The following is a 134,761-nucleotide window of genomic DNA, read 5'->3' as shown; positions in this document are numbered from 1 at the left end:
ATCCATTCAACAAATCAGTCTGAAACCAATCTTTTTAGAAGGGAAGAAAAGTAAAATATTGAGATAAAAAATTAAGATGCAACATGCAACCATTTATACAGACAGCACCAGGAATCCTCTGGAACATAAATGAGATGGTAAAATTAGTGGAAACAGGGTATATTCCACAATAATGTTATAAAATCTTGACAAAAAGCCAAAAGCAGCAATTGTTTACTCCCAATATTGTCAAATTGCCCAACAGTGTTATATATATGAGATTTATATTAGATAGAAGTTATTGAATGGATTTGTGTGAAAAAGCTTGAATATGTAACAAGTATGGCTAATCACTAATAATCATGGTTTTTAAAATCGGATTGGACGGTTGGACCGGAAAAACTAGGAATCAATCAGGTGATTGGTTTTGTTTTTCACCTAAACTGGATTTTTGTCAAAAAATATTAATTTGGTCAATAAACCGTTAACTCGAGCGGTTGAACCGTTTAATAGTTTTGACCATTTTTTAATTTTTTTATTTTTTTTGTCAAAATAAGTCAACCGTTTAACCCAAGAACCAGACCCTTAATCGGTTCGTTATCCAAATCGATTTTAAAAACCTTGCTAACAAGAGAAGCTATACTATTTTTCAACAAGGTTGTAGAGAAATTTCTCTGCCAACTACTTTTCTATGTAAAATTATATTTGGGTCATCAGCATTGGCTCAATTGGATGAAGATGTTCATGACCCGGTAGCTAAGATGGTCGCTTGAGGCACGAGATCAAACCTGCATACGTGTCAAGATCTGATAGGACCAGTGGGCTTCATTTGTACCCTGCAGTTCCACCCCTTAAGCCAGCCCATAATCTATTAATATGTAGATGCCCTCCGTGGTAGGATCAGTGGGCCTCATGTGCACCCTGCTGTTCCACTTCCGCCTCTTAATCTTCCTATAATCTGTAATATGTGATACCTAAAAAAGATAGGATGAAAGACAAACTGGATGAGAACAATACATTGAGTCAACAACGGGACAAGCTGGAGCGGTTGGTTAGGGGCATGTTCTCGGGTAATGGGTTCATTCGTTATCTTGGTTTGGTAATTAAATGAAAACATTTCTCTTTTACCTTTTTTTTATTAGTGATAGTGTGATATGGGCACATCTCATTATTGATAAATGGGGCATCCCATTTTTGAGTGAAGAAGCCAAAACTAAAAGTGGTTTTTTTTATTCTTGAAAGACAATAAGATCCCTGTGTACAAACTTTTCATATGGGTATTTTTTGTCATTTAACATAGGATGTGCCCCTTACAAGAAATGGATGTGGCCTAATCAGTAATCACTCCTTTCTTTCTTTGTTTTTTCACTTCATTACTATTTGGTTGTGAAAATGTAAAATTGTGGATGGCAGCAAACAACCCACTAAATTTTGGAAAAGAACAAAATTAAAAAGGACATTGTATCAATAGGGCTGTGGCAATATGGTAATTCCCTGGCAGACAAAAGTCATTCTCAAGCATCTGGTTCAACCCAGAAATTGGATCTGGATGTATGAGAGGAGAGAGTATAGAGGAGGGAGAGAGAAGGGATGGAGAGAGAAAGGGAAGGGTAGGTTGGGAGCTTTGGGGAGCGTGTCGGTAGTGGCTGAGGTGGTCTGGTCTGGTCTGGGGACTCGTGATGGGGGATCAGAGAGGAGAGGGGTGGGAGTGAGTGGCTGCAGCACACGTGAGATGAGTACACACGTGTAGGGAGAGTAGCAAGCATGAGAAAGGGTCTCGCCAGTGAAAGAAGCTGTTGTTTTGCCCCCACATAACAAATCCCATCGATTGACACATCACTGACTGTCTTATGATTTGAAGACCTTCGATTTGACGTTTGACTACTCATTCCTCCCCCTCCCCTCTCCTCTCCCTCCACCCTCTCATCTCATCTTTTTCCCTGTTATACGCTCTCTCTCTCTCTCTGACTGTCTCTCTACGTACTGTATTTCCTACTGTTATACGTTACTTTATTACTTCAGTCTCTACAAGAAACAACTAACAACAGAGATCAGACTTCACCACTTCAGAGAGAGAGAGAGAGAGAGAGAGAGAGAGAGAGGCGAGGCGGGAGTACTGTATTGAGTTTAGTTTAGTTGGTGACTAGATAGGTTTAGAGAATATTCTACTTCCGACGTCACCCAGGAAATTTTATTTGTTAAGAGCTTCTTGGGCTTTGGCCTACATGACTAAAGTGGTCGTTTGGGATCCCAGAATGAAATTTGTTTAAATACTCAGAAGATAAAGGACTCATCATCCAATGAGATCTGCTTAAAAGAGTCCCTATCTAAGACATTCATTAATCACCATGTATCACAGAAACTAGCTTTGAATGTTTTTGAGATCATTCATTCTCGGAAAACCAAATTGTCCGGATTCTTAGCTTGTTTCTGTACGTATTTATATATGTAGACACTTTGTTGCTTCCTCCTGATTTTCCTCTGTTTATGAAATCCACAGATGTAAAAGTAGTGCATAGATAAGTGGGATCTGCCTTAATACCTGCAGTTTACCCAATAGAAGAAAGGAAAATGAAGGAGAAAAGAAAACCCAGATGGATTTCTTCTAAAACTTGATTTATGCAGTGTTTGAAACTTTCTTAAAACCCCTGTTTATTTCCTTATTAGGACTGGTTGAGTGGTACGATCACAGCAATCTATTGGGAATTGGGGATCAAGACCATCATCTGGGTCTGGTAGTCCTGGACCTATTCTTCTGTCTTGTTCTTGTCTAATTTTAGTTGCATTTTTTTTTCCATTTTATTTTATCAAAGGAAAGGGATAGTTAGGGATATCAATGGACAATGGGTCTTCTTTGCTCAGCCCAAACTCGTCCCGGCCCAACTAATTAAGGAGGGGAGTATCCAACCCAACCCGACCCATCCTATGTATAGTATACCTGATAATCTGATATATATCCATGTTAAGTACAGTACGAATTCACCTCAACCCAAAACCAGATAGGGTCGGATCACTGTGGGTTTTACAGTCAACCCGACCCACTGACATCCTTGACATCAACAGCCAAATTGATTAAATTCCAAAATCTGGGTTAGGCTTGATTTGACTTCAACACTTTATTTTTCCCCTTTTAAGTCCGATGGAATTTGATTACTCTTTCCTCCAAGACTCCAACCAATTGCCACCCCTACAGGCTATGAAAGCTACGCCTATGCCCCCAGCAGAAGCTCACAAGGCATATAAGCTCAATCTTGACTTGCATTAGGATCCAACTTATGGTTTCTTGGGTTACGACAACAACATTGCGTCACTTAGTTTTAACCATTAATGAGTTTTTTCTTTATTATTTTTTATCATCTAGTGAATGACATTGCCTTCAATCACTTTCTTGCAAGTTGGTGTGAATGATGGGTCACTTTCAAAACAAAAATAAATAAATAAATTACACCGAATTTCAACTTGATACAACCCCTGAACCCTCCCTCCTTCATCCAAACTTTGGGATACAGCAAAAAGCTCTCAACAATATATTACACATAATAATGATGAAAAAAGAATGGAGAAGAAGCCTTTTATCCGGAACCCTAAAATTCTCCTACCCCAAAAAGAAAGGGAAGTCTGCTTTGCTTGAGAGCACAAAAGTTTACAGAAACAAGGTAGAGCTGGTTGAAGTATAACTAAATTCTTTGAGTCAATCCATCTAATATTCTAGGGCTTGGGTTTGAACATTGAATCCCTTTTCTTTTTTTTTTTTTTGGTAAACAGGGTTTGAAGCTTTTGACATCAAGGTTCAAGGGGTTTCTTTTCTTTTTCTTTTCTTGTTACGGGTAATTCTTTCAACATCTAATGATAAATATATCTGTCATATTAGTTCTGGGTGATGGACAATGTCAAGGAAGTGATGGATTGAATTCAAGGTCCACGGTAGGTTGATATGGACCATATAAAAGACATCTTAGAATTGAACTAGCTACTTAAATATTTCTTTTTTCTTTTTTATTTTTTTCTGGGATGTGGGTGGCTCTAAGATTAAGAGCTATTTTGCAGGAACCCAATTTCAGCACTTAGTTTCATCTTCCATCTCCTCATGGCAATTAGCAAATTAATGTGCTTATTAATAAAAAATGAGACGAGCCCAAGTCATCAGATTAAATCAAAAGATGTTATCTGCTAAAAAACAAATTATGGTCCAGAGAAATGATTAAAATGTTTTTCAGAAGTTAGGCCAAATTAGGTTTTACTTAGAAGATTAGAATACGCAAACCGGATGTCTATGGGTCAGAATTGTATATTCGATATAATGACAACTCTGATGAACAATCCATTAGTCCCGGTCGATTCTTAAAGTTTGTTTCTAAGTTATAAGTTCTAACGTTGATTTTGTATTCTATATCTTTAAATTATTTTTGCCTTGTAATTTTTATTTTTTCTGTTATAAAAATGTCTTAATTTTCTGTTGCTTGGTTGGACTACTGTATGATAATGTGAGAAGAAACTAATAGCAAATCATTAATAAGCATTTTTTTTTGCTTCAAAAAAGTCATTTTTAAGCAATTTTTAAAGTGGCTGTTAGATAGGGTCAAAGAAGTGAATGCGGCATCATAAAAAGAAGTGATATCACCTGCTCTTTTTGTCCGGTGAGGAGTCGTTTCACCTTTTTCTTTTCTTTTTCTCTCCACCTTTTAACTTTTTCTGATGCTCACATCTTGATAGATCACAATCTAACGGCCAAAATGCATTCACAATCAACTTTATTCTTGTGGGTACATCATATTCTAGCATTTCTTTTTCTAAATTTTATGCATGGTTCATTGTAAAGTCTCAAGTACTTCCCTCTTCATTAATTGAGGATCACCATTGATGGGTAGGATTCGTGTCAAAAGGGATTCAATGATTAATGCCAGTATTATGACCAATTTAGCTTTGAAGAGAGAGAAAAAAAAATCTTAGATGTGGGTAAGGAAACCTTCATTTAATTTGATTTTAATTAACCTAATTGAATATATATTATATTTTTAACATTTTGGGTGGAGGAAGGAAGAGATGAAGAGGAAATTTAAATAGGGAAAGGAATCTAGGGTTTGCTTAACCTAAAGAAGATTACAAAAAAAATCCATGTGAAGTAAAATAAATGGTTCTCACCAAAGTTTGGAGTTTGGAGAGGCATTTAATTGTTGATTGACATCCATTAATGTACTTTGTTGGAATTTTATTGTTCATTTGGTTTCTATTTAGAATATTGGGCATGATATATGCTGCTGATTGTGTACATCTGATTTCCATAAGAAAATGTGGTTACGAGGCAATTCTGTTTATTCCATTTTTTTCAATCTTTCAATCTTTCAATGACGTGACATTGTTAAGACGTTTCATACAGTCTTACAACCTGTATGTATACCTAAAATTTATTTGTTGGGATTTTGGAAGAATGTGGAATAATTTATTGTACCATACTTGTGTATTGATTATTGTCAAAGGTAATTGTGATCTTCAGGAGAGGATCAATGATAGAAACCATGTGGGTCTTTGATATGATGATTCTTAGTCAATAGTCATACGCATGATTTGATTTCTCTTGATGATTCCAAGAGTTAGTTTGGCATACCCACCAGAAAAGAAAAAAAAGAAAGAATTAGTCTGACATTTGAAAAGATACACCAGTCTTCAAAAATAGCAAGTAAAATGATGTCCGAGTCTCAGATACACAACTCTCTCTGCATGCTGATTACAAGAAATGAGGAAGAGACTATAATATATATGCCAAACTGAGGACCCAACTCCAACTATTAGATTAGATTAGGTGAAGAAAGATCAGAAATCCAGTTGTTAGGCTAATCGTCTTTACTCACCCTCTCATTGTCCAATTGCATGATACTGAAATTCTTTACTTTACGTGATGTAATTAACGGACAAGAAAAAAAGAGCAGTTTAGGAAGTAGACAATATGCTCTAATATATAAGCCATTAGATGAAAAAGTGTTTTTAATACACCGGCTAGATAGGAATAATAGACTGGAAATTTAATGAAAATAAGAACCATAGATAAATCAAATTAAAATGGATGAGGGTGATTGAATTTCAACAATTATTGTAGATTTCAACAGTTAGACAAAAGGAACTTCAACAATTTTAACTAATAATACTGCGATTAAACAAAAAAGAGTAATTGGAAACATGCTTTAATTTCAGTAGTGATACCATGAAACGAACCTTATTAAGTTGTGAATGTTGCACTGGTTTCAAAAAAAAAATGTGTGTGTGTGAGAGAGAATAAAATTGAAATAAAATGATATACCTTTTTGAGCAACTTGAGTTGTGTTTCCTCTTCAAAAAGTTGACATCAATTTACACCTTTGAGAAGATACACGTTGAGCTCCAATATTTTTCCGAGCTCTGATATTGTACTTATAAATTACCCCTAGGTTTGTGTAGTTCATCTTTTGCTATATAAAAAAAAAAATAAAGATATTGAATTTTTAATACTAGCTTTCTTGCTTATTAAATATTTTGGAAACAGGGTGGAGTTAAGAATTTTTTATAAGGGGGTCGAGGGGGAATAAATATGGATGGGCCCATAGGGGGGTCAACGATTTGGGTAGGGAGTGGGAGGAATGGGAAAATTTACATGAAATACCATATACAGTTGGGATTTCTGGACGATAGGAGGGGCTAGGAGGGGCTAAGGGTGTCAATGGACTGGTTTGGGATTGGACCCGTCCAGTCCAAAATCAATTTGGACGGATTGGACAGACCAACAAGATAAATTGGGTTGGATCAATCCAGTCCAAAATATTTATTAGATTGGATTGGATCTGATCTGTCTATAACAAATTTATATTGGATTGGATTGGATTAAGCCAATATCTGGTCCATTGATATAAGATAAGATATATGTGTCAATGAAACAGATTTGGGTTAAAACCAATCTAAATCAAAATGAAATTGAATAGATTGGATAGTCCAAACATTGAATTGGACTGGTCCAAATTGGTCCAACACATTCATTGGATTGGATCAAATCCAGTCCAATTGACACCCCTACTGGGGCCATGTCTCCCCGCTCCGCCTCTGTTTGGAAGTATTCATTAGTAAGACTGATCAAAATCAAATCAATGAATAATTAATATAGGAGACATTTTGAAGAATCACAAAGAAAATAGAATTTGTAAATGAGAAAGAAAATTCAAATAACTTGGAAAATGGCGAGGACCATTGAACTGTTTCTTCACTATAACCCCAAGGATAGCATCAATGACAACCTTGGAACAAATTTTACACAATAACCCCTAAAAGTAGGAGTTCTTTACCATATTATAAGATATTTAGAAAAATACTTGCTTTAATCAGTAATCTTAAATTTGATGTCACGAAGAAAGAAATCTAAGAAAACATTACCTTCTTATTTTCTATCTTTTAGCAACCACTACTGGTTCCAAGATTTAAAATATTAAAGAGATAATATCAATATTTAATTAGAATTTTTCTTAAAGGATAAATTCTTAGAATAACTTTCTTGAATTTTTCTATTGATGGTGTGCGATCTAGATACTCCTAACTGGAATATGAGTTGGACCAAGCTACAAGATAGAGGATCAGAGAACCCAGGGTGGCTAACCTGGCGAAGTCGCTCCGATGCTTAAGTCAGTATAGTATTATGGTTGCAAGCTGAATATTTGAGTGCTAGAATGCTAGTGAGTAAATAATCGTGTGTGCCTTCTCGTGTCATTGAGGTTGGTGCCTTTATATAGGATTTGTTTGGCATGGGCTTCACGCACCGCATCCGAGATTTTCGGAAGGTCGCCTAACCTATCTGAGATCCCCGGAGGTAACCGCTACGCACGTTGGCCATCCTTCGGAACACTCGGTATGTGGGACAACTCCTGAGAAACTTGGGAGTGTTGAGATATGCATACCGAATTTGTTGGCGAGCACAACTCATAGGTCGCCTCCTGGACCTCAATCATGTCAGCAAGCCCTCGAGGGAGGTCATTCCTCGTGTCGAGGTCACATTGGCTAGTGACGAGGTGCTATAGGTTAGCCCTAGATGAGGTGCTCCTAGCCGGCCTATGTTGTGGTTGAAGTCGTTAGGTTGGCGGTAAAGACAGGTCGCTAGGTCAGGGCGAAGACGAACTATGATCTAGGATTCCAAATCATCGCTTATGTGGCGTCTAAGTGTTGTTCAGCTGTTTCAGTATGCCATGTCTCATAATGTCATTGGAGGGCCAAATCTACCTTCATCAATAATAAACTATAAGTTGTCATCTATATAATTCCCAGAGAGAATAATTTACAAGTTCCTTCATATTTTTGAACTTTAAGCTGTAAGAAGATTTTATTTATAAACTTAGATATAATTTTAAAATTTTATTGTTCCTTGTTTCTTAAACATTTGAGAAAATAAGGTGGGAATAAGATCACTAGTCAAACAAATAGATCTTTATTAGAAGCTTTGGATCCATCATGGATCCCATACCTTTTTGGCAAGAATCCAAAAGAGAAAGATGGTTGATATATAGCAGTTAAACCTCGGAACTAAATAGATGCTTACATTTCAAATATAGAACTAACAAAAACCTTATCCATGAGAAGTTTTTGAAAGCGAAAAAGGAAATTATTTTTTGTTACCAATTTACCCACTCTGGAATAGGCCTTTGTCCCTGCAATATTCTGCAGAAATTTTGTATATATATATATATTAGCTTCCCTAACCCATATCTATTTCTTCCTCATTATGAAATTTCAGCCTGAGGAGATGATACCATTAGTCGGTAGAACATTTTACAGAAAAAAAAAATCATAATTCAACTCACTATTAGAGCTTAAAATTCTTTAACTTCTAAATTCGAATCAATAGCTTGATTGGTAACAACATGGTCGATCAATGCGTGCTAATACTTAATTAATGTGCTTCATGCATGAAAGCCTAAAGGTCTATTTGGTTCGTAGTTGAAATCGGAATCGGAATGGTCTATTCACATAATTTGTTTGGTTCAAATAGAAATGAGAATGAGAATTGGAATAAGCAGGAATAAGATTTCATTCCCAAGGGAGGGGTAGAGAATGACTATTCTCTCAAACGGGGTTGCCATTCCAGTATAAATGGGAATATGATTCTGATTCAGCCCAACCAAACAGTTGGAATTAGAATAGCCCATTCCGATTCTGATTCCAGACCCCTATTCCGTGAACTAAATGGGGCTTATTCTTCAAATAACATTTTTATTTCCCTATTCTTTTTTAATAGTGTTACAAATATGGTAAAGTTGAATATATTTCTTGGAGATATATTCAATCAATCCATTTTGCAAATTCTACAATATTGAAACACTTTTCCTAGTACTAATGCTACTAAAGGTACATAGTGTACAATGGACTTTAGTGCTTAACCTAATTTTTGCAACATTTTCCACTTTTGAGTGTACAATGGTCTCAATGTGCAACATATATAACCTATCTTTATAAGATTTATAGCTCTGCAGTGCTTTCAAAGTACTGGTACCATAGAACATGTTTTTGTACTATACAATTGCTTAGGCTGTGTTTGGAAACGATGCAAATAGAGTGTAAATCCTGGTTTAGGGTAAATTTGCACTCTGATTCACTTTTGCCTATATTTGGCAACACTACATTTATGTATTGACAAATGACAGGCCAATGCATATTTACATTGATAATAAGATGTAAAAGTACATCAATAAAGGAGAAGTAAATTTGCATTCAAGTGGGCCTTTTGATAAAAAAAATGATATACTTTATTGGAATTCACGTTTGCATCCATTACAACTAAAAGTCTGTTTGACAAGAAGATAAATTTGTCGGTGCAAAACTAACCCAATTTTGCATTTTATATGAACCGTTTTACACTTTACATATTTACATCCACACCTATTTGCATCATTTCCAAATGCAGCCTTATGATTTCTACCTTGAAGAAAATCATGCAATTTGTATGGAGTTTATGTTAAAGGATTTTCAAATCTACTTGAATGACAATTTCTCATAAATTTGATATAAATGTCACATTTTTATTGCATATTTGGTAATTTAATATGAAAATCATATTTTTAGCAAAATAATTGTATTTTGGAAATGGCAATATATTTGAAGTATAAAAATAATTAGGTCTAGCTAGAAGTGTTTTGCAAAAAGAACTCATAGGAAATAGAAAGATCGTGCCTTTTTTTCACTACTTTGTTAGCTTGTCTACTTAAGCTATCATCATAAAAGAAGTATCAATAGTAAGCCTATTATCTGTTCTGAAAAAACAACAAGTGTTGCCACACCACTACTGCAAGTTATTCAATATTTTGTGATCTTCTACACTAGATTGGGCATGTCTATGCTCGTATATAACTGATATAAATGGTATGTCTACATAAATCCAAACCCATATGAACTTTTTTATAGTGTCACTTAGGGAAGTTATGTATGTGTGTGTTTTCAAGAATGGTTAGATTTTATTTGGGAAGAAAATCTATGTTAATTGTCCAACTTATGGTTCTCAGAACTGTAAATTAAAAATAAGATGTTTTATATTGTTTTCCATCTTGTCTACTAACTTCTGCATACACCTTTACCAATTCTGTATTAAGGTTGAAAAGAACCAAATAGAAATAATAGGGGCATTTTCACTCCATTAATGAGACAAATCATAGATTTTATGTTGATGATGCCAAAGGAAATATCAAATACATGAAATTGGATAATTTGTTAGATTGTGTTAAGATGTACAGCCTTTAGAATCTCATGAGAATGCTTCTTTTTGTGACAAAATTGATTTGAGGAAGGATTTTACACTATAGGGCCAACTATATCCAAATTATTGATAAGAGTTCTATGATTTTATCAAAATGATCATCAACCCGTAAGCTTTTATCTTTCCAAGTGACTTCTGAGTCCTAGGGGAGTCTGGATCTGCTCCTCACAAAGTGGCCACACATTCGAAACATCCTCCCATATTTGAATTTATTATTCATGAGAGATATTTCTAATACACAGTGGGAAGTGATTATGAAATCAGTTTGAGGAGCATTTTGTGAGGAACAGATCCCAATTCATTTAGAGGGGGGGGGGGCACTAGAATCACTGAATCTTCTTTTCCCTCTTACTTTCCTGCTCGAACCTACAACTCCAAAATTCAACCTTACTCTTTTCTATTTTTTCCATTTCTTTTTGTTGTTTGCAGTCATTTTCATTTCCCATACCATATGATTTTTCTTAATATTTTCAGGCATGCTGTTCTAGTTAGAGGTGTACTTTTTGAAAATCAGCCCCCTTCTTTTATTTATGCCTCAAGCTAGATTGGCTACTAGCATTTTCATATCTAGCCTACTATTGATGCATTTGATAATCCATGCTAGTCATTTTTTTTTAACCCTAAACTCTATTGCAGGTTGTGGGGGTAGTCTTCTTAAATTTTTATTAATAAAAAGGACTAATGTTTACTAGAAGAAAATGAGAAAACTATATTAATTGAGTTAATAAGTAAACCAATAGTATAAAAGAATCTTTGGTGGGATAAATGAAAAGTTTCGTATTGACTACCAAAAAAGGAATAATTTTATGTTGACTTTTAGTTTACATGGAATATCATTAGTGTACAACTGTAGATAATCTACGAATTGAAAAGTTTGACTATATCCTATATATAGACTCCCTCATACAAAGTCATTGGTTCGAATGAGTTTGATTATTGACCAAGCTAGCCTTCCTACCACAGGGGAGACTTTATGATCTAGTAATACTTATTTATTTTGGTATATAATATTTCATTGGCTAAACTAAGAATATTAAAGGAATGCTTTTTTTTTTCTAAGGCAAATATTCACATATGCATACTCTAAAATTAAAACAGAAGGACAGTTTTTTTTTTTTAATATAGAAATAAAATAAACACATTGAGTTTCTAAAATATTCTTCACTTCTTTGGTCATTTCTTTTTGTTCAAAAGGATCATGCCAGGGTATAATCTCGACATCAGAAGTTACCTCTTACCTCTAATTTTTTTTAATAATTTAAGTTTGTGAATATTTAAGGGTCCGTTTGGTATGAGGGATGAAAAGAAAAATAAAATGAATATTCTCAAATATTCTTCCCTTCTCATGTTTGATTTGTGGGATTTCATAAGATGCAATGAGAAAAAGGTGAGGCCAATATTTCTCAATTTTTGAGATATAGAGTCCAACGATTTTGGTATGAAACAAATGGTAAAGAAAGGAGAAACTTGTCTAACAAACTCTCTCCTAACAAGATGATAATTGTGATGCTGATTTTTGGCACAAGTTGTCTCCTTGGATGACCCATTCATTGAATGGTAGGTTCAACTCCTTTGGCCTTTGCCCATGAGATGGGTGGGTCAAGTAAGGAGGCAAGCATGAATATCAACAGTTCAAAAATGGATATCGTAGTACTCATTCTTTAATTAATTTTCTCAAGCTGCCCTCAATTTTCTTTCAACGGAAGTACATCTTAAGGCTCTATTATTAGCCCCCTTGTTAATTTACTTTATATCATGAGAGAGAGAGAGAGAGAGAGAGAGAGAGGTGAACACCCAATGTTTAGTAATGGAAGAATGCTGATCCGAAAAGACAAAAATGTCCTCCCATAATTTTTATCTTAGGCACTGATTTGGACACATTGTTATAGCAATGACAAGTAAATGACTCGATAAAGGATACTAATTATTTATGATGATAAAATCAATGTATAAGGGTACTTGTGTCTTTTAAGGTGGTATTCGATAGCGTGTTTATATTGTGGATGAGACTGTTTTGGTTCTGTCCACGATTATAAGTAGTATTCAATCTATTGGTTGTGGACGGTCCTCATCCCCAATAACTCGTGGACAGGGATCATTCCGCATCAATTTCTTGTCATTGGGGACTCATGAACAAAAAAGATCATGATACATTACACTACACCAAGAGGTTATGTTACTTTTCCTCCCTTTGTCGCTAACAAAGCAAAGATCGATTGTTGACCAATGGAACCTATAATTTGATAATATATCTTTTTATTTCTTAGCATAAGTTCTATATTTTAAATAATTCAATAATTGTTTATTAAAACATTTAAAATTTTAATAACAAATATTTTGTTATTTTTTAATTGATAATATTTTTGTTCAAATAAAATTTCAAATAAAATTTTATTGATAAATATGAATTTATTGATAATATTTTTCAAATTAATTGGGATTATTGGGTATGATACTTATTTATAATTGATTGTGTAGCTATTTTACAAATTGTATTTAAGATGTATAGAATAATAAAGTAGGGTGAAGACCACATTTATAAAACTTAATTGTGGGTGTAGATTGATTCAGTCTAAACAATCTATCTACAGTTTAAAACAGTTATGAATTATGATATGGTGTATATTAATCCCTACCAGAGTAATTGATTTGTGGTCTGGACTAATCCACATTCATCAATTTCTTATACATATTACTATTAACACTCCCCAAACTCAACCTTTAATCTAATAATTGGGGTATATCAAAAATTGGATGTGGCAGAGTAAGATATAAAGAGTCATGGCTTTTCGTCTCCCTACCTTACGGCCGTGCCCACTTATAAATAATTATAAAAGCGTCTGCCTAAAATAACTATTTTTCATTTATTTCTTTAAACTTCTTATTTATTTCTGCCTTATACGAATATTGTACTCTTTCGTTTGTCTCTATTCACCTTACATTTTGGAGGCAGTAGATCGGTTCGGGTCAGCTCAGAGACAGAGAAGTTCAACTTCAGCTCCTCCATTTATTAATGGGGTTCCCTTCAAAATACCAACACCAATCCAGAGGAAGAAAAGGGTGGGCTCTGCCAGGTTATTCGGGTCTACTACTCTGAAATCCATTTTATCAATTTAGGATTTGTAGAATGGATCAAATTAAAACCCAGATGGGTTCCATGTAAGTTGGGTCTGTATCAATCAATGCTGTTGATAAGGAAGACCGGGACGGATGCAATCCGGAAGGCTCACTGGGCCATGATCTACTTCCGGATGGTTCAACCTGTAAAACCCACCAAAAACTGTGAATTGAAAGGTTGTGACAGAATAATTAACCGGTTCATCAGTTGGGCCATCCGATCTGGTCCTTGTCTGACAACACTGATCAATAAAGGTCAAATTCAATACGAGTCCAATTTTTCTCGGGGTATGGAACTAAAACCAAGATGGTTTCCTCTGGCTCCGGGTACAAAAGACCAAGATGGGTTTTGGTTTTAAGAGCTGGATGGTAATAGCTACTTTTTATACAAGAGGATGACGCATTTGGACAAGATGTGGATCGGAGCATTGGATCTGAACCTATCCTTGTTACATGACATGACATACAGAAGAAGGCCAGGTCATTTCAGTCCCAACTCCCAATCAATGGATCATGTATAAATCAGTCCGGACCATTTGATGGGGTGGGGCCCGGGTGTTTAATTAACCGAAATGGAACATGAATGCAGTAAGTTAAAGGCATGGCAGTTCGGTTCGGAATATGGTCGGACCGGTAGAACTCTATTCCTGACTGACAGTCGACAGAGAGGGAAGAGAAGGTTCAGGGGGGGGTCAGGCACACGGCAAACTGCACAGGCAGTCGTCTGTCCAACAGGTAATGTAACGGAAGGAGAGTTGTTCCAAGCCAAATGAGTCGGATAAAAATGTGATGGGCCACCTTAGACCAACACAGAGCCTAAAATCTTACTGCCAAGGGAGAATAAGAAGAGTTGGTCCACAAATTTGGGTTGATAAAATCTGATTGTACGTTTCTGCCCTTGAAAGGGTTTGCTCATTAATGAATATGCATGGGTGGTGGGCCATGTATGTTGGAGGAAAGAACCATCAAACCCCAAACCCCAATTGATTTTGGAACTTTGGGCCCTCTGTCCCCCTCCCCCCCCCCCTCTCTCTCTATATAATCTATCTAACAAAGTATGAGCCTTGAAGGAGAGCATATTCTATGATCTATGTGATGCCAATGTGCTACAGGACCACGAAATCTGTTGGAACCCATAACTTGTCATTTCTCATTTTCTCTCTATATTTATATAGATGGGGACCCACCCTTTAATGGGTCCCTTGAAAATATCGACAATGTTCAAACTTCAAAGTAGCAAGATTAGATCCAAGTATCCAATTAACAAATCTTGCTTTGCTCTCTCTAGGGTCCTAATTAAAGGGAGGGTTTATGGGTGAATAAGCAAGTAAAACATTGATTGGTGAGCACATAATTGAGTTGCAGAGGAAGCTCACTTCCATTTATCACCAAACAAAAAGGAACCTTCTAATAATTCCTCTCATTTATGGTCGAAAATACAATAGTTGCAGAGCTCTCAGTCTCTCACTCGTGCATCAGATGGAGCTACGGGGGTTTTCTCCTTTAAATTTCTTAATTCGTCCAGGCTGTGCCTTCGGGGTCATAATAAGGATTGCCACTGAATTAGGGGATTCACACTAGAAGAATATTAATCAAAATTGTAGATATGAGCACCCAACTTGTGTGTACACCTAATTCTGCTAGTTGCGCTAGCTGTAGTGACTAATTTTCTTTTTGGCTGATACTCTTGGAATAGCTAGACCTTGATTGTCTTGGACAATCAAAGATCTCATGGAAGACAAAGAAATTAGTACTTCTGTTCACCCTTCTCAGTCATCACCAAATGGTCCCTTAGAACTTGATTCATAGTATACATAATTCTCCAGCCTCATTCATCAATTGATTTACCTTTCCAACCTTTTGATTTTCTAAAAGATACATCAATGCTCCTTAGATAAGATTAGGGAAGAGGAAGAGAGAAAGAGGTGGGAGTGATGGAAAAGAATCAATGAGGAAAACAAGAACTTCTATTTGGGTTCTTCAATATATCTTATTTTGGAAATATAGTTAAATGTCAGGAGTTAAAAACCCCTCTGAAAAGATGGAAAGTGAGAAGAAAGAACTTTAATCAACTTCTTAATCTAAAATAAAATGGTTATTAATCTGTATCGTCTAATTTAATAGGGTAAATAAAGAACTTATGAACTGGATAATCTATATGAGCGATATATTTTAACCTACATATGCGTTTTTGTTAAGAAGAATTTCTAATTTCGATCACATCCAAAGTTAAATGAGGAGGTTTTGAAATCATTTGAGAGCTAAGGAATTTCTACCTCCTAGCTATTCCAGTCTAAGAATGAAGACATTTCCTCTTTTGGTTCCTTCTTTGGGAAACCCAAAAGTTATCAAATTACAACTGAAATGTAATAGGTTAGGACTTAGGAGGACATAGGGTTTAGGTAGGACAAGGCTTGGTCATTCATAATACTATAATTCTCTTTCCATTGAAAGACATATAGACCAGTGGCTGAACTATAGCAAATTAAATTAAAAAGAAAAAAAAGGAAAACTAGAAGAAAGTTCCCTTATTTTAGTTTTGGCTAATAAGGGAAATCAAAGTGAAAATGAAAAGTCAGACACAAAAGAAAGGTAAGGTTTTTCTTTGACCCCTTTTATTTTCTCTTCCAAAAGGGTAGAGAAAACAAAAGAAAAACAGTAAAGAATGAGAGGAAGCAAAACTGGTCCCACTCTCTCCTCCAAGAAAATATTTCTTTTCTTTTGTTATATTTTCTTCTTTTTTCTTTTCTTTTTTCCTTTACAAGCATATACGGTACAAAGAAACTAAAAGGCAAACAATAACAAATTGGAACTACTACAATTAAGAATGGAAAATTAATGGAGGATAAAGAAAACCACAGTAAAGTACACTGAGAATATTACAAATTTGCAGTGAAGAATTAACTCCAATTAATCTTGATCAATGTTTTGAAAGATAGGGAAGTTTAAATCTTGTTTAACCAATTCAACTGTGATGTAGCAAGACATCATAAAAAGTTAATCTTTATATATACTTACAATAAAAGGTATGAACGATCTTGTGGAGTTCTTTTTTTTTTTTTTTTTTCTTTTCGACTAAAATACACCTCCTGTTGAACTTTATCCCTATCTAACTGTAAGGGTGGAAAATGTAATTTGAACTACTACTTTTCACTTCATTCAACTATTTTTAGTTAAGTATCACATTTAAGATATTAATTCCCATTCTCTCCCATTGAATCCTATATTGAATATATTGTTTCTCACTAATAAATTCTATTAATGAGATGCATAGCCAATACTTTTAATATGCAATAAACCATGCTTAAAAAAATTGACCCAAAACAAATTTTTTCTATGCAAATGGCTAGTAAGCAATTCAACCATTTGGGTCGTCCATAATGCCATAATTAAATAATAAAAATTTTAAAAATAAAATGAAAAATTATGAAAAAATTATATAATTTTGTAACATAATTGGACACATCTATAATATTATACATTCATCATAATAAACAAAAATAAGTGATGGATAAGAATTATTTTTCTGTGCATAAAAACATGAAAAATTGTAGAAAATTTTTGACATATATCATCATCATCATCATCATTAATATCATCATCATCATCATCATCATCATCATCTAAAACTGACATATGAAAAGCACATGGACATTTGCTAGTACAACATATAGGATGGAGTTATGAAAATGCCATGGTTCAACCAAGTTTGGTATAAAGTAATGATTTTTTTTACTGTATTTATGAAGGTTCATATTTGAGAACTAGAAATGTATATCCAGCTCATGTAAACCCAGCTCAACCGGACAATTTGGTCAATCCGATTTGAAGCATTAATCTTGACAAGTTAAAAAAAATGAAATCATACATTTCAAACAAAGAAGTTGTAGATTCAAGAACTAAAGTAATATGCAAACAACCAAAATGCATGTAAAAGATTAAAAGCAGCAAGCCATCGTGCACAAAACATCAGAATGATTATACACAACATGTTAAATCATGGTTTTCGAACCGCTATTGACTCGGATGGTCGGACCGTTTGGCCTGGAAACCATACAGGTAACTGGTTCTATTTTACCACAAATCCAATCTTTGGTCAAAAACCGTTGAATCGATCAACAACCTATTGGGCAGTTGAACCATTCTATCCGTCCAATGATTTTTGGCTATTTTTAAATTTTATTTATTTTGTCAAAACAGGCCATCCATTTGGATCAGATGGTCAAACCGTTGACTCAAAACTGATGGCCAGAATGGTTCAAGTTCCAGATCGTTTCTTAAAATATTGTGTTGAATCAACATGATAAACTTTCAAATTTCTTATCCCTAAGAAGGGAGGGGCTTCTGAAACAAGGGAGTTTAAACCAATGATTCTAACTATAAGTCATTATAAGGTGGTGGTTAAAGTTTTAGCGGAAAGGTTAAGAGTAGCGATAGGGTTAGTCACAACCTTGAATAGTGTGCCTTTATTAGGGAAAGCAGAGTGGTGATAATATGGAAAAGGCATACAATAGAGTAAATTGGAAATATTTGGGGTAGTCTGCTGAGACTAAAAGGTTTTGGTGATAGTTGGGTCAAGTTCATGATGGGTTGTGCCAAGAATTCTTGGTTGTGAATGGCATCGTATTTCCTTAGAAAGACAACGAGTATGCATCTTTTGAAAGGATTTGAGGTAGGAAGAGACCGAGTAGTGGTTACTCACTTGTAGTATGTAGATGGCATCGTATTTTTTCTTGTAGTTGACCTTGAAGGATTGAGGCTCTGGATCAAATCATTCAAAAATCATCTTGATTGGTATAAACATAACAAATGAAGACCTCTTAAGAGCCTTAGAGCGATGTTAGACTAATGTAGTGATTGAAAAGTTGAGAAGAGACTAGCATCTTTGAAGAAAATGCATTTGTTAAAAGGAGGTAGGATTACATTAACAAAGTTAGTTTTGTCAAACCTCCCAACATACTTTGTATCAGTGTTTACAGCTCTAGAAAAAAGTTTGTTAATAATCAAAAGGAGGGGGCATGAGACCTTACCCTTGTTTATTATAGAGGATCTATGAATATTTTCTTATTAAGGTGTCTCTTGGATCTTCTTGGATTTGGAGTTCTTTTTGTTCCTCTTGCTTTCCACTATGACCCATTCTAGATTTAAGCCATTTGTCTCCTTGGGTATAGCAGTTTTAATTGGGTTCTCACTTCTTTGCAAAAGGGGTCGTATGAATAGAGAGATTATCATGCATCTTTGGGAATACTCTAAGCTTCATAACAATGGGATCTACTAAAAAGGAAGTACACATTTTCATGGATTCCAATCTCCTGTTCTTCACGACTCCATTAATTTACCTTTAGACAACGTAAAATGGTTTTTCTCCATTCTTCCTGATTAGAGGTGTAAATTGGGTCATGTCGGATATGGCATGCGGGCCATACCAGGCCTGATACGATGGTTTGTGCTGTGCTGTGTCTATAGTTTTAGGTCCGCGGGCCGGGCCAGCACAACACGACCTGCAACACGGCCCATATATACTATTTATATATATATAATATTATATAAATTATAATTATATAAATAATAATATATAGTATATAATATATTAATAAAATAAATAATTATTTTTAATTTTATTATACTAATTTATTTAATTATTATATATAAGCAATTGTATACATCAAAATTCATATAAAATTAAAATTTTAAGTTTTTTTCAAAATTTTAAATAAATAAACAAAAATAGCCTTGGCTCGGCACGGGCCCGCATGGGCTTAGGCCATGGGCTATGCCAGACCAACCCCCAAACTTTTCACTAGGGAGGGCGGCACAGCCCATGATGGTTAGTGGGCCGTGCCGTGCCGTACCGGCCCGACATGACCCACTTTACACCTCTATTCCCGATCATGGCCATATTTACAATAGAAACCACAATATTTAGGAAAATCATCATACACAATGTTCTATCAAAGTTCTTCCTTGCTAACACCTTATAGGGTTTCCTTCAACAAATCAACTTCCATGCTAACCCTAACAATTGTTGTGCAGGTAAGTTGAATGGTTGCAAGATCAATCTTCAGAACTCTCCCTATGTCCTAGGAAATGGAATGGATCAACTAACCATTATAGAGATTGATTGACAACCTTGGAAAATTGACCCAAATGGTAATTACAAAAGGCTCCTACCCCATCTCCAAGTTTGGCATCCGTTGAAGAAACCAAAACAAAAATTCTTTCATCAATACCACTTCACGCAATCATTTACAAAGAAATCACCTTCATCCTGAAATTGAAACAACACATGCTTCGAATCAAGGGACGTAACAACTACTACTTCTTTGAGAGCAAATGCCCTTACAAGAATAAACTACTATATCCATGTTTGTCATGGATATACAACCATACACACATTTTTCGACGATCATAACCATACTCACATTTGTTTTCGTCTGAAAACAACATTGTAATCTCTCCCCAGTTGAGAATAAGAGTACAAATAGGAATATCAATCAGCTTTGGATCTAAAATTATGAAAAAAGGGTTGAATAAGATAAAAGTATCTATGTAAAGGACAGTTTGCCAAGGGGATCACCCGATGGTGGCTCTCCCATAGAGAAACCCTAGCATGTACATATGAAAATTGTTAGAATTCTTTTTCTAGGCTCACTTCTCGCCCAATAGTGTCTCACACACAGAGTATGTTTCTTTGATTGGGAAGCTTACCTAGGCAAGATAAATACATGATGTAGCCTCTAGAAAATGAGAAAAGGATGTGTTACATTGGTAGTGGCACTTACAGATCATTGTTACATGGTAACTTATGTAGAAGACCCTGGCAGTACTTTCTTTCTCTTTTTGGTCTATCTTGGGTCACCCGTGAACATTGCCATAACACATTTTGGCAGGGCGGGCAAATGGGGAAAAGTCTTTTGGAATCTCATCCGACATGTGATTTTGGGAATTTTGGAAGGGATGATGAATCTTAGACTGTTCGGAAATAAATCCAGATCCTTGTAAGAGATTGGAGTGAGAATTCATAGGCTCTAGTTTGTAAGGAGTTTGCAGTTTTCTGCTCTAATGATATGAGTAGAAACTTAGGTCCCGTTTGGTTTATGGGAATAGGGATTTAGAATCGGAACAGGAATTGTCCATTCCCAATTACAACTTTTTGGTTGGGCTGAATGGTAGAATAGGCATTCTTCCATTTGAGAGAATGGCCATTCCCAATCCCTTTCTTGGGAATGAAATTCCATTCCAGTTGATTCTAATTCCCATTCTGATTCTTATCTAAACCAAATATATTATGGGAATAGAGTATGCATTCTGATTCCGATTCTGAATGATTTTAATTCCAATTCTGATTGTAATTCTGACTGTAAACCAAATGGACCCTTAATTCAGAGCTACAAACTTCTCTCTAATTATGCAGGTTTAACTCAAGTGGGATTGTCATTAAATTTGATGATGGTTTTCTTTTCAAAAGCCTGGTCCTTCCAAAATTGGAGGAACTTTGATGACAAGTGGGGGAGATACCATCTGAATTTACAACTAACCAATCAGAGAAGCAAATTCCATGAAGTAGTCCTCACAGGCCTCAACATTGCAAAGCAACTTGGCTTACATTGGAATATAGTTGCAGACTTATAGGGAATGGGGTAAGAAAGTAAAACAAAAGCATTTTTGTCATAAGAAAACAATGTTGGAAAAGAAAAATCATAAAGCATTTCATATCATATTAAGAGTACAATGGACCTTTGAGTTGTTAAAATACATTTTAAAACCTCAATGGTTTCTTAGACTTGAGGCTTTGAAATTTAATAAAGCTAAGTACAAAAACATGTATTATGGTACAAGTACTGCAAAATATTGTATGTTGATCGACTAAAAGCAAAAAACCCTTAGAGCACAAAATCCAGCCACACATTAAAAATATATTCTATAACTGTATCTTAAATATTCTTGGGAGATATTTCGAATGTGTGATTGGATGTTCATTGAAAAAATATAAATATGATAAAAATGGTTAGGTATTCGAAAGTCTGATATATTGAGGTGATCCGTCTTCTTTATATATTACAAAGGGATCGAATCATCTAGAATTATGCCATGTCATCTAGGAATTTAAGTTTTCAGAAGTTTAGTGAAAATCTTAGATATTCCTAAATGATATTATATTTGAACTTAATAATTACATCTAGGGAGATAACTTCCAAATAGTGGGTTAGTGCTTAACTGTCTTTTCAAGGTCGGTTGGCCAATGGATATCACACCATTAGATACTTAGCAGAGATCCAATACCGACTACTATTAAAAAAAAAGCAGATAGTTTTGATGTGTCATTTGAAAAGATATTCGTTCTATATTGAAGGAAAGTATTTAGTAATGCTATACAACTAAAACAAATAGGGTAAAAGGGGTTCCAAGCCTGAGAATCAGGTTAACTTAACAGCCAAGTTTTGAATAATTAATATAATTTCATTTTATGAACAAAAGTTGATGTTTTGGATTTCCTTTTTTTTTAAGAAAAATTTATTTGGGCCTTACCCTCAGAAAAAACCTAGGGAACTTAGCTATTTATTTAGGAAATGGGCGGCTACTAGGATCCAAAATTGTAGATTCTATAATGATATATATAACCTCAAATTCGATTTCATAATGGAGATAGATTCCAAATCTAGTCGGTTTTAGGCCTTGGTTGTTGGTTCCGCGTCTTTGTGGATTTTGAATTCTTAAGTACCCGGTCATTTGAATTCCATAGAATTGAGCCAAGTATGTAATGGAATTCCATTTTTACTTTGGCGGTGTTTGGTATAACTTCTGTAAGTTGCTCTTGATTTATGTACGCATCAACTATTGAAAGAAGTTTCATTATAATGATTTCTCCAACGGTTAATCGTTTATTAACTGTTCTGTTAATGTGGTGTTTAATGGCACCTAATGGTGTCTAATTGTCAACAAATCTTAGAAAAAACATTTACCAACTACTTTTTCTCGGTTTAAAAGACAAATCAATTACAAACATTTATTTAATAAACAAAAGCCATGTCAAACATATACTTTGTTACCCAACACAGCCTTAGCTTCAGTCAACTTCATTGTCCCCCATGAAATTAATTTAAATATAAAGTTGCTAAATAGAATTAAAAGCTGCTAACATGATGCATCAACTTGTTTTCCATACCTAAAACCTAGATAAAAGAAGTTTCCATGTCCATCACTTAATTTTCCAGCCATTACTTGTAGTCTTGTAGTGGAAGGATGGCGAATAATTCTTAATTTCTAAACTTCTAATCATTTCTTAAAGAATCATTGAGATCAGTCCTCATGTCATGACTCATTAAAGCTAAAGTACTCTTCCATTTTTCTGAATATATGTCCGAAGGATTACTTGGATTGATTTATTCATCTTTTATGGTTGAAACCTGTTGCTAATGGATTGGAACATAGAAAGTGAAAAACAAGGAGATTTAATGACCCCAAACAAACATGGTGATCGAATCTTTACATTGATGTGATGGGGCAAAATATCAAGTACATGATGGGTGTTAGGTTAGTTCGCACATACATCGATACATACATTTGTATGTATTGGGTGGTTTAGGATAAATCGATGGATGTTCCTTATTGAAGCAAGGTTACGAGCTAAAGGCTCGAAAAGGACCCACGGTTTTACTCCTCCACCCAGTACATTTCAGTCTAACAGTCTGTTATGTGCTTAGATTGGTAAAACTAAAATTTTTGACAACTTTTTACACAAAAGAAATATAAGAAAAAAGAAACACAACTTTGGGAAACTAATTCAAATGAAAGAGTTCAATGATTCAACCGGATGGGTCAGTACTGGGTATTGATTGAGTCGATGGTACTTTGCAGGTGAATGGTTCAGGGGGTAAGGGATCTGATGAGAATATGGTTGGGTGATGGATCAGCCAGTTTGGTCAGTTGGTTCAACCGCGGGTTGAAAGCATATATAATCCATGAGATTCTCTCCATTGGCCATGTGTATTTGGTAAAAATTGTTCCATGAATAAAGAATGGCGCGCAAAAAGAATATATGAGGCTCTTTTGGTGCGGAAGCGTGAAATATTCCCGGGTCTTTTCAAGAAGGCTGTGTTTGGTATGATGGAAAATAAGAATGAATCGTAGCCTACACGACCCAATTAGAAAAAACCTCTTCCTTTAAGCTTTTCTATGCGAACATATACATACCTGTATATATATAGGAATTAAAATGTAAATAGAGAGTGCTAGTATATACCAAAAATAGAAGAGAAAAAAAAACAGATTAACAGTTGCTAGTTATTTCCTTTGTGAAATTTTGATCTGATCGTATATTGAAAGTCGACAGAAAGGAACCGAAGATACAACATGTAGAATGATAGATTCTAGTTTATTTATTTATTTTTTTGTTGATGATTGATACTAATTTAGATTCAAAAAATACTAGTTCCGCAGAAGATAGGAAGGGTCAAAGGTCAACATGATAGGCACTGACCCACTTTATCCGCGGAAGTGTCAATTTAAACCTTGTCAATCACCCAAAAGATATTCTGTAGATTGGACGGTTGAAATGATCGGATCAAGTTGACTTGGTTTTGAGAATCTCTCCATTTGAAGTGATCAGTGGATCCCTCCTCTTCTCTTCTCCTTGAAGTGATGTGTTGTTTCATGGCAGATGTTATACTGAAGTGATGTTAGTGTTTTGGTGAATATATACTATATTATATATGAAGGATGGGATTTCCATAAACAGGAAGTGGGCAAATGTGGAAACCAAGTTTTTGTGGAGAGGAGAGAGTCAAAGGAGCCACAATTAGTTTCCATCTGGTGGTGGTGGTGGTGGTGGAGGAAGGGAGGGTCAGCTTGGAGGCCTTCCCATTCATCAGGGAATCACCATAGCTGTAACACTACTCCACCAATGGAGTCTTTGATCATTTCTTTCATCTTTTAGGGTTGTGGAGGGGACAGAATTCATTCGTTTTGAACTTAATTGATAATCTTGTTTTTCCATCTCTCATCTTCTGAATTCAAGGGAGGCCCATTTTGACCAGGTGATGATATATGTAGAGGAGGAGGCCACAAATTGACAAGACTGGCTAGGGTTTGACAAGGTTGCTGGGTAGTCCACATGTACAAAGCAAAGGCACCTTATGTTTCCTAGGTTTCTTTTTCTTTTTTTCTTTTTTCTGAAATCATTAGGAGTTTGACTTCTATGGATGAGCCTCTGATCCTAACAAGACATTGATGGGATACAGACCCAATGGTAAGTGACTAGGAAAAGAGAAAACTATATTCACTTTCTAACAATTCTAGAAGTTGATGGAATGTTTTATATATCCTCTTAATCACATACAAATGCATGCCTAAATCCTACATTTCAAACTCATTAGATGACTGGTATCATTGGGCACATTTTTTCAACAGTGAAAGAAATTTAAATTTGATCTTCACTGTATAATTTATTGGACACCTTATTTAGGGAGACCCATCCTCATATTAAGCAGATTTTCAAGACCATAAGATTGGATAAGTGGAAGGAACCACTGAAATACTTATTCCAATCCAATGACAATAAAAATCCATTATCATTGATTAATTTTCTTCTAGTTTTATGATGACTGCTGTGAATAAGTAGGTCATTTGGTTGATGCTTTTTTTTTGTGTGTGATTTATTCTGCATTGCAATCATGTGTTCAAGTCCAAATCACCACAAAAACAAAATGAATAAATAAATCAGTTGGTTTATTTTCTGTCCTGCAATCACTAGAGTGTGATAATTTAATATTTTTGTAGCATATGTATATATATATATATATATATATATATATATATATATATATATTTCTTTTAATTACATAAGTTTATTAATTTTTAGATATGCTTTCCAGATGATGTACTTTTACTTACAAATAAAATATGGGGAATGGTCATGCATTACATAGCATGAGTAAAGATAAAGCATTGCTTGATTTTTTAGACCATGAGTAGTATGAACATGCAATACTTGGTTCTTTTGTGCAACAGAGAGAGAGAGAGAGAGAGAGAGAGAGAGAGAGAGAGAGAGAGAGAGAGAGAGAGAGAGAGAGAGAGAGAGAGTGACAATTAACTTCTTGAGGCATCACTAAAGAATATTTGTGCATATAAATATTTAGACAATAATAAGAACACATGCACACTGTTATTCGAGACTGGTTGTGGGGGAAAGATTGTTTTCGATTGGTAGCAAACATCATGGAACCTATGAAAGAACCATGTGGATGATGAAGAAGGGCTATCAAATTTCAGTAATAATAACAAAACATTAGGGCGATTGGATTTAACAGTGACAAATTGTAGGTTAGTATGCCACTCAGATTCAGTGCAAGCAGTGTGATCCTTCTCCCATGTGTTTGGCAGTGGTCACATGTCAGCATTGCATGTATATAAAGACAAGAATGCTGTTTGTATGGTTTCAATTTATCCCAACTAACTTCTGTTTTAGTAAGAAGGGATTAATAAAATGACAGTTTTGATTCTTGTATCCAATAGTATTATCTTTCTCAATAACCAAGGAAAAATGATAAACATTACCCAAAGATTCCTAAACAATTCAACAACTCATAAATGAAATGGGCTTTCCCATGACTTAAAAGAACACAACAATATTATATATTAAGGTGGTTGATTGTGATGTCTAAAGTATGCTGGTTAAGTAGACTCTATGAGCTATGTTGTGATGAGCTACCTGACTCAATTGTCTATTGATCAGAAATCCCCATTTTGAGAGGAAAGATGTCTATACTCTATAGGTAAGAAATGTAAGATTATGTCTTGTTATGTGTAATAATTCTGTACAAGAGTAGGCCATAATGGCACACTGAAATATGAAAGTCTATAAAGGATCATTTTATCTAAATTTAGCTGGTTGCTTAACAAGCTCGACTACATGCCCCTGCTAATTCCCATCATTATAACCATTTGGTATGGTGGATGGATTTGATTCATGACTTGTGGCATATCATTTGAATTAGTAACAAAAAGGCAGGAGTTTGATGACATGAGTAAATTAAATTTCAAGGTGTGATATATATATATATATATATGTAAAAGCTTTAACCATCAAAACACATCCATCAATTGATGGATTGGGTCAATCACCATATATATATATATATCCATGCATGTCTCAGCAATATGATGTTCATCTGGGCATTTTGTCTATATATATGATCAAGGGCATTGAGTAGGGCCATTGTGTTATAAGAGGAAGTTGAAGACTTAATGGAGAACTTTGCATGCTTTTCTGGGGACCATAACCCAGAAAATAAAAGCAAAGGGGGGGGGGGGGATCTAGCAAAGCCCACTTTCGCAACCCATTTGAACCTCCCAGCTCCCACCAGTTAGGGTAGGGTAACCCTACCATCATGAGATGGGCACCCATTTTGTGTAGTGGGATAGTGACCTCCTCTATTACTTGCCATAATAACCACCTCTATTATGGGCCTTTGTCTTTCTTACCACAAGGATGGTGTTTGGTACCTAGCTTGATGTTTGTCTGTAATTGCATTTGATCTGCATAATCAGCAACTCAACACAAGGCACGCTTGATTCTTCCATGTGTTTTTGTTGGCATATTTGGTATGATATTATGTTGATTAGACATTTAAAATGTTATATTTTCTATTAAAAAATTATTACAATCAGAATGGCAGTTTATTAAAATATTTTATTGCAATCAGCATAGGACAACTCAGAAAAGTGGTTGGCTTTTTTCCTTCACACGGCCTCCCCAATTCTACAATCAGCCATTGACACGAAATTCTAGAATATGTACATTGTCATGTTTTCATAAATGGGCAAAAATGATTTTTGCCAATTTATACACTGGCATTATTAAATAAATATTTTAGTGCAATGGCAGACAAACACCACCATACCAAACACCCTCTAAGTAATTCGGGTTGGTGGGCTTTGTCACCCATTTTACAGTATCTATTTGTAGCCAACATTAGCTTTGTACCCAAAATGCACATGTCAAGGGAGAAAATAAGTTTGAACTATAGACACTTTGTGACTAATTAAATTTAATTTGATGGAATTGAAATACTCAACATCTAATGAGTGCTTTGAAATTAGTGTTAATGTACCAATAAATGGGAGTTTCATCTAGTAGAAAACATTGTCACAAAAGTTTGGATTGTCTGAATACCTGAACAATTGACCCAAAGATTTATCCAGACTTAATTTCTTTGTATAATACTATACAAACACTACTTGGGAAATTAAAAAGTAAAAAATGGTTGACTTTTGTCTGATGAGAATTGATTCTAACACAATGCATGGAAAATATGCCATTGTTTTGAATTAGGGGATGGTTCTGCTGCAGCTGATCTGATGGTTTAGAAAACTTTGCAAAATATACTGCAGGAATCTTCCACATGTGGAAGCACCTTTAGGAGCCCAAATGGGTCCCATGTGTCTCTTTTCTCTACCCTCTCTATTCATTCTCCAAACTCCTATTATATGACTAATGTAAACTCTTTTACAAGGGTTGCGTTTTTAATTAAAAAAAAAAAAAAAAAAAAACGGGGATTCTAGATAGCTAGTAAAAATAGGAATTTAACCATCTCTTGTATTCTCTTCCCTGTACATGGTGAGACCATAAAATGACATACTACTGGACAAAACTACATATGAAATGACACACTGTTGGAGTTTACTAACATTGCTCTTTAAGAAATTGAAGCTTTTAAATAGTTTGTACTAGTTAGAGGAAAACTCCAATATGAGGTGGGGTATAGAGTTCACATGAACTAGACCAAATGCATAATTGCCGGTCCACATTTAGCTTACTGGTTGTTGGCACCCACTCCCAATGCATACACCAGATCTCAGGTTTGAGACAATGGAACTCTAGGTTTTGTGCTGGGATAGTGGGATGTGGTCTCTTCTCAAATCAGTACAACACCTTGGTGCTTGGTCTGGCCGGGTCTAATTGGCACGACTGAGTTTCGCTTGTATGGTGTCCTCTGGCCCTAATTGACTCAACTAAGATATCCCCATTTCCTGGAGGTGCTAGTTTTGCTTGCTAGCTAGTTAAGATCTCTGGCTGGTTGTGGTAAAGACTTGGGATCAAATATTGCATTTGCCAGGGTTTGGAGGATTTTAGGATTTGGAAGAGGGTTGCCTTGCCCTTATCTAGTCCATTTGCCTACCAAAACAATTTGTTTTTCCCTTTTCTAAAACCCACCCCTTTTTCCTTATTGGTAGGGTCTCTTTGAGTTGAAATTAAAATTTTGGTATATATATCTTGAAATTTTCTTTTTCTTTTTTTTAATAATGCAAAATAATTAACTAGTTTATGGTACCTGTAAAAAGGATCAACTCATGAATTCAAGAAATAGTGAAGGTTGGTTTTTGGAGCCATGTTATTGTATTGTTCTCATTTTTTATTACATGTAGTTGTGGCCTCGTAAGCGACTTGATTTTGACAAATAAAAACGTGTTTGGTTGGTCAGGTTTAACTTGAAACAGCCACCACACAATTTGCATTGCGTTTAGGGGTGGTAATGAGCCAAGCTTTTCACGAGCTGTTCGAGCTCGGCTCAGCTCGGTTTCAACTAAGCTTGAGCTCGAGCCCAATTCACTGGCTCGATTATTAAACGAGCTGAGCTTGAGCCTACTAGAGCTCGGCTCATGAGGCTTGTGAACCGGCTCATATATATATATTTATTTGATATTTGATATTTAATATATATAATAAAATTATAGAAAATAACATATTATACAAATGTTATAATTCTTAATTTTTTAAATATTAAATAAAAAATATTTTATATTTTTATAAAATATTTTTTTTCTCAAAATCGAACTCAAGCCTTATAGAATAGTTTCGAGCCGAGCTCGAGCCTGGTAGTATTCGGCTCGGCTTGGCTCGAATCTGCCCCTAATTGGGTTATTGTGCATAGGGGTATTGGGAAATATTACAAGGATACTTGTATTTGGGGAGCATTCCCCCACTCCAATTGTTTTATGTAGCACTTAAATGACACCTATGTTTGCAAAAATCTCTTTCTGATTTATTAAAGAGAGGCAAAACTAAATTGCTGGAGAAAGTTGTTATCACCATGGTTTTAAAAATCAACCTAAAAATGGAACGTTTTGGCCACCGGTTTCTGCATTGACGGTTAGACCGTTCGGTTCAAATGGATGGTCTATTCTGAGAAAAAATAATTAAAAATAAAAGAACAGCCAAAAACCGTTAAATAGTTCGATGGTTTGACCACCTGGGTCAATAAATCGTTAAATAATTCAACAGTTTTTAGATAGGGACCGGGTTTAAAGTAAAACGGAACCGATTGTTTGGATGGATCCTGGGCCAATGGGCCAAATGGTCCAACCATTCAAGTCAATGGTGATTCAAAAACCATGATTATCAGCATGAGGCTCTTTTGACATGTATGAAACAAAAAGGTGCATGACAATGAAAACCCTGATCCTATGGAGATAGTGAAAATGGTTAGCAACTTCACTCTACCTAAACAATCCATGGTCAATCAATAGCATTAATTCCCGTATTTGTTACATATCTTTCTAAAACCATTGCTCATTAAATTTTGTTCTATATGTAGATGGCTATTATTCTTCTCCGGTTGAAAGAGGTATAGATCACAGGCACATAGTCCATCTAAAGATCAATGGCATGCATTTAGTTAGGATTTAAAGACAGCCATCAACAAAACATCAAATACCTAGTTTTTTTTTTTTTTTTCTTTGTGATGCCTTGTATATACTTTTCCGAACCATCTCTTACGATCATGTTCTTGGCAGAAAATTTTTTTATAAGGATGAAGTTTTAGATCTAATACAATATTTTTGATATATGCAACATCTATCATGTAAATAGACATAAAAATGCAATAGCACATCAACTAGCATACAAAATATGAAAATAGGGTATTAGTTACTATATCAACTCCCTCCTCAGGGTCTTCATGTACAGACGTTTTTTTGAATTTTTGAATTTTAATATAATATAAAGGTTCTATCTTGTCGACAAAAAAAAAAAAAAACTACCATGTGGTGTGTTTTATGAGAAAAAAAAATCACTTAATTCCCCAATGTAGACACCCTATTTTGACCTTCCTTTCGATATCTATAGACACTACTCCTAAGGGTATTATGGTCATTTTCCTAGTGAAACCTAAGCGAACTTGATGATATCATCGATCTCTTTCCACTTTTTTTTAGCAAGTTCAAGTAATTTTGAGCTTAGAAAAGAAGTAAGTACGCCCCACCCCTTTAATTTTACGATTTTTCAAAGTTTGCCAATTTGGGGCAAACGACTTGACTCAATAATATAAAATATGCCAGACGTTACCGTCTTAAATTCTTGGATTTCTTAGCAAATTTTGATTGGAAAACTTTGTGAAGAACCTAATTCAAAATTTGGAGCTAATTTTTGAGAATTCAAGAGAGATGCCTCTAACTAGGGCTCTTAAATCTTGATATATCCATGCTTAGGTTCGAATTCAAGCTTGTTTTGGAAGTTTTAGTCCTCCCTACCCAATAAATAGGAGGTCTTGGGGAGCCTTGAGGCATTAACTAGCACAAGGAAGTAGTGAACAAGTGAATTGAAGCTCTCTCTCCATGGTAGAGAGCAAGCCACTTGAGTGAGAGTTTTTGGAGAGAAAAGAAAAAAAAAAAAAAAAACAAATTCTTGAGTGGTCTCTCCTAATAAGAGCAATCCTCTTAATTCTTTAAATTAATCTTTTAATGGCTTGTTGCAAGTTCTACCGCTTGTGTATTATTAAAGCTTCTTTATATTATGCTCATGCATCATATAGAAATAATGATTACAATTGTTTGAATATCATTTAGCTCTTCCACTTAGGCATGTTGACTAGGAAAACTGTTTTTGGGGATCAATGAAGACAATACTGTTTCCCTTTAAAAGAGACGGGTTGAGTAGAGAAAGCTGAGGTACCCCTACTTTCATGATTTTATAGGTCAAAATAATGAAATATAAATCCCAAGAAATAGAGGAATGGAGTAGAGACCTCAATATTGAATTTGAGCCCTTGCGCTTGTTGTGTATAACACTTTCCACACTCGAACCTAATCCTTTACCTAGCCTCATCAGAGGCCGGGATTTGGAATCACTTAAATGCAATCGGGATTTGCTCCTCACATAGCATACCTCACACTGACCTTACAACGTTTTCTCACCATGTATTGTGAAGTATGAACATCTCCTGTGAATTATAATACAAATCACGAGAGATGTTCCCGAGGTGCGACTGGGAGGCATTGTGATGTTGGTGTGAGAAGTGCCTTGTAAGGAGCAGATCTGGCTTAAATGGTTTTGTACTTAGGGCTCGTTTTGTTCATGGGAATAGGGGTTTGAAATTGGAATCGGAATAGGTCATTCTGATTCTAACTATATGGTTAGGTGGAATTGGAATCCCATTCACATTCTTGGTGGAATGGCATTCCCCCATTTAAGGGAATGGTCATTCCCTTCCCCTCATGAATGAAATTACATTGCAGTTGATTTCAATTTCTATTCTGATTCCTAACAGAATCAAACAAACTATGGGAATAGACTATTTCAATTCTAATTCTGATGGATTTTGATTCCTATCTATGCCATTTTACTTCTTTTTACTAATTTTTTGATGTAAAAATTAGGTGCTGACTACCGTTTCCCCATACCCATGTATTGATTTAATGTTGTGACTTAGAACACTACACTCATGAACAAAATAAAGTTGCTAATGTAGGTGGTGTTGATAGCATGTTTATATCCATGATAATAAGTGGTGTTCTATTGGTTGTAGATGGTCATCGTCCCCAATAACTTGTGGAGAAGGACCATCCCACATCAATTTCTATCAATAGTTATTTTTTGTGGGTGATCCCCATCCACGATTGGATGGGACCACATTGCACCGAGAGGCAATGATTCTACTCCTCTCTTTGTGGCTAACAAAGCAAAGACCCATTGTTGATCAATGGAATCTAATGGAGGGTGATTTGGCCCAACCTCGTAGATCAGGTACACGTAGGCGTGACCTAGCTCAAACAGTGACTCAGCATGACAGCACAACGGATAAGAGCACAACTCAGTGGGGAACTCCCACCGAGTTCAGCACGGCAACTCGGCAGGTAAACTACTCATCGAAAGCCGCCTCGCCCGCACCTCCCCCCGGGGTCAAGGGACTTCGGGGGGTCCCAAGTTCGGAGCACCCTGATCCCTTTTGAGACCCGAGCTCCTCCTAATGGACATCGGGCCACTCCCAAGCAAGAACACACCGATTCATCTTTGGACGCCCCAAGGCACAAAGACCTCGGGTCGGCTAGTTCGGCATAACCGGCTGCAAGCAACCCATCACTTAAGGGACAGCCCAACTCAGGGCAATTCGCAGGAGAGCAGCTCGGTATACCATAGGATGGCTTCCTGCCCGACCGTCGTACCTGACAAACCTGCGAATTGCAGGCATGTCCCCTTGCCGCGCCTGCCACCTTTAGGAAGGCGTTCCACACCTGACAGACACATACCCTGCACGACGGCCCCGCACGTGCCACCTCAGCCCTGCCTGTAGTGGCTGCGGCAGACTGATAGTGGTGGTTATACCTGCCTTGTCAGAAGTCAGAGGGCTGGGAGCAACGGAATTTAGCTATAAGGAACTTACCCTCAAGGAACAAGGTATCTGAAAAAATCACTAGCGCAACCTACACTCTTAGCCTTCGTTCTCTCTTTGCTTCCTGTACACAATACTAACTTAAGCATCGAAGCCCACCGGGAAACCCCTGGGAGTTCTTCCTCCTTCCTCTCGTTTCAGGTACATCTCAGGAGCCACGCGAGCGCCAGCTAGGAGTGACCGGATTGTGCTACGCCATTTGGCACTGTTTGTGGGAATCACTTCAAAAGGCCTTTTTCTCTAAACTTTTTCAGTTCCTTCTTCTTCCTTGAAACAATCCAACGCTCATGGCTTCCTCTAGCAATGTCGGACGAAGCACGAAGATAGATAACTTCAGGGAACAGCCCCATATTCCTACTGTCTGTATTGCACAGTTCACCGTCCCCCTCTCAGTGGACGGAATCCCCAGCTTAAGCGTGCCTCTCACAATGGCACCTGTCATCATCCCACTTTCTGCTACAGTCGGAACAACATTCACCGAACCTTCAATCGTGCCCCCGGTGGCCAGCCCGAACCAACTGGAGGACCTACTGTAGTGCATGAGGGCCATGCATGCCCAAATGCAATAGTTCCAACAGCTTCAACTTCACTAACAGCACGTACTACACCAGGTCTCACAGTATCAGTATCAGCAGTAGTTCCCCTAGCTGCCCCAACCTCAGCTTCAGCAGCCTCAGCTCCAGCCTCAGCACCAGGTCTCGTAGCAAGCCAAGTCTCTCCGCCAGAGCGAACACTCTGGCCAAGGGGAGGCCCCCCAAAGTCTCCCAAAAAACCAAGCCTCCCCCCACGGCAAGTGGGAGAGACCAACTACCCTGATCTCGCCATGGGTAGACAGGTAGGGAGGACCCCGGCCTGGCCGGTCAATGTCACCCCGACAGTCAAAGTTTGGAACCCCGATCCTTGAGAATCGGTTCAAAATCCTAGCAGCAGACTCCAGGCATGCCCTTTCTGTCCGTAGCCATCACCAATGGACCGGGCTACGCCCGACGCAAACTATTTTGGATAGCGCGGATGTGAGCAGCACAAACGCTGAGCCCGTCGGGAAGTAGAGGTGCCGATGCCGAGCTCGCCGATTTGTCACCTGCGATTTTCCCGAGCTCATAGGCAAAGAAGAGGTAGGCTCGGCTGAAGCCAAAGCTCCCCTTCTCTCAATTCTGTCCCCCCCGTCTTCCGAACACCTGGCAGTCTCGATGCCCAAGGATTTCAAGCTCCCCCCTCTTGATAAGTATGACGGGTCATTCGACTCGAATGATCATGTAGACGCCTTTCAGTCACAGATGCAACTGGCGCGAGCCAGCGAGTCGTGCATGTGCGTGGCCTTCTCCACTACTTTTAGGGGAGCAGCCGACACATGGTACCGAAACTTGGCACCCGGGTCAAGAAGAAGTTGGGCGCAGTTCGCACAAGCTTTCACGTCCCACTTCGTCACCAGCAAACAGTGCCCGCGAACTGAAGAAAGCATCTTCAACGTAGCACAAAGAGAGGGAGAGTCCATCCGGAGCCATATCAAGTAGTTCAACGACACTTGTATGCAGATACCGCGCCTGGACACCGCCGTACGGCTTGTTGCAGCCAAGAAGGGCATGGTGAACAAAGAGTTCAAGTGGCACATGGTCGTCAACCAACCCGCGACCATAACCGAGTTTCTAAAGCTTGCAGATAAGTTCATAGCCACTGAAGAGGAGATCAACAAGAAGGGCGAGGGCGCACCCGAAAAAAGAAAGAGAGAAGGAGAGTCTTCCAGTCAAGGGGACACCCGAAGAAAAAAGGAAACAATTCGGGGTGCAAAGCCGGGACAATTGTTCCGAGCTCCCGCACCGGACCGAGCTGATTACACCCCACTGAACACAAAGCGGGCCGAAATCCTAATGGCGATCAAGGACGCCCCTTACGCGAAGTGGCCATTCCGTCTAAGGGGGAATCCCAATGAAAGAAATAAGAGTTTGTATTGCAGTTTTCACAAAGACCATAGTCATAGTACCGAGAGTTGTAAAAACCTCCGCAACGAGATAGAAGAGCTCATCCGTCGCGGATATTTGAGAAACTTTGTACAAAATAATAATAATAACAATAGCAATACAAACTGGTTGGCAAGGAGAGCACGGTAAAGATGCTCCCGAGTCCAGTAGTAGGCCGGCCGAATAACCGCAGAGGCAGCCTCCGAAGGAGAGGCCAGTTTGGGGGACCATTCACATGATAGTGGGAGGTTCGGTTATTGCGGGTTGCACCTCAGTAGCAGCTCGGACGTTAGTTCGTGAGGCCACCCAAGAAGAGCTAAACCCCCCAAATTGGCCGAAGACGGGAGATCCAATTTTCTTCACAGAAGACAACGCGCGAGGGGTCCATTACCCCCATGATGACGCACTCGTAATAAAGTTAAGAATCAACGACTTCGAGGTCAGGCGCATACTCGTGAACTCGGGCAGCTCAGCTGACATCCTCTTCAAAGCTACGTTTGACCAGCTTCAGTTGTAGAGAAGCGATCTGAGGCCTACGGACACCCCTCTAGTGGGTTTCAGTGGAGAGGAAGTCCACCCCCTTGGGAAAATAACAGTACCTATAGAGATCGGCACATGGCCTTGTGTGGTCAGATTCGAACACAACTTCCTGGTGGTAGCGACACCCTCTCCCTACAATGCCATAACAGGTCAACCGATCACCCATGTCCTATGGGCGGTGGTCTCTACTTACCACTTGGCTATGAAGTTCCCAAAAGATTTCAGTGTGGGAGTAGCGCGGGGCGACCGGCTCGAGTCCCGCAAGTGCTACGTTGCCGCCCTAAAGGGGAAAACCAAGGTGGCCGATGACCTCGAACTGGAATGACCCACGGAGCAAGGCGAAGAGCGAGCCTCACCCACAGAAGAAACAGTCGCGGTCCTGAACTCAACAACAAACCCAGCTCGGATGCTTCAGATCAGCGCTTCCGTCCAGGAGCCCCTATGATCCGAACTGGTTATTTTTTACTTCAAAATTTAGATATTTTTGCATGGTTCATGGCAGAAATGTCCGGTATAGACCCCGAAATCATAACTCACAAACTGAACACCAATCCTGTAGTTAGGCCCGTTAGACAGAAGAAACGCAACCTAGCCCCGAAATGGTGGAAAGCGATCAACGAGGGAGTCAAGAAGCTCCTCGCAGTGGACTTCATAAGAGAAGTCCACTACCCGAGCTGGGTAGCCAACCCCGTCCTGGTAAAGAAGGCCAACGGTAAGTGGCGCATGTGCGTCGACTACACCGACCTGAACCGGCCTTGCCCAAAAGATTGCTTCCCGCTCCCCAGAATCGATCGTTTGGTGGATGCGACCTCAGGGCATGAGTTGCTAACTTTCTTGGACACCTATTTGGGATATAACCAGATCAAGATGGACCCGACGGACGAAGAAAAGATTGCCTTCATCACGGAGTTCGGCCTGTACTGTTACAAGGTTATGCCCTTCGGGTTGAAAAACGCAGGCGCAACCTTTCAAAGGCTTGTAAATAAATTGTTTGTGTCGTTAATCGGTAGAAAAGTAGAATGCTATGTAGATGACATGGTCATCAAAACTCAATTCTCACATGAATTAATACAAGACTTGCATTGTGTTTTTGAAATTTTGTGTAAGTATAACATGAGATTAAATCCGAACAAGTGTGTGTTCGGTGTGACCTCAGGTAAGTTCCTGGGATACATCGTTAACTGGCGCAACATTGAAGCCAACCCGGATAAGGTTAAGGCCATCTTAGACATGAGATCACTCCGTAAGTTGAAGGAGGTTCAGAGGTTGAATGGCCGCACAGCCACCCTGAGCCGCTTCATGTCCAAATCGGTGGACCGTTGTTTGCCGTTCTTTAAGGTAATCAAGAGCAAAGGGTTCGAGTGGACTCGAGACTATCAGTTCGCGTTTAACGAGCTCAAGAATTACCTCGCTAGTGTGCCGATCTTAACCTGGCCCGAGGAGGGCGATGTTTTGGAACTGTACCTCTCAATGAGCTGGGATGAGGAGCCTTGGATCCTTCATGTATATGGCTCCTCGAACCAACAGGGCAGCAGTGCCGGAATAGTTCTGCACGACCCAAGCGGCATAAAACTGGAGTACGCACTACGCTTCGAGTTCGAGGCATCCAACAATGAAGCAGAATACGAGGCGTTGATAGATGGACTAGCTCTAGTCAGAGAAGTAAAATCCAAGCACAACGTTATCTGCGGTGACTCCCAGCTTGTGATCAACCAGGTCATCGGTGAGTACGAAACTCGTGAGCCAACCATGATCGCCTACTTAGCCAAAGCCAGAAAGCCCCTACTCAACTTCCAGTCACACTTTATCAGACAAATCCCTAGGTCAGAGAACACTGAGGCCAACACCCTGTCCGAGTTAGCCAGCACTAGCGACATCACCATGAGAACCGTATACATAGAGGACCTGTCTCGGCCTAACATTCTCAGGGGGCAGAGGAGGTCACTCCTGTCGTTCAAGTAGAGTTGAGCTGGATTGATTTGCTCGCGAGCTTCTTACTACACGGGACCCTCCCTGTAGACCACAATGCAGCTAGAAGGGTCCAGCACCAGGCAGCCAAATATGTCATGATAGACGAACAACTATATCGGAAATCTTACACGCTTCCCTACTTGCGCTGCTTGCGACCTATCGAAGTCAAGCTTGTACTCCGCGACATCCATGAGGGTCTGTGCGGTGGGCACTTGGGGGGCAGGGCCCTCGCCCAAAAGGCACTTCGACAAGGGTACTATTGGTCAACAATGAAGGCAGACACTATTGAGCTCGTCAGAAAATGTGACAAATGCCAAAGACATGCCAATATTCACCACCAACCCGCTGCCGACATCAAGTATCTCACTAGCCCGTGGCCCTTTGCGCAGTGGGGCATCGATCTACTCGGGCCATTCCTGCCAGCAACGGGTGGAAGAAAGTTCTTAGTAGTGGCGGTGGGCTATTTTACCAAGTGGGTAGAAGCCGAACCCCTCGTGACGATCACAACCTGAAATGTCCAAAACTTCTTTTGGAAGAACATCGTATGCCGCTTTGAACTACCTCGGGTATTGATTTTCGACAATGGCAAACAGTTCGGGGACATCAAATTTCAAGATTGGTGCCGAGACATGGGGATCCAAGAAAACTTTACTTCAGTCGTGCACCCTCAAGCAAACGGTCTGGCAGAAATTACGAACAGAGCAATCCTCCGCGGATTAAAGGCCCAGCTGGACCGAGCTAAAGGATTGTGGGCAGATGAACTACCCAGTGTCCTATGGGCCTATCAAACCATGGAGAAGACCGCCACGGGAGAAACACCATTCAATCTCACCTACAACACCAAAGCAGTGATCAGACAAATGAAGATGAGCTACGTACCAACCTCGATCTACTTGACGAAGTAAGGGACCTCGCGTACATTAGGACCGTAGCCTACCAGTAGAGAGTAGCTCGGTACTATAATGCCAGGGTCAAGAAGCGGAACCTCCGCATTGGCGACCTAGTCCTTCGTAAAGTTATGGTACCTGAGCCCGGCGCTGGCAAGCTCGGGTCCAACTGGGAAGGTCCTTACCGAGTGAAACGAGTGCTCGGGGAAGGAACATACGAACTCAAGACCCTCGAAGGGAAACAAATACCTCGAGCATGGAATATTGTCAACCTAAGACAATATTATTTGTAAGAATCGAGTAGAACACGAGCCACTCCCCAAGCCTAAGGGCCAGAATACCTAGTTAACATGACCTCGACACATAAGACCCAGTCACTCCTTCGGCCTGGGTGAAATCTAGGAGCGGACTATTGGTCCCTCATTAAGCCTAAGGGCCACAAGAAGACCCTAGTCGCCACTTTGGCCTGGGTGAAACCTAAGAACAGACTACAGGTCCCTTCTTAAGCCTAAGGGCCACAAGAAAACCCCAACTGCCACTTCGGCATAGCAAACTGACAAAAACCTGGTTATCTTTAACCCTTAAGGGAAAGACAGCTCAGGTATGAACCCTACGGTGTCTATACCCTTGCTGCTCTTACTCAGCTCGGTAACCCGATAGCCCGGGGTAACTCACGCAACCCGAAGTAACACAACTTCACTCAGTCACCCTTATCGCCAAATCAGTGGCTTGACAGCTCGGGTAACCCATACATTAAATTGACCAGCTTGGAGTTCGCTCACACTTCGAAATATTTTTGCACTCAGAGATACTCGAAAGAAACTATATTTCATTAAAAGATAGTTCAGGTACAAGAGTTTTTACCCGAGCTCGAAGGCTCAAGATGGTACATTCACAGTTCGGAAAGGTAAAAGATTAAGTTACAAATATAAGGAGAAAACTACTTCGGGGACTCGCTGCCTCTATCAGGGACCCCCTCAGGGACAGTATTTGGACCGGCATCCTCTGGTCCATCTTTGGGACCTTCATCCTCGGAATCGGGGTCGTCTTTTGACTGACGCACGATGTCGTCAGTGATTCGTGAAAGGTGATGGCACTCGTATCTAGCTCGGGGTAGAGGTGCCTAATCAACCACCGACTAAGCTTGAAGCCCTTACGGTAGGCCTTCGTCATCACATCGTTGAATCTCGAAGACTTGACGTAGTCAATGACGGCTTGGGTCTTGGCCTCCTGAAGAGCACCTTCGAAGATTGCAGTCTTTTCCCTTATGTCTCCTGGAGGTACCCCACTTCATGCTCCAGCTTCCCCTTCGCCTCCTTGAGGCCTTGCACCTCGAGCTTCAAGGCATTCCCCTCAGCCTTGAGGCTGCTCACCTCAAGCCCTAAAGCCTCCTGACCGACCTTAAGGCCGTTCACCTCGGCCCTCAACATGTCCTTGTCTCGGGCCAGCTCCCCCTTCTCTGCCATTAACATCTCGATGAAGCTCTTTTGAGCCAAGGCGTCACTCTCCAGGCGGTGAACCTGACAGCGAGCTGCCCTCTACTCAATATGGTCTGCGCGAGATGACTTCTCAGCCTCCAAAGCCCACCCCAGGTGTCGATTTGATTGGAGGGTCAAGGCGCGAATGGCGGTGTTCACTTGCGAAAGGAAACCAGTCAAAAAAAAAAGGAAAAAGAGAAAAAGAAGAGAAACTCACCACCATAGTATGAGTGGAAGCTCAGGCGTCGAGCTGACCAGAAGTGAGTTCGGCTCACTTGCTGACCTCCCCCGGGTATGCAGCAAACGTACTCTTCTTCAGGCTGCACTTGGGGTTCAGGACGGATTGGCTCTCCTGACCCTCTGAGCTGGAAGCCATCATCTCCACATCGTGAGTGGAGCTCTCGGAGGTCTCGGCGACATCTTCAGCAGGATGAGCCCCGGTAGTAGTGGCGTTAGCCTCGGTGACGCTTTCCCTGGCAAGTCGGGTAGGCTTAGTAACGGGCCCCGCTGTCACCTCGGGCCCCTTGGGCATAACCCCCTCTTCCAAGTCTATGATGGGCATGGCTGCCACCTCGGGCCCTGAGGCAGAGGTCTGCGGAAGTCGAGGCATGGCTAGAGCTGGCGGGGACCCAACGCGCGCCTTCTTTACCACACGTTTCTTCCTCTTCATCTGGTGGAAGAGTCTCTAGTTGTTTATCTTTTCCGCCTCCATAGGACATGCGGTGAAATACAACATCAGTAACTCGAAGCAAATATATGAGCGTAAAAGCCAAAGTGGGAAAAACCTACTCGGACTCAAGCCTGCTCGGACGAGCTTCTCATCAGAGGTGAAGTCTTTATAATGCAACCTGAGCTTAGCCAGTGACTGAAGCTCCTTCTTGGTCTTCCCGTCCAGGATGACACTAGGGTCTTGAACGGCTATCCTCCAATCGGTGGGGAAGGGCATGAATTTAAAACCCGGGCGGGGGGATAGGTAGTAAGACCGCCTATGCCTGGGGAGAGCGCCTGAAGGACTCTTCTTTATAGCCAAGATTGCGCTAAGAACATCTAAATCTATGGAAAGGGAACGGTCAAAACGAAGAGAAATGGACCCCACCACATTCCGTATGAAGTTCGGGTGGAGTTGGTCCAGAGTAATGTTAAAGTGTACCGACACCTCAACGATTAAAGGGTGAAGTGGAAGTCTGAGCCCGGCTATCAGTTGCTCCCTGAAGATCATGATCTCATTGGGACCATGTTCCCGTGGGAAGTTGTCGGTGGGAAGACTATATGGGTACTCGCTAGGGAGGCGGAACCTCTGTATGAGGTCTTGAAGCCTCTTCGAGGTCATTATGGAAGGCCTGAACTTATCTGGTTCCCGACCTCAGTGGGAGGTAGACGCCAGATGACCCGAAGCCACCCGTACTTCGGATGGCTGGGTAGCAGAGGGGACATCCCGAGCTGAGGTAGCTACCTCGGGCTCGTCGATGAGATCGTCTACACTAGACGACATACCAGACTAACAGAAAGAAGCGAACTAGAAGGGAAAAGGAAGCTCGGGAGGACTCACCAAAGAAACGCAACTGGACTAGAAGAACAAAACGAATTGGAGGACCCGAGCTAAGAAACCCCTGGTGTGAGCTCAAACGCTAACGATGAAGGCTTTGTGGTGAAGAAAATGGCCAAGGGACCCCCTATTTATAGGCGCAACCACGGGTTCTTCGAGGCGAAAATGATTTAGCGCGTTTTTGATGTCCACGAAGTCCAAGTCGCGTGAAGTCCGTGCGTAACCCGGATGCGACCCGAATCTCTTTTCGGTCGAGCCAGGCGCTAGACCGGTATAGCTGGACGGAACGCACGACGACGCAACACAAACACCGACGCCAAATCCACCCGGCGCGTCATGACCTCCCGCACTGGGTCACCACCGCCAGCGTAGGGAGTGGGGGGCAAGTGATGGAGGGTGATTTGGCCTGGCCTCGTAGCTCAGGTACACGTAGGCGTGACCTAGCTCAAACAGTGACTCAGCATGACTGCACAACGGACAAAAGCACAGCTCGGTGGGGAAGTCCCACCGAGTTCAGCACAACAACTCGATAGGTAAACTACTCGTCGAAAGCCGCCTCGCCCGTACCTCCTCCTCGGGTTCAAGGGACTTCGGGGTGTCCCAGTTCGGGGCACCCTGACCCCTTTTGAGACCCGAGCTCCTCCCAATGGACCTCAAGCCACTCCCAACCAAGAACGCATCAATTCTTCTTTGGATGCCCCGAGGCACAAAGACCTCGGGTCGGCTAGCTCGGCATAACCGGCTACAGGTAGCCCATCACTTAAGGGACGGTCCAGCTCAGGGCAATTCACAGGAGAGCAGCTCGGTATACCATAGGATGGCTTCCTGCCCGATCGCCGTACCTAACGAACCTGCGAATTGTAGGCATGTCCCCTCACCATGCCTGCCACCTTTAGGAAGGCATTCCACACCTGACAGACACGTACCTTGCATGACGGCCCTGCGCGTGCCACCTCAGCCCTGCCTATAGTGGCTGTGGCTGACTGATAGTGGCGGTTATACCTGCCCTGTTAGAAGTCAGAGGGCTGGGAGCAACGAAATTCAGCTATAAGGAACTTACCCTCAAGGAACAAGGTATCTGAAAAAATCACTAGTGCAACCTACACTCTTAGCCTTCGTTCTCTCTTTGCTTCCTGTACACAATACTAACTTAAGCATCGGAGCGTTCCCGTCGGGAAACCCCTCGGTAGTTCTTCCTCATTCCTCTCATTTCAGGTACATCTCAGGAGCCACGCGAGTGCCAGGTAGGAGTGACCGGATTGTGCTACATCAGAACCTATATTTTGATGATATATCTTTTAATTTTTTAGCATAAGTTCTATTATTTTTATTGAAGTTTTAAATAATTTAATATTCTTATTGAATTATTTACATTTTTAATAAAAAATATTTTTGTTATTTTTTAATTATTTTCTCACATATTTTTGTTAAAATAAAATTTTATTGATTAATATGAATTTATTAATAATATTTTTAAAATTAATTTGAACTATTGGGTATAATTACTTATTTATAATCAATTGTATAGTTAATTCAAAAACTACCTATAAGATGTATAGAATCAAAAAGTGTGGTATGTACCACACATAAAACAAAGTTGTGGGTGCGGACTAATTCATTCCACACAATCTATCCATAGTTCAAAATATTGTGGTATGAATTAGTTCGTACTAACAGTAGTGTGGTGTGGATTATAATAATATAGTATGGATTAATCCATATCCATCAATTTTTTATAATGTTTAACAGGTGATAAATACACACAATACTTGAAAGGCAAAATAACTTTTAGATGGGGTAACCTTCTTGCATTATTGTCAAGTAGATCCTTGTCTACTTGTACCATAAGAAAAAGGGTGTGCCCAAATCAATGCCCCAAATTAAGGTCAGCAGGATGTGGGCCCCAACGGATCAATTTAGAAAACCATTCTATGGGAATATTTCATTGATACATCTGACATCGAGCTGAGATCAGAAAATTCCTATTGAGTGGCAATGGGTAAGTGGGACTCGGCCCACAAAAAATATACCCATCCAGTGGCTGGGGTGTAAGGATATGAGGTCTATTCCGTCAAAGTCGTGGACAGGGACCAATGGACCATGTTGGGTCCGTCACTGTCTAATCAAAATACCGGTGTTGATAGAAACATCAACACAAAACCCAAAACATTCGTTTACGCCTTTGTAAAGCCTTAATCAGAGCAGAGATGCAGATGCAGATGAGATGAGATGAGATGGGAAAGATGTATAGCAATAGGATAGGGGAGTGGGGTATTTGATACGTGCTGTTGGATCCGTATGGATAGGTGACGTGGACATTGATGGTTTTGATACCGTTGATGTGACAGAAGAAAAGGATAGCATGTGACAAGTCACGTGTGATTTGATGCCGTGAACTTTGACCACCATTCACCTCATTATCACCCAATCCAGAGATCCCTTAAAATCAGGCTTTAACCGTACACACACGTGGTAACGGTCCTCTCAAGTAACGCCCATAATCTTAACACGTGTCCATCCGTCATTCCCCTCTCCCACTCCAAGCTTTAAAAGCCCTCTTCTGACATCTACTGAAAATCTGCAGTTGGCACTGACTCTCACGTGCCAGTCATTACTCTGACACACGCTCTCAACCCCACATTTGAATAAATGGTCTGGTCTGCATGGCCCGGTCCCTCTTTCTCTCTCCTCTCCACCTCTTTCTCCTTCCTCCGATTAGTCATTCCTTTTGTTCTCTCCTCCCTCTTATATATAATTTAATTTAACACAGAATTGTAATTATAATTATTTAAATAATAATCAAGAATGAGAAATTAGGGTGGGCACACCCCACCTTTAATGCATGCACTTCATGAAAGGTACTTTTCTTTTAAAAATAGAATAAAAAAATAAAAAAATGTGTTTTTTTAAATATATTTGTATAAAGATTTACTAGTCTTTTCAAATAGGGTATGGCTAGAGATGATATCTTAATAAACCTAATTTTATATTAATCCTGATGCTGATTAGCACTAAATTATTGTCAAATGCTTGTTAACCTGATGCTGATTGTCATTTTCATGCATTGAAGTCATGGCTATCAATCTAGTCCATAAGGTTGCCGAGTATAGACTGAAAATTTAAATGCATTGATGGGGAGATGAAGACGTGGAAAGTGGAAATGGACTAGATGAAAGGCTCACTCATATGTGTTAACCATGTAATCAATATAATATTGACCAGTAAATAAGAAGCAAAATTAACCATGTAATTTATTTTATTCATAAAATATTATATGGTGAAGGTAGTCCAAGCAAAATGAAACTTGATTTTCATTTGGGAGAACACTGATGTCCAGAGTTGCATTTGCAATTTTTTATTGACATTATTTTATCTGAAAAGAAATCCCATAGAAAGTAGGAGAATTCCTGCAAATGAAAATTAATTGAATCCTTTCAAAGTAAATCCGGGGAGTTATTTGGGCACATCCTGTTTTTGATAAATGATCTACCATATTATAATTTTTCTTCCATAAATAGAGTATCTTTCATCTTTTTTTTTTTTTTTTTTTTTTTTGAGTATACACATATTAGCAAGCTGAGGATGGTCACTTGGAGAAATCCTTTGTGTTTTATTAATTATGGGCACCTTCTTAATTGTTGGTTAAACACTACTTTTTTATAAATTTTTGTAGTTTTTTTTAATCATTTTATGTAGAAATGCTTATTATAGGTAGAAATGTTTATTGTAGATCCAAACTTCGACACAGTCATTAATTGCTCTCAATGTAGCCTGTCAGGTTACCAAAAGTCTACAAAACTGAGTGTGTTTTGATGGCCGAGTGAAGGATGTGGAAAGTAGAAATGGTCCAAAAATTTACAGAATGTTCAATGAAATATAAACCATTCAGTCAAGACAACATTTGTTACAAAATAGGAAGGAAAAGGTTTATCTAAAGACCAATTGTGATTAATGTTTTTCCTATTAGAATGGCTAAGGTGGTCCAAACATTAAGGAACTTGGACTTCGATTTGATACATCATTGTTTTGGAGAAAGAAAAAGCAAATGATCTAGATAAATGCATTGATGCATTTCTATATTCATGAATGCTCTTTAACTAAATGCATGTCCAAAAGAAAGTGACAATTTTTTGACTTTGAATCCTATTGTTGTGAACTTAGGGTGATCATTTGGCCACATTCCATATTTTTGAAAAATGGAGCAACCCCTAATTATGTCCTTTTTTCTTACAAAAATAATCCTATTTTTTCTGAGTAATTAAGTCCTTACTTAAAAGAACAAAATAACCCCATATTCTAGCTTTTATTGATACATGTTGAAGTAGCTTTTTGTGTTTCACTTATCAAAAATTGGATATGCCCATATCAGCAAACAAAGGATGGCCATAACCATGCTTTTCTATCAATGGAGCAACCTCCAAAATCACAGTAAAGTTATTTATGAGTAAAGATAAAAATAAAATAAAAATTTATAATATATATTTTTTTATCATTTTAGAAAGAGATTTTAGGAATCCTTTCAGGAAGGATGTCTGGAATCAGCATCCACACCTAATCTTGTACACTCTTGGATGCTTTCTATAGTTTATCATAAAACTACAGTCAGATGCTTGTGGATCACCTCTTCAAATGCATTCAAGTAGTCATAGCTATCTATCTAGTAGTCTATTAGGTTATGTCTAAAGATTAATGACCTGATTATCTTGATAGGAAAATGAATAATTGATGTAGAAAGAAGAAATGGTCCACACATTAATCAGACACTCAATGATATATATTAACCATTTAGTCAAAGCATATTGTACATAAAATGGGAAAGGGGAGATCCATCTAAAGAGAAATTATGATGAGAGTAATAGAAAGTATTCCTAGCTTCAGGATGGTTAGGGTGGTCCAAACAATGAGAAGTTTGGTTTTCATTTCGTACAACATTGATTTTAAGAGCTTCATTCAATAATTTGTTTTCTTATCAAAATTCTTTAATTAAATGCAACTCCCACAGAAAACAACAACTTTGCTGTAAAGGAGAATCAGTTATAGGAAAAGGATAATTTTGAACAAGACAGCAAAATAATAATATTAGAACTTCCTTTCCACATAGTTTATTTGTGTTGGTCAAGCTTGTCATAAGAAAACCATGTAGAATTTGTAAACTATTATTATAGTTTAGTGGAATGAGATCATCTAATCAGTACTATATTGTATTAAACATTCAATCATTGATATAAATTGTTCCATGCAAACAACTGTGGTGTATTTTGATTGCATCACTAGGGATCTCCAACTATTTCATGGAAACATACTAATCTAATAAGATTGGGTTTGTCTATATGATAGCTCAACAAGCTAGAGGTCCAAAGTTCTCCTATCTAGCTAATTAGGCAAAATTTCCCCAGTTTAGTACTATTTTGTCCCTTAAAAAGAATAGTATATATATATATATATATATATATATATATATATATTAAGTACTAGCTTATTCATCACCCTAATAATTGATGATCCTAGCTCATAGGTTTTTTATGTTACAATTTTGCCCTCAAGGTGTCATATTTAACTTTATTTTAAGAGCTTTTGAGGTTAAGAAAGCTATATCTTTCTAAACCAAGCCTTTTCTAATATTTCTTTTCTTCATATTTTCAATTTCACCCTTTTGTGCTATACCTTATAAAGTGAATAGCCATGATTTAGAGTATATATATATTAATTAAGTTTATGAGGATCTCCTCATGATGCCTTGTATTTGGATGGCTTAACTAGTTATTAATAAAATGAATTTAATAGGAATAACTAAAATGCATCTTACCCTTAAACTATGATTTGGAAGCTTGAAGCAACAAGGAGTGAAGACATGGAATATTATTATGACCATTGAATCACCATATGTTTAGCATCCTTGTCCTGTCCATGTTAGCTTGATACATCTCCATCTACAGCAATTTTCCTTGTAAATAATATTTTTTCTCTTTCTTTCTTTTGAATTTTGATATGCTATTTTATTTTATGTGGGTGGTCTTCTCTCTTCTAGCTAGATGGATGACATGGAAAATTCATAAAAGCAATCTCATTCATATAACTCTCTCTGTATTTTGAAGATAAGCGACTCTTTGAATCATTTTCTCTTTTCATTTCTAATTTTATGTTTTCCTCTTTTTGAATAAAAAGTTCAAAATAGTAGATCTTTGTGTCACATGCAAATGGGTAATTGGGTACGTATTAGGTTGGAATCTGTCCCATAGATTAAGGTGAAATGGCAAAATGCATGCGTCCACCTTCCACTTCCATGTCAGCTACCAACAAATTAAATGAATGGAAGCTAAAAAACAGAATTTCAATTAAGTGTATTTTGTTTAAACAATAATAAACCTAGCTAGACTCTCTTAGAAACCCTATTTTTATCTTATTTAACAATATTTAAGTAGTAAAACATGCATGCAAGGAAGGGATCAGATACGAAGTGTACGTTAACATTACAGTTGTAGTTATTTATTTATATTTGTTGTGTGGGACACATGGATTGGACAACACAAGAGATGCTGCAGAACTTTAACCTAAACATTAAATAATGTAATTCTTTTAGACTATTGCAGAGTACTATATTCAGATTTAAATAACTATGCATGTACTTGTTTGGATCTTCAATAATTACAACAAGGACTTCATTCAAAAACTTGTTGGGTCACATTATTCATTGTTCAGTTTCAACTTTCAAGCAAAGAGAGAGAGAGAGATTTTGAGTATTAGTAGAAACATTTGTGTTTCTTGTTGAACAACTGGGTATCAGAAGAAACACTCGTGTTCCTTACGATTTGACAAGTCATGTAAATTCCTCTTTTGAGTTTCATCCACTGAAGCAGCCAAAAGATTCAAAGGAAGAAAGTACAAATACAAGAAAACTTCTAACAGGACTTACTTGCATGCCTTTGAATGGTTCCTTCGACTTTCTCTGGAGCAAAAGCGATTTTCTTTTAGGGTTCAAAGCAGAAGTTAAATCATCTGCCTGATTAAAAATAGATTGAATTATCAAAAACTTTGGCAAGAGCCAAGAGGAGGTGGGAACATTGTTAGGATTGTTAAAGCTTTGATTTTGAATGTACCTACCTACATATAGCATAAAAGTGGGGTAAATTCTGGGCAAACCCCAAACCAGTGGACCCTACATGTAGGGAACATCTTTTTTTTTTTTTTTTTTTTTTCATTTTCTTTGTTTTATTGCAAACAGGGACACAACAGATGAGAAGTGCCCAACTGGTCTCTGTGGACATTGTAAATTTCAGCTTTTTTGCTATTATCTCTCTAATACTTTATGATGTTTCTTAAATTCAGGGATGCTGAATTGCTGATGATGATGGAACAAATTTTTAAGGGAAGGATAGTCCCAAGCCAAGGGCCAAGATCAAAATTAGTGAAATACAAGTGGGGAGACAAATTACAATTTAATTTTTGGTCTAGAGAATCTTTTAGACCCACTCAAGTTTGTGAGACGTTTGGATTGATTTGGAATATGTGCCCTACTTCTACTTGTAAAGGCATCAAAAGGGTTCAAAAATGCTGATCTGAAGTGGACCCATTTGCAATCGGATTGGCACATTACATTTACAGCCCCAAGTATTTTTCCTTTTTTCTTTTTGGTGTATAACGTGGCTTTAGTCCCCACAGGAGCGGGGGGGCTATATATATAGAGAGAGAATATATGCTAGACCCAGTTAGTAGGGTTAGTGATAGAGGGGATGCACGAGCGTGTGGGCCTATTGGAATTCATGTGAAGAGTGGGTTATTAATCAAGGCCTCCTAACCAATTGAACTACTGGATCACGGGCTACCCAAATCATTAATACATTGAGTTTAAGCTACTTAAATGTCATAAGACGAATGGACAAAGGATTGGTCAGGTCGAATGAGGCCAAGCCGGCCAGTAGTACCCTTAGAAACAAACATCAGTTGTAGATCAGTCTGAACGCGTAACTTGAAGTAATACACTTACCATTCTGTAATTGATTTATTGTAGTCTGCTTTTTCTTTTTGGTTTGTTGTTAGTTTTCAAATCATATAAGAAGAAAATAAATGAATTTAAGAGGAGGAGAGAGAGAAAGAGAGAGAGAGAGTACACACAGTGAGGACGTGAGACTGAAGTCTGAGAGAAGATTAACCTTAAAAGCCAGTGACAGAGAGATGGGAAGAGGCTTTTTGTGGGCTGAGGGGTTGGGGGGGTCAACTACTGGCTACTGCCCAACCCCTCTGGGCCTCTGCTAACAAAATTATGACGGTGGGAAGGGGTGGGCCCTTACCCCCGACAAGCGTGGGGTTGTCTTGTCAAATCACGCTCTTTTAAGTGGCCTCCCCCTAATCACACACCGTCTGGGTTTTCCCTTCAATCTGCTCCCACAAATTTACTTAAATATCCTCCCTCTTGCATGGCTTCTCTCTCCCTCTCTCTCTCTAGTTGTTTATATTTTATTATTTGGGATTTGATTAATGATCTTTGATTAATAGATTATTAGACAAATAATGACTTTAGGATTCTGTTTGTGTTTGCTAATCTTATTTTATTATCTCATATTCTTATATGTGATTTAGTTGGCCTTCTTTGCTAATTAGACAAATAATCACTTTGTTAGAACAAAACACTTGGACCTGAGAGAAATGATTTAGTTTTTGACTATGATACCATGAACAATATGGGGAGTCTACATCACTCAACCTTCATCATTAATCTTTGATTATTGTGGAAATTGTGACATCCCCACTTGAGATGTAAACCTTCTCCAAACCTTTTTTTGGAAGATAATGGTACAAGTTGGATCCAGCTTCCATCATCACCCTTCATTTGTGATCAAATGGTGATAGCTTTTTGGATGAACATCATGTGGGTTGAGATATTAATAGTAGAAGACAGTGATCAAATGGCTGTCATGGATACTGTTCTTCAATTGGGTGATGAATTATGCGAAAGTGAGAGGTCTCAGGGACCTCTCTAATAACAGATGTTGGTGGGTCATTGGTTCAAATTTTTGGATCTTTGTTCATACTACATGAGATCTTCTGCATGTGAATGATTAAAAAAGGAATATAGCTTCAGTCTATTAATTTGACCATATCTATGTAATTGAAGTTTCTAATACAATCCAGGATTTGTATTCAAACTGAGAGAAAAAAAAAAAATAATATATGTTAATGCCATAGCCTTGACAGTCAGTACATGAATCATGCATATAAAAGAGAAATCTATAGATGAATTACTCAATTACCTTCCATGGAATTTCTTCTCTCAAACACATCACCTAAATTGAAAGTTAGTAGAATAAATATATGTGCAACGTGTACGTGGGAGCGATTTCAAATCATCATCAATAATTGCTGTGTACAACAGATTCTTTTTCTTTTTTTTTTTAATGAAAAAACAGATTATTTTTTCTTTCTTCTGGCAAGTAAATATTCCTTCTCAAATGCATAAAAATTAGTTCTAAAATTCTACTAACCCAACAAACTTTTGAGGAAAAATGCATTTTTTGTGTAGGGCCCATATGTTGACGACCCGATTTAAAAAATCTCCAAAACAAAATTGAAAATGTAGTTAAATAAATAAAAGGAAAGTTTGAGAAAATATTGAACATTTTGAGAGGTCATTATTATACTAATTTGTTTTTTCCACTCTCTCATTCTTTTTGTTAAGTCATTAATTTTGGGCACACGCCCTGCCTTGATAAACAAATTATAGCCCTCGTTAAGTAGACAAAGGAAAAGTGCTAAGCCAGTCCTGAATAAGCCATTCAAACAAGAATCCAGTTGCTTCTATCTCATACTCAATCTCGATAACGTTTTGGTTGTCTTGGATTCTAAGGACAACCCTAAAGCGATGGTCCTCGGGATTGGGCATGGCATCACACTTGTATCCATTGGTGTGGTTGGGGGTTGCCCAAATTATTCTCCTTTTTTTCCTAATTAATAAATAAATGGTTTAAATGTCAAGAGAATGTGAACTCCTTCATTTAAGAAACTTCACAAGATCTTGATACCAACAAAGAGGGTCCATACAGAAATACAAGGATGTTATTATCTGATCAAACTCTTAGTCTTCTCAGTCATAGGACCACCATGTGGTGGATCACTATCCTTTCATACTTTGTTCAGTGTAAATAGCACATGGGTCTCAAGAACCAAGAACTTCCACATTGATGTTCATTCATCAGAGGGATTAAAATTAAAGTGTAATAAGCATTACATGGCCTAAATGAAGCCAAATGAACCTAAATTTGTCCAATGGGCAAAGTCCATTCTTCCAGAAGTATGTGGTCACAGGATTTTTGTATTTGGCTGGAAGTTCAATTTTGATGTTAGGACATGGGATCTCTACTGTGATGACTGATGAATCCCCATCACAGCACGGAGGCATCAAGGGGGAGAGAAGGGGGCCCATGCCTTGATGGGGCTCTTCTTGTAGGCCTTGCTAGTCTTGGGCAACAAGGGATTGTTCTTCCACCATCAATGGCTCCCTTGTCATTCGATTTGTTAATGGCTCATGAATAAAGCACCATTATTGGTACGGCCAGGGTAAGTGTTTCCAATGAACTCAACAAGTATTAGCTGCCTATGGGCAACCCCAGGATAAATTATACGTGCAACCACATTTAGAATCCAAACAAGCTGCATTTATTCCTGCAGCTTTTGGTACATTAGCTGTAAATATCCTTATATTCCTCTTGATCTTTGGAAGTTTGTTAAAGTGGGTTGCTAGTCATCAATGTTGTTCTATCAGATGATCTGTCCTTGACAGCTCTTGGTTACCTACTTCTCACTCACACCTCTCATCACACAGACACGCGCAAGAGGCAGCGCATGCATGCACAAGGAATTAAAAGGCAGGCCGCAGGCGGTCCATCCATCAAAGACAAGACCCATTTCATTTACAACCATAAAACTTGTCCAACAAAGTCTATCCAGGACCTGGCCTGTCGACTTTCTTATAGGCCCAAGTGCCCAACCCTGGAAGCAATCCATCCAACACCAAGTTGTAATGCTTTGTGGAAATGTTTACTTGAAGTGCAGGATTGCAACTCTAATTAACCATTCACCAGATCTCCAATTATCATCTCTAGGGAACAAAAGATTTCTACAGATTTCATTCCTTTGAACATGTTGTAACAAACTAGTTCTAAGGTTGTTAACAAACTGGGCTGCCCATATATGTGGATAGCAAGGTTACACAGAATAAGAGACAGAGTATTGTCTAGAAGCCTTAATTGCAGTTTTTAGGGGCAAAACCACCAACAAGACCCTACCCAGAAAAGGCCCATATGGAATCCTTCTCAGAATGGTTGGTCGAAGACATGTTACCTGACCAATAAAGTATAAACTGGTGGTTCCTTTTGATCTGATTGTATGTGTCGAGTCTGGATGCACACCATATAATAGACAAAAAGCAGTACTCTGCCAAGTTTGGCTGGAATCTAATGGGTGCATCTAGCATCGTATTCGTGGCCAGTATTGTCTCTTTGATTGACAAGGCCTTCTGCCATGGTTTCTTGATATAACTACAACCTTAGTAATGTTGCATACTTGCAAGTGCCAGAGTATTGTACCTGAGCTGAGATAGGGCATTTCTTCTTAAGACCAGGCACCATCTACTCAGATTCAGGTCTACTTACGCCCATTTAAGTAAATATCCAGAACATGGTGAGAGTGTCCAGACATTAGGGGCCTCCCACTTGCTACCTTTCGACTGTTTAAGACCAGAGTACTAGAGGGTGTTTGACATCTTGGTGTTTTCTGCTGTTGGATTGAAATAAGTAGCCGCATCAGCATTTTTACATAAACAAGCAGATATTGTATTTGTTCATGGCTTCATGCTACTGTATAAATGGACGTCAATGCAACGGCATACTCTAATACTTGACGTATCTACAATCAGGCAAGCGATGCTTCAATGCCTCTATGATGTGACTACTAGAAAATGGAAAAGCAAATTACTTTTCTAAGTTGTCACATTCTGAGTCTCTGACTGCAACCATATTTTCAATAAAAGAAAAATTAACACCTTGATGTCTTGAACACCTAATCAGCATATATTAGAGTATTGCTGATCAATGGAAAAACATTGAATTATTAAATTATCAGGAGTGTAGAGCATTGCTGATCATAAAAAGGTCATTACCAAATGTGGGTCCTAGTTATCTAGGGTCCTTGAGAGAGATGAACTAACTTGATGGTTATTCTGCCCAATTGATTGCTCGAATGTGTTAGTGTGTTCTACAATCAGACAGGAAGTATGGATCCATCTATATGATGCTTTCCTGCAGTTTTGTCAGACTCAATCTGGAAATAAACCAATTTTGGTCATTAGGAATCAAACAGTTCGAATGTCGAGCTCATCTGCTTAACTCAAATAGGAGGTGTAAAATATAAAATAATAATAATAAATAGTTCCAGATTATCTTCTGAAGTTTGATATCAAAATAAGCTTATAACAACATATATTTTAGGATATAGCACCTACTTATACATGTATTTGGGGCAACCTTGACTAAGAACTAGGCATCCCAGAACTGTTTTGGCTACTGACCCCTCGCCTCAGCACTACATCATCTGGCCGAATCCAGAGATTTGAAAATAGTGCTTCCCCCGCAATTGACACTTGTCATTGTTGTTATTTCTATTAAAGAACTTAAACATCTTTGGAAACGACCATGATTTCGCCAACCTGGGTTACCTCATTGATTAGCAGACGAGGTACTACTAGTTTATTGTTGTTCAATGCTGGGAAAGTAAAATGAACTCCCCTTGTTATCAAATGCCTCGTTAATCAATTCCAATCATTCCTTGTGTTATCACCTAATGGATTCACCAATAACATTGTTTAGGTAATAGCAGCACGATCTCTTCCCCAGTTCTTGACAATTATAAAAATAAACAATTGCACACAAGTATGTGTGTGCTCAACATAATTAATAATAGTTTTCAATTCAAGAATAAAGCCTATGTCGATAAAGTTGATAAAATAACTTACCAAGTATGTGCAACAGATCATGCTTTGAGCTCAGATTAAGAATATCTTTGACATATAGAACCATAATTTATAGACATGGACTGGGTTTGTGCAGAACCAATCAGGACCTCGTTAGGTCCAACTTGACCTGGGCTACTCCATAGTGGGCCAAGGTCAGCAAATTTAGCATAATTTTGTTACACAAAGGATGAGCGGTGACATTCCACAATGGCTCTAAGCAACTGCCACAGAGCCTCCAAATGACAACTTCAAACTCTGCATGATCCTCTAAGTTATAACCATATTGCATCCTGTGATGGTTGTATTATCAATCACTTCATGCTTGTCTTCAGTGTAAAAGTAAAACACGATGCAGCCCTTGAATGCATTTCTAAATATGCCTCTTTTATTAATACAAAAATATCAGTAGCAAGTATTTAGGTAGAATATAAAAGAAAGGTACATCTCTTACTACCACCCAGTGTCAGTACACACTAGCTGGTACCCCAGACAACTCATACCCAAATACATAGGTTCTCTTCACCCTCCTTAGCCAAATGTTTGCAATAAAATTGGAAGGCCTAAGCATCCAACTGAGAAATCTGTTTATTTCAATCCCAAAGGTCATGCTTCCCTCAAACAGTGTCTCAGCTAAGACAATTCATCCAAGGAAGAATTCATCCGATCAATTACCACCTGATACTCACATTTGACATTGATCTTCTCCAAGACCCAAGCAATGACCAATTCTAAGGTCTCTCTCTCTCTCTCTCTCTCTCTCTCTCTCTCAGACTTGCATTCTAGCAGATGGAGATTCCATTTTTTCTAGAAATCTCAGAAACCTTAATCTACAGTGATGGCATCTTAGAGGTCAGCAAATTTGGATCTCGCATGTCAATCCTCTATATATTTGTTATCTGTAGAGAACACTGATGTAGGCCCCACTGCAGTGGTCCCCACTGTGTTCGTAGGACAGCATGTGTAGTTATTTGTTCCAGTTATAGTAGTGTCAGTTTGAGTCAGTTTGTTAATTCAGTTGTTATTTATTTCAGCTTTTATTTACTTTATTTATTATATAAGTACTAAGGGCAGATGTGTCCTTTCCATTATGTACTAAACATAACCTATAAATAATAAGAAAGTGGCGGCGGCAGATCAGTAAGAATCTGTCCCTCCTTTCAACCACTTGTGTTCTCTTGTTTCTCTTCTATTCTCTCTCATTTTCTCTCACTTTTCTTCTGTTTTGTAAACCTAAAACCTATTAGGATTCAAGACTGATTACAGTCTTAATCTTCTACTTGGTATCAGAGCCTATCTAGGGCTTCTCATGTGTGTCTAGTTCAGCCGACCACATGAGGACTAGCTAGGGCTGGAAGCTTTGAAGAAGTATTCGGTGGCTGAATCTTGGAAATTACCAAGAGAGGTTCGCAGCAGTTGAAGACTTGTCGCGGCTTGCAGAGAGTTGGTAATCAGGAAGAAGCAGCGAAGGTTAGGGTTCAGGTAACCCTAGAAGACAGTAAACCGAGGTACATAAGTAAGTTTTTTTTTATTGAGTTTTAGAGACTGCAATCAATCGAGATAGGTTGGACCTATCTAGAAGTAGGGGCCGAACTGTGTTCAAGTTTGTTTCTAGGGTTTGACTTGCCGAACTGTGTTTAAGTCTTTTTCTAGGGTTTGACTGTTGGGCCGAACCCCTTCCCTCTCAGAGGTGATTAGTTTTTAGGGTTTCATATTGCCCTACGACAAGTCCCACTTGTGTGGACTGCTTGGAGAGTGCAGCTGAGCACTTATTTCAGACCCACAGGTGAAACCCTAATTTTGCTCTCGCAGCAGTGGCCCCCACAATAGTGATTTCAGAAAATAGCATCTCAGATTGACAGGTTGCCTAGTACTGTGCATGCCGATTGATTTCAGATCATATTTGAGTTGATTCCTTGCCTATACTGTGATAGGTGATTGATTTCATATCAGATTTGGGTTGGTTTCAGATCAGATTTCGGATCAGATCAGATTTCAGATCAGATCAGATTTGTGTTGGTTTCGGATCAGTTTTCAGACCTGCTTGTTTGACTCTGTTTTCTGGTATAGTGACTAACAGTTTGTAGCCACTGAATCTTGATCAAAGATGGAGTTTACGGGTCAGGGAGAGTAGTTTAAGGGTTAGAGAGAGTAGTTTTGGAAACCACAATTATGGTAGTGTATCTGAAACCGGGTTTCAGATTACAACTATGAGATTTGATGGGTCAAATTATTTGGAGTGGGCTCAATCAGCCATGATGGCTATTGGAGGAAGGGGAAAACTAGGTTACCTCTTGGGAGATGTGAAAGAACCTTCCAAGGAGGACCCAACATACACCAAGTGGGTTCAAGAGAACTATTTGGTTATGGTGTGGCTGTGTAATTCTATGCAGCCACATATCAGCCGAAATTACTTGTGGGCAAAGACAGCCAAAGAGATATGGGATGTTGTGAAAGAAACATATTCCCAACCCCTTAATGTTGCCAGAGCCTATGAACTGAAGTGTGAGGTGAACAACCTTAAATAAGGAGAGAAGCCAGTTTCTGTCTACTTCTCTACCTTGAAATCCTTGTGGCATGAGATTGACCATCTAGAGACCCTTGAGTGGGAGAATCCCAAAGATGCACAGACTCACAGAAAGCAAGTTGAGACGAATAGGGTATTTGAGTTTTTGGCTGGTTTGAATTCAGAATATAACATTGTGCGACAACAGATATTGACAAGAGATAGTGTGACCCTTTCTTAAGCATACTCCTTGGTGCATAGTGAAGAGACTAGGAGGAAAGTCATGATGCAGCCTTAGTCCTCTTTTCCAGCCTTGACAGCTATTAAACCTAAGCCAGGGGGTGACTTAGAAAGGGACCGGAAGAAGGAAGATAAATGGGATCTGGTATGTGAACATTGCAAGAAACCCAAGCACACAAAAGATACTTGCTGGAAGCTACATCCTCACTTGGTCCTAGCAAAACTAAGGAATAAGAAGGGTAATGCTCATGTGGCCGTGAACACTGATTCAGCATCCTCATCAGGCACATCCCTAGAGACTTTAGCTGCTGTTCAGGCTGCCCTCATACAGTTGGAAAAGGAAGTTGGGAGTTCAGCTCAGCCATCTCAGTCACCATCAACTCCCGCCACATCTGCATTTGCACATTCAGGTATCCGAGCCTCAGCTTACCATGCTTCAGCTCCAAGTAATACTGACCACTGCTGCGTAATAGATTTAGGTGCATCTGACCATATGACTAGCTTGCCATCTTTGTTCACTTCTTATCACTTGTCCTCTGACCGAGATAGAGTATCCATTGCTGATGGCTCTCTTGTTCCCATTTCGGGCAAGGGGGACATCAAGCTAACGGATACTATCTCTTTATCTTCTGTCTTGCATGCTCCTAAGCTTGATACTAACCTGCTTTCAGTTAGTAGTATTACCAAACACATGAACTGTTCAGTAACCTTTTTCCCTGATCGATGTGTTTTTTAGGACTTGGAGACGAGGAAGGTGATTGGGATTGGCCGTGAGACGAATGGGATCTATCTGCTTGGAGAGGATTCTCGTCGGGAGGAGTCAGTGGATAAGAAGCCTTTTGTTTCCCAGTCTGTGAGTTCGGTTATGCTTTGGCATAACCGATTAGGTCATTTGTCTTTTAAGTCTTTGAAGAGTTTGTTTGCTGCTTTATTTGAGCCTGTCGAGTTATCAAAGTTGAGGTGTGAGAGTTGTGAGTTTGCCAAACATTGTAGAACCTCTTATTCTTTAAGTAATAAAATGAGTAATTCCTCTTTTGATATTGTGCATACTGATGTTTGGGGGCCATATCATATCTCTTCTATGGGTGGGTACAGATATTTTCTACCGTTCGTTGATGACCACACCCGTTTTTCTTGGGTCTATCTTATGCGTTCTCGGGATGAGGTTCCTGCTCTGACCCAAAACTTCCATCAGATGGTTTTCACTCAGTTTGGGACCAAAATCAAAGTCCTTAGATCTGATATGAGAACCCCCTTTTCCCTTCTATACCCAGATGAAGAGTTGTTCATTGTTCCCCTTAAAACCTTTGGTTGTACCTGTTTCGTTCAGCTTCTCGGGCCTCATCAAAAGGGTTATTGCTCCTATGACCCGATTTCAGGGAAACGGTTTGTCTCCATGGATGTCACCTTCTTTGAGGAGACACCCTATTATCCTAGGGTTTCTCCTCAGGGGGAGAGCAATGAGAGTGGGGCTGTTTTGAGTTTCTTTCCTCAGGGGGAGAGTAGTGAGAGTGGAAGTGGGGCTGGTAGAAGTGGGGTTGTTTTGAGTGGGGCTGTTCCTTTACCTATTCCACTGGATAATGAAGGTTGTAGTGGTGAGGGTGGTCAAAGGGAGCCGGATTTGAGAGTCTATCACAGGCGATGTAGGCAGGTTGATCCTAGTCATCGACAGTCCTGGCCAGCTCCAGTTCCTTCCGCGGCTCTAGATCCAGAGCCTACTGAGATACCTCTCACTGCTGCCACTTCCCCTCTTGTGGATGACCTTGATCTCCTTATTGCCATTCGCAAAGGGAAACGACATTGCACCACTTCTATAGCTCACAGCATCTCACAGTTCTTATCCTATGATCACTTGTCTCCATCTTACCGGTCCTATCTCACTTCCATTGCCGATGTCCCTATTCCAAGAACAGTGCAAGAAGCCTTATCAGTTCTAGAATGGAAAGATGCAATGCAAGTCGAAATGGATGCCCTGTTGAAGAATAATACTTGGGCATTGGTTGACCCACCAAAAGGAAAGAAACCGATGGGATGTAGATGGGTGTTCACTGTGAAGCATAATGCTAATGGCTCTATTGAAAGGTACAAAGCCCGGCTGGTTGCAAAGGGGTTCACTCAGACTTATGGTATAGACTACTTGGAGACCTTTGCCCCAGTAGCCAAGATGACCACCATCCGAGTTCTGTTTGAAAGAATGGAAGGATCCATCTAATGGACGCCATAAAGGTTGCGGAATGGGTGGGCGAATTTCAAAAATTTTCCTACCTTCTCCCAACTGGGAATCATATTCCCTAAATTTAGAATACAATATTCAAGGATCCTACTTGAACCATAATCAAACCAGATCTGTACCAAAAGACAAATGGGAGGAATATACCTGATCCGGAGAAGCACTATCACCCAAAGTTGGTGTTCACGCCCAAAGAATGCTCCAAGATCCGTTCCTGCTGAAGATGACACAGCTGTGGATGGAACAGAACCAGCAGGGTGCGTCCTACACACTGGATCCTTCGCAAGTATCCTCTGGAAGCACTAAACACTGAATCTATTTCAGTCTTTCTTGCAAGACTGATGTCAAGAACAGATTTCTTGACTTTCTTTTCTGCAAAGATCTAATCTTGCAAAGGAGATGGCGGCGGTAGGAGGAGAACTCTAAAGGCGAAAAGGCTGAACTGCCTTTTTTTTTCTTTTTCTGGAGTATGAGATCTGATCTCAATTCGTAGGAACCTTTCTTGCGATTTTTCTTGATTCGAAATCTGTTGTATTTCTCTCTTTCTTTTTGTTAGGGTTTCTCCTCCTTTCTTCTTGATTAAGAAACCTCCTAATTAGGAGTTATCCCAATCCAAATCAGTATTTGGATAGGGGATAATCTTAATCCTATCTACAGATAAAGTTAGCTTACTCCTGATCTTATCAGGAGGTTACCAGATTCAAATCTAATTTGAATTTGGTCTCCAAGAGTGGATAAGGCTAAAGGCCCAATCCTTTTACTAACATTAATCTCAGGTTCGCCCCAAGGATGGGTGATCATATCAGCCCACCTCGAAATGGGCTTCTGGCCCATTAAGTGTTCAGTGTCTAATTACTTTCCAATCTGCTGCCCAGTTGGGCTTCTTTGTATGGCGTGGGACCCAAGCATTGATCTACACACCAGCCACATGGGTTCGGCCCAGCCTTTAATACAAGGCCCAGCCGAATTCACTGAAAAACTCGATGAACCCCTTGAGTCCATCATATGGACCCTATGGGCCCAACACTTACATTAAGTGGTCCCTGGGCCAAGCCATCTTATAAAAACCCAGGGACTGTGGGCAGGTGCAAGATTAGCCCATCAGGTATTATCCTCAATGGTCTTACACTTAACCTCTCAGCCCTTAATGATCAAGCACTGCCTGACAAGAGAGGACCTCTCCCTCGGCTGCAAGGAACAGTGCCGCACTCTCCTCTCACATGGATCCCGGGAATTAAAACCATTTGCAAACAATTTGAAACCGTACATATATATATAAATATATTAATTTTGCAAAACAAAATTCCAACGATTGAAATCAACTGCTGGCAGTTTGGTTTCCATCAGAGAGTGCATTCCCGATCATTACCCTTTGTCCGACAAAGTGGCTGATTCTGCCACTATGATCACCCACTCAGATGAATTCTCAAACTGCCCCAACATACCCAGGTTTTGATCCCCGCTAAGGATCTCACTGATTGGCATATCAAAGGCAGCCTGATCCAACACCTAGTGAAGTGTCATAATCGAGTCTAGGGGTCAGGTGTAACTTTCCAGTTTTGCCCATCTATCTCCAAGGTCCAGGGCAATACTGAAAATCTGGTCCGGTTCAAGGATTCAAGTAATCCCATACTGCATGTGCCTCGGGTCTTACCCTGGTGGCTGGGACAGGCCATCCCAACACTTGGTGGCACACCAGTATCAGCCTTGGCAGGATAAATCTCCCCAGACTTATCCAACGGCTGTGAACATTTAAAACTAACACGAGTCTCTATAAATGTCTAGTTTTAGGGTTTTACACAGAATTAAACCAAACAACATGAATCAGACATGCACTTTATTTATTTCCACTAAATAACAAAAGTACATCAAATCAGATTGAAGCTAAGGGCATACAAAAACTGTCTAACACTGTTATCCCTTGCAGCAAATCATTCTTGGCCCCTGTTTCAGATGGATGTTAAAAATGCCTTTCTGAATGGAGACTTACAGGAAGAGGTTTACATGTAGTTGCCTCCTGGATTCTATGATACAGAGACAGGTAAGAAGGTTTGCCAACTGAACAAGGCATTGTAGGTTTGAACCAGTCACCTAGAGCCTGGTTTGATAGTTCAGATTAGCCCTTGGAAAGTTTGGTTATCTACAGGCCCAGTCAGATCATACACTATTCATCAAGAGGGTGGAGTCCTCTCTGACACTACTTGCAGTATATGTTGATGATATTGTGGTGACAGGAAATGACAGTCATGAGATTGAGTGCCTCAAACAGCTCCTTCATCAAGAGTTTGCGGTGAAAGATCTTGGTGCACTACGGTACTTTTTGGGTATTGAGGTTGCTGGATCCAAGCAGGGGATTTTTATCTATCAGAGAAAATATGTTCTAGATCTGTTGGCAGAAACTGGAAAGTTGGGTGTTAAGCCGGCTGGTACGCTCATAGAACAAAATCACAAGATTAGTGCAGAGGGCGGGGAGCCTCTTGAAGACAAAGTTATGTTCCAACGGTTGGTTGGAAAGCTCCTATATCCCTGCCTCACTCGGCCGGATATTAGCTATGCAGTTAGTGTTGTTAGCCAGTACATGCACTCCCCTAGAATTTCTCATCTTCTTGCGGCAGAGAAAATATTAGCATACTTGAAGAGATGCCCGGGTAGAGGTATACTGTTCAAGAACAATAATCACATGAGGGTGGAAGTCTATACAGATGCCGATTGGGCTGGGAGTGTTGATGACAGAAGGTCTACCTTTGGATATTGTGCCCTTGTGGGAGGTAACCTTGTCTCTTGGAGGAGTAAGAAGCGGAGTGTTGTTTCCCGCTCCAATGCTGAAGCGGAATACAGGTCAATGGCTAATGGAGTGGCTGAAATCTTGTGGCTGAGGTCACTACTTGAAGAGTTGGGTATTGACTATGAAAAGCCCTTAATGCTGTATTGTGATAATCAGGCAGCTATTAATATAGCCCACAGCCCAGTGCAGCATGATAGAACTAAACATATCAAAGTTGATCGACATTTTGTGCGAGAAAGGGTCACATCACAAGAAATGTGTCTTCCGTACATCACATCTAATATGCAGCTCGCGGATATCCTCACCAAGGTTGTACCAAGGAAGAAGTTAGAGACAGACCTATCCAAGTTGGGAATGATAGATATCTACTCCCAACTTGAGGGGGAGTGTAGAGAACACTGATGTGGGCCCCACTGCAGTGGTCCCCACTATGTTCGTAGGACAGCATGTGTAGTTATTTGTTTCAGTTATAGTAGTGTCAGTTTGTTAATTCAGTTGTTATTTATTTAAGCTTTTATTTACTTTATTTATTATGTAAGTACTAAGGGCAGATGTGTCATTTCCATTATGTACTAAACATAACCTATAAATAATAAGAAAGTGGCGGCGGCAGATCAGTAAGAATCTGTCCCTCTTTTCAACCACTTGTGTTCTCCTGCATCTCTTCTATTCTCTCTCCTTTTCTCTCACTTTTCTTTTGTTTTGTAAACCTAAAACCTATTAGGATTCAAGACTGATACAGTCTTGATCTTCTACTTTATCCATTCTGAAGCCTCAGGTTGCCCAGGCAAGAACTTTGGAAGCAGGCCAATGGACATAGATGAGTTTTACAAGAACAAGTATGATCATAATTTGGTAGCTAAGATGATTCTCTAGCCTCAAGAAATGGCAGTAGCACTGATGTCACTGATGTTCGAGCCAATGGTGTTGGGATATCCTCTATGCTGCCAAAGAGTGTCAGCAGAAACAAATCAGTCAATGAAGTGTTGGAGGAGATCTCTCCTAGTGGTAGTTATCTGAAAATCAGAGCTGTCAAAGGACAGTGTTTTAAGGACTCTGGAATTAAGCACATGACTTTGGAGGATTATCTTGCAAAGGTAGAAGCTGTTACAGGGGTGGGACCTTCCGCAAAAGATCAGCAGCAGGCAGAGGGATCAATTCCATTTTCAGGAATGGAGTGAAGGGAGGAGCAGCAGTAGGAATGGGAGGTGGAAGTAGAAAGTGGTGGAAGAATTGAGAGAAAACAAGAGGAAGTGGAAAGTAGTGGAAGAGAACTGACAGAAAACAAGAGGAAATGGAAATTAGTGGAAGAGAATGGACAGAAAAAGAAAGGAAGATAATTAAGTTAAGAACAGAATGGATTGGCCGAGAGATTGGAAACAGGTTTACACAATTGAGCTAGAATATTTAGTAAAACAACTAGAGGAAGATAAGACACGATTTGTGAAAGAGCTGGCAGAACAAAGAATGGGTTTCACAACTCAGAAATCTTATCTTAGAACTGGAGAAGTGCAGTTTTCCTCATATTCTTTGGAGAGTTTGCTCTTTGCATTTGTATGGTTATTTAGTGACCTAAGAAGAATAAGGCAGAAAGAAAATTTTCTTTTGAATGATGCTAAAGATATAGAAGGTTTAGTGCCAGTTTGACTAGGCATTATCTTTCTTAGGAAGTTCATCTCAAAATCATGTGTTTCTTCAACTGGTACTGTTTTGAGGCAGTATCCATTCATGTATAAAGAGTAACAAAAAGTTTGTGACTAGAATTTCAAGAGAAATTCTAGGAGTCTGAATGTGGAAGGTACATCTTCATCTATACAAACAAAATAAACAAAAAAAAAAAAAAAATCATCTACCCCCTAGAAGGTGGAAACCATTCCTGCTGTTTGAAAAAAGCACCCATGCTGATGCAATGATTCTCTTCTCCCCAAGATTTAACCTTCTATAAGAAGGTTTTGGCATTAAACACACCCTTCCTCTTTACCTTGGTAGCTGATGTGTTCAGTCGAATTATCACTAGGGCTGATAGGGAAGATGTGATAAGGGGTTGGAGAGTAGGCACAAACCGAATTCCAGTCACTCACCTTCAGTTTGCAGATGACTTGATGACCTTCTGTGAGGGAGGCTTCGGTGAGAAGGTGGAAAATTTGAAAGAATTGATTACAGTTTTTGAAGGAGTCCCTAATTTGAAAATCAATCTAGGAAAAAGCTGCATAGCCGAAGTAAATTTAGTTTTTGAGGAGGTTGAGGTGATTGTAGGCTGTCTTGAGTGCTCCATTTCCTCCTGGCCTTTGTCTTACTTAGGGCTTCCGTTGGGAGCAAACCCTAGGGAGAGTATGTTCTGGACCTAGTCTTGAAGAAGTTAGAAAAGAGATTAGCTGTGTGGAAGAAAAATTATCTCTTTGGGTGGGAGGATCACTTTGATAAAAACTACCCTCATGAATCTACCTACCTATTATTTCTCTGTCTTTAGGATACCGTCTAGGAAAGCGAAGAAGTTGGAAAAATTGATGAGAGATTTTCTGTGGGAACTGGGAGAAGGTAAAAAAGACCATTTAATTAATTGGGGGTTGTGGGTAGAAAAAAAGAGGAAGGAGGATTAGGGCTCAGGAATGTGCTTAAAAAGAGCTCATCTCTTTTAGGGAAGTGGCTGTGGAGATGGCCTTTGGAGCGGGATAGACTCTGGCACGAAGTAGTGAAGGGTAATCATGGATGTTAGAGTGGTTGGGATGCTGGTGCATCAAGGAGGGCTAACCTAGCCACACCTTGGAAAGCAATTCACAAAATTCTTCCGCATTTCCTCAGATGTGTCAGGTATGATGCTTGTTCAGGTAATTCTATTTGGTTTTGGGAGGACATTTGGGTTGGAGATCTCCCTCTAAAAGACCTTTTCCGTTCGTTGCACTTTGTTTCCTTGTATAGAAAAGAGGTGATCTCAAAATTCCTTCCGTCAAATTTATTTTTACCAGCTTTGTCTTGGGACTTTGGTTTCTATAGAGGGTTAAGGGATGAGGAAATTGAGTGTTTGTCTACTCTTCTGTGTCTCTTTGATAAGGTTTGGATGGATCCCTCGAAACCTGATAAAAGGATTTGGGCCATTCACCCCAATGGGTCTTTTTCTTGTGGCTTCTTTTTCAAGTTCCTTTGCCAATCTCCCTCTCAACAAAGTTTTCCTTCCAAAGAAGTCTAGTGTAGGCCGGTCACCCCCAAGGTTATGGCTTTGTGCTGGGAAGTGTGGCATGGTAAAGTAAACATGATGGATAACCTACAAAAGAGAAGACACTTCCTTTGTATTTCACCAAACTGGTGCATTCTTTGCAGATCTCATGGTGAGGATTGTAATCATCTATTTTTATCTTATAGTGTAACTGCAAAGCTCTGGGCTTGGCTTCTATCTTTGTTTGGGTATAGTTGGGATATGCCAGCAGAAGTAAACACAATCTTTAACCCTTCGTTTTTCTCTTGGTCCCATAAAAGAGGAAGGAAAATGTGGAGATGCTCGCGAGCAGCATTGTTATGGACAGTATGGGAAGAAAGGAATGCCAAAACCTTCCAAGAAAAAGGAAGAAGCAGTCAAGCCTTAAAGGACTGCATTATGTCCAGGTCATTACATTGGTTAAAGACTCTAGAATTATTTAACCATTTCACTTTTACTGATTGTTGGAAGGATTGGAAGTTGGTAGCAAGCTGTTCCTCCTAGAAGGGAAGGGTAGTGACTAGCTGGGTCCCCCCTCCTCTTGGTTCTTTGAAGCTGAATTTTGATGGGAGTAGTCAGGGTAACCTGGGTCCCTCTGGGATGGGAGGTGTACTGAGGAATGAGGCTGGAGAGGTTGTCTTAATCTACTCTGGCCCTTTAGGAGTTGGGAACTCTATCCGGGCAGAAATGTTAGCTGCAATACAAGGAATACTTCTTGCAAAAGAAGTGGGCGTAGAGCAGCTTCTGATTGAAGGAGACTCTAAGATAGTGGTGGACTGGTTAAATAATCCGGAGGATGTCACTTGGGGCTACAAAAATGAGTTAAAGAAATTCAAATAGCTGACAAGAAATATGTTTATAACAGTACAATGGGTTGGGAGATCAGCTAATGCTTTTGCTGATGTCTTGGCAAAACAAGGGATAAATAGGGAAACATTGTTCTGGGCACAATTGTAACTATTGTTTTAATTTCAACATTCATGTTTTCTCTGTTGTAGTTTGTGTATTTGTTGTTTGGAGAAGCTGCTCCTTGTGCCTCTAAGGGGATTTTCTGGTATCTATTCATTATTTTAATGGAATTGATGTTATTTATAAAAAAGAAAAGAAAAGAAAAGAATGGAATGGCAAAACAGGATTTATGTAGCCAACCCCATATAGTTGGGATAAGGCTTGGATGATGATGATGATGATTTCTCTTGATCATTTGTTTCTTCAGAGGACTGCAGTGAATAACATGTTCCTTACTTCAGATTTAGTGGCAAAAAAAAAAAAAAAAAAAAAAAGATTTGCTGATCTTATACCCATTAGAAGAGGGAAGAAGTACATTCCTGGCAGTTTTGGTAGGAATCAGGGGTTCTATTAGTTGCTCTATTTTCCCATTTTGCAATACTATCTGGAAAAAAACTAAAGAATCTTCAACAGTCTGCAAAAGGCCTCCAGTTCGTCCTTGTACAGATTTTAATAGTTTTTTGATGGATTAAACTCTTGATTCTCTATGAGTTCCAAGGGGAATCAAGAGGCTAAACTGTACTGATTTTGTCTGTAATTGTTCCAATCATGGTTTAAAGTATCGACACAATACGCCCCGTATAAGGCGTATCGTATTGTATCTAGTAGAAATCCCTATTTGTTGATTCAGTCAAGCTTCTTGTGAGAGAAAGAGGGGGAAGGTGAAGATTTCAGCAGTAGAGAAGGAAGGAGAAGAAGAAAAGAGTAGGAGGTCAACTAGAGTTATGAGAAAGTTAACCCTAGCCGCCAACCCCTCATTATATTTATATTTAACTTAAAGATGAGATATTACAAGGATGCCCTTAGTAGGGCACTACTAAAACTGAATAGTCACAACTTTAAAAAATAAAAAACTAATGGGCCGAAGGCCCAACAACTTCCTAATTAAATAAAAACAAACTAAAAACAAATCGGGCCACTAAACAAAACAAACCGGCCCACTCAACACTCCCCCTCAAGTTGGGAGTAAATGTCACACATTCCCAACTTGTGTAGATCATGCTCCAGCTTGTTCTTTGCAACACCCCTTGTGAGAACATCAGCGAGCTGCAGATCAGAAGCAATGTATGGAAGACAGACTTCTCTAGAAGTTACCCTTTCTTTGATAAAATGTCTATCCACTTCAATGTGCTTAGTTCGGTCATGCTGGACTGGGTTATGGGCAATGTTAATTGCTGCCTGGTTATCATAGTATAGCATCATGGGTTCTTCTGCCTGTACACCAATTTCTTCTAACAGAGAACAAATCCAGAGAAGTTCTAAAACTCCATGTGCCATGGCCCTGTATTCGGCTTCAACACTTGATCTTGCCACCACTGTTTGTTTCTTACTCTTCCATGAGACTAGGTTACCCCCAACTAGGGTGCACACTCCTGAAGTTGATCTCCTGTCATCAAGGCATCTTGCCCAATCGGCATCTGTATAAGCCTCTAGTTTCAACTGTCCATGATCAGTAAACAATATGCCTCTGCCTAGATGTCCCTTCAGATAAGCAAGGATCCTGTCAACTGCCTCCCAATACTAGATTCGTGGGGCATGCATGTATTGACTTACTACACTCACCACATAGGAGATGTTTGGTCTTGTCATACACAAGTATAGCAACCGACCCACAAGTCTCTGATATCTCCCAATGTCCTTTACTGGTTCACCTTCTGTTGCACTGATTTTATGGTTCTGATCAATAGGGGTGCTAATTGCCTTTATTCCAAGCTTCCCTATCTCTTGAAGAAAGTCCAAGACATACTTCCTTTGAGAGATAAAAATTCCATGTTTCGATCTTGCAACTTCGATGCCTAAGAAGTATCTCAGTTCTCCAAGATCCTTAATTTCAAAATCCTTATGTAGGTTCCTCTTCAGACTATCAATCTTACTCAGATCATTCCCAGTGACAACAATATCATCCACATATACAATTAGGACTGACACTAAAGATCCCCTGCGCTTCACAAACAAAGTGTGATTAGATTGAGTTTGAGTGTAGCCAAAAACAATCAAGGCCTTTTTGAATCTTCAAACCATGCTCTGGGAGATTGTTTCAAGCCATATAGTGACTTCTTAAGCCTGCATACCTTTTCCTTTTCAGTATCATTGTAGAAACTAGCAGGAAGATCCATATACACTTCTTCTTGCAGATCCCCATTTAGGAAAGCATTCTTCACATCCAGTTGAAACAAGGACCAAGTGTATGAGGCAGCAAGGGAAAGGAGTATCCAAACGGAGGTCATCTTTGCAACTGGCGCAAAGGTCTCTAAATAATCAATGCCATAGGTCTGTGTGTATCCTTTTGCGACAAGTCTTGCCTTGTACCTCTCTATACTTCCATCTGCCTTATATTTTACATGTAAACCCATCTGCATCCAACTGTCTCCTTGCCTTCTGGTAGGTCCACAATGTCCCATGTCTGATGCTTAATCAAAGCTTCCATCTCTTCCTGCATAGCTGTCTTCCACTCAAGTTTGGAGAGAGCCTCACTAACACCCTTGGGTATAGACACTGAATCAAGAGAAGAGAGAAAATCACGGTAGGAAGGAGAAAGTCCACTGTAGGATAAGTACTGTGAAATACAATGAGCAATACACTTTCTCTTCCCTTTTCTAAGAGCAATAGGGAGATCAAGGTTATTGGTAACAGAGTTAGTAGGATCAATGGGAACTGAAATAGTAGTGGGATCAAGAGGAATACCTGAATCCATATCAGCCAAATCTGGAGTCTCCAAGGGATCGACAAGAAGTGGTGTGAGTTCTGCTGTAGTGGAATCAACCGCCTTGTGAAGTCTCAGTCGTGAGTAATGCTGAGAAACAGAGCGCAAAGGAGGTAGCAAGGTAGGTAGCACCGGGTGGTAGTCAAGCACAGGAGGTGACACAGGGACTGGAATTGGGAGAGGGATAGACTGCTGACTTACTTCCCCAAAACACTCCCCTTGAGAAGGATTCTGTGAGAAGAAGTACGTGGATTAAAAAAAGGTGAAATCCATGGTAACATATCAGTTCCCAGAGACTGGATCATAGCAGTGGTACCCTTTTTGATTCTCTGCATATCCAAGGAAGGCACACTTCTTTGCTTTGGGATCAAGCTTCGAGCAATGAGGACCAAGGATGTGTGCAAAGCAGACACACCCAAACACCCTGAGAGGAACATGAAACATCTCCCCCTGAGGAAAAAGAAGGTTGAATGGAGTGCTGAATCCAAGTATGCGAGAAGGCACCCTGTTAATCAGATATACTGCTGTGAGAACTGCATCACCCCAAAACCGAACCAGAACTGTAGATGTGATCATCATGCTTCTTGCGGTCTCAACAATGTGTTTGTTCTTCCTTTCTGCAACACCATTCTGTTGTGGATTGTAGGAGCAGCTGCTCTGATGGACAACACCATATTCTAACAAGTACGAGGCAAGATGTCTTTCAAAATATTCCCTGGCATTGTCAGATCTGAACACCTTTATTCTTGTTCCAAACTGTGTTAGTACCATTTGATGAAATTGCCGCACCAAGGATGGTACTTCATCGTGGGATTTCATCAGGTAAATCCAAGAGTATCGAGAGAAATCATCCACAAATAGGAGAAAATAGAGATAGCCCCCATAGAAGGAACATGGTAAGGACCCCACACATCCGAATGAATAACATCAAAAGAATAAGATCTTTTATTACTAGGTTTAAAAGAATGTCTACAATGCTTTCCAAGTCGACAACCTTCACACTCCAGACTTAATAGACTAACAGACTCAAAAAGTTTTGGAAACAAAAAACTCAAAGAAGAAAAAGACAAATGGCTCAAACGATTATGCCAAAGCATAATCTGACTCATAGATCCTGACTCACTGTCCCTGCTAACATGATGACTCTGGTGAGGGGGAACATCCAGGAGGTAAATTCCATTCACTTCACGACCACTCCCAATCGTCCTCTTTGAATCCAGATCCTACAATATACAACGTCCAGGAGAAAAAATTATTGAGCAGTTCAAATTCTTAGTCAAACTACTAACAGCTAACGAATTTGTGCTTGATCTAGGAACATGAAGGACAGAGGGTAAACAAATAGAATCATTAATCTTGACGGATCCCTTCCCAGCAATAGGAAAATGGGATCCATCAGCAGTGGAGACCCTATCTCTGCCAGAACAGAGCTGGTAAGAAGAAAAAATAGTGGAGCTATGGGTCATGTGCTCTGAGGCTCCAAAATCTATAATCCAAGGAGGTCCCTCCTTACCTGAAGTGGAAACATAATTTGCAGTGACGTGTGAACTACCTATGTGAGCAAAGGAGGTAGAGTGAGCTCCACCAGTGCCACCTGTACCTTGTTGTCTGCTTGCGGCTGAACTGGAACTAGCTATATCTTGTTGGTTCAGAAGTAGCCCATACCTCTCAAGTTCGGCCCTTACTGCAGTAGCTGCAACAGACTCCAAAGCAGCTGTAGTAGGAGGGGTCGGAGTGTCACCGATAACTGCCATGTGCACAATTTCCCTTCTTATTTCTCAATCTAGTCGGCACAAGATGTGGGTGAAGCTTCCAGCAAGTATCTCTTGTATGTTTAGGCTTCTTACAGTAGTCACAAACCAAGTCTCTTTTGTCTTCCTTCTTGATTTCACCGCCACTTTGTTTAGGTTTCACAGCACTTACCATGGCAGACTAATCAGAAATTTGGGTTTTCATCATCACATCCCTCCTGCACTCCTCCCCTAACACAAAAGCATATGCTTGGGAGAGAGTGACACTATCCCTGGAAAGAAGATGTTGTCGTGCAATATCATACTCAGGGTTAAGGCCAGCAAGGAATTCAAACACCCTATACTTCTCTAAATGTCTCTGATAGGTAGCTGCATCATTGGTGGTTTCCCAAGCAAAGGTCTCCAAATGGTCAATCTCCTGCCACAGGGTCTTAAGGGCTGAAAAATAGGCTGCAACAGATCTATCTCCCTGCCTTGTAGCAATAATCTGATTTCTCAGTTGATAAGCCCTAGCAACATTCTCCCTTTGTGAATAGGTTTCTGCAACCCCATCCCATATTTCCTTAGCAGTGTTTGCCCATAAGAAATTTTTACTTATATGTGGCAACATGGAATTAAACAACCAAGTCATCACCATATAATTTTCCTGCACCCACCGGGAGTTGTTAGTTTCGGGTTTCACCTCTTCACTAGTGATATACCCTTCCCACGAGCCCCAATGGCCATCTTTGTTGATTGTGACCATTCCAAGTAGTTTGCACCACCCAACCTAACTGTAGTAATGGTCCCAGCCCCGAAGGGGTCTCCAACACCCCCTCCCACTGGTCTCATTTCACTCCCGGGCTTATTTTCAACTCTATGGCCCTCCATGCTTCTCAAAAAAGGTAAAGAAAATAACTAAAAGTTGCAACAAGATCAAACAAGACACCTTTTGGAACCAACAACACTTTCTTGGTGTCCTGGGCTTTCTTCCCACAAAAGATTCCTTTTCTGTGGAATGGGAGAAGAGAGAGAAAAGACAACCGGCCTCTCTAGAAGCATCCAAACTACGTGGGACTTGAATCGCCCCTTACAAAAAACTCCAAGGAACCCTAAAAAACTACGTCACTTCCTAGGTCAAAATTGAAGAGTCCAGCAAAAACATGACTTTTCCCCTTTCTCCAGTTTTTCCTGATTCTGATGAGAAACCCTAGACCAGCTACAGGGCACACAAATCCATCAAGAAAATCAAAATACTGGGCTTACCTGAGAGCTTCGATCAACCTCTTAAATCACCATGCAGTCGGCCAATCTAGGGCTGCATGAGAGAACAACTTCAAGAACCTTCAACCTGCTCTAATACCAAGTAGAAATCACTATTTGTTGATTCAGTCAAGCTTCTTGTGAGAGAAAGAGGGGGTACGTGAAGATTTCAGCAGTAGAGAAGGAAGGAGAAGAAGAAAAGAGTAGGAGGTCAACTAGAGTTATGAGAAAGTTAACCCTAGCCGCCAGCCCCTCATTATATTTATATTTAACTTAAAGATGAGAAATTACAAGGGTGCCCTTAGTAGGCGGGTACTAAAACTGAATAGTCACAACTTTAAAAAATAAAAAACTAATGAGCCGAAGGCCCAACAACTTCCTAATTAAATAAAAACAAACTAAAGACAAACCGGGCCACTCAACAAAACAAATCAGCCCACTCAACATATCTTTTGAAAACGATATGATCCGAAACACCTGTTTCCAGGGTTTCGGAACCCCAACTTTTTTTAATTAAAAAAAAAAACATGTTTTTAGCTTCCCAAAAAACCAAAATTTGAAAAAAAACTAAAAAAAGGAGTTTTTGGTGTTTCTAAGTACCGATATGATACTGCTGAAACGCGTATCGTATCGGTACTTTGAACCTTGGTTCCAATGTTTTTGAATGTGGAGGGTAATATGATGCAAAATACCTTTTTGGCTTCAGATCATTCTTTACAAAATTCTTGATTAAAGGGCCATTACTAAATGATGGTTCTAGCAGTCTGGGATCTTGGCAGGGATAGACTATATACAGACTTAATCTGTTACGATCCCTTTGTCCCACGTTGGTAGTATGGGATGCTAATGTGAGATACCCCACATCGGTAGTATGGGATACTGTTGTGTGGTATATATGTGCTTGTCCCTCCCTCTAACAGCTAGCTTTTAGGGGTGAGTTCCCCCAAGGCACATAACATAATACTTGGCATTTTTCACTAAATTGCTACACTCATACTTGAAGATACATTCCCACAGTTGCTAATAAAATAGGAAATTTATAATTTTAGAACATCTACAGATAAAAGAAGGATCAGACAACAGGTGAAAGTCAAAAGAATGGGGGCCGGATCTAGGAAATAACATATCAAAATTTCAGCAGGGACATAATACTAGTAACCTAGTTGTGAGTGCACACAACAATACCTTGGCATAAAATGCAGGTTATAGCTCAAACAATTGCCCAGAACATCTTTCTGCAAATTAGAAGAGGTTGCTTTTTTTGTTGCTCATCTTCTAACTCATGTAATTGGACATTCCAAAGAAATTTTGGGGCAATGTCTTTGATTCTTGAGACAATGGATTCCTCGTCTCTGATAATAATAAATCCCTGCACATTTAGGATTGATAAGAAATCATTCAAACTTCAGATTGTGAGCTTGAAAATTATTGGACATGATATCAAATGCCCAAAAATCATGAAAGTAAACATCACTTCAGACAACATTTACACAAGTCCCAGCAAATCTTCTAGTATGATACAAATACAAATATCAAATTATATAATGTTAAAGTGTAACAGAATATAAAGCCCTTGACAGAAACAGATTTCTATAGGTGGAAACAACATCTACTTTTTGAAATTGACCTTGGGTTTTTGTTCTTTGTTCCTTTCTCTTATCATTTTTATTTCCTCTTTTTGGAGGAACTAAAGACCTAAGACAGCAAAAATGGCGGAAACAATATCTCTAACATATTCAAAAACATTACCAAAATCACACAGTCCACATCATCAATTCAACTCCCATACATAAAACCTAAATTTGACTCTTAACTAACTAAAATCAATATTTTGGGTGCATGGATGCTATTTTGTATCAGATACTCAATTGATAGTGTAGATTTCAGTTCTGACACCTTGTCAAGCCATTTTTTGCCATATTTGGGCATCATAATTTTGGTTTCCAAATCAACATAGCTTCAATGAAGCACTTGATTTTTAATAGCAAAAAGAAGGAAAAAAAGTAAGCATTTTCTAACCTCCTAGAATTTATTCAAAAAGGTGGGAGACATATACCTGGAGGTGTGCCTCCAGGCGAGGCGCCCCCAAAATATCCATTTGGGATTTTCTTCTCCCTATTTAGAAGAAGTGGGTAGCAGCATTTAACTTCAAATGAGATTTTTGCAACTTGGCCAAAAACTCAAGAGAGCAAGAAAGCTAAAATCTTTTGAAGCAGCATGCCATTTGTGGTAATTTGGTGCATATGGAAGGAAAGAAACAATAGACTTTTCAAGAATGTTCAGAAGAACCATTAGAGATTATGCCCCATGGTAATATGGTTCTGGATTGAATTCTTTTGCATCCAGAGTTTGCTGATGTACAAAGAGGCACCTTTGGGGCCCATTTTAGACAATTTTAGGACTGTGTCCTGGAAATGAACAATGATGGTTATGCTGACTTGTGTCTTTTCCAGGGTTGGGGTGTCATCACCGAACCCAATTCAAGTACAATTTCTATGATTAATAAAGTTTTCATTTTTACTTTACTATTGAAATAAACCATAGATAATCTTTCCTTCTGTCCTTTTGAGGAGTTCTTTTTTGGTTGGAATCTTAAAGCAATATACTAAAAAGGTAGAGTGTACATAGGATGTAAACAGAGAAGAGGGAAAGGAAACAAGACAAAAAGTGCGCAAAAGAACATATAGAAAAGCTAAGGAGAACGCTGACCTGCAAAAGACCCACCAAACCCCAAATTTGACAAGCAACCTATAGACCACCTCCCTTAACCCAAAGAAAACACCTATACCCACATTCAGCATCACACTGCACAACTGAAACCAACACCCACCACTCCACCACAGCTTTTCTTTCTTCCCTTTTTCTTATTTTAGGAATTTCGAGAGATCTCATTTTAGTCATACATTCCACCACACCTTTTGAAGAAATACAATTATACTCTACCTTTTCAGCTAGAGGGAAAAACAAGATATCCTAATACTCCATCCATCCCACAAGCACTGTCCTCTTTTTGCTGTCTGATAATGTCTGTCTGTTTGTATAAATAAATACAGAGTTTTCTCTCTTTTCCACATTATCTATTGTCAAATATGGAATCTTTTCTCCCTTACATTGTAGTGCCAAACATTAGAGGACACTTTTGAAAAAATATGAAAAAATGAGGAGAATGCATTAACAGCCATGATCTAGGATGGCCAAGGGATATGGAAATATAGATATGTAATAAGGGAGATTAAACAGCTAGCCAATGAAAGGGTGATTGGATTTCATTGGCTCCATAGATCAGCTAATGGGCTGGTTGATGGTCTAGCCAAATAAATGATTAATAGGGAAGAACTGCATTGGACTCAATTGTAACCTGTGGTTAATTTATAAAAAAAAAGGGGGAGGGGGGGGGGGGAGGGGGAATAAAGTGCATGAGGGTAGAGTGGTGAGTGCATCTTACAAGGCCGTTGAATACATTATACATATTCTTTCTTTTCTCCTATATCAATAGATTTTTACAGTTAGCCATAAAAAAATATAGGATGGATAAGGAATTCTAGCAAAAAGGTTCTTTAATATCAAATTGATGTATAACAGGCACAATAAGAGGCTAGTAAACTGAGAAACTACTGTTCATAGGGGCTTGGCAATGGATTCGTTTTAAGTTTAGGGATGGCACTGGGCTAATAGAAGGATTGGGGTCTGTTCAGGTTCTTGGGTTCAACCACAATGAACTGTAGGTTTAACCCAAGGTTACGAAAAGTAAGGATTTGATGAAAACTAATGTTTTAAATTTCTTTGTGAAATTTTCTGCAAAGGCATAGGAGTGTGTGGCTGTAAGGAGTGGCCAAATTTGATAGGGCTCCAAGCATGTTTTGCATGAAAAGTCTGCTTTGTCAGTTACTCAGAAAGCCTGAGAAGTTCCAAAACTGAGTTTTTTTTTTCTATCTTCTTTTTTTTTTCTGGGGGGGGGGGATTTCTAGAGATTGGTATGACCAAAAGATCATAATTGTATCAGATAATTCACCTAGTGCCCCATAATAAATTCACCCTGTTCGCCCCCTGATTTGCCAAAGAATCTGCTAACCCATTTACAGATCTATGAACGCAACTCAAATGGATTGCCTATTGTGCTTTAACTCTTTTAGCTCCTTAATAACCATGGATCCCTATCCCCATTTTGCAGGCATCCTACCACCACTTTGGGATCTCCTTCAATTATCAAATGTTGAAATCTAGTTCATTTGCCAACTTCAGCCCTTGCAAGGCTGCCAAAGGTTCTGCCCTTATGGAATTTCTGTAACCTGCCGACCCAGAGAATAAGGTTAAGATGTCTTCTAAAGCTCCCCCCCACCATAACTGGGATAAGGTGTGTAAACAAAAAAAGAACGGAGGGCAGGGAATTAGAAGAATTCGGGAAATGAATTTAGCCTTACTTGGCAAGTGGTTTTGGAGGTTTGGTAACCAAGGGAACTGCTTGTGGAGGACAGTAATTGAAGTAAAATATGGTACAATTCGTGAAGTTTGGGTCCCTAGTGATGCAAATCAGTCGTATGATTGTTCAGTTTGGAAGGGAATTGAAAAAAAGTTATAATACTTTCAGCAAGGAAATCAAATTTGTAATGGGAAGAAGTACTAGAGTTAATTTCTCGTTGGATCGTTGGAGTGGAAACAATACGCTAATGGATGATTTCCCAGAATTATTTGCAATTGCAACAAACAAGGAGGCAAAAGTAGCTGAATATGTCCAGTCTCAAAATGGGATGCTTATCTGGAGTCCTCTTTTCAGAAGGGCTTTGAATGATTGGGAGATCGAACCATTTAGTAGGCTTCTTCAAAGGTTGTACAACACTCAAATCGACACTAACGCAGTAGAAAAAAAGGTTTTGGGTTGCAGATAGCATAGGCCAGCTCTTGGTGAAATCTTTCTATGGTAAACTGGTCCAAGAGGAAGATCTGGAATTTCGTGCGCATATAATATGGTGCAAACACATTCCATCAAAGGTCTCTTTTTTTATTTGGGCTGCTTTTCTGAATAAGATTCCTACTAGAGACAACCTGGTTAGGAGGGGTGTGGTGATTGATTCTAAAAGATGTGTCTTGTGCAACAGTGATGATGAGGCTGTTGACCACCTGTTACTGCATTGCAGCTTCACTCACAAAATATGAGTGAGGATTCTCAGAATTTTTTCTATCTGAGGTTGTTGCCCAGAACCAATGGCTGATTTTGTCAACAATTAGAGAGAGGGTACAAGGTCTAAGCAAGAAAGGGAAAGTTCTATGGTATCTGATTCCAGGTGCTGTGTTATGGTCAATATGGCAAGAAAGAAATTCAAGGTTATTACAAAACAAAAGCTGTCAAGAAGAGAAAGTGTGGCAGAAGACTGAGGGGAAGCTGTTTTCCTGGTCTTCGATTCAGCTAAAAGTTGACAGTTCTTTTTACAGTTCTCTTTTTGACTTTAAAAGCCTGTTTGTATCTCCCATCGGTTTTGTAGTTTGAGTGCTATCTTTGTACCTCAATTGTACAGCCTCTGGTTGTACTTTTCCTTTTAATGAATTGATACTTCTCAAAAAAAAAAAAAAAAAAAAAATCTGGGCGATTCTTGGTGACAGTGGGTCACCTAAGTCACATAGACAATAAGAATTTTGAAAAACAAAGAACTAGACATTGGCTAGTTCCCTAGTTATATATACCATTCAGCATGCATACTAATTGAAATAAGAAAAATTATCTCAGTGCATGGAAAATCATCACATCTAAAAGATAAAAGAATTTCAAATTTATTAATTTCAATATATATATATATATATATATATATATTCTTTCAAAAGCCAAAGTAATTTGTATTAATATAAAAAATGTGTACAAGCTGCCCATGTACAAAGAGAATTTGTACAATATGCCACATTACAAACTATTAGATCCAAAAAAATCTGTAAACAAAAAAAGAAAGGCTTAATTCTCTGCAAAAAAAAAAAAAACACTCTTTGAATGGAGAGTAAGCTCTTAGAACATCAAAAGAAAAATTGATCACAGTTTCCACTGGGCTTTATCTTTGCCTCAAAAATCCAAGCATTCTCTCTAACCAAATAGCCCGCAAGATAGCTAAAGCCAAAAATTGATCACAGCAATCTGCCTATTTTTACTCATGCCCTGTACCTGAAATTCCATGAATTCAACTAACTCGAGGCAGCATCACATAAGCGGTATTGCCTTGGTGGCCTGAGGATACCAGCTGATGCTCACATAAAGGGCAAAGAGAGTTATCCAAAGCCATGCCACACCTTACAAGATTGTCCTTTGTCAAACATTTGTCCAATAATACCACCCACACGAAAATTTGACCCTTGGTGGAGCCAAGTTGCGCCAGACAGCCTTAACAGGGAAAGAAGCTCTATTTCTTCCTACTAAACCTGTGTAGAAGGAATTTACCAAAAAAAAACAAAATGCTGCCATTACCACACTCAAGAGTCCCGTTCCTGAGTAATACAATATTCTAAAATATAATACTAATATAATAAGTATTTAATAGAGTCCATTGTTTGATAGGAAGAGTCATCCTTGAAAGCATCAAAATTAAAGTAGTGCATTGGCTGAAGAACATCTTTGCTCATTTTCAGTCAATGATATATTAAGAGGTTGGGGTGGTGTCCAGGTAATCTACTAAAAGATTGGTATGCCAAAGGAGTTGGGAACTACCTAGGGGTCAACATTTACTAACCACTATAATCAAATCTATGTTACTATTTAACTGAATGGTTTCATCCAATAAAATGTCACTCCTTAGCTAGCTCAGACCCTTGTCCCCTGAGATTAGCTCAAATGACAATATAAACACTACTTGATCTTCAAGCTATGCTGGTCTTGATTATTTTGACTCCAATTATATCATCCCAATATGACTTAGGAGCACAAAATCATTAGCAAGCCAATGATATAAAGACAAGTTATCTTCAAACTATAGATCAATTTGATGTTTTTGCTTTCCCACTTGATGTCATCTTCTTCATTCTTCAACATTTTTCATTTTCTTCTTTAAAAGAAGCCAAAAACTATCAAGATCTAGATTCGTCTCCCCTTACTCCATGTCCCTTATAGCCATTGGAACCTCTGCATCCTTAAACTTCCTACTAACTGATCTCCTACCAGGGATCTAATTAAATTGGATTCCTCAAGATGAGAATATGACTTTCATCCACTGAAAGCAGGATTTGGCAGTAATCTATTATAATCTTTTTAGTCTCCTATTCCTATTCTACCAGTCTTCTGCCTATGAGGAGGGATAATACTACATATTTGAGGTGCACAATATATCTGATTCACACTGAAGGAAATGGCCTAAGCATCAACAAGTCAAAGGAAAAAGAAAAAAGAAAAACATTTAACTCAAGAATTCTTCTTACTTGAGGACGAATAATACGATCCATCTCTAGCATGATGTCTTCTAATGAGCAACCTTCTCCTTGGCCTTTGTAGTGAGAAAAGAGATGGTAGGCATGCAATAAATCATATGTTCGTGGGTATGTTGAGAAGGGCTCACACCTGATTTCAGAACAAATATTAGGGCAACCAAATAGTACTATAGTAATTTCTTGAATAAGTTATTACATCATGGCAATACACAACAGATGATGAAAACTTACCAGTCATGAAAAGAACCTATCAAGCCCCGGTTGTAAATAGCAGACAGGGTATTATTCATACTAACAGGAACTATGTTCATCACCCAAACAGGGAGGGTACTCAAGGCTACAGCAAATCCACCACAATTAGCATTCATGTCCATGATGTTTCGAATCTCTGACTTGTCAATGTTCATCAGCTTCCAATACTGGCGAACTTGTTCTTTCCAATAGTTAGTATCCAAAGCAAATTTATCCCAACTGATGCCTGTTGAAAAGAACGAATAAATTGTTATGTAAATAATACATTTCTAAACACTCCAGCAATCACAGGTGTTACACAATTGGCATGAAAGGTTAACTTTGGACCCATCCAGACAAATTTGTGTTCATTGGTCTGTTAAAAATACAAATCAGATGCCATATCAGTCATACATTTCTGAATTCTTGTAAGTAGCAACCATAGGAATTGCAGAACTGGCAATGACAACTTGAGGTTGTCTTGTGAAGCATGGTTGTCACGGCATCTAGGTAATTGAAAAAAAATAGAAATTCTTTCTCACAAACATGGAAAATCATCATATCTAAAGGACAATACTATTTTAAATATATTAATTTCAATGTTTTCATAAATAATACTAATATCATCAAGTATTTAATAGAGCAAAATATCAAATTAGCAGCCAAAGAAGGATATAATTTTAAAATGATTAAAACTTAAGATAAAGAGCAAGTAAAAGAGAAAAAGAACAAGGGCAGAGATACTGTTCTATTTAATGTGTGTGTGTGAGAGAGAGAGAGAATAGAAAAACAAAAGAATAAGAAAAGTCCTCATTCTTCTCTTTTTTTTTCTCTTTGTCTCTTCTCAAAAACCTTGGATCATTTAAATTTCAATAGTAAAGCATTAAAACAAAGTAAAGAATGATATAATATAAAGTTTATAATAGAATGCATTAACACACATATTAGTAAAGATGTAGCCATAGTAATGAGATTATAGTAAGGTGCCTTGTGATTTTTCTTGCCTAGGCACCTAGACAGATGCCTTGATGCTATAAGTCAAGGCATCCAAGTGATGCCTAGGCAACACCTTGACGACTATTTTGTGAAGACCCATTGGCATGGTTGACAATTAGACCTACCTATTCTAACACTACTTTAAGCATAATTCTTTTCTTGTAGTTATTAATAATTGTCTCCAAGTTGAAGCAATGATGTTCTTGACCTCCAATACTCCTCTTGTAGTTATTAAGAGTTAGCCATGATGCGCTTGATAACTACATAATTTTAGAAAGGTAATTAAAAAATGGTCATGTAGTCAAAACAGGTTTCATGTAGCGACCGCGAACCCCATATAGTTGGGATAAGGCTTGAATGATGATATGGTGATGAATTAAAAAAGGTCATTACTCAATATTGGTCCCAGCTATCTAGGATCTTGAAAGGGGTGGATTGGATAAGGTCCTAAACTTTGGCATTTTTTGCACAAAGTAACCACTCCCAAACTAGAACGCACATTCTCATGCTTGACAAAGGTTTTCTTTTTTTTTTTTTAATAGGAAACAATAACTTTCATTGATGAAGTTAAGTACAGAGTACAATTGTCACCACCCAAAGGATGGTTGGAGGAACCAAAAACAATATCAGCCTAACAAATAAGCCCAAAACAAAGCATCCCCATTGACTCCTTGCTTAGCTCAAGTGTCAGCCATTACATTTTCTGACCTTCTTGCCCATCTAAATTGCACCCCAAGCTCCCTTGCTAAACTCAAAATTTCTCTTAGCGGATGTCTGAGGGACCACATTCGTAAGTTTCTTGCTTGCATCCACCCTTTTTTTTATCAATAATAATAGCTTTATTAAGAAACAAAGCCAAGAAGGAACAGGGAGAGATAAACTCTCTTAGCTCTCCCAGAAAGGTACAAACAAACCAGAAAACAAGAAAATTAGCAATTACAATTGAGCCCAAAACATTACATCCCTATTCACCCCTTGCTTTGTTAGCCCATCAGCTATGGTATTGGCATTTCTTTTGACCCAAACTGCTTTAACTTCAATATCTTGTGTTAACCACTTGAACCTTTTTCCTTTCATTGTAGTAATTCCAGAAACTGCTCCTCTCATCATTCAACCATCCCACCACTATCTTGGAGCCACCTTCTATGATTAGTTTGTGAATGTCCATCTCCTTTGCCCTCTTAACCCCTTCCAAAACTGTCATTACTTTGGCCCTTAGAGAGTCAGCTTCTCTAATTGGAACTAAAAAGAGGGCAATGAACTTCCCCCATCCCTAAAAACATCTCCAATTCCTAGCGGCCTTGGAGTTGAAAATTACACCTACAGTAATTCAGATAATGTAAGTGAAGAAGAAAAGAGAAAAAAAGAACGAAGAAGAAAGAAGTTTTAGCAATAGGTTGTGAAAGAAGAAAAGAAGGGAAGAGAGAAAAGAAGAATTCGAACCTCTCTCTCTAGCCCCCCTTTCATCACTCTTATTAATAATTCTAAGTCTGAGTACAATTACTTGGATGCCCTTTATGGGGCGGCCAACACTAAAGAAATAATTAAAGAAAATAAAAGAAGGCCCATAACGCCCATAACTAAGAAACATAACTTTTAAATACTACTTAAAAGAAATAAAGAACACTAAGGCCCATTCTCACAACACTCTCCCTCAAGCTGAGCATAGATGTCAATCATGCCCAGCTAGATTACATAACATTGAAGCTTTGCCTTTGAGACTCCCTTAGTTAAAAAATCTGCTAGCTGCTCTTCAGATGCAATGAAAGGTAGGCACACCTCTCCTGAAGCCTTTCTCTCCCGTATAAAGTGTTGGTCTACCTCAATGTGCTTAGTTCTATCATGTTGAACTGGGTTGTGAGCAATGTTAATAATAGCTTGGTTATCACAATACAACATTAGTGGCTCGTCACATGAAACACCCATCTCACTAAGGAGAGATTCAAGCCATAACAACTCAAAAACACCATGGACCATAGCTTTATACTCTACCTCAGTTGAAGATCTAGCAACCACTGATAGCTTTCTGCTTCTCCAAAAAACAATATTTCCAGCTACCATAGAACAATATCCAAATGTGGATCTCCTACCATCCACATTTCCTGCCCAATCAGCATCTATATATGCTTCTACCTTCATGTGTCCATGTTTAGAAAATAATATACCCTTCCCGGAGGTTCCCTTAAGGTAGCATAACACCCTTTCTGCAGCAGCAAAATATGTGTCTCCGGGAGCATGCATGAACTAGCTGATGACACTCACAGCATATGAAATGTCTGAATGAGTTATACATAGATAACGAAGTTTCCCCAGTAATCTCTGAAACACTCCCCTATCAGCTAAAAGTTCTCCATCATTAACTAAGAGTTTATGATACACATCAATAGGGGTAGAGGTAGGTTTAGCTCCAAGTTTTCTAGTCTCAGTAAGGTCTAGCACATACTTCCGATGACAAATAAAGATACCTTCCTTGGACCTAGCAACCTCAATGCCCAGAAAATACCGTAGCTCCCCTAAATCTTTAATTTCAAATTCAGAACTGAGAAACTTCTTGAGAGCACTAACTTCTATATCACTACCAGTAACCACAATATCATCTACATAAACTATAAGAAATGTCACCAAAGTGCCTTTTCTCTTAACAAAGAGGGTATGATCTGATTGAGTCTAAGTGTAGCCAAACTGAACAAGAACAGATCTAAACCTATCAAACCAAGCACATGGAGATTGTTTCAGGCCATAAAGTGATATCTTCAATCTACACACCTTATCTTACATTTCCTTGCCATATATACCAAGAGGAAGGGACATATATACCCCTTCAGTGAGATCACCATTCAGGAATACATTCTTAACATCAAATTGATACAGAGGCCAATCATAGCTCACTGCTAAGGATAAAAGAACTCTCACCGAAGTCATCTTAGCAACTAGAGAAAGGGTCTCAGTGTAATCTATCCCATATACCTGGGTATACCCTTGGCAACAAGTCGAGCCTTATACTTCTCAATTGACCCATCTACATAACACTTGATAGTGAAAACCCACTTGCACCTAGCAGGTTCCTTCCCAGTTGGAAAGTCAACAATATCCCAAGTATTGTTTTTATGGATGATTTCTATTTCAGTACTCATAGCATCCCTCCAATCTAGTGTGGCTAAGGCTTCTGAAATAGACTTTGGGATGGATTGAGAGGAAATGAAGGCTAGAAAGGCATAATAGGATGGGGACAACAAGATGTAGGAAAGGTGTTTAGAAAGGCGTAGTAGGATGGGGACTCAAGAGATCTCTCCCCCTCATAAGGATGGCTATAAAAACAAACCAACTCTGCAAAGGTGACACCCATGGAAACAAACTAGGTGCCACTAATGGGATCAAAACAACAGTACCCTTTTTGTGTGAAGGCATAACCAATGAAGATACACTTTTGACCCTTTGGGTCAAACTTGTGTCTTTTGGAACTGGGAATGTGGACATAATAAGTGCAACCAAAGACCCTCAGAGAAATAGAGAAAACCTCAACATCAGGAAAGAGGACTCCGAAAGGAGATTAACCCCAAGACTTGAAAAGGCATGTGGTTAATAAGGTAGGTAGCTGTTATAACTGCATCACCCCAAAACTTTACAAAAATATGGGTAGCAAAATGAATGCTCCTTGCAAATTCCACAATGTGTTTGTTTATCCTCTCTGCTACTCCATTTTGTTGTGGAGTGCGGGCAGAAGAACTCTGATGAATAACCCTAAACTTCTCAAGATTGGAGGTAAGGTGCTTCTCAAAATATTCCTTAGCATTGTTTGACCAGAATATTTTGATGCAGGTATTAAACTGAGTATGTGTTCATGGAACTGTTGCACAAGTTAGGCACTCCAGCCTGAGAGCGCATAAGGTAAATCCAAGTATATAATGAAAAATCATCAATAAATAGGATGAAATATTTATACCCACCCATACATGGTAAATGGTAAGGCCCCCACACATCAGAGTGAACAATATTAAAAGGAATAGTTGATCTTTTATTACTTGAAGCACAAGTGCTCTTACAATGCTTTGAGAACTCACAAGACTCACAATGAAGAAAAGGAAAAATGACCCAAACGACTATGACATAACATAATATGACTTGTGGACTGAAACAAATGCAGTTATCTTAGGTTGTACTTGGCTCTGCTCAGGCATGTCTAATAGATAGATCCCATTTGCCTCATGGCCACTCCCAATCACCTTTTGAGATTCCATGTCGTGAAAAACACAATATGAAGGAAAAAATGCCACATTGCAATTTGGGGATTTAGTCAAATTACTAACTGAAAGCAAATTGGTATGAAGTTTAGGTACATGAAGAACATATGATAAGGTTAGGGCATTAGAGGTCTTAATGTCTCCCTTTCCCGTGATAGGGGTTGGGGAGCCATCAGTAAGGGATATCTTACCCCGTCTAGAAAGAAGTTGGTAAGAGGTGAATAACCATGAAACATTGATCACATGGTCAGAAGCACTAGAGTCAATTAACCAAGGGGTTTTATGAGTACCTGAGACAGAAGCATGATGTGTAGTGGCACGAATACTTGAGCGAGCATATGTAGAGGAAGGAATAGTCTCTGAAGGAACTGTAGCAGTGGACTCCAAGTGGCTGATGATTCGGCCATACTTCTCATATTGAGCCCTAGCGGTGGCAAGCTGTTCTCCAACTGACTTTTCTCCACCCTATCCTTGTCCACCTTGTAAAGAGGTGGCTACAAATGCATTTCTACCTTTTCCAGTTTCAACCCTTTTCCACCATTTTATTTCATGAATCTAGCAGGAACGAGCTCTGGATACAACTTCCAAGATGTGTCTTTAGTGTGTTTAGGCTTTTTTGCAGTATTCACAGATAGCATCTTTCTTTCTAGTGCTAACCTTTGGCTTCATCCCAACATTAGCATAGTGATCAACCAGCAGCTCAACAGACCAAACATGTCTTCTACTCTCCTCATTGCTCACCATAGCATATGCCTTAGACAAGGTAACCTCATCCTTTGCTAAAACATTCTGCCTCACAATATCATACTCGGAGTTGAGTCCAGTGAGGAACTCAAAGACCCGATTTCTCTCCACCAACCTCCTATATGTTTTTACATCATTTGTGCAACCCCAAACAATAGTCTCCATCAGATCAATCTCTTGCCAACGAGATTTCAGCATAGAGAAGTAGACTACTAAGGGCTTCTCCCCCTGTTAAGATTATTCACATCATGCTTCAATTTGTAGGCTCAAGCAACATTAAGCTTTTAGGAAATAGGTCTTTGTGACACTATCCCACACTTCTTTTGCAGTTTCCATCCATAGGTAATGCTAACTAATGTGTGGTTGCATAGAATTCACTAACCAACCTACTAATGTGTGGTTTTCCTACATCCATCTTTCATGGAGGATCATCCTCCTCTAGTTTCGTTTTGCTCCTGGTAACATAACCCCATTTTCCTCTACTACTCACATGTATCTTAATAGATTGAGATCAAGCTAAATAATTGGTCCCATCTAGCTTCGCAGTAGTCATAACCCCAAAAAGATTCTCCACTGACCCCCCATGTCCAAACACAAAATCTGCGGAATATTTGGTCTCTCCTCCAGTTGTCACCATTGAATAAACGGATGCAAACAAAATTCAAATTAGGGCTTTACTAGGCTAGATTTACTGTTCTAAGCAAAGAACAACATTTCAACCCCCAAAATTAGGGTTTCATAGGGTCCTGCGGAATTGGAAGAAAGAGAGAAACTTCAACCGCCCCTTCCAGAGGTTCCAAAATTCAATCCAACCAAAATGGCCCCTAATAAAGATTTTGAACCTCTCTCTAGCCCCCTTTCATCACTTTTATTAATAATTCTAAGTCTGAGCACAATTACTTGGATGCCCTTAATGGGGTGGCCAGCACTAAAAAAATAATTAAAGAATAAAAGAAGGTCCATAAGACCCATAACTAAGAAGCATAACTTTTAAATACTACTTAAAAGAAATAAAGAACACTAAGGCCCATTTGGCCCATTCTCACTACAATTTCCAATACAATTCCCACCAATATTTAACTTGATATACACCAATTGTTTGAAGGGGGGGGGGGTCCAAGAAGGAATTAAAACATTCTTAACCGAGGCTGAAGAAGCAATTTCCTTTCGATTCCTTAAGAAATCTTCCAATTCCTTAACTTGATATACACCCAATGTACTACTCTGTTGAAGACTGTTACAGAACAAATCTGTACTGGTTTCAGCCCTAGATTAGCAAACAATAAAGGCAAAAGAAAGAGATAGAAGAGAGAAAGAAGAAAAGGAGGAAAAAATTGGTTCAATCTAGAGAAGCAAAGATCTTTTCTCTAGTCAGCCAGATTGTATTTATATGTTTCTGATTAAGTACATAAAGACTCTTATGCCCCTAATTAAGTATGGGACATATAACTTAAACTTGACATAATAGACATTACACCACACTAATAATGTACTGAAAAGACAAAACTACCCCTATATAGTCGACTCTAACACTCCCCCTCAAGCTGGTGAGTATATATCATATAGTCCCAGCTTGTCACAAATGTAATTCACTCTTCCCCAACTCAACCCCTTAGTGAACAAGTCTGCCCATTGGTTTCCTATGTTTACATATGCAGTACTTATTACTCCACTGAGCACCTTCTCTCTCACAAAGTGGCAATCAACTTCTATGTGTTTTGTTCTCTCATGGAAAACCAGATTAGATGAAATGTGGATTGCAGCTTGGTTGTCACAATAAAGCTTCATGGGGCGATCAATTGTATATCCCATCTCTTGTATAAGGTTCTTCAACCATACTAGTTCACATGCAGTGTGTGCCATGGTTCTATATACAGCTTCTACACTACTCCTTGCTACCACAATCTGCTTCTTACTCTTCCATGTCACCAAATTGCCTCCAAGAAAGGTACAGTACCCCATAGTGGACCTCCTGTCAGATATTAAACCAGCCCAATCAGCATCTATATATCCCTCTATCTCAAGATTTCCTCCATCCTTATATAACAACTATGACCTAGAGCTCCCTCCAAATACTGGACAATCCTTAAAACAGCATCCCAATGTGGAACTCGAGGATTCTGCATGAACTAACTTACTACACTGACTGCAAAAGATATATCTAGTCGAGTAATGGTTAGATAATTCAACTTCCCTACTAGCCTTCAGTACCTTCCTAGGTCCTCAAACTCTACACCTACATCACTACTTAACTTGATATTCGGTTCTATGTGTGTTTCAACTGGTTTAGCACCTAATAAACTTGTCCCATCCAACAAATCAAGAACATACTTCCGCCGGCACAGATTAATACCATGCTTAGACCTCGTTACCTCTATCCCCAAGAAGTATTTTAACTTCCCAAGGTCCTTTGTTTGGAAGTGATCTTGCAAGAATGTCTTCAACTTGTCAATTCATAATTTGTCATTACATGTGATGACAATGTCATCTACATATACCACCAACAAAATCTTCCCAACAGACGAATCATAGTTGAATACTGAATGATCAACCTGACACTATCTCATGCCAAAGTCTTTCACCAATTCATTGAATCTACCAAACCATGCATATGGAGACTATTTAAGTCCATAAATAGCCTTCTTGAGTATGCACACCTTACCATTCTCCCCCTAAGCAAAAAACCCTAGTGGTTGCTCCATGTAAACCTCCTCAAGAAGGTCACCATGTAAAAAGGCATTCTTGATGTCAAGTTGAAATCGAGGCCAATCATACATAGCAGCTAATGAAATCAAAACACGGATTGAACTAATCTTAGCCATAGGAGAGGTCTGTGTAGTCAATGCCATATAGCTGTGAATACCCTTTTACCACCAACTGATCCTTCAACTGCTCGACAGTACCATCTGGGAGATACTTGACAGTGTACACCCACTTACAACCCACAACATGTTTTCCAGGAGGAAGAGTGGTGAGATCCCATGTATGATTATGAGCCAAAGTAGAGACTTCTTCTTCCATTGCTTGGCGCCATCCTGGGGAGGTAAGGGCTTCTCAGACATTCTTAGGAACAGAAATAGAAGATAACAAGGAAACAAATTGCTGATGGGAGGTAGAAAGGTGAGATACCGAAACATAATTGGAAATGGGATGAAGAGTGCAACTACGTTTACCTTTCCGCAAAGCAATAGGAAGGTCAAGGTCGAAGAGAGGGGGCGAAACTAGTGCTAATACAACTATCGGATTTGTTGATGGTGAAGAGATTGGAGAAGGAGCCAGTGCCTGTCGATGTGTATACACTTGTCTGATAGGTGGTCGTTCAGCATAGAACTGCACTAGAGACAACAACTGAGGTGCAATTGGAATGGGAACTAGAACAAGAGGGATGTGATCCACAACCAAAACTAGAAGTGGAGGCAGAGAAAAAGATGAGACATTTTTCGATCCCCGAAAAAAAAAAAAAAAAGAAACAGACTCAAAGAACGTAAAATCAACTCAAGCAAAAGAACGTTGAGAATTAGGATTATAATACTTATACCCTTCTTGGGTTCTAGAATAGCCAAAAAAGACACACTTAGTAGATCGTGCATCTAACTTGCCCATTCTAGGCCCAAGATTATGAACAAAGCAGACACACCTAAAAAGCCTAGGAGTGACAGGGAAAGGAGACAAAGAGGGAAATAAGACGGTGAAGGAGAACGACTTTCAAGGATAGACATGGGCATCTGGTTAATGAGAAAGCAAGATGTAAGTACAGCATCACTCCAAAAACGTTCGTGGACATTCATATGGTGTAAAAGGGACTGAACAGTTTCCAAGAGGTGGCAGTTCTTTCTTTCAATAACCCCGTTTTGTTGAGGGGTGTAAGTGCATGAGGTTTGATAAATAATACCATGTTGTTCCAAATATTGTTGAAAAGATGTATAAAAATATTCTCGACCATTGTCAGAATGAAGGATTTTAATAGGCACACCAAATTGAGTACGGATTTCAGCATGAAACTTTTGGAAATAGAAAACACTTCACTCCTTTCTTTCATAAGATAAATCCATGTCATCCTCGAATAATCGTCAACAAAAATTACAAAATATATGTAACCATTGTATAACACTATTTTAATAGGGCAAAAGATGAACCAAGAAATTCTGGGTTAACCTAAACTGTTTATATTGGCTTTGATACCATGTTACAAAACAAATCTGTACTGGTTTCAGCCCTAGATTAGCAGAGAATAAAGGCAAAAGAAAGAGAGAGATAAGAGAAAGAAGAAGAAAACTGGTTCGATCTAGAGAAGCAAAGATCTTTTCTCTAGTCGGCCAGATTGTATTTATATGTTTCTGATTAAGTACATAAAGACTATTCCCCTAATTAAGTATGGGACATAAAGACATTAAACCACATTAATAATATACTAAAAAGACAAAACTACTCCTATATAGTTGACTCTAACAAAGACCACTTCTATGATAGCTTCTTTAGTTCTTGCCTTTTCTGAGAATAATCGTGTATTCTTTTCTTCCCAAATAAACCAACAAATAGCAGCCCATACACACCTCCACAAAATCCTTCCTCTCTTCTTCATCCAGCTAAAAGTTGTAGAGGCAAACAAGCTTTGCACATTCGGTAGGGAGGACCACCTACACCCAAACAAAGAAACCAATCCCAAATATCTATAACAAATAAATAGGAGATTAATAAGCGAAAGCAAGTGTCACCATCAGCTTTATATAGTATAACCCAATGAAGGGAAAAACAACTGTTAGGTCTCTTCTTTTGAAGCAAATTGGGCCCAATTATAGGGCCAACATTCTTCCTTCTTCATCTCCGAAGACACCCCCAATTCCCAAAGGACTTGGGTTTCCTAGGGAGATTCCATCAAAATTCAATTTCATCCTAAACTATAGCAGTGGGAACCAACTCTCCTGAACTATAGGAAAAGAGGAAAAGGAAACAGCTAGAGCATTCCAACCTCTAATTAAATCAAGCAAGGAAAAGTCCTTGAAAAGTTGCAAAGATTTTAGCCAATATATAATCTTGATGGTAATGCCCTCACCAAGTGCTTCCTTGGATTTTTCTTGCCCTTGGAAAATCCTATTTATTTCTCCCCTCACAAATCGACCATAGGATGACTGTCATTATTCTCCATATCACCCTACCCCTTTTCTTTGGTTGCTAGAAGAAACTAGAGTAAAAAAGGTTCACACAAGGGGGATTCCACCTGCAACCAAAGAGAGAGGAGAACCAATCCCATAAGAAACAAAAAGGACAGGAGATTAATAGATGAGTCACCGTCTCGCCACTCCTCAAGCAAAGGCTACAGACATGGGGATAGTCACCAATCTAGCCTTTTCTTTGAAGCACATCTATAGTATTGATCTTTTGGAGAACCACTTCCCATCAAAATGCCCTAAGCCCCTAACCTTTGGTGGAATAGGAGTACACCACACTTCTTACTAGGAAAGGAGACAAGCACAACAGTAGGCCGAATTAAGGCATTGAGAAATGAAGAGCAAGAGAAGAACCCTAAGGAGGACTCTGTCCAAATTCTATTGTCCGGCAAGGTTCAAAATTTCAATACGATACACCCCATCGGGCATATTGTATCGTATTGGTGGCTTAACGATACGCCCCTACAGGGGTCGTATCGGGGTCTGACCTGGTTCAGGGGGTAGACCAGCCTTAAACCTACCCCTCTGAATCAGTTTCAAAGAAAAAAGGGGGGAGCAAGCTTCAATACAGGCCGATACGCTCCTACCATCATATCGGCCTGTATCGACATTTTAAACCTTGTTGTCCGGGCAAAAAAGATCGAGGAAAACTTAACTCAACAAAGTGAACAGTTCATCTACACAAGCCATTTCTGAAAGGTAATTATATCACTTACATTGGTTCAAAATGAAAAAAAAAAAGCACATGAGAATGCATGCATACAAATAAACAAAATATGGGAAGCCAACCCTTCCTATATATTTGCAATGTTGTTTCTCATATGGGGACTTTTATGTATTTTTGAGTAAAGGAGGGAAATGGCTGTAATTTTGAAATAAGTAGTATTAGGATTATTTAAGACATTAGATTAGTGTGGAATAACCAACTATGATGTGATCTCTTGTTTTCTCATAGTGAGCTTTCATAGATCAATAACAGAACTTTATTGAAATATGTATAATAAGTAATACATATAGCAGTGTACCAAGCACCTCTAAATATATAGATAGCCTTGGCAACCCACCTATATTAAAACATTTCATCTGTTTACAAAGTTCCCACCCTAGGGGACTAAGCTCCAATATATTTGACTTACTTTATCCTATGTTTTGCCAAACCATCAGCTATTTGGCTGATCTTGGTATTTATCTAAAAGTTGTTCTCACTCTGAAGCCAACATTTTGATTTCCCTTAAGATCCATTTGATGGATTCTCCATGCTGCATCCATCAAACTTCATTTTTATCAGATTTGATGTTGGAGGACACCTAGTTATTGACTAAAATTGTTGACCCAGGAGGATAATGCCACTTGCTTCCAATTCCTAATAGTATCATCAATTAAGGGTCAACCGTACAAAAAATCCATTATTATGATCCAATGTGCAACCTTAACCATAATATTTTCGATTCTGGCTTCTCTACTTTGATATAATATCATTGGTAGTAAAGGGTGCAAAAGCATCTGTTGCCCTGGTGCATCTCGACATTATCTTTCCTCTCTTTTCTGGTGGTGAGTGTAGAGAGATAGGGCCAAAAGGGCATAGCCCATCCTTATTTATGTTTTTTAAGTAGATTGATGAGCTGGCCACCCACTTAAGGGCAGACTAGTAATTTGATCAATTTTAGTAAGATTAATAAAAGTTAAGAGGTGTAAGAGGAGACCATTGAAATCTTCTTTTCTCCCTTCTTCTTCTTCTTTCTTGCTGTCTTCCCCTTCCTTTTCTTTCTTTGTTTAAATCTGAAATTATTTTGCAGAATTTTATTGGACTAAATCACATCTTGGTATCAGAGCAAGTCTTCCTTCCTTCTTTTTGTTTTTTCTTTCTTTTCCCATACACCTTTCGATTAGAAGAGTGTATGGAGAGATAAGTTGTTGATTGTTTAGAGAACTTTCATTCTTAGTTGGTAGAGGATTTGGAGAGTTAGAATCTGGTTGTAGATTGCCAAGAAAGTGAGGTTGCTGATTTTTTGCCCCCAAACCCTAGCTGACTAGAGAATTTCTCGTTAAGTTAAAGAGACAGTTTGGGTGTGTCTCTCAAGGCCTTTGGGGTTCCTTTTGATCTCCAGAAGAGGGCAGTTGCAGTTGGAAGAAGTTCAGGAAGCTCTAGTAGGAGCGGTTGCTTATTCTCTCTTTCTCCCCAAAAGTCGAGTGTAGTGAAACCCTAAATTTGGGACCTTCGGGTACTAGACTGACCTCAATTAGGTCCATAAAGACTAAAAACCTTGTTTTTTGGATATTCGTTTGGTCAATGGAGCAATCTGGAAGTGAGATGAAGCAGATTCCGGTGTTCAAGGTTGGTCTTGTAGGTTCCGTTTTGATTGGAGTGACTACAATCAAACTAGGTGGAACGAATTATCTGGCTTGGGCACAATATATAAGGATTTATGTTTGTAGTAGAGGTAAACTGAGGTATCGTACAAGCAGTAAGGAGAAACCGGCAAAGATTGATCCTACATATGAAAAATGAATGCAGGAAAACTACACAGTGATTATTCATCAAAAAAAAAAACTACATAGTGATTAGGTGGTTAGTCAACTCTATGCAGCCTCTCATAAGTCAGCATTACATTTGGATGGCTTCGGCCTAGTCTCTCTACAGTGAGAAAATGGTGTACTAAAAAGGTTGGCCATGTCCGTCAAAGGACCCCACCTACATCCAAATAAGGAGAAGAAAAATTTTGAAATATAAGATATAAAATGAAGAAAAACGTAAATGCTAACCTAATACTAGTGTTTCATGGAGACAGACACAAGAATCAAAATCCAAAACATGACCAAGAATCTTGACTCAATGAAATGAAAAAACAAGGACTTATGGACTCATTCATAAACATGTATAAACTATTAAAATACTCCATCCTTTGTTGAATTTTACCATTATAAACCTATAGAAAATGTATAAGGATTATCTTTGTTATTTTAATAATATTTTGTAAGCAACATAAATGATTGGGATTTGGACAAACTGTCCTCCCTGCTGCTGTTTCTGGAAAGGTTTAAGCACCATCCTTCAGAGGAAGATAAGCTTTGTTGGTCTCACAACAAATCTGGTAATGTTCACTGTTAACTCTTTGCTTGATATCTTGGTTGAAGACCAAGCTATCTCTCCCCATTGGGTTTGGACCTGGAAATCAAAAGCTCCCTCCAATACCACTTTCTTTGCTTGGGTTGCTCTAAAAGGAAATCTTCCTATTATTAATGTGCTAAGGAAGAAAGGTATGGCCTTTGTTAATCGTTGCTGCCTCTGTGGTTCAGATGAGGAATATATTCAGCACCTCCTAGTCTCTTGTAGCTTCTCCCGTAGTCTGTGGTCCCATGCTCTGCAGTTGTTTGGAATGAATTGGGTTGACCATCCTGATGTGGGCTCCTTGTTTTCCTCTTGGCAAGTTTGAGCCTTTAGTAGAAGGGGTATTGTAAAAATTCTCTGTTGAAATGTCTATGTTTTATCTGCTGTATCTCTGTATTAATTCTCTTAATTGAATAAAATTCTCATTTTCACTGATCCGAAAAAAAGGTGCTTTGTAATTTTCCACCCTTGGCTTTATGCTTGTGCTTGCGGAAGGAGAGGAATGGCCGGGTGTTTGAAGACCAATCCTCCTCTCCTCTATTTAGAAGCTTTGTGCCAAGCTGGAAAGAACCTTGTTCAAATGGGCATCTGTTAACGGGATTTTTCAGGGCCTGAAATTTTCGATGTTTTCTAGACCATTGGGATGGTACTTTAGGGGATGATGATATTCCAATGTAATTTTTCTTATTTTCCTTCGTCCTTGTAGCTCTTGGCTGTTGAGGAAACCTCTCCCTCACAGTCTACTTCCATTTTGAAATTAATGGAATATTTACCACTTCTCAAAAAAAAATATTTTGTAAGCAAAATGATATTAAATGCGTATATTAATTATTCATTTAGCAGTGAGATAAAAGAACAATGTCACACAAGTATCCCTCAGGAATCCATGGAGTGTTGGAGTTAGGGGTGTCAATGGACCAGTTTTGGGTTAGACCCCATCCAAATCAAAATCAATTTGAATGGATTGGGCAGACCAATAAGACATTGAATTGGACCAGTCCAGTCCAAAGTATTTATTGGGTTGGACTGGACCTGGTTTATCCATGATGGATTTATATTGGATTGGGTCAGATTGAACTGGTCCATTGATAGAAGATAAAAATGCTGGTGTCAATGGTGTTCAGGTTGGAACCAATCTAAATTAAAACCAATTTGAACAGATTGAACGGTCCAGACATTGAATTGGACTGGTCCAAAATGGTCCAGAGTATTCATTGGATTGGATTGGACATGGTCCATCTGTAATGGACTCATATTGTACTGGATCGGATTGGACCATATCCGGTCCACTTGACACCCCTAGTTGGAGTCCAACAACATGTCAATCCATTTAGGAGAGTCCATGCAACACTGCCTAATAAACTAAATGGAATCTGCTTCATGAAGTGATCTAATCTTTGTAAAGAACTATACAACCAAGATGGGTCCATTACCCAGTGCTGGTCCCACTAGGGATCTTGGGACAGGTGGATTGGATATGGACCTAACCTCCATCAATTTTAGCTCAAAGTGACCACTCTCATACTCAAATCTACATTCTTGCACTTGTCAGCCAAAGATTTTACCACAGAGCAAGTAATGGTCTCTACAACCAAGACGTATGGTGCATTTAGAAATTTATTAGACATGCATTTTCAATGTTATTCTGATGACTAAGTATGGTGATAACTACATAAAATAATGCTTTGAAAAGCTAAAAGAACACCCACACTTCAAAAAAAAAATAGCAGGAATTCCTATATGACAATACATGAAAAATCACAAACAGAAACAGGAAGAAGGGATTAGGTCTATGGAGGATGTAAAACAGTGAATAGACAAACCTATATTACTCAGAGTTTCAGTATATACTGAAAGCCGCTGTGGTTGAGGGAGATTCTGTTTATCTTGTTGCTCATCACTTAGTTTTATACAGTTAAGGAGTGGTGTTTTCCATGATGGTCTAGAATCATCCTTAGCATTGCATATACTCACTAGCTTCTGTTCAGCATTTTGTAGTTGGCATGATCTATTTTCCTCTTTAATCCAGATTGCTGTCTGAACCTGCCGAGCAATGAGCTTCCAGCACATTGCTGAAGTCAGATTGACCAGTTTATCCCAAATCACAGGAAAATCTTTATCCTTTCTGTATGCAGGTGGTGCCGAATAGACAAAATACCCTTTAGGCCGCAAAAGACGATGCACTTCTTTCAGCAGCACACCATCTGTAGAAAATTATTAAAAAAAATCATTAAGATTATTGGGTAAACTGTGGTTCTACTAATACAAAAAATAAATTGAGTCTAAGAGCCTTAAAAAATAGAAAAAGCCTCTAAAACTGGAGCATTAATTGGCCATATAAGAAGTTTTAAGATTAATAAAATCCATATACATTTGAAGCAATGTGAAATGGGCCTATTTAGCTGAATCTTTACAGGCCGCATCCCTGATTATATACCAAATGAACATGAAAGGATGAGCTTCCATAGGCATCTGTTGACAGATGTTATTGTATGTACTGTACACAGATTTAGTGCCTGCAGGGGTATTTTTGTAATTTCTATACCACTTGTGTTGTACGGCCAGTATAGTATAAATACAAATGCTTCATTCGCATGAAGCAAGTTCTTTTGAGGCATTAAGTCCAGCAGCCTCTTCTCTCTTCTTCCTTCTTCCTTCTTCTCTTCCTCTTCTTTCTCTTGCTCAACATGGTATCGGAGCGTAACCGTCCAGGCCTGGAAAACAACCAGCTGAGGTCACTATATTCCTGATGTTCGAAGGCAAGGAAGAGAAATCATTCTCCAATGCTGCGGTTAGTCTCCAATGCCGAGTAGAATCAGCTTGAATGTTCAACTTCCTAGCGCAGAAAAGGGTTCTGCTACGAAGTTTTTTTTTGCATCCTCCAGCCCAGGTGCTGGTATCTGTAGTTGCTCAGCTGAGAAGACTGTAGAAAACTATCACCTGATGTACGAAGAAGGGTTCTGGCTTGCAGAGAAGATGGTGTCCAAGAGTGTACTGCCTATCCACTGTTCGGGTGACCTGGTACTCAACTGAAGTTTTTTTCTTATTGTTCTCTTCTTGCTCTCTTCGATGGACTGTTAATGCCCTAAAATCTGAGTTGGGTCACTGTTCGACTACATTTTTTTTTCTCTTCTCTTGTGTGTTACTGCTATTCAGCTACTCTAAGTAACTGTTGATGCCCTAAACACTCAGTGACTGTTCGGCTGCCCTGAAATTGGTATCAGCCGATTAGGTGTGTGGTGAACTACCACTTTGTATTTCTGTTCCTACTGAGAAGTTGCATGAAAGTTGTAAAACTATAGGTCATTCAGACCTGGTTACACTACAAGTGCAGTGCTCATATGTTGTTCTCTGGACTCCTACAAACTGTAGGTCATACAAACTAGTACTGCAGCTGCAGTGTTTGTGCTTGGTTCTTTGTGAAACCAGAAATCAGCAAGTGCCTAGTTGTGGACTGTAGCAGCTCTGTAAGGCAGTGTGCCTTGGGTTTTGTGTACTCCTAAACCTAGAATCATGAATAGTGAAGATTCAACCACATCCGGAATCTCCACAATGCTGAATGGAATGAGTGGGGGCAGTGACCTATCCTTCCCTATGGCTGTTGTTCCTCTTGATAGGTTAAATTACCTAGAGTGGTCAAGAGGGATCAAGTTATACATAACTGCAAGGGGCAAAATAGGCTATATAAATGAAAGAATCAAAGAACCACCTTCTGGAAATGCTGAACATGATAGATGGGATCAGGAGAATAATATGGTTATCTCGTGGCTCTTGATCTCCATGCAACCACAAATAAGGAAGAACTTCATGTGGGCTGAAACTGCAAACGAGATCTGGGAACAGGCAAAATCCACATATTCTGAATTACGACAATGCCAAGATCTATCAACTGCAAGCAGCATCATCTACTTGTCAATAGGGGGAGAGAAGTTTATCAGTTTATTACTCTGACTTGACCTTTGTTTGGAAGGAGTTGGACCATTACCAGAATGTTGATTGGAAGTGTGATGAAGATGCCAAATTGTATAAGAAACTCGTCTCACAGCAAAGAGTGTTTGCCTTTTTGCATGGTCTCAATCCTATCTATGAATCCATCAGAGTACAAATTCTCGGTTCTAAGGATCTTCCATCAATTCAGGAGGTCTATGCTCTTGTCCAGTCTGAAGAGGAGAAACTTGATGAACAGCACCGGAGGGGATGCAATTGTGTTGGCGGAAAAAGGGGGTGCCTCTACTAGTGGTGGATCTTCTTCCAGGAGAGGGGATCTCCAAAAGAAAACAGAAGATAAAGAGAAATTGTGGTGCACTAACTGTCAGAAGCCCCGGCACACCAAAGATACTTGTTGGGATCTTCATGGGAAACCAAAATGGGCTCAAGATCTGCCTAAGAAGCAAGGCTCAGATGTAATTAAAAGGCCCGGGCAACAAGGTACCAAGAAACACCACATGGCCAATATGGTTACTCGGGAGAATCAGCCCTCCACTTCTAGTGTGACTCAAACACCACATGGCCAACACAGCTACTCTAGATCTGACCCAAGGGAGGATATTGTAAACTCCTTCCGTGACCATCTGGAGCTTTATGGTAGAACAATTCGCCAGATGGATGCTCCTCCCACAACCTCATTTGCATCCATGTCAGGTAATCCTGCCACAGCTTTCCATGTTGCTTCTCACAACCTTGACTCTCCATGGATCATTGATTCTAGAGCGTCAAAACACATGACTAGTATGTCCTCTTACTTTCAAACTTATCACCCTCTTTCCGGAAGAGATAAAGTGAGACTAGCCGATGGATCATACACTTCCATAGCTGGTCAGGGAACTCTCTCTCTTCCTCTCGACCTTACACTTTCTGATATTCTTCATGTTCCAAAATTTCCTATGAATTTGTTCTCAGTCAGTAGTGTTACAAATTCCTTAAACTGTTCTGTGACATTTTTGCCTTCCTATTGTGTGATTCAGGATCTGGCCTTGGGGAGGACGATTGGTAGGGAACGTATGGTTGATGGACTCTATATGATGGAGAATACGGTTGGCCTTCATGTTACAGAGTCTATGAGTCAGTTCAGAAAGAGTAAAATGTACTTGTGGCATTGTCGCCTGGGTCATTTGTCCTTTGAGTCCTTGAAAGTTGTTTTTCCAGAACTGTGTAAGTCAGTGTCTGTTTCTGATTTCTCTTGTCAAACGTGTCAGTTAAGCAAGCATTGGAGAACTCATTTCCTTCAAAAAAATAGTAAATCTGAGTTTCCTTTTCACATTGTGCGTTCTGATGTGTGGGGCCCTGTTATTTTACCTTCTGAGAGTGGCTACAAGTATTTCATTACTTTCATTGACGATTGTTCCATATACACTTGGGTATACCCAATGTGAACCCGTGAGGAAGTACCAAAAATTATCCAAGATTTTCAGTGGATGATCTTCACCCAATTTCAGACCGAGATACAAATATTTCGGTCAGACAATGCAAAAAAGTTTTTTCATAGTGACCTCACGGAGTTCTTTGCTTCACATGGTTCACTTCATCGGAGCTCTTGTGCCCGCACGCCACAACAAAATGGTGTGGCTGAACGGAAGAACCGACACCTCCTTGAAGTGGCACGGGGTTTACTACTTCATATGAATGTTCCCAAATGATTTTGGCTTGAGGCTGTTCTTTGTTCTACAAACCTCATTAACTGAATGCCCTCTTGTTGGTTAGAGTACAAAGCCTCACATCAGTTTCTCTTCCCTAAGGCCCCTCTTCTTTCTATCCCTCCTCGTGTTTTTGGTTGTCGGTGTTTTGTCCAAAACCTATCTCCCACACGGGGAAAATTGGACTCTTGTGCTATCACGTGCATATTTCTTGGCTACTCATTCTCTCAGAAAGGGTATCGTTGCTTTGATCCTGTTTCTCGGAGATTCTATGTCTCCATGGATGTTACCTTCTTTGAAGATGAGCCCTTCTTTCTTGTTTCTCCTCAAGGGGAGTGTAGGCATGAGGAGAAACTGGTTCAGCTTCCTCCTCTTCCTAATCCTTCTCTTCCTGATCCTCCACATTTCCGTGTTTTTTCTCGTCGTCGTAAAGGCCAACCAAATTCAAGAGCTGTGAAGAATCCAAAAGTTGTACCTCAAGTGCCATCAAACTCCTCAGGGGAAGATCATACTCACTCAGGTAACTTGACTCCCAATGATGGTCCTGGCCTCCCTGTTGCTAATGATCTTGACCTTCCTATTGCCCACAGGAAAGGTGTTAGGTTGTGCACCACTAAACACCCCATTTCCAACTTTGTTTCCTATGAGAACATCTCACCTTCATTTCGTGCCTTCCTTACCTCTTCATAAGAATGGCATGTGGGAACTTGTTGATCTCCCTAAGGGAAATGATCCAGTTGGATGTAAATGGGTGTTCACTGTTAAGCATGGGGCTGATGGAACCGTGGAGAGGTATAAAGCTCGTTTAGTGGCAAAGGGGTTTACTTAAGTATATAGAGTTGATTATGCAGAAACCTTGGACCCTATTGCCAAAATGAACTCTATTAGAGTATTTTTCTCTCTTGCTGCTAATCTGAATTGGGATCTACATCAGCTTGACATCAAGAATGCCTTCTTGAATGGTGACCTTGAAGAGGAAGTTTATATGGTTCAACCCCCCGATTTTCTGGCTCAAGGAAATGAACAGAAAGTGTGCAAGTTAAAGAAGTCTTTATATGGGCTGAAGCAATCATCAAGAGCTTGGTTCAGCAGATTTCATACTGCAGTTCAGCAGAGGGGATACAAGCAATGTCAGTCAGATCACACACTGTTTGTGAAAAGGGGAGAAGGTAAAATGGCTGCCCTAATAGTATATGTGGATGACATAATTGTTACTGGTGACTAGAATGATGAAATTCAAAGTTTGAAAGGTTTCCTTGCCACTCAGTTTGAAGTGAAAGATCTAGGACCTGCCAAATGCTTCCTTGGAATTGAGGTTGCCCGATCAAGAAAGGGTATCTTTATATCCCAAAGGAAATATGTCCTAGACTTGTCAAAGACACTGGAAAGATTGGGGTTAAGCCAGCTGACTCTCCCATTGACCCCAACCATAAGTTAAGTGACAGCCAAGGTGAACCTCTTAAAGATGTGAAGCAATTTCAGAGGCTTGTAGGGAGATTGTTGTACCTCTCTATGACCCGTCCAGACATAGCATATGTTGTTGGTGTCCTCAGCCAGTTCATGCATGCACCTAAGACCACTCATATTGAAGCAACAGAGAGGATATTGCGGTATCTTAAGAAGTTCCCTGGTGCTGGCTTATTATTCCTGAAGCATGGACATTTGAGAGTTGAAATTTATACAGATGCGGATTGGGCTGGATCTCAAAATGACAGAAGGTCTACTAGTGGTTACTGCACCTTTGTAGGAGGGAACCTTGTTACTTGGAGGAGTAAGAAACAAACTGTGATGCCTAGATCCAGTGCTGAAGCTGAGTACCATGCAATGGCACACAGAGTAGCCAAAGGTATGTGGATAAGGAATCGGTTGGGTGAGTTGGGTTTTCCAGTGGACAAACCCATGACTCTACTCTGTGATAACAAGGCAGCTATAAGTATTGTTGCTAACCCGGTACTACATGATAGAACAAAGCACATTGAAGTTGACAAGCACTTTATCAGAGAGAAAGTCATCACAGGTGAAGTATGCACTCCATATATCAGCTCTGAAGACCAACTAGCAGACATCTTTACAAAAGGGCTAAACCATTCCAGACATCAAGATCTCTGTGACAAGTTGGGCATGATTGATATCTATGCTCCAACTTGAGGGGGAGTGTTGACAGATGTTATTGTATGTACTGTACACAGATTTGGTGCCCGTAGGGGTATTTTTGTAATTTCTATACCACGTGTGTTGTACGGCCAATATAGTATAAATACAAATGCTTCACTCACATGAAGCAAGTTCTTTTAAGGCATTAAGTCCGCCAGCCTCTTCTCTCTTCTTCCTTCTCTTCCTCTTCTTTCTCTTGCTCAACAGCATCTTCTCAAATCCAAGGAAACAGGAAAGTTTTCTATTCAAGAAACAGACTAATACAAACTCACCAGCATTTTCCTTGCCTCCAATACCTGACCATCCTGGGTTTCCTATGACACACCCATCAAAGTTTAGCTTGAATTATTCAACATTGATAGGAACTAGGGGAATTGATCCTACCCACAACCAACCAATCTCCCATAATGGAACCTAAAGGAGACAACACCAAAGTAATCTATAGTGAAGAAGTGAAGAACTCTCGCCAAAGTTTTGTGAACAACATCCTGCATATGAAGAGTGGTGGCTTATAGGTACAGTGTCATAAGTTTGAATGAGATTCTAGAGAGGTGCCATCATCTTATGGTGTTTGTGTGTGGAAGGGAATCATTAAGTTTCATGAGTTCTCCTAGACTACCAGTTTCTTGGTAGGTGAAGGAATAATAGTTAGATTCTGGGAATGTGTAGTGTGGAGAGGAGAAACTTAGCAATTTATGTCCAAGACTTTATAGGTTAAGCTCTACAGACATCATGGTCAATCAATGTTTTGAGAAGGGTGCAGGTTGTGTGGTGCCTAAAATTTAGGCAACCATTGCTGGATAGAGAAATTGGCAAATGCATTGCGATGATATTGAAACTAGAGATAAGGATTGAAGCCAACTCCCCAGAAATAAGATTGGCACTTAAATCAGTTTAATAGTTCATTGTGTCTAGAGTATAATCTAATTACTCCTAGAGTTGAAGCCTTTCCCTGGCTTCTTGCTTTGAACAGCATTTTAACAGTTGATCTTGATCACTTGAAACCAAGATGATTTCAGATGCCAAATAGGTGTATTTGGTGAATGGGACAGGAAGAGAGTGTGAGCCACTTATTTATTCATTGTTATTGGTAAGATTTCATCAAACTTTTTCTTCACTATTGTTAATATCAGAAAATTCAATCCAACTTCGTTTTTGATAAATGATGATAGTTTTAAATCATGAACCGATTCAATCCAACTTTAATGTTGAAAGTATGTCTGAAACATTTTACTTGCTAAAAGATGACAATATAAAAATAGAAATAGATTGCTCAGGTTTCTAATTAAACTAAATAACTGAAAATAAAAGTTTACCATTCTCATGCCAATCAACACGGCACCGGGAACAGTGAACCATTTCAAATGAGTTTGATGGAAAAGGTAGTTGTTTTGTGGCTAAAACAGAAATCATTGCACCAATTCCTCTCTCTAGGGCAAATTGAATCTGATTTTCATGGCCATCTTTTGGAGCAAAAGACATTGTTTGTATATCCAATGGAAGAAGGTAAGCTGAGAAACTGGCAACCCCACAACCAACATCAAGAACTTGAACCACCCCAGCTGAACGCAGATCACCTGTCTCATTGGTTGTCATATTTCCTAACCTGCATTCACCACACAATCCATTCAAATTGACACTGAAGTTAAAATATTTGGTAGCTATTTAGGTCTACAACCATGCACATTTAACTACAAATAATGAAGCAATAAAATAACAGATTAAATCTTGGTATGATAGAATTAATGAAATTTAAAATTGCAATAGCTAAACTACTAACAGAAACATGGAGGGATTTTTCATATTTTTATATAAAAAGCTATAGATGGTATGAGAAAACAAACTCTTCTGTAGCACATCACGTTTGCATACATATGAGATGCAAAGAATTATGATAAACTTCATGAGAAGGAAAATAGCTTTTATATCTTTTATATCTCCAAGTTTTTCATAGTAGGCCAAAAGTTCAACTTTCTCAAAAACATTCTAACAATGCACAAACAAGTAAATTGAAACATAACCACCAGCTTATAAGGGTGTATCAGACAGTAAAATACCATTGTAAGTTCTAACGTTTTGATCATGTTCTGCAGTTTCAACTACAACTTTTCATGCCTACAGATTTGAAGACAGCATTCTTCTATATGGTGCAGAAGTGGCTTTTTGTCTTGCATCATACAGTGGCTATTTATTTATTTATTTATTTATTTATTTATTTTTATAATTGAATTATAGTTTCTGTAGTGAGAATGGGCCAAATGGGTCCTAGTGTTCTTTATTTCTTTTAAGTAGTGTTTAAAAGTTATGTTTCTTAGTTATGGGCCTTATAGGCCTTCTTTTGTTTTCTTTAATTATTTCTTTAGTGCTGGCCGCCCCATTAAGGGCATCCAAGTAATTGTACTCAGACTTAGAATTATTAATAAAAGTGATGAAAGGGGGCTAGAGAGAGGAGTTTGAATTCTTCTTTTCTCTCTTCCCTTCTTTTCTTCTTCTTTCTCTTTCTCTCTTTTTCTTCTTTCTTGCATTTTCTGAATTACTGTAGGTGTAATTTTCAACTTGGTATCAGAGCAGGCTCTCACTTTCGACTTTTTTCTCCTTTTTTTGCCCATACATAGTGTGTATGGAGAACTGATCGGTTGACCAACCAGCTACTTATGTAGCCCCGTTAGAAAGGTTTTTGGAGAGTGTAGTGGAGGTTTTTCATTCTTAGTTGAAGCCCAGGGCAGGTTCTTGGAGATTTTTCCCAAAAACCCTAGATAACTAGAGAAACCTTGTTACAAGTTGTAGAGACAATTTGAACCAAGCGCTTGGGGATCAGAGGTAAGCCTTTTGATTTTTATTAGGGGCGATTTTGGTTGGATTGAATTCTGTAACCTCTGGAAGGGGCACTTGAAGTTTCTCTCTTTCTCCCCATCCCGCAGGACCCTATGAAACCCTAATTTTGGGAGGTTAAGAGGTTGTTCTTTGTTTAGAATAGTAAATCTAGCCAAGTAAATCCCTAATTTGAATTTCGTTTGCATTTGTCTACTCAATGGAGCAAACTGGAGGAGACCAAATAATCCTCAAATTTTGGGTTTTAACATAGGGGTCAATGGAGAATCTTTCCAGAGCCGTGATACCGTAAAGCTAGATGGGACCAATTATTTAGCTTGGTCTCAATCTATTAAGATACATGTGTGTAGTATAGGAAAATGGGGTTATATTACCGGGAGAAAGAAGAAACCGGAGGAGGATGATCCTACCTATGAAAGGTGGATGCAGGAAAACTACACAGTAATGGATTGGTTAGTGAATTCTATGCAACCACACATTAGTCAGCATTACGTGTGGATGGAAACTGCAAAAAAAAGTGTGGGAAGAAGCCCTTAGCGGTCTACTTCTCTATGCTGAAATCTCTTTGGCAAGAGATTGATCCGATGGAGACTGTTGTTTGGGGTTGCACAAAGGATGCAAAAACATATAAGAGGTTGGTAGAGAGAAATTGGGTCTTTGAGTTCCTCACCGGACTCAATTCGAGGTATGGTATTGTAAGGCAGAATGTTTTAGCGAAGGATGAGGTGACTTTGTCTCAAGCATATGCTATGGTGAGCAGTGAGGAGAGCAAAAGACAAGTTAAGTCTATTGAGCCACAGGTTGATCACTATGCTAATGCGGGGATGAAGCCAAAGATTAGCACTTGAAAGAAAGATGTTATCTGTGAATACTACAAGAAGCCTAAACACACTAAAGACACATGTTGGAAGTTGTATCCAGAGCTCGTTCCTGCTAGATTCAAGAAACAAAATGGTAGAAAAAGGGTTGACTCTGGATGAAATGAAGGATTGTATCCTAACAAGAGCAATCCATTGGCTGAAATTTGTGGATATCTTTGATGACTTCTCCTTTGATGACTTGTGGAGGAATTGGCTAGTAATAGCTAACACTTCAACAAAGAATGATAGAATTCTGTCAGAATGGATTCCGCCTTTGGAAGGTGTTATCAAGCTGAACTTTGATGGAAGCAGCCATGGCAACCCCGGGCCTTCAGGTATAGGGGGGTATCCTGAGAAATAAGGACAGCAACATAAATTCCCTATTCTCAGGACCGGTGGGAGTGGGGGATTCCACAAGGGCAGAAATCCTTGCTGTAGTACAAGGAATTCAGATCGCCAACCAGCTTGGGGTGGAGCATCTCCTAGTTGAAGGGGACTCTCAGGTGGTAACAAGGTGTCTCCTAAACTTGGATACCACCATTTGGGGCTACAAAGATCTCATCAAAAAAGTAAAGTGGTTAACCAGCAATATGAGAGTTGAGGTAAAATGGGTTAGTAGGTCTGCTAATTCTTTGGCTGATGCTTTAGCCAAACAGGGGGTTTCTAGGGAAGATCATTTTTGTGCTTCTATGTAAGTTGTTATTAATTTGGAAATCTATACTTAACTAGCCCGGAGAGGTTGCAACTTGTGCCTTTCCTTGGGGACTTTGTACTATTGCCTATTGCTGATTAATAAAATTATTTCAATTATCAAACAAAAAAAGGGTTGACTCTGGAAAAGGTAGAAATGCAAATGTAGCCACCTCTTCACAAGGTGAACAAGGATAGGGTGGAGAGAAGTCAGTGGGAGAACAGCTTGCAGCCGCCAGGGCTGAATATGAGAAGTATGGCCGAATCATCAGCCACTTGGAGTCCACTGCTACAGTTCCTTCAGAGACTATTCCTTCCTCTGCATATGCTCACTCAAGTATTTGTGCCACTACACATCATGCTTTTGTCTCAGGTACTCATAAAACCCCTTGGATAATTGATTCTGGTGCTTCTGACCATGTGACCAGTGTTTCATAGTTATTCACCTCTTACCAACTTCTTTCTGGACAGGGTAAGATATCCCTTGCTGATGGCTCCCCAACCCCTATCACAAGAAAGGGAGACATTAAGACTTCTAATGCCCTGACCTTATCATTTGTTCTTCATGTACCTAAACTTAATACCAATTTGCTTTCAGTTAGTAATTTGACTAAATCCCTAAATTGCAATGTGGCCTTTTTTCCTTCATATTGTGTTTTTCAGGCATGGAATCTTAAAAGGTGATTGGGAGTGGCCATGAAGCGAATGGGATCTATTTGTTAGACATGCCTGAGCAAAGCCAAGTACAACCTAAGAGAACTGCATTTGTTTTAGTCCACTAGTCATATTATGTTATGTCATAGTCGTTTGGATCATTTGTCCTTTTCTTCATTGAGTCGATTGTTTCCAGAGTTATTTAAATGAATTAATCTATCAAGTCTTCATTGTGAGTCTTGTGAGTTCTCAAAGCATTGTAAGAGAACTTATCCTTCAAGTAATAAAAGATCAACTATTCCTTTTAATATCGTTCAATCTAATGTGTGGGGGCCTTACCATTTACCATGTATGGGTGGGTATAAATATTTCATCTTGTTTATTGATGATTTTTCATGATATACTTGGATTTACCTTATGCGCACTCGGGTTGAAGTGCCTAAACTTGTGCAACAGCTCCATGAACACATACTCACTCAATTTAATACCCGCATCAAAATATTCCAAACAAACAATGCTAAGGAATATTTTGAGTAGGACCTTACCTCCTATCTTGAGAAGTTTGGGGTTGTTCATCAGAGTTCTTGTCCCCGCACTCCACAACAAAATAGAGTAGCAGAGAGCAAAAACAAGCACATTGTGAAAGTTACAAGGAGCATTCTTTTTGCTACGTTCCTATGAGGTTTTGGGATGATGGAGTTTTAACAACTACATACCTTATTAACCTCATGCCTTCTCGAGCCTTGGGGTTAAAATCTCCCTTTAGAGTCCTCTTTCCTGATGTTGAGATTTTCTCTATTCCTCTGAAGGTCTTTGGTTGCACTTTTTATGTCCACATTCCCAATTCCAAAAGACACAAGTTTAACACTAAGACTCAGAAGTGTATCTTCCTTGGTTATGTCTCCACACAGAAAGGGTATTGTTGTTTTGATCCCATTATTGGCACCCAATTCGTTTCCATGGATGTCACTTTTGCAGAATTAGTTCCTTTTTATAGCCATCCTTCTGAAGGGGAGAGATCACTCGAGTTGTTTTCTTCATCCCTTCCTTTGCCAACTCCAATTGAGTCTTGTGTCGAGCCCTCCACAGTTACCCCCATTCCAACATTGGGATCTTCTCCTTTGAGGTCTTCCACTCCTATTCCTCCTCCTCCTCCTACTAGTCCTCCAGTTGTTTCCACTCATCCTATTCCCCAGAGGTGGTACCAGTGGCAAGGGCTAAGGCAAACACAGATTGTCCCACATCTCCAGCTGAGACTCTGGCGCTCTCAATTACTGAAGAGAGGACATGTCCATCGCCCCCTCCACCAACACCCTCGTTTCCAGACCTTTACCTACCCATTGCTTTGAGAAAAGTTAAAAGGAAATGTACAGCTCATTGTATTTCCAAATACCTTTCCTATAACTTGTTGTCCCCGTCCTACTATGCCTTTCTAGCCTCCATTTCTTCTCAATCCATCCCAAAGTTTGTTTTAGAAGCCTTAGCCACGCCAGATTGGAGAGATGTATGAGTACTAAAATAGAAGCCCTTCATAAAAACAATACCCAGGAAGGGTATATTATTTGCTAAACATGGACACATGAAGGTAGAAGCATATACAGATGTTGATTGGGTAAGAAACGTGGATGACAGCAGATGCACATCAGGATATTGTGCTATGATAGCCGGAAATATTGTTTCCTAGAGAAGAAAAAAGCAATCAATGGTTGTTAGATCTTCAACTGAGGCAGAGTATAGACCTATGGCCCATGGTGCTTCTGAGTTGTTATGGCTTAGATCTCTCCTTAATTAGACGGGTGTTTCATGTGACGAGCCACTACTGTTGTATTGTGATAACCAAGCTGCTATTAACATTGCTCACAACCTAGTTCAGCATGATAGAACTAAGCACATTGAGGTAGACAAACACTTTATATGGGAGAGAGTGGCTTCAGGAGAGTTATGCCTACCTTTCATTGCATCAGAAGAACAACTAGCAGATTTTCTAACTAAGGGAGTCCCAAAGGCAAAGCTTCAACATTATGTAAGCAAGCTGGGCATGATTGACATCTATGCTCAGCTTGAGGGGGATTGTAGTGAGAATGGGCCGAATGGGCGCTAGTGTTCTTTATTTCTTTTAAGTAGTGTTTAAAAGTTATGTTTCTTAGTCATGGGCCTTATCGGCTTTCTTTTATTTTCTTTAATTATTTCTTTAGTGCTGGCCACCCCATTAAGGGCATCCAAGTAATTGTACTCAAACTTAGAATTATTAATAAAAGTGATGAAAGGGGGCTAGAGAGAGAAGTTCAAATTCTTCTTTTCTTCTTCCACAACCTATTGCTAAAACTTCTTTTCTTCTTCATTCTCTTTCTCTCTTTTCTTCTTTACTTGCATTATCTGAATTACTGTAGGTGTAATTTTCAACTGTTACATTAATCAAAGAAATGCAGTGACTATTTATTTTATTACACAATTTGTTGTTATGTCCAATATACATTTCATCCACTTTCTCCCCCAAAATTTAACTATGTAAGATCACAAGTTGTTACAAATCATGCAAGCAAACATGAGTAAAAATGTGCAAGTAAACATGCATCTATACATAAGCTCAGGTAAGACAGCTAGACAGCATCAATGCATTTTGGCCTGGCAAGGCAAGTCAAAGTCCATGCCACAAGAAATAATTAGTGTACACATATTCTATAGCGGTGCATTTAATAGTCATACATAATTTTTTTTATCAGCAAAATGATAGTCAACATAATGTCATGGCATTACATGTTAAAACATAAATTACTAAAATACAAATCAAATCAGTAGATGCTTAAATGAAAACTAGCAGAGAAAGTGACAAATAATTGAATAGCCTCCCTTATTCAAAGTACAATAGTCATATACAAGGGAATTGAAAACCCAAATCTTTAAATAGCAAGTTTCCAATTAATCAACATACCAATTCATTAGGTAGGAGATTCAAGTAATGGTGGAATGATCATAGTATGAGCAATGACCCAAAGATAGAAGTGTATCGAAAAATAAATAATATCTAAGGAATCTTAAATAAATCAATAGATCGGACAAGGGAATTGAAAACCCAAATCTTTAAATAGCAAGTTACCAATTAATCAACATACCAATTCATTAGGTAGGAGATTCAAGTAATGGTGGTATGATCATAGTATGAGCAATGACCCAAAGATAGAAGTGCATCGAAAAATAAATAATATCTAAGGAATCTTAAATAAATCAAATGATCGGGCAAGGGAATTGAAAACCCAAGTCTTTAAATAGCAAGTTACCAATTAATCAACATATCAATTCATTAGGTAGGAGATTCAAGTAATGGTGGTATGATCATAGTATGAGCAATGACCCAAAGATAGAAGTGCATCGAAAAATAAATAATATCTAAGGAATTGAAAACCCAAGTCTTTAAATAGCAAGTTACCAATTAATCAACATACCAATTCATTAGGTAGGAGATTCAAGTAATGGTGGTATGATCATAGTATGAGCAATGACCAAAAGATAGAAGTGCATCGAAAAATAAATAATATCTAAGGAATCTTAAATAAATCAATAGATCAGACAACCATGTACCTTTGAATGTACTCAGGAGCCCCATGCTTGAAATGAGTACCACCGCCTGGGAACCACCAAAACTGATCTTTCTCGTGCACCCAGTTTTGTCCTCCTTTGACTTCAGCCAAATGTGTATGGTTCACATTGCTTTGCCATACATAATCCCTACTAGTTGGCCACCTTATTGGTATTTTATAATCCACTGGTGGAGGCACCAAGCAGAACAACTTTTTTGCAAGAGGAGGGCAGTGCCTTTCGAGTTCTTCTTTCCTAGAAAGATCTAAATCTGAGAGCAACTCTTTGGTATACGACAAATCATGGCAAGGGATATACTCATTGTAAATCAGTGGACATATGTTCATCCCAGTTTCAGGTATCAAAAGTGGTGTTCTTCTAAATGTAAGAGCAACTTTATTTGTAAACCTTATAGAACCTGCAAGGGGAAGAAAAACATTTTTAAGATTTCCAAGTACCCAAAGTAGTCCATGGAGTTTTTTTCTTTTCTTTGAAGAATAAAGGAAAATTTTATTAAAAATAAAAAGGGAAAGAAATACAACAGCAAGGTGATATATCACCAGAATAAGAACAACCTCAGAGAGCCCATAAAACCCAAAAACCCCACAGATTACAAGCAAAGATTTACCCAATCAGTTCTGAGCAAAGATCAAGGAATAGAGACCCAATGAACCTCCATGGATACAAAGGCCACCAGCCCATCAATTAATCAAAAAGAAGAGCCCTCCCTGCAAACCACCAAAACTTCAGTCTTCATCCATGAGCATATCCTCCTGGAGTGAGTTGTCCTCATCCCATTCCTTGCTTCCTTCCTGAAGGATTTAGTTCTTCAATTTCTCATCCCTTTTTCTTCTTGCAAACTCGTCAAAGGTCCTCTAGTAAACTCCTCACCACCTTGGTCATGGAGTTTTACATGATCAGCCAAGGCATTTTTAGTACAAATTGCCCCAAACCACTACAAATGGATAAAGCAACCAAAGCACTAAGGGTAGATTTTGATATATCATTGTTGAACTACACATAAGTTAACAGGGAGAGTTTGTGGGTGGAGCTGCACAGTATCAGAAGAATGTGTGAAGGAGCTTGGTGTTTAGTGGGGTATTTCAATGTGAATCAGTTTTCTGCCAAAAAGAGAGTAGGATCCTCAAGAATCACAAGTATGGGGAATTTTAATGAGTTTATTGAGGACCTTCCTTTACAGAATACACAATTCACTTGGTCTAACTTACAAGAGAATCTGATTTGTTGTAAGTTGGATAGATTTCTGGTAACCACGGAGTGGGAAGAGCACTTTGGGTCGGTGGTACTTAAAACCTTGACAAGACCAACTTGAAATCACTGGCCACTTTTATTGCAATCAGAAGAGTTATCTTTTGGACCTATGCCTTTTAGATTTGAAAATATGTGGATAATTCGTCCTCAGTTTAAGGAGAATATAGAAAGGTGGTGGAAGGATTATAATATGGAGGGTTGGGCTGGGTTCCAATTTATGCAAAAATTAAGTTGAATAAGGGCAGCTCAAAGTTTGGAATATTCAGACCTTTGGAAGAGCAGAGGTGAGAAAGGTAGATCTGCTAAGACAAATTGGATCTCTAGACAAAGTTGAGAGAGAAGGAAGGGATCTGAATGAGGAAGAAAGACAGAAAAGATTGGAGTTGAAGGTGGAGTTGGAGACAACAATAAGAAGGGAGGAAATTTATAGGAGACAAAAACTGAGGTGTAAATGGTTAAAGGAGGGAATGGTTTTTCCACCTGATGGCAAATGGGAGAAGAAAGAAAATTCTAATTTCTATGGTGGTGGTTGATGGTGAAGAATTTAGGGATAAAGGGGAAGTCGAGAGTATATTATTATCACATTTTTTTCATCATTAATAGAATAGTATATTATATTATTATTCACATTATAAGGCTTTGTACTCACCAAGGTGTATACAAAGGCCTGTGGTGTAAAGGATCTAGTGGAAGAAGGTGCCCTCAGAGGTGGCAGCAAGGCTTGAGGAACCTTTCTCATTGGAGGAGATAAAGGGCTGTAATGGGTATGAGTGGTGATAAGGCCCCTGGTATGGATAGTTTCACTATGGCCTTTTACCATTAGTGTTGGGATTTTATCAAGGAGGATCTGAAAAAAGTGTTTGATGAGTTCTTTTTGAGGGGAAAAGTGGGAAAAAGAATGAATGCAACCTTTGTCATTGATTCCAAAATGCATAGGGGCTACCTCTACAAATGAGTTGAGACCAATTAGCCTCACTACAAGCCTTTACATCAGCCTTTTTGTAAATGCTGATGGGATAGTGGCTTAGTTTTTGTAAGGCTTTCCCTGATATAGCTTCTTGTTTTTCAGGGATTTTAATGAAATTCATACTTTACCTCTTCTCAAAAACAAAAAGAGGTTCTTCATTGGATGGTATCCAAAGAGCAAAGAGCAAGGAGTTTTTGTTAGGAATAGACAAATTTTGGATCAGACTCTAATAGTTAATGACGCAGTGGAAAATTTTTGAAAATCGCGGAAGAAAGGTTTTGCGTTCCAATTGGATTTGAAAAAGGCCTATGATCATGTGGACTGGATTTTCTTATAGTGGGCGATGGCCCAAATGGGTTTTGGCTAGAGGTGGATAAGGTGGATGATGGGTGTTTGAAGACAATTCATTTTTTGATATTGATCAATGGCTCCCCTAAAGAATTCTTTAAGGTTTCGAGGGGTTTACTACAAGGGGACCCATTATCACCAATGTTGTTTACGTTGGTAAGAGATATTTTTAGTAAACATTTAAAGAGAGCGAATGAAAGAAATATCTTCAGAGGTTTTAGAATCGGGAAGGAAAGCCAAGTTGTGTATCATCTTTAATTTGCAGTAGTTGAAGTCATCTTCAACCCATCCAAAAGGAGGTCCCTTCGACATTTTTGAATTCGATCAACCACAGAAGCAAGTATAGGGAAGAGAGACATGAAATGAGTATAGAGGTTGTTAAAACCACTCTTTATAAGTCATGTTACCTGCTTTGGACAATTATTTCAATTTCGGCGAGGCCAGTCTCCTTTTGGCCCTTACAATCATCAAAATAACATATTGATTTTGGCCTAAGAACAGATTGCTAGACAGCTAAATTTTGACAGACATGAAACGAGTATAGAGGTTGTTAAAACCACTCTTATAAGTCATGTTACCTGCTTTGGACAATTATTTCAGTTTCTGCAAGGTCAGTCTCCTTTTAGCCCTTATAATCATCAAAATAACATATTGATTTTGGCCTAAGAACAGATTGCTAGACAGCTAAATTTTGACAGACTATTCAATGAAGGTAACTCTAAATTGATAGTAGAGTGGCTGAAGGAACCGGAAACAGTGATTTGGAAGTACAAGAAATCTATGAAAAAGTTCAAATGGCTGGTTAGAGATATGACAGTTTTTTTTTTTTGTTTTGAAGAGGTAAAGTAAGATGTTATTAAATAAATAAAAGATGGATACAAGGAGTTCACTGCACAAAGGCTGTGTAAAAGAACCACCTAAAGAACCCTAAAAAAATTAACTATTACACAGCCTTTGTGCAGTGAACTCCTTGTATCAAATTAACTACTACACAAGCACTCAATATCCCATTTGAACAGCATATTTGAACTCAGCCACCCTATCAAATCATCTACAACTGAATTTATCACCTTTTCTACTTGGAGCTGTTTTTGATCAAAGATCCTCCTATTTCTCTCCCTCCAAATGGACCACAGGACTGCCAAAGGAATTGCACTCCACAAGATCCTACCCTTGCTCATACCTTCAACTTTCCAGCTAGATGTGATTCAAACCAATAAAATTAGTAGAATATTTTAGAATAAAGAAAAAGAAATTAAGGAAGAAGAAGAAAACAGCAAGAAGAAGAAGGAAGATTGGAGAAGAGGAGAAAGAAAGGAGGAGTTCGATAATCTCCTCTTTCTCCCACTAATCCTTTTTAATAAACTTGCTTAAGTTACATAATTTACAAGGTTGCCCTTAAGTAGGCGTCTACATCAGCACTATAGTTAGAAAACATAAACAAGAGCTAAAGGCCCAATAAGAAAACATAACAAGAAAGAACCAATTAGAAAAACACGAATGGACTAGGGCCCATTCGGCCCAGTCTCTCTACACTACCCCTCAAACTGAGCATAGATATCCATCATGCCTAGCTTGCTTATATAATGAGCCAGCTTTCCTTTAGGAACACCTTTTGCCAAAACATTAGCCAATTGTTCTTCAGAAGCAACAAATGGTAGACAAACTTCTCCTAAGGCAACTCTCTCTCGTATAAAATGTCTGTCAACTTCAATGTGCTTAGTTTTGTCATGTTGAACAGGATTATGTGCAATGTTGATAGCAGCCTAGTTGTCACAATATAACATCATTGGCCTCTCATAGTCTATACCCAATTCATCTAAAAGTGATCTTAACCAAAAAAGTTCAGAAACTCCATGTGCCATTGCCCTGTACTCTGCTTCAGCTAAATATCTTGCCACTACAGATTTCTTCTTACTCCTCCATGATACAAATATACAATGTTCCCTGCTACCAATAGCACAGTAACCTGAAGTAGACCTCCTATCATCAATACATCCGGCCCAATCAGCATCAATGTATGGTTCTAGCTTCATGTGCCCATGCCTAACAAACAAGATACCTTTCCCTAGAGTCCCTTTTAGATAGCATTGAACTCTCTCAGCAGTTGTTAAATGTGTATCGCTGGGAGAATGCATAAACTAGTTGATTACACTAACTACATAGGAAATATCTGGCCGAGTCATGCAAAGGTATAATAACTTCCAGACCAGTCTCTGGAACACTCCCTTATCAGGCAACAGTTCATCTTCAGTAGTTGACAACTTATGATTTAGGTCAATAGGAGTAGAAGCAGGTCGAGCCCCCAGTTTCCCAATCTCTGCAAGGAGATCAAGAGCATACTTCCGCTGAGAAATGAAGATACCATCCTTAGATCTGGCAACTTCAGTTCCCAAGAAATATCTGAGTTTTCCCAAGTCTTAAAGTTCAAACTCAATGTTAAGAAAACTCTTGAGATGAACAACTTCCTAAGTATCATTACCTGTAACCACAATATTATCAACATAGACAAACAGGAGGGTCACTAAGGAATCTCTCCTCTTAACAAACAAAGTATGATCCGACTGAGTCTGTATGTACCTAAAAGAAACAAGAGCAACTCGAAATCTGTCAAACCTTTCCTTGCATCTCCTTCCCATACACCCCTGGAGGTAATGACATACAGACCTCTTCATTTAGGTCCCCATTCAAAAAAGCATTCCTTACATCAAACTGATGAAGAGGCCAATCAAAAGCAATAGCTAAAGATAGCAAAACTCGAACTGAAGTCATCTTGGCTACTAGGGCAAAAGTTTCCAAGTAATCAATACCATACATATGAGTATATCCCTTAGCAACCAAATGGGCCTTATATCTCTCAATAGTACCATCAGAATGATACTTAATAGTGAACACCCACTTACAGCCAATCGGCTCCACAATTTCCCAAGTATTGTTCTTATGCAAAGGATCTAGTTTAGTCATCATAGCATCCCTCCATTTTGGTTTGGACAAGGCATCTAGGACAGATCTAGGAGTCACATGTGTGGAAACAGAGGCAAGGAAGGAATAGTAGGAAGGGGAAGGAAGATTGTAGGACAAGTGTTTGGAAATGCAATGAGTTGTACATTTCCATTTTCCTTTGTGAAGGGCAATAAAGAGATCAAGATCAGGGAAGGTGTCCGAAGTGGTAGAAGAGGGCTGACCTGTTACCTCAGTAGTGATGGGAGGAGAAACAGGCACATTTGAAGGCGTGGAAACAACTTGCATGTCATTGAGTCTTTGTCTTTGGTACCACCTCTAGATAATAGGATGGGAAGGAAAAGTAGGGGGATGAGCAGCAGGAGGGGGAACAGGGATAGATGACTCGACTGAAGGAGACTCTATAAAAGATTCAATGGGAATTGGAAGAGGAACAGATGGTGACAATGCAAACAACTCGTCTGAATACTCTCCCTCAAGAGAAGTACCAAAGAAAGGAACAAACTCTACAAATGTGACATCTCTAGAAACAAAGTGAGTGCCACGAATCGAATCAAAACAACAGTAACCCTTATGTGTGGAGGCATATCCTAAAAAGACACACTTGTGTGCTTTAGGCTCAAACTTGTGTCTTTGATGACTGTGAACATGAACATAGCAAGTGCACCCAAACACCCTAAGAGGAAGAGAGAAGAGATCCTCATTTGGGAAAAGCAAGCTAAAGGGAGTTTTAAACTGTTAGACAGTTTTGTATGCCCTTAGCTTCAATCAAAATTGATGTACTTTATGAGTTTATTGTAAATGAATAAAAGTACATATTTGATTCATGTTCCCTTGGTATGTTTCTGTGTATTACCCTTAAACTGGACACTTATTGAGACTCGTGTTAGTTTTGAATGTTCACAGCTAGTGGGTCGGTCTGGGGAGACCTATCCTGACAAGGCTGACACTGATGTGCCACCAAGTCGGTTGGGGTGGCTTGTCTCAGCTACCGGGGTGAGACCCTAGGCACATACAGTGTGGGATTAATTGAATCTTTGAACTGGACCAGATTTCCAGTATTGCCCTGGACCTTGGAGATTGATGGGCAAAACTGGAAAGTTACACCCGACCCCTAGACTCAATTATGATACTGCACTAGGTGTCGGATCGGACTGTCTTTTATGTACCAATCAGTGAGATCCTTAGCGGGGGTCAAAACCTGGGTATGTTGGGACAATCCGAGAATTCATCTGAGTGGGTGATCATAGTGAAAGGATCAGCCCCTTTGTCAAACAAAGGTAATGATCGGGGATGCACTCTCACTGTTGGAAACCAAGACTGTCGGCAGCCGATTTCAACCATTGAAATTTGTTTTGCAAAATATATTTTATATGAGATATAAAAGTATATATATTATGGTTTCTAAAATGTTTGCAAAAGGGTTTTAATTCCCGGGATCCATATAAGTGGAGAGTGCAGCACTGTTCCTTGCAGCCGAGGGAGAGGTCCTCTCTTGTCGGGCAGTGTATGATCATTATGGGCTGAGAGGTTAAGTGTAAGACCATTGAGGATAATACCTGATGGGCTAATCTTGCATCTGCCCATAGTCCCTGGGTGTTACAAGGTGGCTTGGCCCAGGAACCACTTAGGGTAAATGTTGGGCCCATAGAGCCCATTTGATGGGTTTCAGGGGGTGCACTGTCTTTAACAGTGTATTCGACTAGGCCTTGTAACAAAGGCTGGGCCGAACCCATGTGGCTGATGTGTAGATCAATGCTTGGGTTCCACGCCATACAAGGAAGCCCAACTGGGCAGCAGTTAGGAAGGTTAAGTGAGCACATAAGCTTAATGGGCCTAAAGCCCATTTCGAACTGGGCTATTAATTTAGTTAATTAAAGGGGCGAATTCTGAGATGGATTAGCAGTTAAGATAGGGTCTTAATCCTATCCACTCAGAGAGTCCAAATCTGAATGTGATTCAGATCTAGAAACCTCCTAATAAGATTAGGATAAAGCTAATCTAATCTGCAGATAAGATAAGGGTTTATCCTTATCATTAGAAGAGAAGGCTGATCCAAATATGATTTGGATAAGCACCTCCTAATGGGATTAGGAGCTGATCTTTTCAAGTTAACAAAAGGAAGGAGGGGGCGGCAGCCTTGAGAGAGACCAAGAAACACATCAGATCCTCTTTAGTGCTGAAATCAAGAAGAGAGAATTCTGCACCCTGCGAATACTCTCTTGCCGCCTCCCTGCTCTTGCCGCCCTGTTTGCCAGTTCGATCTCCAGCTGTGGGAGAAGTCAAGATTGAATCTTGACATCAATTCTTTGAGAAATGATTGAAAAGGGAGCTGTGCTCACGTTCCATCCTGCTGTTTCTTGCGAAGGACAGAGTTCTTGGGGAAGAACACTGCTGATTCTGCTCCATCCTGCACTGCGCCATCTTCAGTGGGAGCAGTCTTTGGATCCTTCCTTGGGCGTGAACACCTTCGTTGGGAGATATTACTTCTCCGTATCAGGTATCATTCTCTCCCATTCCTTTTGGTTCAGATCTGATTCAGTTTAAGGTTCAAGATTTATCCTTGAAAATATGATTTTCTAAATAGGGAATGTGATTCCCAGTTGAAGGGAGAGAAAAATTTTTGAAATTCGCCCCTTATTCCGCAATCTTTGGGCGTCCATCTGATGGATCTCTCAACCCTTCATAAACCCAGAACCCAAGAAGGCATTCGGTTTATCAAGTATGTAGCTGTAAGGATAACATCACCCCAAAACTTAACAGGAACATGGGAAGCAAAAAGGAGACTTCTCGCAACCTCAACCACATGTTTGTTCTTCCTTTCTGCCACTCCATTTTGTTGAGGAGTGTAGGAACAAGAACTCTGATGAATAACTCCAAAGGTATCAAAGTAGGAGAGATTCTTCTCAAAATATTCCTTTGCATTATCAAATCGGAATATTTTGATCTGAGTGTTAAACTGGGTAAATATTAAGTTCATGAAATTTTTGTACAATATTTGGTACTTCATCCAGGGATTTCATGAGGTAAATCCATGTGGAACGAGAGAAATCATCAATGAAAAGAATGAAATATTTGTAGCCCCCCATAGTAGGTAAATGATATGGCCCCCACACATTAGAGTGCACAATATGGAAAGGAGAAACAGATCTTTTATTACTCACTGAAAAAGATTGTCTACAATGTTTTGCAAGTTCACATGACTCACAATGAAGACTCGATAGGGATATTCCCTTAAACATTTCTGGAAACAAATGACTCAAGCTGAAAAAGACAAATGACCAAATCTAAAATGACATATCATAACTCTATTAATTGACTCTGATAAAGCAGACTCCAAAGCTACTCCACTAGGTAATCTAGGACTTTGATCAGAGACATCCAGCAAGTATATCCCATTCGCCTCATGGCCACTCCCAATCGTCCTCTGAGACTTCAGGTCCTGAAAACACAATAAGTAGGAAAGAAGGTTATGCTGCAGTTCACTGATTTTGTTAAACTACTAACAAATAAAAGATTAGTGCTAAGTTTGGGAACATGAAGGACAGAGGATAATACAAGTGAGTTAGAGGCTTTAATATTCCCCTTGCCAGAGATGGGAGTAAGAGACCCATCGGCAAGAGAAATCTTCTCTCTACCCAAGAGGAGCTGGTATGAACAAAAAAGGTTGGGTATGCTAGTCATATGGTCCGATGCACCAGAATCTATAATCCAAGGAATTCTACGATTACTTGAGGTTGTAGCATGATTTATAGGCCCTTGCAATATTTAATTTTTTAGAGTATGTTTCTGTCACACTATCCCAAATCTCCTTGGCTGAAGTCATCCACAGATAGTGTTGACTTATATAGGGCTGCATAGAATTTACCAACCACCCAATAACTATGTAGTTATCCTGCATCCATTTCTCATATGTAGGATCAGTCTCATCCGGCATCGCCTTACTACCCATTAGAAACCCTAGTTTACCTCTACTACAGACATGGATCTTAATAGATTGTGCCCAAGCAAGGTAATTTGTTCCGTCAAGTTTAATTGTAGTCACTCCTGTCAAAATGGAATCTACGGAACTAACCCCTAACACCGGGATCTGCTTCACCTCACTTCCAAATTGCTCCATCATTCAAACGAAAATCAAAAAACAATGTTTTAACCTTTATGGTCCTAACTAAGGTCAGTCAAGCACTCAAAAGTCCCAAAACTAGGGTTTCACTGTACTTGGCCTCCAGGGAGAAAGAAACCCTCCAAGCCTTGAGCGCCACACCCAAACGGGCTCTTTAACCCGTAACTGGAAATTCTCTAGTCGGCTAGGGTTTTGGTAAAAAAATTGCAGTCCCACTTTCTTGGCAACCTTCAGCCAGATTCTAACTCTCCAAACCCTCTACCAAGTAGGCAAACAAAATCTCTGAATAATCAGCAATTGATCTCTCTATACACCTTTCAATTAGAAAAAAGTGTATGGGAAAAAAAAGAAAAAAAGGGGAAAAACGGAAGGGAAACCTGCTCTGATACCAAGATGTGATTCAAACCAATAAAATTAGTAGAATATTTTAGAATAAAGCAAAAGAAATTAAGGAAGAAGAAGAAGACAGCAAGAAGAAGAAGGAAGATTGGAGAAGAAAGGAAAAAGAAAGGAGGAGTTCGATAATCTCCTCTTTCTCCCACTAATCCTTTTTAATAAACTTGCTTAAGTTACATATTTTACAAGGTTGCCCTTAAGTAGGCATCCACATCAGCACTATACTTAGAAAACATAAACAAGAGCTAAAGGCGCATAAAAAAAAGGCCCAGTAAGAAAATATAACAAGAAAGAACCAATTAGAAAGACACGAATGGGCTAGGGCCTATTCGTCCCAATCTCTCTACACAGCTCTCAAGAAGGGACTTGACAGAATTAGGCATGCAGGAGGAAGAATGAATGACCTAAACAAAGTGATTCCAGATTCTTGAAGAGAATTCATAGTGGTGAAACAGATGACAGGAGGTCTCTTCTCCCTTACCACATAAGCCACAAGAGGTATCTGGCAGCACCAACCCTTTTCAAATCAGCAAGGTCTTTGTCAAACACTTATCTCCAACCACTACCCATGCAAGAAACTTCACTTTAGAGGGGGCCAGGCCACCCCAAACTAGGTGACTGGGGAAAAAGTCTAGCATGGCAGGATCCAAACCAGAGTACAAGGATTTAACTGAGAAAGATTCAGACTTGGACCAACTCCAACAGTGCTGATCTGTGGCAAGGGGGTTTAACCTTACGTCTTGCAGCTTTGCCAACAGCTCTGCCAACCTGAGGAACCTCCAATCATTAAAGTCTCTTCGGAAAGAGGGAGTCCAGACAAGAGAATCACCTGAAACAACATAGCGCTCAGCTACCTTGGCTTCCTTATCAGCGGCCAAGAGAAATAATTCTGGAAACAAGTCTTTCAAAGGGAAGTCTGAGCACCAACTATCATGCCAAAAATTCAAATTTGTACCATTCCCAACCTTACACTTAATTCCTTTACAAAATGAGAATAAGCCTTATAGATCCCCTTCCCCACCCCACATCCATAAGAGAGGTTAGACTCAGCTGCATACCACCCGTTAGCATGAATACCATACTTCTGTGCTATAACTTGCCTCCAAAGCTCATTGGGCTCTTGAAGAACCTCCAGAACCATTTATTGATCAAAAAAAATAAAAAACCTCCAGAACCATTTACAAGAAGGGCCAGATTGAAAGGTTTTAGTTTTGTTAGAATTCGGGTCTGCCTTAGAGTTCGGCCTGACTAAGTTCAGTTATGTAGAAGAAAGAGTGATAGAGAAAGAGAGAAAGAGAGAATTCTGGTTCGAACTGAAAGAGTCAACTTGACTTCTCCCAGTCGGCCAGTAAGTATTTATATTATTATTAAAACATAGCTGAAAAGACCTATGTGCCCTTACTTAAGTTAAGAGCACATGTTTCAACACAACATTACAGATCAGCAACATCAATCAAGGTATAAAGACAGAAATACCCCTACGCTAACACTCCCCCTCAAGCTGGTGAGTATATATTATATACTCCCAGCTTGTTACATATGTAGTCCACTCTTCCCCGACTCAAGCCTTTTGTAAATAGGTCAGCCCACTGATTTCCTGTATTAACATGTGTAGTGTCTAGCTCTCCATTCAGCACCTTCTCCCTCACAAAGTGACAGTCAACCTCAATGTGCTTGGTTCTTTCAAGAAACACTGGATTAGAGGAGATATGAACTGCAGCCTGATTATCACAATAGAGCTTCATTGGAGTGTTAATGTTGTACCCTACTTCCTGTAGAAGGTTCCTTAGCCACGCTACTTCACAAGCGGTATGCGCCATAGCCCTATATTCTGCCTTTGCACTGCTTCTTGCCACAACCGTCTACTTCTTACTTTTCCATGTCACCAGGTTACCTCCCAGAAGCGTGCAATAGCCTGTGGTAGACCGCCTATCAGACATAGAACCGGCCCAATCAGCATCAGAATACCCTTCTATTTCAAGTTTTCCCCCACTCTTGTATATCAGACCGCGACCCGGGGCCCCTTTTAGATATTTCACAATTCTCAAAACCGCATTCCAATGAGGAGTCAGAGGTTTTTGCATGAACTGGCTTACCACACTAACTGCAAATGAGATGTCTGGTCTGGTAATGGTTAGATAGTTTAGTTTGCCCACAAGTCGTCGGTATCTGCCAGGGTCTTCAAACACTTCACCCATATCACTGCTTAGCTTGGTATTTGTGTCCATGGGTGTTTCAGCTGGTTTGGCACCCAACAAGCCTGTTTCTTCCAGCAAATCAAGCACATACTTCCTCTGGCACAGGTTAATCCCATACTTGGATCTCGCTACCTCTATCCCCAAGAAGTATTTCAATTTACCCAGATCCTTTGCCTGAAAGTGATCCTGCAGATAAGTTTTCAGCCTATCAATACCAATGTTATCATTCCCAGTAATAACAATATCATCTACATACACCACCAACAGTATTTTTCCTCCCGGAGAGTCATGAGTAAATACAGAATGGTCAACTTTGCACTGTTTCATGCCAAACTTCTTTACCACCTCACTGAACCTACCAAACCATGCTCGAGGAGACTGTTTAAGCCCATATACAGCCTTCCTTAGTCTGCACACCTTACCATCCTCCCCCTGAGCAACAAACCCTGGAGGTTGCTCCATGTAGACCTCCTCGAGTAAGTCACCATGCAAAAAGGCATTCTTGATATCAAGCTGATATAGTGGCCACTCATACATGGCTGCAAGAGAGATCACAACACGAACTGACCCTATCTTAGCAACCGGTGAGAAGGTCTCTGTGTAGTCGATGCCATAGGTTTGGGAGTACCCTTTTGCAACTAACCGCGCTTTCAGGCGTTCAACACTACCATCAGGCAGATACTTAACTGTATAAACCCACTTACAACCAACAGCTTGCTTCCCAGGAGGAAGAGCAGCGAGGTCCCAAGTATGATTATGATGAAGGGCTGAGAGTTCTTCTTCCATGGCATGGCACCACCTTGGAGAGGCAAGGGCTTCCTGGACATCTTTAGGAACAACAACTGATGATAACAAGGTAACAAACTGGCGATGGGAAGCGGAAAGGTGAGTAAGAGAAACATAATTAGAAATGGGATGAACCTCTCATATTCATCACGGGGAACACTCACCATCTCCTTCATGGAACCATCTGTGGATGTAGGAGGCAACTGGTCAGATGAATGATTCTCCTGTTTAAAGCTGGAACTTGAGTCACTGGTCGCGGCATGATTGGCCCAGGTTGAGGGAGGACCATGTAAATCATAACAATAGTTGATGGTATGTCCATCCATACCACAATGAGTGCACTTCCTCGGGCCTGAGCTACGTCCTCTACCACGGGCTCCCCCTGAATCTCTGCTCCTAGTATGACCACCACCACGATTATAAGTAGACCCACTATTGCCACTTCGGCCATATGCAGAACCACTACCAACACCACGGCCAGATTGAGCTCCCCGAGCTCCACCTCTACCACCACGGCCAGACTGAGCTCCCCGAGCTCCACCTCTACCACCACGGCCTCTCGATGCAACAAAGGCAGATCTATCTGAGATATTAGAGTTCTTAGTAGATCCGATAGAAATCCTCTGAAGTCGAGCAAATACCTCTTCTAGGGGCGGAAGAGCTGATCCCCCTAATATCTGAGCTCGTACTGGTTCATACTTAGACTTTAGCCCCACCAAAAACCTAGTCACATCAAGCTGCTCTCTCTGTTGTTGTTGAATCTTGACATCAGAAGTGAGGGGATGATAGACACTCAACTCATTACGTATGTTCCTCATGTTGGCATAGTACTCCTCAAGACTCTGATTGCCCTGTTGCAAATTAAAGTACTCTTGATAAAGCTGATAAACTCTGGTTGTATTGACCTGCCCCGAATACAATTTTTTCGCATGGTCCCACACGTCTTTGGCAGTATCAAGGAACATGAAGTTCACACTAATCCTGGGTTCCATACTGTTCCACAACCATGTGATGATCTGAGCGTCCTCTTGCTCCCAATCTTCATATTCGTGAGAGTCAGAGGAGGGTTTCTCCTCTCTGGTATGTTTTACCTTCTTCTTTGCCTTTAGAAAGACTTCAACAGATTTAGCCCAAGGCACATAATTCTCTCCATTTAACTTAATGGAGGTCATCTGAACATTCAGGTAGTCTGTAGGCACCATCACACTAGGTTTATAATCATTACTGTCTCCCATTATGTTATCACCAATTCTACACACTTGCTGAATTCTATTATCACTGAGATCTGCACACTACACACCACTAGGTCACACCTGTCACACTGATTGCAGCACTAATTGTTGCTGGAATGTGTGCTCTTTACACCACAAACCCTGCTCCTACAACTACCTGAAATCTCACCACTATATGATCATATCTCTTCCTTCAACATGCACAAAGAAACCAGCATAAACCCTAGCTCTTACTGGCCGAAACACTATATGATCATATCTCTTCAAAAAAAAAACCTAGAACTGAAATCTCTTACCTTATCGCTGAAGTAACACCCATGCGAGCGGGAGAGCAGTCCACACACAACAGCCACACACAGTTCGGCCCTCTATTCTTCCTCTACTAGGAGAGGGCGATCTCAGAAATCATAGCAACCTGCCACATACGACCTGACTGGAGGCATAGAGACCCCCAAGGGAAGAGGGAGATCACTCCTTTTCAGCCCTTTCCCTTATCTCCAATCGAACACAGAAAAAAGGAGGAAAACCCTAGATAGGGTGCGCAGAGAATGAACCCTAGGCAAGCAGAAATCTAGGCAGATTTAACCTGCTCTGATACCATGTTAGAATTCAGGTCTGCCTTAGAGTTCGGCCTGACTGTGTTCAGTTATGTAGAAGAAGAAAAAGTGATAAAGAAAGAGAGAAAGAGAGAAAGAGAGAATTCTGGTTCGAACTGAAAGAGTCAACTTGACTTCTCCCAGTCGGCCAGGAAGTATTTATATTATTATTAAAACATAACTGAAAAGACCTATGTGCCCTTACTTAAGTTAAGAGCACATGTTTCAACACAACATTCCAGATCAGCAACATCAATCAAGGTATAAAGACAGAAATACCCCTACGCTAACAAGTTTTCTAATTCCAAGACCACTGTATTTGATTATTTGATAGGCTTACAAATCTGGTCCTAATTGACAAATAGGATCTTTTCAGAGTCTTTCTAACCCACCCAAAGGAAGTCTCTCATAATTTTCTCCAATTTCAAAGCTATCTCTGAAGGAATTGGAAACAAAGACATATAGTAAATAGGGATGCTGGCCAACACAGTCCTTAGAAGAGTTAGCTTACCCCCTTTAGACAAGTACCTTGCCTTCCATAAAGCTAGTTTACCAGACATTTTCTCCACCACTGAAGACCAAATGATTTTAGAAGTGCACTTGGCCCCTAAAGGCAGCCCCAAATAGGAAGAAGAAAGAGCACCTAGCTTACAACCCAAGAAATCTGCCAAGGACTGCAAGTTTGCAACCTCTCCAACAGCCATCATTTCACTCTTCGCCAAATTGATCTTTAACCCTGACACCACTTCAAACCAGCACAGAATGTACCTCAAAGAAATTACTTGCTCTGCTTTAGCACTGCAAAAAAAAAAAAAAATAGTGTATAAACCGCAAATTGAAGTAGGGGGATTTCTACACCATTGTTGGCTATTTGAAATCCTTCTAGGCAGCCACCTCCCACAGCTCTATCAATCATCTTACTCAGGCCTTCCAAGACAATAAGGAATAGAAGGGGGGATAGGGGGTCTCCTTTCCTAAGACCTCTAAAGCTTCTAAAATTACCTTTTGCTGGACCATTTAGCAGAATAGAGTAACTTGGAAGCGCAAACCTTCATCCAATTTCTCCAAGTTTGACCAAAATGCATCCTCTTCCTCTCTGTCAATTTCAGAAATAATTTGGCAACATTCCTCTTTCCTTTTCCTGGACTCACTAGACTGAAATAGCTGCCACTCTTTAACCTGAACCTTTACCTTGTGTAACTTTTTGCTGAACACGTGGTTAGCTGACCCTTCAAATCTTGCTTCAGACCACCACTTAATAATGTTTGCACGGAACTCTTCCAGCTCCAGCCACCTGTGCTTCAATCTAAAGGGCGCAGGATTTTTGGTAATCCCCCCTGTATCCAGCATCAAAGGGATGTGATTGGAAACTACCCTCGGAAGGGCTTCCTGTAAAGACTGAGGAAACAGCTCCTCCCATTCCACAGAAATAATGAAATGGTCAAGTCTCACCAGAGAAGGGGAGTCCTGGTTGTTGGTCCAGGTAAAACGAGCACCCGCCAGAGTTAAGTCCAGCATCTCCCACTCTTGCACAAAATCTGAAAATAGCTTCATTAAACTGTCAAACCTTCTAACGCATTGGAAAGTTGTATCCAGCTTCTGTGAGTAAAGTTTCACCATAATAGAGAAGACTCCAACATGATTATCTACCACAGTAAATATGGAGCTATTCCACACCAGAGCTACACCCCTACAGTATTTACTGCTGGAATATAAAGCCAATCACACAGCTGGAAACCTCAAATACTCCTTATGATAGAGAAATACAGTTTCTGTAATTTAGCTTCCTGTAACATCAAGATATCCGGCCTCTTTTCTTTGATAAAGTCCCCTGCCACCATCCGTCTCCTCCCAGATCCAAACACTCTTATTATTCCACAATAAAATCTTAACATTAACCATAGTCAACGATGAGCAGATCTACTTTTCCTTCCCATGCTTCCAGAGCCCTCATTCAACCCCCAAGTTAGATGAAGAAGTTCTTTTGTTTGTCTCCTGTTTTGTTTGCCTTTTTCCATTAGGTGCCTATGACAGTTTTTGTTCAATGGAAAAGGTGGTCAACAAATGGGATGGCAGATTACTTTGCGAAGATGGGAGGTGCATAAGTCTGAACTTTTTTTGGCTCAGTTGAATTGTGTTGTTGTAGGTTGGGATTGCACCTCGTGTCCCTATTGAGATGGTTTGTCTTGTAAATCTCGATGTAACCCCTTCTCTGTTTAATAAAACTCTATCATTTATCAAAAAGATTTCTGGCCTAAGAACACAACTAAATTATCAATATTACCAACCACATCCACCACCAATGATCTAACTTTTTTGGTAGGCTTATTTGATGGCCTGACATGTACTTGAACCATCATAATATGTCCCCATAGAGGTCTAAGAGATCATGATGGTTTCAATTCTCTTATTAAAAGACGAGACATTATCCTTGACACATCTGGTGCCCATAGTTAAATTTGGATTTAAGACAAGGGAGTATTCAACTACACCTTTTTCTTCCATGATCTAAACAACCTAAAGCCTTTATTGAACTTCCCTTGGAAGATCTCTATACAAACTAATGAGGAAGGACCCAATTCCTGCTAAGATTAGAACTCTTTGCTGGAAGGTTGCTCGCATGATTGTCACACCTGTTATGTTTTCCAATGGCAATGATGATGAAAGAAGTCTGTTCTCTCAAAGATGTGTACTACATCCACTGTAAGGGAATTAGCAAATCAACTTATTCATTGAGTGTAAGGCAGTGGGCTATTCAAATAAGTGGTTATTAAATAAGAAACTTATGAGTGTTTGGTGAAGAAGTGTTTCTTTCAAACAGGGGTAGTATAGGTATTCTGATAATTAGGTGGCAGGCCAAGACAGGCCAGAAGTGCAATAAGCGCTTCTTCAAAATGTGGGTGGGAAAAGGCCCAAATTTTCAGGTTCTTCAAGATGGGCTTATTTTGGTGAGAAAACGCTTATTGGGATTTTTTTACCAAATGCCCAAATTGGCTTTTTCTTGGGTGATTTTGGAATCTTTTAGCACTTTCCCAATAAGCACTCAAAAGTAGCACTTTTAAATGCAGGATAAGTCTGTTACAAGAATCTGGAAACGCCTTCATGTCTTTCTTTTTTCAGAGAAAGATAACTTTTCATTCAAAAAAGGGGAAGGATGAACATGAGCAGATGTACAATCAAGGGCTTGACAACAAAAAGACTAAAGCCCACTCAAGAAACAGCCAAATAATAACAACCATACAAAATATCCCTTCCCAAACCAGATTTAGCTAAAGTGTCTACCATTTGATTTAACTCTCTCGGGATCCATAAAAAACAGCAGTGCATTGAGGGGAAATTCTAAGGTGATAACTGGTTGGATCAACAATCCCGATTCAGTGATATGGAATTATAGGGCGGCGATCAAGAAATTTAAGTGACTGACCACAAATTTGGTTGCAAGCATTCAATGGGAAAGGAGATTGGTATGGAATGGAAAACTCCTTGGCTAAGCAAAAAGTGACAAGGGACCAGTTTTATTGGGCTCATTTGTAATTATTTCATTTAATTGAGGCTGTGTCTTGAGCCTCTTTAGGAAGCCCCAACTGTATACTATTCCATTACTGAGTAATTAATAATTTTTCCTATTAGTTATCAAAGAAACAAAAGAAAAAAACTCCCTAAGAAACAAAGAAAAATTGCATACACCCTTACTAATGATGATATATAGCATATAAGAGGAGAGAAGCAATAAGTCTGCTTAAATAGATTCAATCCCTCGGAGGTTGTGACAGACTTGATCAACATGCTATTCTGATGAACAATAGTTTATTGATGTCTCAATAGACCTTGTAATTAAGATGGAAGGTCATAGCATCACCCTTCCTCAGTCATCTGGTCAGGGGCGGAGCCAGGGGGGACCCAGGGGAGCCATGCCCCCCCCCCTATGGTTCAGAAAATCTTTACGATAATACAGTTTTTTATGTAAATTTTCCCCTCCCCCCACTCTCCACCTAAATGGTTGCCCCCCCCCATGAGTCCATCCATACTTCATTTAGGTTTTGGCCCCCCTTATAAAAAATTTTTGGCCCCACCCCTGCATCTGGTTATAGTTTAGGAGTCCCCCCAACCCTGAAAGAAATTATGGTCAATTTTGATGGGAGCTCTCAACTATCTAGGCAACTAGGTCCCCCATCCCTCAGAATCATATGCATCTTAGATATCAAATGGGAGTGATTCTTCTAGTACCAGGTATCTATTTTCAAAGTGGGTCTATTGAGGCTAGGGATGCCAGTGAGTTGGGTTAAGTGGTAAACCCAAACTGACCCAACCCTATTGGGTCAAGGTTGGCTCAGCCTTGATCAAGTTGTGGTAAACCTGAGCTAAACACAACCCGTTGACATTGCAGCATTGAAATATTTATAAATATAAGCTTAGTTGAGTATAGGTGTACTATATATGGAACAAGAAATGTCAGGTTTGACATCCTCTCTTTATTTAGTCGAGTTGGATCATGATCAGGTTGAGGTTGCTTCAGGTAGGTTTCGGGGTCGAGGTAGACCCTTATCAAACCCAAGGGCAGAACTTGATATACTAAGTGAGTTTTGGAATGATATGGACAGAGGTTAACTGTCAAGGTAACATTAGTTTGATGAGGAATATGTTAGCTGGGCTTGGAGACTAAGACACCCCATTAGAAATGCAATAGATCAAGCATCTAGATTTAATACCACATTTAGATGGATCCCTGGATCTGGAAATTCGGTACCAGATAGTCTGGTTAGAGGAGCTGTAGGAACTGGGAAGACTGGAGTTGTAGAGGGGTGCTTCTATCCTGGGTTAGTTGCTCTTCTTGTGTTTGCTGCTTCTTTTCTTTCTTTTGTTTCCTCACATGAGGTTGGGCTGTGGCTCCTCTTGCTATGCAACTCTGGTTTTGTATGTTCCTTGTACTCCAAGTATTTATCATTAATAAAACCATACATTATTGACAAAATGTATAACAGTGTAGTTTCAGGTATAGTGCACCATAGAAGAAAGCATTTTTCAATCTTAAGGTTATAATCATGACAGGCAACAAAACAATTTACAGTATTTGGTAAGAAAATGTAGGCTATCCTCATGAAAGATGACAAAGTATCTAGCCAAGTTATGTATATTTACATAACATCTCTTGTCAAGCCTTTCATATGGCTGGTATAAAAATTTGTCATCCATTCAGACTACAGATACAGACAATTAGGATCCATCCTTAGTCCACTTTTTTCGGCTACTAATAGAATTAAATCATAATCAGGAGGCCTTTTGCTATTTGCAGGGGGATACTCTAAAGGATGGGTTAAAGGGTCAATTGCGAGAACAAGTTCACAAGCTCATACCTTTTAACTGACCAGTTCACTAGATGACTTGTTAGCCTAGGAGAGCATCTGACAACAGCACGATATCTAAGGAGGTAGACTACTAATGCAATTCAGTACCAGCTACATTTTGCAAAATCCGCATTTCTTATAGACAAATGGAAAAATTTACCCAGCAACCAACAAAAGAACAAATATTGCAGACATGGAACAGCAATAAATCAAAGTAAAGATGTCTCTCCTGAATGAAATAAAACCCACTTAAAAGCATAAGATCCCAAAGAAACGATGTTTCTACAGATCACTCATAATTCGTCCTGTAAGCTGTTCTAGATGGAATCCTCATTCCAATTTCTTTGCTAAAATAAACAATTCAATACCAAAACTACATGCACGACTCAAAATGAAAGAGAATGAAAGAGTGGGGGTCTGGAAGGGAAACGTACCAGGAGAAGAATCAGAGTGAGAGACAGAAACAGGAGAGGGGCTTAGAGAAACGTAAATGGCGGTATTATTACCGAAGAGAGTACCGGTGTAGAAAGAAGCAACCATGATAAGCAGAGCCAATAATAGCATCTGCCCTGTCTTTGAATCGAATGCCGACGTTAACCCATACCCCATCTTCTCCTCCTTCTTTCCCTCTTCTGTAAACTTGTATAAGTTCTGGTTCTCGTGTTGTATCTGCTTTCTGAGAGATCAGAAGGGTTCTATCGACATTGTACGCAGATCTCTCTGAAACAGAGCTAGATAGAGATGTAGTACCAAAATCTCGGAACTCTGAAGATGGAAGAAGAAAGCTAGTGTTAGTGTGTCACTCGCGCGAAGGAGGCATGTGAGCGTGTGTGACGGTGCAGAGGAACGTTAGATCTTGGGAAGGATCTCCTGGCGAGTACACTCGGGAATCGAGCGAGATTCGCCCTGAGTCAACACACAAAAGTGGGTAGCTAAGGATCCGTTTGGGAGGGCTGAAGAATTGGTTGAGCTACTGTCACCGAGCTGCTTTCGAAAAGCAAAAGCGATTTCAGATATTCATTATCGGCTCTCCTGTGGGATTTTCACCAATTATGACTTTAGAGGTGTAAAACGGGTCATGTTGCGCCAACACGGCATGGACCGCATGTGGTTTGCGCAAAATGTGAGCCCGTGCAATGGCATGCCATGCCACGGGATAGGCTGGTTCGTGGGCTAAGCCTTAGGCCCATTCGGGCCATGGATCGAGTCAAAGCTATTTATTTAAAAAATATTGAATAAAAATCTTAAAATTCTTATTTTATATGAAATTTGATGTATGCAATTATTTATATGTATAATAATTAAATAAAATAATATGATAAAACTGAAAACAATTATTTATTTTATTAATATATTATATATTATATACTATTATATAATTATAATTTATAAGTATAATATAGAAATATTATATATAAATATATAGGTCATGTCACAAGCCAGGTCATGCTAGTTCATGGGCCACGGGCGGCATGACCCACACTGTTGGGCCATGCTGACCTGGCCCACCAACTTAAAACCCCAAATCCAACACAACCGATGCAATGATACTGGGCCACGGCAATGCCCTATTTATACCTCTACATGCTTATAGTCATACATATTACAAGTTGTTCAGGTGAGGTGAGGAACCGAAGATCCACCTTGCAAAGCCGGAATCCATTTGGAAGGGCTTTCCTGGAGCAACCTCTAGCTTTCCAAGGTGGGACCCACATGAACAGAGTATAAGTTGCATTTGGTGAAAAATCCAAAGAGACCAAATTGGTAGTCAATCAATTATTTGAATTTCCGCCTCTTTGAATAGATTGTCTGAACTGAAGTGCTTCAAAGCAGGTGAAAACAGTTTAGCTGAATTTTCAACCCGGCCCTCCAAAATGTGCCTAAAAGAAGCTTCAGCCAAAAAAAAAAAAACACGTTTTTGGCAGTAAGATGGCCATTTGGGGCTTTTTGGGTAGACCTTGTAAAACCAAATACGCTGTAGTTCAGTTGTTCTGAGCAAAAGGTTCGTCATAAAAGCAGTTCAATCAAAGTTTCAACCCTCCCAAACGAGCCCCTAAGAATTGGCACAAGAACTTAATAGGAAAATGGTGGGGGGTGTGCATGATTTGCTTAACGAGACTCGTTAATATCAAATTAAAAAATGGCAACATGCCAACATCTACATCTTCAATCCTCTTTGGTAATGGAGAAATCCCTACAAGAGTCAATAGAGATTCAAAACGCAATAAACACCCTCAAAATTGGTGTTTGGGTAAGCACATGGGGTGGGTATAATTAATTGACCAACCTTCTTAATTACCAATTAGTAAATGAACCGTGTTTAGCATTAGAAAACTATTTGTTTAATATATAAGAATTTTATAAGAGTGATTTTAATAATATATATTAAAATATTATTATTTAGGGCTGTTAATGGGCCAGGTCTATCATGGGCGCTGCCAAGTATATTGGTGGTGTTCTTGGCCCTACAAATTTTTTGTTAAATCAATATTTATATATAGTTACTAAGTAGAGGCAAAAAAAAAAAACACCTTGAACTAAAATGCTAAAGGATCATTTTCTAATGCTCCTCCAACTGCCAAAATTAAAAACTTTTGTTTCTTTTTTCTTTGAAAATTTAGAATAGACCCAAACCTTCCCACCCCATTTCTCTACACAGCCTACTTCTACTCCCCACCTCATTCTCTTATTTAACTTGCCTCCCCAAGAGAAAATTCCTAGCTCCGCCCTTAGGGTCTATGCTTTTTAAATTGGAGGCATAGCTCTTTTCTTCTTTATCCCTAATATAGGTTGTTAAAAAAGCAACAATTAATTGACAAAAGCTTTTGTTTCCTTGCCCAATATGAAATTGTGCGATTGAATTCAATAATGCATAATCTATATTATCAAAACAGCCAATGATGTCCACTTCAATTAGTCAAACAATCCCCCTCAACATGGGCATAGAATGTTAGAGCCCCCATGCCCTTCTAAAACTCAAAATATTCAAAACCAAATCAATTATATAAGTTCTGATTTGATGATTTTGTCCCAATTAATTTATTTAGTCGGGGCTAACCTGAACCAATTATACAGTTAATCACTTCATTTTTCTTGTAAACTTTGTTATATGTTATATTTTAAATAGTAAATTTTATTAAGATAATTATTGTTAAAATCATATATTTTATCAACATGCAACAAATTAGGAGTGTTCATGTGTTGGTTTAGTTTGGTTCTAAGTTGTTTGGCCAACTAAACAAATCTAATCGGGGCTGGAGAATTGATCACCCGAAACCAACTGACCATTATTGAAAATTAGCCAACTCAAGTTGTATTGGTTTAGGTCGGTTTTTGATTTGATCGATCGGTTCAAATGATTTAAATTTAAAATATTACAATAGTATTATTAAAAAATTAAATTAAAAATAATTAAAAATTATAATATAAAAATATATTAAACTAGGAAATATGGGAATTTTCCCAAAAGTTTTAAATTTAAAATGTAAAATATTAATACATACAACCAAACCAAAACTGACCCGACCTCTTGAATTAGCATAGTAGCTGAACTGAACCCGACCAAACATACTATAAAACCAACCAACTCCCTAATACCAACAGCCATAATGCAAACACTTTAGTATTTCTTCAGTTTTGTTAATGTTATATCATTAAAATGATGTTCTAAATTTTTATTACTGTTAATAGTTT

The 134,761-nt window shown here is 39.3% G+C and overlaps 1 protein-coding gene across 5 annotated transcripts; it reads right to left on the bottom strand.

The window, feature by feature from the left end:
- Nucleotides 1–52,982: 52,982 nt before the first annotated feature.
- Nucleotides 52,983–131,964, bottom strand: LOC148845071 (putative methyltransferase PMT7). Of its 5 annotated transcripts, none has more exons than XM_088953612.1 (8): nucleotides 131,503–131,964; nucleotides 110,848–111,262; nucleotides 103,549–103,838; nucleotides 96,269–96,649; nucleotides 80,188–80,434; nucleotides 79,948–80,086; nucleotides 73,744–73,927; nucleotides 52,983–53,668 (listed from the first exon to the last, which is right to left on the bottom strand). In XM_088953612.1, exons 1-7 carry the CDS (start codon nucleotides 131,675–131,677, stop codon nucleotides 73,769–73,771), a joined length of 1,806 nt encoding a protein of 601 aa, XP_088809738.1. In that variant the 5' UTR covers nucleotides 131,678–131,964; the 3' UTR covers nucleotides 52,983–53,668; nucleotides 73,744–73,768. The 5 variants fall into 5 exon arrangements, with proteins under 5 accessions (XP_088809738.1, XP_088809739.1, XP_088809737.1 ...); XM_088953613.1 differs by having other exon boundaries at nucleotides 52,983–53,665; XM_088953611.1 differs by lacking the exon at nucleotides 52,983–53,668 and adding an exon at nucleotides 53,895–54,727.
- Nucleotides 131,965–134,761: the final 2,797 nt, after the last annotated feature.

The sequence above is a fragment of the Nelumbo lutea genome, chromosome 7 (genome assembly GCF_056320005.1).
Source record: "Nelumbo lutea isolate HS-2025 chromosome 7, American lotus-T2T, whole genome shotgun sequence".
NCBI lineage: Eukaryota > Viridiplantae > Streptophyta > Magnoliopsida > Proteales > Nelumbonaceae > Nelumbo > Nelumbo lutea.
The sequence above is the reverse complement of the archived record's forward strand: the minus strand, read 5'-3'. Positions and strand labels throughout refer to the sequence as shown.

Excerpts from the sequence above, each read along its gene's own strand:
- LOC148845071 (XM_088953612.1), bottom strand. The coding sequence starts at position 131,677 with ATGGGGTATGGGTTAACGTCGGCATTCGATTCAAAGACAGGGCAGATG. Across the intron at positions 80,435-96,268 it reads TGAAACTCTGAGTAATATAG|GCATCAGTTGGGATAAATTT; the intron begins GTTTGTCTATTC and ends TCTTTTCAACAG. Across the intron at positions 80,087-80,187 it reads ATAGGTTCTTTTCATGACTG|GTGTGAGCCCTTCTCAACAT; the intron begins GTAAGTTTTCAT and ends TTCTGAAATCAG.